Source organism: Cygnus atratus, chromosome Z, assembly GCF_013377495.2.
Source record: "Cygnus atratus isolate AKBS03 ecotype Queensland, Australia chromosome Z, CAtr_DNAZoo_HiC_assembly, whole genome shotgun sequence".
Lineage (NCBI taxonomy): Eukaryota > Metazoa > Chordata > Aves > Anseriformes > Anatidae > Cygnus > Cygnus atratus.
Window position 1 is genome coordinate 67,253,238 of NC_066396.1, and position 124,626 is coordinate 67,377,863.

General features: G+C 41.3%; 1 protein-coding gene across 4 annotated transcripts; it reads left to right on the forward strand.

The window, feature by feature from the left end:
* Positions 1–41,043: 41,043 nt before the first annotated feature.
* On the forward strand, positions 41,044–105,538 carry SEMA6A (semaphorin 6A). Of its 4 annotated transcripts, XM_035569035.1 has the most exons (19): positions 41,044–41,143; positions 44,238–44,355; positions 49,976–50,036; positions 51,610–51,672; positions 52,512–52,613; positions 55,315–55,405; positions 59,257–59,376; positions 60,460–60,548; positions 61,446–61,663; positions 64,727–64,858; positions 67,673–67,828; positions 69,656–69,832; positions 70,624–70,764; positions 70,871–70,951; positions 72,934–72,992; positions 74,847–74,867; positions 75,001–75,051; positions 82,181–82,345; positions 104,349–105,538. In XM_035569035.1, the coding sequence occupies exons 1-19, from the start codon at positions 41,044–41,046 to the stop codon at positions 105,536–105,538; spliced, it is 3,135 nt and encodes a 1,044-aa protein (XP_035424928.1). The 4 variants fall into 4 exon arrangements, with proteins under 4 accessions (XP_035424928.1, XP_035424930.1, XP_035424929.1 ...); XM_035569037.1 differs by lacking the exon at positions 82,181–82,345; XM_035569036.1 differs by lacking the exon at positions 75,001–75,051.
* Positions 105,539–124,626: the final 19,088 nt, after the last annotated feature.

The window sequence follows — 124,626 nt, forward strand, 5'->3', positions numbered from 1 at the left end:
AAGAACTGTGTCCATCCAATAAGATATTCTTTTCTAGAAATACATTGGGCATAAAATTTTTCTTGTTGGAGAAGGACTAGGGAGGAGAGTCATTTCAGTTTTTGGAAAGAAGAAAAAAAAAGCAATTTTCTAGTGATTCTTTGGGATGCATTTTTTTTTTCTCACCTGCTAAAATTACTTTTGAATTTAAATAGGAAAGTGTTTTTCTGTACAAAGAAATTAAGTGTTGAATCCTTAAAGAGCTGTCGTGGGAAGAGGAAAGATTTTTGCATGAGCTACTATACTTTTTCATTTTTATCTGCAAGGTGTTTCCTTTTAATTCTGTTGTAGGGAAGTTCAGCATGTTCAGATACACTGATTAATTCCGTCACGAGACGTGTATGTTGTAGGGTGGTGTCTTCTTTTTTGCTTTATCCTGTTCTAAGCATAAGACCTAGAGATACTGCCAGAACACTTCCTTTCCCAAGATTAAAAAAAAATAAAAAATCCTGTTCCTGTTCAACAGCATATGTAGTCCAAAAGGCATATTTAGCCAACTTGGAGCTAAGAGCCTGAAGGTGTGAGGTGAAGGCTAGTGACTGACTGGCTGAATGTGAGAATAATGCAGTTTTGATTTGTGAGAACATTTTTCTTAGTGTACGACATGAGAGTATTAAAGAATCTACCAGTAGGGAAAAAAAGAAAAAAAAAAAAAAACACCACTGAAAAGCAGTGTCTAATAGAATAAGTTCTCTCACATATGAATTCCAATTCCTTTTCATCGCACCTTTTATATTTTTGGCCAATTATTTTAATTTGTGTTCATCTGTACTTATGTCATAAACTATCATATGTAGCTGAAATCCTGGAGGTGACATCATTTGCAAAAAAACACAAGTAGCACCCAGCTCAAGTGTTTGAGTGAGAGTAGCAGTTCAGCCTGGACTTTTCTGGTAACACGTTGCTGCAACTAAAAGCTGGTGATGTACAGAGAAGGGTGGAAAATATGGACTGTGTAATGACTGCTAATGTCAGAGAAGGTATCTATAAGAATGCTTACATTGATTTACCTTGAATAGCAAATCAGTTCTTCAGACTTCTTTTTTTCGAAAATGGTCAGCAATCAGTTTTAGTTTAAAACAGATGAAAGAATTCATTGTTGTCACAGTCAAAGAACTTTTCAAAACATGGAACACCTACACAGATGCACAAACTGCTGTAGATTTTTTTTTTTTAGGAGGACTAATCCTGACCTCCTCCTTTGTGTTGTGCTCCCAAAAGATGAATATTTGGATTTCCTGCTGTAAAACTCTGTACAGACAAATCACCTTAGCTTACATGAGTATGTCATCAAAAGCAATTATATTACTTGCATAAGTAAGTGTAGAGGGGCTGGGCCAAGGCACAAAAATATGGGTTACCAGGACCTGACTTTTGATCTCTTAACATCAAACAGAAAAATGAGGTCACAGTTTTGCTTCAGACTCCGTCTGTATTTATGTCACCAGGAATTGGACTTGTCTAGAAAGGCTATGCTCTAACTCATTCATATTAGTGACATAACTCTTGTTGACTTAAGTAGTTGTTAATTCTAGACATTTAAATTTTTGGAAAGAAATAAACTCATGATCCTGCTAATTTTAAAACCATCAAGAAGACATGGTTCTGCAGAATATAATGGCATCTGTATGTTGAATTGATATTTTAGCTTTAAAGAGTCTAGTACTGGAAATTTTTTTCAGAAATAAAACACCAGAGAACATATAAGTTGCCAGGCAGTAATGTTGCTTAACAGCTGTGTTGTCTTCCTCTAGACAACCATCCTGTGATGCCTGCTGTAACAACTGTCTGCCTTAAAAAAAAAAAAAAAAAAAAAAGCTTGTGGAAGAATGAACAAAATCTATTTACACAAAGAGGAGTAAGTCTTAATGATTTCAGTGGGTAGAATTTACTTAGAGAGAATCCACTCCATTTTCCTTAGATTGCATGTCTAAACCTGGAAGCAGGCAAATAACTTTTCTTGCTGTTATATGGTGGCCTTAGACATTGCTCTAGGTTTCCAGAGGAAAAGACCTTTCACCTTTTGACACATTTTCTAAATCCAGGGGCAAAGCTGTAACTAATAGCATACTGTCTAGAGAAACAGAAGCAGGGATTGACCACATGTTTTTATGCTGAAAATGAGGAATGCTTGTCTTTTAAAGTTTTCCTACAGCTTGTTCAACAGGACTATCTACATGGTGAAAACTAGCAGGAACTGTGCTTTTTACTTTGCATGTAGCCTGCCCTCTTGTGTTTTAAAATCTCAGTGCAGACACTGGCGTCCAGATGATAACTAGGGTAGTGATAACAGGAAATGACGGACACAAGCCATGCTCTTCACAGGCAATGAATTTTTATGTGTGTGTTGTCTTGCTGTTTACAGCGTAAAAAGCAATATAGCTTTCAGCTATAAGAATATGTAGACACAGATATCTGAAAGTGGGTTAGCCAAACTGATATGCAGAAAAGCTCCAGGAGTCAGTTCACAGCCATGGGTAAAGGCCATAATGCACTTGATTAAAACCAGGTGTGCTGCCTACATGAGGAATTGCTAAAAAGATTCCTTCACAGTTTTCATGTCTCAGCTCTGCTTTTCCAGCAAATAAATTCAAGTTTAGTCTCAATGGTTGCACAATTCTGGCTACAGAATCTGTCACGACTGGTAAGAAAATCAAACTATACGAGTGCAACCAGTTAAACATAAAATAACACAATTTGTGCTGAGCAAAAACTGTGGCTGTGCATATTTGCAAAATGGTGTTCTGGCTAAACATTCACTTGGTCTGTCTTGAGCTTTTGTTGTCTTTCTGCTTAGTTTTTGATGGTCAGAGAAGGGCAATGAAAAGCACTGGTTATGTCAAGACAAATTAGTTGTTTTTTTCTGAGAGAGGGAAAGATAGGAAGAGGTTCCATCTCCTTTAAACTTTTTTATTTTCCTGCTGTTCAAACAGGACGGTAAAGTTTGCTCGAAGCTATTAAATAGTTTCTGGCAGTAGTCCTAGCACTTCCCCTTACTCATATCAAGTATATTTTATGTAGCTTAGAAGGCTATTTATATACTCTCATGTTTAAAGAGCTCCTAGAATTTAGAAATATGTAAGAAGTTTTTGCAAGATGAAGAACAAACTGCAGCAGATGTATGTTGTGCCAGTGTTTAAAAGAATAAAGAAACAGTAATTTGTGTAATTCTTTGATTCCTAAATTACATTTGAAATGGATAGAAATAGGTTTGATCCAAATATCTAAGGCCCTTTTAATTTTTAATTTTCCAATCATTTTTTTTAACTTCTTGAGGAAAACTGTTCATGTTTGGATTTAGATTTTTCCTTGGGTCAGTTCCATGTGAACTCAGTCCTTGCTTCAAACCATTTTGTTTCTGTCTTGCCAAGACATAGCATCTTTCAGAATTAATTTGCTTTTTTAAAAAAACAAAAAAATATATAAATAAATAAAGGAATATTATTGATCTAGAACAGGTAAAACACAGATTATGGAAGTGATTCTTTTAGTCATCTTACAATGACTTTTAGCATCAATCCCAAGCACTCAAGTCTTGACAAATATAACTTGGAGGGATTCACGTGTTGTTTTTTTGACTTCAAAGCAGGATACACACAGACGGAATTTTATATGTTTTGGAGTAATTCTGCTCTCACTCCTGTGTGATATGTTGATCACGCAGACAAAAATCAGCAGAAGGGCACTGATGCTCATGTCAAGCTCATGTGCTTATTTGGGGCCTGTTGACTTGCCTTGTGGTTTTAACCTTTGCCGCTACTGAGTCTGCTCTGCCAGATACGCTCTCCTGGGTACTGCTCCAGCAGTAGAAGACCATTTAGAAAAGGTGACGTGTTTTCATTCGCATGCTGCAGTTGCTGTATGGTCAGATGATTTAGAAAAAAACTCCTTTCCTCTTAGCCACGTTCACACCTTTGCCCAATGCTCAATCCATGTCTCAGTCATGATTCAGTAAGGCTGCAGGTCATTTCCAACCTAAGTGATGCTATGTTTCTATAATTCCAACAAAGCTTTGAGTGGAAAACTGCTGTTGAGCAACTGGCATTGTGTGTAGAAGAAAGGGGTGTGCACAAAGGCAGCCCTAAGCTCTTTGGTCCCATCTAATCAGGTCTCACTTTTTAAGAAAGACTGCAAGCATATAGTTCTTCTCAGTATGCACCACAGACTCTGGCATCTGTCCAAAGTCCTCTCAACACCCACTGATCAGCCTGGAAAATAGGGAGGTTGTATGTTGGAGAGGATATTGGATTTTCAGTGGGACCAGTACAAGATGAGAAAAGATGAAGAAAGTGTTCTACCATCGAGCCTTCTTTCTGAGAGCCCTCGCTCTGCAGTTGCACTGCCATCTCCAGCTCCACCATTCAGGTCTCACAGATTCAAACAAGGAAGGGTGTTTTCTTGCCTGTATGATGCAGTTAGGAAGAACAGAGGAGCCACTTGAATGACAAGGCAATTCATTTTAACTAGCAGATTACTTTTTAAGAAATAGATGGGACACTCCATAAGACATTGTTACATACTTTTGATGGAACCTGTGATTTTCCTAGGAGTATATGCAGTATTTCTACTGATATCAATGGATGTGAAACAAGGACACTAACTTTGGCTGTGGCTTTGGCTTAAAAAACTATAGGACATCTTAAAGTCACTACTGTCATTCTCTACTTTGAACTCCATAATACCTCTATATTACAGTGTAAGATATAAATAGATTAAACGTTTGTCTGAACATGCAAGACTAAATGGAAAACTAAGGACAAGAAATTTCCCCTAACTGCAGAAAAATCCTTACTTTTTATCACTTTAAATGAAATCCCCTTCCTGGACTGAGTGCTTCATACCTAGTGCATATTTTCTGCATTAACTCAGCAGGTTAAAGGATGGGAAGATGTGTTGTCCTGCTGAAGGATATGTTGGAGGAGAATAAGTAATGCAGAATTTATCCACATCAATATTTGTGGTGTCTTTGAAGTGTTAATAATACTTGGAAAAGTTTAAATGTCAAACTCATGCCTGCTCTGCAAGCTTGAGAGAGAGATTGCCAGAAAGCTATGAATAATTTCCAGAAAATTGATTTTTTCCCCATAGCAAAACAGCTAAGATGGCCCAGGTACCACTATCTTGACTATGTTTTTTTGACTAATGCTTCACTGAAAATATTTTAATGAACAGAGAGATGTTTTTGATAGGTTCTTCCCAATCATGTTGGAGTTAAATTTGTGGAGGCATATCTGTGTTTTCGGTATGTGTAATCTCTCAAAAACGTTATTAATGAAAAGATAACATCATGATTACGTCAACCAGAAATGCATAAGCCTGGAAATTAAGAGTAGATTTAGCTGTGGAACCATTGTGCTCTTGATTGATCCCAACTACTACGCAAGTGGGGGGACAAATATAGATATGTAGAGTAAGTTTTATGGAAAAAATGGCTATGGGGAGCAAGGAATGTAACATAAGCTCAGGACTGAGTGGTGGAAGGTTTGTGGAAACAGAGAAGTTAAGGGAACCAGTATGGGCATATATCTGCACTGGTACACAGGGATAGCAGGGTTGCTGAGGGACGGGGAGAAGGCAGGATGAAAGTGCTTTACTTCATTGAAAACCTGCATTTCTCCATGGAATGCTTCCTTTGTGATAAAAGTCCCTGTCAAGTGTATATAGGAAGCTTACAATGAGAAAAACAGATGGCACAGGAGAGGTGAAATCTACATAGTTTGTCTCTCTGCCTGATTTCTTCATCTTTCGTATAGAACTTTATAGGTGGAGGGGAAAAAAACCCAGACGGGACCCTCCTCTGTCCCTGTGCCCTCCTGGTGCTGGGAAATCTCCTATGATGCTTTGGCTTCTCTTACAAGCTGTTGGTGGAGAAAGGGTTTCCATCATTGCCAAGCCTCTTTAGTGGTGGGCTTCTCTCTCTAGTTGTGGGCCTCTCTGTGAGATTGGTGTGTAGCAGTTTTGTTGTAGTTTAACTCTTGGATAAAGAGGAGGAAGGAGCCCTTACAGTACATGTGTTCTGAGGGAAGTTACTAAGGGCTGTATGAATTCCTTGCTGCTGGACTGATGGTGAGTTTACATGGGTGCAGCACGTGGGAAGGGCATTGGCATTACCCTGTGCAGCTGGCTGGTCGGCTGCGTGAAACAAGTTTGTGGCTTTTGTCCAGTTTCCAGTGATATAATAACATTTCTTTTAAAACAAAACAAAACAAGGAAAAAAAAACTGCACCTGGCACTGTTTGGGAAAATTGTCATTAGCCTCGGCGGGGTAGCAAAAGCCTAGGTGGGCACAGAGGTTCAGCTCCCTAAAAGTTAGGTTTCGATACATTATACTTTTTTTTTTTTTAAACAGGTGTTCTGTGTTTTCCAAGAGAGGGCTTTTGTCAGTGCACCAGAAGAGGGAGAAGCTGGTGGCTCTGCGGGCAGTAGGCCCCCAGGCCCTGTTTGCCACCTCTGGTGGACCTGAACCTCTTGCAGGACTTGCCTTTGATGCCCAACATGAACATCATGGTGAGGATCGTCACTTTAAGGCATGATGTCGTGCATTTGCTGTAAATGGTGACATGCCCGTATGCCTGTGCAGCCTGTTCTCCAGCTCGAGACCTGGATGGCCACAGAGGAAAACCCTGCCGAGCGCACAGCTCCGCAGCAAGGCAGGAGCACAGCGTGGCGGCCGGGTAACACCAGGAGGCAGGGCAGTATGTGCAGCTGCTCCGTCTGATTTGCAGTGGATGTGAGCAATCTGGTATTTGTCACAGGTCTTAAAACTAAAACCGAGTGTAAATAAAGAACCCTACTGCGACTGAGCGAGATTTTTATAGCAGTTTCCAGGAATGAAATCAAACCTAGACTGTGAGGGAAATATTCTCTGCCATATCCAGAGTTTGTGTACAGAACTTTTCAAATAAATGCTTTGTAAAAATGATTTAATTCTGCTGTGATTATGAACCTTCACAAACATACTGTTTGACATTATTCTTTTAAATAAATTTTATTAGCAACAGCTGTGACTCCTCAATCCCCCAATATTTTTCAACAGAAGAGAGTTGGAGAAATACTGAAATTATTTTAAATGAAGATTTTGCTTATCTTAAGCTAAAAAGTGTCTGACTGTCCTAGTAATAATCAGACAGATGCACTCCTACTTGGATAGGCTGCAATGAACTGCCTTTAGTTCAGACAAACTGTCTTTTCAATTCCTAGGACATTCCGTGAGTATTGCTGGCTCCATATCACACAAATACTAAAATCTAACTTAATTGTAAATGACACTTCTTGGTGGCAGACTGCTTGAACCCAGAAGCAGGCTGCCATTGCTGCACTGTAAATTAAACCACATGCACACATATTTTCTATTAGTGTTGGTTTTTGACCCGTATTTGAGTTGGCTTTTTGGAATGTGGTGCCCTGTGGAAAAAGGCAGTGTTTGAATGCTGAGGAGCAGGTCGTCTTTCCCACCTGCTCCTCCAGCACATAAAAGACAGTTATGGTTCAAGGAGTGGGGATATGCCCTGTGCTGCTGGGTCTGTGGTTTGGTTTTCCAAAACCAAATGGACTTCCCCAACTCCACCTCCTCCAAGTCCTGCTACTGCTGCACAGCTTCCAGCATGTGTGGCTACAGCCTGCTTCTGCAATTCCTGATGTGAGCAGCGGCTGCAGGCGTAGTGCGCTGCTACACAGCTCCCTGCTAATGAGCTTGTCTGCTAATTAAATAAAAAGACAAAGTTGGCAATGCCTTTGATATTTATTCTCAGTGTGGCCCTTTTGGCTTGTTTAGAGTTTCAGGGTGGTCCTGAGGGAAGAAATTTGGTAAGCAGTTGCTGAGTTTATTTTATACTTTATCAACACTGAAATAAAGTTTTAAAAATACTGTTTTGTTCTTTCTAAGTCAGCTAATGCAACATAATTAAAAAAAAAAAAAAAAAAGTAAAGCTGAACCAAGACCAAACATGCTATTTAGAAGAAAAAAAAAAAAAAAGTCATCTGAGAAAGTCCTTTTGTGGCATTTGTTAATGCTTTTGTATATGCCACACATGTTCAGTGACATCCATGATGAATGGCAGTCACACGTTAAATAGCCACCTTACTTGTGCTTTGTTTCCTAATTCTCCCTCAAGATTACTAACCATTTCAGTCTTCTTAAACAGCTTCAGGCAGCTGCCATTTTCTTACAGGAAGAAAAAAAAAATTAAAAAGCCAGAAAGGTTGTCTTTTCACCCAACAAATGAAGAATTTCCTATCTAGAAGTACATTTGCTAAGGATAAAACCCTTTCTTTTTTTTTTTTTAATTGTCTCCTAGTTGTGTGACTTACATAAGTATTGGAATGGAAAGCATTAATACACCTAATAAATCTAGACTGGGTCATTCTGAGATTTACTATTTGGAATTAGTTATATGTTTGGTTTTTTTTCTCACTTCAATTGTCTATCTACTTCTGAAGATAGATTCTAGCTAGCCACAGCATTAAATTTTGATATTCATAAAAGCATGCAAAGTGGTATGAAGCCATAACACAGTTTAAATGTGAAATGCTACAAGCATTCAGTAATGCTTCTCCTAATCATGGCTTTTCTCTGGAGGTTTGTTTATGACTGTTGCTAAAGGTGGATGGTCCAGTAGGTGGATTTGTGGTCTTAATCGCCAGTATGACCATTCCAGTACCAACAAAGGTGTGAGCAGCTTCAGATATGGGCCTTGTCTGCTGTTTGGCCAGAGTTTCCTGAGGACCTTTTGTATGCAAACTGAATGAAAACAATTAGTGTTGCTACTCTGGCACTTTGTCAAGGCCAGGTCAACAAAATAATATAGGTGAAGTTGGGATAACCATATGCCAGTTCTGTGACATGGTAGTTTTCATGGACTACTCATGCAGCAGAATGATGTCACCATTAGTGATTTCCCTCAGTTACTTCACAGTGCTATTTTCAAGCCCATGAATTAAAGGACTGCCAGTCAACTAGTACCAAGTAACAATTGAGAGACTGCGTCTCTGTGTGACCTTTCCACAATAACTGCAAGTCTTGATTTTGGGGTGACTGTCAGGCTGGAGGTTCATTTCAGTTGCAGTGATTAAACAAAAACAAGTTCTGTTTATGCCTTTGTCTTCTGAATGAGAAGATTAAAGGTTTAGAAATTGGCATTAGGAAAAGACTGTGTTAAAGATTATGAAAATCTGCAGAGATTAAAATTTGTATTTTGGAAAGGTGTTGAAGGATAGATGTATGTTGTAAAGGATGATCTCTGATTGTTTCTTGTTAGTTCATTAATATTCAACATGTATGAGAACTGATCTAGACATTGTAAAGTAAAATGGAAATATGGCTAAATAATTTTCTTTGTAGGATTATATAGAAAAGGAATCTGAATTAATTATCAGAGACCTACTTATGTACTGTACATGGGAGAGCTGGACTGGCAGGTAAAGCACTCTGGGTAAAGTTATTTTCATCCTGATTCCTTCAGTTATAGACATAGATGGCTTGAGGCTAGCCACTAAATATATTGTCTTAGTTCCATTTTTTTTTTCAAAATAGAAAAAAAATCTTTTCTACATATGGTTATGAAGAGATGTAATATTAGTTACCCATCCTGTATTTTTAGGAGAAAGGCTACAGAAGTATCAGTTTTATTATTTTGCTTAATAGTGAAGGCTAATGATAAAGGAAATGTTTCATTAGAGATGCGTGTGATAATTTTCACAGTATTACAAATAAAGAGATTTTTATGTTTTATTTTCCCCAAGGGTTTGCTCTTATGGTTTAGCTTCATTTTCTTTTATGAAGCATTAAGGAAGGTGTCAGGACTCTCAGAATTGCTTAATATTCAACACTTCCTTGTGAAATCAGTGGCAATTGAAGGTGCAGCATGTTTCCAAAATGCAGGCCACAGATCTATACTTTTTACTTGCAAGAATAGGCAGTACGGGTCTTTCCTTTAACCAGATCCTGTAGCTCTTGTTTATGCAAAATCTCTGTGGACTTTTGGAACTGGGGAGGAAGGCTGTGGAATCAGCCCATCTTTGGATTGGGATGAGTATTAAAAAAATGATAAAAACAGTGTAATCTGTGTCCATTATCACCTTTTTTCCTGTTCCAGAAGGACCAGAAAGTACAGTGGTGTATGCTGGGGTCTCTCTGTACAGCCCTTTGTTGGCATGTGCTGGGCTCAGGCCACAAGCTGCCCTGTCATGGGCTGCCCACCCGAGTCCCCCGCTGCACCTCACCTCTCCTCCTCTCCCTCTGAGTGGGTTCCTGAGGTGGGATGGGCACTGTTGGAGGGCAGGCACCCCCTCGCTGCTGCAGGAGCCTCCCAACCGTAGGCAGAAGAAGCTCGTCTGTCTGCAAGTACTGGTGCTCGAAATGCTCAGTTTTGTCAGTGGCTTGAGCTCCTCAGCCTGGGTCTGACCTGTGGCAGTAAAATACGTTACTGAGTCTTTCCTTATGTCTAGGCATGAAAGCAGGAGAATGCTATTTTTTCTGGTGTCCCTATAATTATGAGGAGGTAGGTGTTGTCAAGGTTCGTTGTTCAGGTCTGACAAATAGTGAAATCAGGAAGCTTATAAAGTGTACTGAGGAACCACCGACTTCTCTTACTCCTGGAAATCCATGTAATGACACAATTCCAGGAGCTAGAGCATCAGCGAAAACGTTATCAGCCTTGCGATAAAAATTGCAGCAGTTAGCAACACTGGCACATAAGAAAACTTTCCTTTAAAGGTATAAAGATGTACTGCATTAGCTGGTAAGTGATCTTCTGGTGATTCTTAAGTTATCTTCAAAAAGACATATGTTTTTGTCAGCTGTCACTTAACACAAAGGTTGGCTTGATGAATAAAGAAACAAAGATTTTATAAACTTTGGTGTTACTGTTCATTCATTGGTGGCTATCTCAGAGTCAACATGGAGACGTTTCCTGTGAGCAAACAGAGCGTGAAGCTAACGGTATGCCTTCAGACCCCAGGCTTGTTTAGTGATGGATTTCTTGCAAATCAGCTGTCGGATGTAAGTCATGTTTTAAACTGCTTTATTCATAAATAGAGGGACTAGAAATCAAGGTCAGTGTAGAATCTGTCCTGTAGTTATTAAAGCTGAGGAGCATAAGCATGGTTGAAAAATGCAAGCAGGTCTCTGGTACTTTATTTAAAAGCAAAATAATAATAATAAAAAAAAAAAACACCTACAGTTCAGTGGGTTATATTGAGTACGTACTTCTGGGTTCTGAGGGAGCTAAGAACAATTTTAAAAATTCAGGAGTGATAAGGTAGCATGAGAGGAAAATTGGGAAGAGCTTGACTCTAGGGAAATAGTTTTTTACAAATTCTGGAGAATGTGAAAAGCAGTGACACTGCAGTTTGATTCTTGAACTTTATACAAGTAATTTTGGCTGTCATCAGCAATCAGACTCTCACTGGGAAAAGAAGTATCATCTGCAATGAACCCTTTTTTTCTTAAAAAGCAACAACAAAAACCAACAACAAAACAGCAGAGTCTTCAGAACTTTCGTCTGATTGTCAATCCTGTTGCATTTGAAAGTAGAAACCAAAGCTGCTAAATCAGGGCTGACAGAGAAAAAAATTATGAGAAGGGAAGCTCACTCTGAATAGGCTGAGGGTAGTTCCACAGTCACCAGCACAATTAGCAATGACCCTATTTAAAAAAAAAAAAAAAAAAGGAATAAAAGAGAGAGAAATTGGTCTAGTAAAATTACTCCAAGTACATTCACTACCCGGTGAATGGGTTGCAACAGCTCTGTGTCCCCACCAGCTAGGTGGTCTTGTAGGGCAAGGTGACGAGGAGAAGCATTTTTAGCCTGGTGTATGTGGGCACCAGAGCACAGAAGCAGAAGGAGTGTTGTCACAGCTCAGCACACAGCGGTTCACCAGTTAGCTCTCAGTGATTTTGTGCAAGGTACTGTGTGTATGTGTTAGCACAGGGCTCAGCTGTGGTCAATAAATTCTGGTTTTAAGGGTCTTTTGGTAAACTCACTCCTTTGTTTGGTGTAGACTCACTGTTATTTTACCATATCAATATATACAAGGTTTGTACAAATTTTAGTGCTGGGAATTGTCAGTAGTACTACTCCTATTAGACATGAAAAGAAGTGTAAAATTGTAGACAGAAGCATTTCCTGGTAATGATCACAAGTGAATCAGATAGACTTATGGATGGTAGGGATATTAAGAATTTGCACCCGCTTTCAAGTACAGGATATAACCTCCAGATAAAGTAGATGTATTAAATCAGTGCTAAGTGGTATCTCTCTTCCTTATAGAAGACCTGATATTTGGTAATTACTTGCCATTAAAAAAAAAAAATCCTACTTCTTCAGTTCACATAAAAACTGTATTTGTAGCCTGCCTTTCTAGTGTATAAACACTTTTGAAATAAAGTCAGTTAGTGGGAATGAATTTTTCAGTGGAAATCACAATGGTTAGAAGCTATTATTCAGCCTACTCTCACATATCTGATTTGCAGCTCCTTGAAACTCTGCTGTGGTGAAGTACAATATTGTAATTTTCATAGTATGAGAGGAGGGAAAAAAAAAACAAACACAAAACACAAAACTTTAGACTCTGACTGCAGATTCTATGCAAGATGGTTCCCATTGCCTTCAGCAGCTTGTAGGATCACTGAGACTGGCAGAAACCTTCAGGAGCCTCGCACGTGGCCTGATGAGGCTTTGGATTAGCTTGAGTTACAGAAGCCTGGCCTGGTATGTGCTAGGGAAAGAAAGGTGTGTGAAAACCATGTCACAGCCAGGGCACAGATGTACTATTCCTGGAAATCTGTACGACACAAAGATGCATTGTTCCCTGCTTCTTTCCCTTCTTCCCTTCCCAAAACACCACTGTATGGGAAATAGTGGTTAAGGACACGGCCTGGCAGCTCTGCGCTGACATCAGAAGATTCCCTTTCAGAAAATGCCTTGTGGCTTGGTCTTTGTCAGGTTTGCCCTCCGAAGAAGGGTGAGAGCACTGAAAGGATCTGAACCATAAAACCATGCACGGTGAGCCGGCCACAAAAAGTGCTGGCTGTGCTTGTGGTTCAAGAGCAGAAATAGTTCTCTATCACGAAAGTGGAAGGGATAAGAAAATATTTGTTAGCATCATTTTTTTCAACTCCCTTTAATTTTAGAACACAGTTTTTATTTTTGTTACTTGCACTTAAAACACATAGCTGCCAGACTTCATCAGAAAACCAGTTGCCATAGACCTCAGCTTTTTTCGTGCCTTATGGAATACAACACCTGCACACCACAGTGCTGGGTTCTTCATAGGTATGACCGGAGGCATATTATATCAGGGTAAACAGAGACTCCAGACTCTGCTGACTGGAAACAGTGGGAAGAGTTACCCCGGATCAGGCTGTTGCTTGTACTAGCTTTATCCTTATCAGAGCACTCAACAAGAGTTCCTTGAGAAAAGTTACTTTTATTTCATCTGTTCAGGGAGCTATTGTGGTTTGGGGCTGAAATACATCTCAGAAAGCGTTAGGGCTTTCCCTTGCTGTGAAGCAGGTTAAATAGACAAACCTTGTGTGTGTATGGGTGTCTGGGAAGGACCTAGTGGAACCGGCATCCCACTGCTGGCAGGATGGGGGTGGGAATTGGGTTCAGCAGTGAAGGAACAACCCAGAATCCTGCAGTCCTACCGCCTCAGCTAAATTTTTAAATAACAGGAACAAGGAATGTGAAATATCCTGTGCTCTCACTTGAAATGCTTTTGCTTTTTTTTCAGTGTTTCCTGTAGTAATACACACAGGATGTCCAGCTGATTAACCAGAGCAAACTTCATGATCTTCACAGGAACCTTCTAGGATGTAATATCTTGCTGGACCTGCAGCAGAAACTTTTTACAACTTACCAGCAACGCCAAATATTACTCCTACATATAAGTGTTTTGGAGAAATTGAGTGCAGTGAGGATGTCAAAGATCTAGACAGCTGGGATAAAATCTTAACAATTTTTATTTTGCCATCAAATTTTTTCATGTCTCTCCTTTTCACTGTAACTTTTATCTCCCGGTATCTTCTTTTTTCTGCATCTCCTTGTTCTCTAGGACACAGACAGTTAAGATTCATTGACTACAACCATGGTTTAATTAGAATGCATTGATCCCTGCATGAGTGATCTTATTCTGAAGTAGCCTTACCTCAGCTTAACTCTGCATGCTTTGGAAGATTAGTGTGTTTAAAGAATAAACTTCAAATTCACATCTTTCTTCAATTGTCTTAGCTTTCCTCAGGATCCCAGTATTGACAAGCTCCTAATCTTTACTGCAGTTCAACAAAATCCTTTCTTCCTCTAAAGGATTCATATTTCAAGTCTTTCTTCCTTCTCTGTAATTGCAGCTGCTTTTCTTTCCACATCTTGATTGCAGTGGTGTCTGCTCCTTCATATTCTTCCTTCTTCTGCTTAGTTTCTGCCTCTTTGCTTCTTGTTAGGTTGTCTGCTCGCCCTTGTCTTCTGCTGTGTGACAACATCTCAGGAGGTCTGATTGTCACGCTCTTTGATGCATTGCACAGTCAGTCTTTGAGGAAAGACAGAATCACCTGAGATTCAGGAGATCTCCAAAAAGCAGAGAACTTCTTGTATGCTGATCCCCATGTTATATTAATACAGATACATTCTTCATAAGCAGGGAGCCTGGCACAGAGATGAGGTATTATTTATGCAAATTGTAGGAAAATGTGGATGGGATTCAGTATGTGAGCTGGAGTTCCAGTTCCAGTTTAATTTTTCCCCAGGTAAAGGTGATTACCACTAGCTCAAATAAAAATTAAATTTTGTATTGAAGGAAGAGACTTGAGTTCATTTTTCTATATCTTTGAAAATACTTTGGCCAACATAAATAACCTGCTATTGTGAACTGAGTCATCACAAGCAGAGCTATTTTGTTAGTTTAATAATTTTTAGTAGTTCCTGCACTTGCAGATACAGAAAGTGTTACCTATAGTGAATGCTTGGGAATGAGTACCCTATGGAACCAGTCACCTGCAGGTCTGTCTACATGATTAGCTGAAAAACATGTACCTTTTATTTATCTTAGGTTATTAACTAATAGCTATTGTACAAAGTAGGCAGAAATACCCACCAACGTGATCTTCCTCTTAGAAGAATGAGCGCTTTCCTGTTCTTCATCTTTAAAAACTGTGCTTTCCTGCTGGCATCAGTGAGAGTGAGTGTGAGCCTTACATCAAGAGAAATACTTGCTCATGTGAGATCAGTGGCAAAACTCTCACTGATTGTGATTTTGTTCCAGGATCCTGTGCATCTGCTCTTAACATGTTGATTTATCAAGGGATGAAACATTTTGGGTCCCCCTCATTACTCCCTGTCAGCATGGTCTCTGCTCTCAGCCCTCAGAACTAGCAGCAGACAGAGCTGCCTCTCAAGCAGCACCAGCTCTTCTCCCTCTCATCTGGATCAAGGCTGCTTTCTCTCCTCTTCTGAAACCCATAATTCACAAAAAGTGCCAGTGCAGAGGTGGGGTGTGTGTCTGAGAGCAGCACATGTTGCTCCTCCATTTGGAAAGTCTGTAATAGTTCAGGCATTTTTATATTAACTCTGATGCCTCCATTTGTTGACACCTGAAATTTGTTCTGTTGATTTTAATAGTGGACAAAGGAAGAAGTGAAGATGGAGGCAATCCTTTGACTGAAAATAAATTCTTAAAAGGGAAAATGAGATGGAGAATGGGAAAAACAAGGAGAATCGGATCATCTTTCATGCACTGTGTTCAGTTTGTGAGTGGCTCACTGAAGCGGTCCAGTTGGAATGCCTGGTGACGGGGGCTGTTTCAGTGCACTAACGAGGAGCGTATCCAAGATACAGTTGCTCAGGTCTGGCCAGAAAAAAATAATGAGCACACTCTCTTGCACTCTTTGAAGTTGCACCAGTTGCAGCTGGCACTTAGTCAAGCCTGTCATCACCTTCAGTGTCTTTGAAAGAATGTTTTGCTAAAAGGTGAGGGCTTATATGCCTTTATCCGTGTTTCATCTGCACAACTTTTTATAATCTTCAAGTAAATAAAAATGCCACTTAGGCTGCAAGAGGTCTCTAGTCACAGTGCAGTGATTTATCAAAAATTTTGTTAGCCTGTTTTAACATGTTGATTATTCATTGCAAACAGAGTCAACAAATATAAGTGCAGACAGTCTTGAGAATGGAGTCCTTTAAATGGTTTAATTGAACTTTTTAAGAAGCAAAGAATGTAGTTCAAAACTGGTTGGAAAAAAAATAAAAATGTTGTATTCTGAAAGTTCCTTAACATGGGAAGTGTCATGACTTTTGTGTGTGTGATTCTGGAAAAAAAAACAAATTCTTTCCACTTGAATTTATGCATTCTTAGTAATTAGTAGACTGCACTTCCCAAGTCGTTAGACAAAGAGAAAAACAGCAAATAAAATGAAACATGAGGGCAATTGACAACATATATTATATTTAGTATTTAGTATTTATTTATTATTTCAAGTGCAGAGGCCCCCAGAGCACAGCATCATGTTACTAAGCACCACAGAGGCTAAAAACATGCGCTTTGTAACGAGAACTGTGGAGGTTATCTGTCCATTGAATTCTAGTAAAAAGAGAGCTGTACTTCATTTTACTCTCACAGTGAAGGAAATAGGGAATTGTACCACTGAAGCAAATACCATTGTTGAGTATGAATGAACCTGGTGGCAGCTAGGTAAGAATCCTTTATTTCAGTGGGAACCTAATATGAAATTGTTCTGCAGAACAGAACAACTGGAAATCATGCACTACTGCCACCAGTGCATTCTTCACTGGGACTTGCAGGATGCATATTTTTCAGTAGGTAGAAGCTTAAAGCTCCACTGCATGGATCACCGTGATGGTGAACAGACATCAATGAGGGCTGAGGTTGTCCTCATGAGCATCCAGGAGCATCTTCTGCAGTATGCTAGTGTAAAGTCTGCTGCGCATCTTTGAATGTATCTGTTCTATTTTATATTAAAGAGATTTCATGAAATCTGGCAGGGTGAAAAAACTCATTGAAGTAAGAGAGCACTAATTTAGTAATGGGAGTTACGGAAAGGAAAAAACATGCAAACAAGGGTATAATACAGCTACACATGAAAATTTCTGCATGGATAAATCAATCTTCTTTAAGGCTTACAGAACTTAGAGATTTTTCTGTCCTAGATATCCAGCCGTGTGAAAGATACCAGCAAGTGTGCTGGAATTGCCACAGTGTTTGAACCAGTAATGATAATAACGTGTTAATTACTGGCAGACAAGAGCAATGTTGGTGGACTATCATCATCAGTATAAAAAATTAACCCTTCATTGCATCTATGGTAATCTCCTTTTTTAGCAGGTATTTCAACCATATATTTAGCACCCCATCTTATACGATTTATAAATTCAGAGCATCATTTCTTTCAAATGAAATGTCTCTGCAGTTGTTCTTTTCCTTCTCAAAATGATCACCTTGTTTTTAAAAAACTAATAAGTGGAAGGACTGCACTGTCTGGTTTCAGTTCCAACATTGTTCAGGATTTTTAGTCTAAGCTAATTCTTAGTAATTAGCAGTTTGCTTCTGCAAGGCCAGCATGTAATTCAAGCTTTCCTCAACTGCTGGGCCTTCTCTCACTACACCCTACACCTGCCCCTCCTTCCCCCAAATCCGTGCAAGTGTTCATAGGGATATTCAGCCTTAAGCACATATGGCACAAAACCAATTGTTGACCTTCAAACACTTAGTCTTCTTTTAGAGAGCTCTATAAAAAGCTTTTGCAACAAGGATGAGAGAGCTGAATTTTTATATTACTGACAGTGTAACTTGTTTTAATTCCCATAGTTTACACTAAAAACTCTGACACTGACTCAACTTTGCTAGTGGAGATTTATTTGCAGAGTTTTTGGCCTCAGTTTAGAGACAGAGCAGTAAACTGTAGCCCAAGGGCTAAGAGAGATTAAAATTAAACAGAGAAAAGGGAAAATTGTGCCAACTAGGAAAAGGGGGATTTCCAGGGAGCAATAACATCATCATACACTTGCCTAGCATCCTTTATTTGATTATCTTGTAGTGCATTATGAGAATCAATGAAGCCTCGTAACTTCCTTGTGAGGCAGGTACTGTATTGTGATGCTGATTTGCAGAGGAATAAACAAAGGCCTCATGCAATTTGAATTGCTCATAAATATTCTCAAGAGAACATGTGGATCTGGGAGCAAACACCAGCTAGCTCACTGTGGAAGGGTACCTACCAGTCATGCACTGTTCCACCTGAGTTCCGTATGGCCTCCTTACAAGCCCTCTTCTGGACAAAATTTAAACATGAGGAGAAGGGCATTAGATAATTCCCCAGAAGAACAAACTTGGAGACCAGGTATTTCAGTTGGCTCCTAGCTTGCCACCAAGAATAGCCACTCCAGTCCTCCTCTGCCTTTCTGTACCGTGGTCTCCTGATCTATATATATATTTTTCCTCTTACTGTTACTTCAGCGCAATTCAAATGAGTTAGAAGTAGCCTAACTATCTCTGCTCACACAAGGTTTGACTCATTGGTATAAAGAGAGGTTCCAACCTCTCATGTGGCTATTATTTATTCTATGGGGAGTAAAGATTGGGAACTTGGGGGAAAAAAGTCACAACCTCTAAAAAATAAGATGCAAGGCTGCCATTTGATGACGGCTTTGTAACTCTTTCGTTTGTCCTTATTAGAGAGCACAGCTAGTGAGGGGACAGTGCTCCACTTTTACCACATCATGTAGATCAGGCTTGAGTTGCACTGCGACTGAAGGCTTGATCGCTGTGTGCCAAAATACTTACCTTCTAATTGATATGAAAGCTGTTTCTGGCTTGGTATTTAGGATGTAACACAGCTCCTAGTGCAGGCTTGGTTTCCAGAATAAAGCACATTCTTTTCTACCGTGCATGTTAATGCCTTGTCCTTCTTCCTTCTCCTAATAGCCCGTGAGATTTGAACTTGGAGTCAGCAAAGTAGAGGCTTTGTGAAGGACAAAAGAACACCAGGTTTTTATCACACCACGCCTGTATAAAGAGCTGTTCAGCCATTCAGTTGCTGCTTGTATTGTGCAGCTGTTACTCGGCTGCTGAGAACATCTTGCTGTCGACGCTGCCGTAGTACCTGAAGGAAACTCTGGCACACGGAGCTTTTCAGGAGGAGCAGGGTTTGGGATTTTGCCAGGTCCCTGTGTGGAGAATTGAGGTATTTTACTCCCCCCGCGCCTTTCCTGTTCTAAAATCCCTGCAAATAAGTAACAAATTTTTGTCCGCCTGCCAGCATCTGTTCCAGGATTTTTGCACGATGATGTCGCCCTGACACATTGACAGCCAGCTCTTGTCTGCTCAGCCTACCTCCCCAAGCTGTGAGTGGGGCTGCGACAGGCGATGGCAGCGCTGTGTGGCCCAGCTTCCAGGGGGGCAGCGGGCTGGCACAACGGCCCTTTCTTCGCTGAACTGACGGTCACTATCTGGTCAGCCTCGGCTATTTAAAGGCAGCCAGGCAGGGACCCCAGCGCTCATGGAGAGGGTGCTTTGCTTACAAGTTAACAGGAAATTCAACTGTTTCCCATTAAATGCAAACAACTGTGTGAGGACAGTGTGAAGGAAGTGTCTGAAACCCACAGAACTGAGGGGATTCAGAGATAGGCTGAGCCTCATTCAGTCTCCAGGGCTAAATTTGGCTCTGAGCAATTTGGGGTACAATTCCCACTGTAGTTCCAGGGCTGAAATTCTTCTGCGCAATCAATGTAAATGGATATATTTTTAGCCTGGCATCCTAAGGAAAAAGGCTTCTGTGATCATATTGTCTGCACACATGTGGCTGTCAGCTCTCCCACAGTAACTTTTGAGGGGCTGGGTTGACATAGCCCAAACTACAAGCAAGACAGTTGTTTTCCAAGGTACTGCAAGTTTCATGAGACCCAGCAAGCAGGTAGAAGAGTGCGACTTCACTGGGGCCTCCAGACAGGGAACTCTGTCCTTTTAAAGACACAAATTCCTAGCAAACCAGACTTCACAGTTTCCAGTGCTTGTTTAGTAGGAATGTTTCCATATAAATAAATGGAGTGTTCCTGCTGTAGGGTTGTGTGAGGTTGAATTCGGTATGTTGCCTTTAGCAGTGCCCGACACATCCTATAACATAAACTAGCAGACTAGCTAGTGCAGAATATTAATTTCATAAGGTCTGACTTACTGGCTGCACTCCCATTGACTTTATTAAATTAAATGGCAGTTTTGCCTGCCTATGTATTTCAGGATCCAGATCTGCAGTTTGCATTCTTTTAACGGTTTGAATGTATGACAGTGCATAGCTCATGATCTTTGCCATATGAAATACAAACCTTATGTGGGACATGTAACCCCATTAAAATAAGATGGTATTAGAAAAAAAAAAAAAAAAGCATGGAGAAATGCATGGAAATCAATGAATGACTATGCAAGGAACAGCAATGTGTTGTAAAACAGCATGTCAGGCTGGTAAGTGATACATTAATGTCGAATATCTGTTGTACATATTCAGGATGTAAATGCCCTAATCTTAAATATTTATGCATCATTTTTATTTCTTCATTGTTTTTGAGAAGAGCAATGTCAAAAGCATGTCGTTTGTATTTCTGACTGGGTCCTTTATATCCAGTGGGAATCTTTCCATTGACTGTACTGAGAGCTGCAACGATCCCTAGCTTTAAAAATTATCCTACTCTTTCTTTCACTTTGGAGTAGTGTAGAAAGCATCTAAAACCCTTGAAAGTGCAATTTCAGGCTGTAAAGTGGAGTATTGTAGATTCCCTTCTCATGTGGAATTGATTTGATGTCTGGGACTGCCAAATTCCAGTCCAATACAAATTGCAACAGCTGAGTTACAATTTTTAAATAGACCCTGAAGATTAGGGATTTATAATGGTTTCATGGGAAGGATGTTTATCTTTGGAGCTGTATGAAAATGGAGGTCTATTCTATTTAGATTTATCTGCCCAACTCCCACAAGACAAGTTAGGTCCATGATGTGGTGGGCTTTCTGTGTATGTTCTTGCTCCTTATTAGTTCTTTGAGGTTCCCTTTCCATTGTCCTTGCTTTTCCCCTGCCTCTGTCCTTCCCACCGTGCTCTTCCATGCCACCTTGAAGCTTAGATGTTTTTTTCCCCTCCTTATGGGTCATTTGTCAGTCCTCTCCTTTGCAGCCACTGTCTGAGGTGTATGATAGTGCTCTGTGGGAAGACATTTTCCCATGCTTTTATAACAAGTACATGTGCTGCAGGCAACAGACAAAATTACTATATAAATCAAGCCACACATGGATACACACAGGGAGCTGGGCCCAGACTCCAAATTCTTCATCTCTTAAACATAAGGACAATTCTCATGCACAGGCAAAATTCCCTTGGCTCAGTAAGTCTCCAGCTTTTTTAGTTTAAGTCTCACAAGAGTGATATAGTTGTTTCGTGGACCACCTGCCTTCCCAGCTATGATCTAGAAGCTACTTTTCCTTTTGTGTGTGATCAAAATGTATCTCTGAGGCAACTACAGTGACTAGTGATATGGAAAAGTGCATGTAAGGAAGTATTAACCGTGTTTTAATGTATTTATGTGATTTAAAAGCTGATAAAGAAGCAGTGTCGATGGCACATGACCAGAGAGAATCTGATAGAAGCAATGGGGAAGGCTTTTGGTCCAGTAGAGACCTACAGGATGCAGGCTGTGAACCTGTGTTATGTGTAGCTGTGCTACTGGGACCCATGGTTTTCCTGTGAGCCAGCTGTGGGGAGGGCAATGTCTTTGCCTGTTTAATTCATGGCGTCAGTCAATACACAGAAAACTTCCCTGTGCCCTTCCCTCTCCTTTAATTATTTCTGTAAAATTAAAAAGTTGGTGATTTAGTAAGGAACAAAATAACTCATATCCATGAGACCCAATTTCTAAGCAGAGACTCCAAATGAAAATGAGTATAACATTCAACAGTAGTATTAATGATGTGTTCTCTTACTCTTTCAATTCTTTCCATCCAGATGATGTCCTTCTTATTTCCTTTTCTTATGAATTTCCTCTGAATCTTTTCTCTTTCCTCTCCCTTTGCCTGTAATTGCCTTCCTTCACTTCTAAAGATTCTTTTACAAATATCTGCATCTGTCTGTCTGCCTTGCAGTCTTTATACAGCTATATTCATTTTAAAATCTCTTTCTTATCTTTATATTTTTCTCTCCATCTCCCACTCACATTGCCAGTCATTTCTCTCCCTCCATGCCCAGATGCTGTGACAGCTCTCCCTCTATAGCTGTTCCAGCTGTTTGAACCTCCATCTTCACAGTTTTAGCTTTGTTTGTTCTCTGTTCCCCAGTTCCTGTACGCAGGTCTACCCCCTTTTTTTCCTCTTAAGCCTTGCTCTTCTCCATTTCTTTTTCAGCTTTTTCCATCCACTGTGTATAAATACAACTGTAACTTCAGACACTTCTGTTCTTTAGGTGTGGGAAATCTTTGTAGGAATCTGAGAGTAGGATTTCGTCTCAAGTATAAAATACATTTTGGAGGTCATGATGGTGATTCATCTCTCCTTCTCACATTAGGCCAACTCCTGGTGTTTACTTAGGAGTCTTAATAAATCCCTGGTACTGGAGGAAATTGGACATTGGTTCTTCTGTTGATGGACATTCTTGAATCAATATTGCCTTAAAACCATCATAACATGAGAACAGATTAAGACAGCAAGCACAGGTGGTGAGGTGTAGAGAGAAGGCTAGCATCAGCAACAAAGAACTATTGGAACTTGTAGTACTGCATCATCTTTCTGCATCTTTGCATATGCTGGGCGATATTCATAGCTCTTCTGTGTTGGCCTTCACAGTACTTTCCACAAGGCCTAAAAGTTCACAGGTCCATGTAGGAGCACTGCATTGATTTCATATCTCACTGCAGCTACCACCTGGTCCTGTACTGGCTTCAGCAACTGCCTTAATGCCTGCTTCTGCAACAGCTCCCAGTAGTGAAGTCAATGGGTTTTCTACAAGCAGAATGACTGCCAAATTCCTCTACTTTTGAGTATAAAAACTTCCCAGGAGTAGGGATTGCATCTCTCTGTATCTGTACAGTGCAGAGCACACAGCTGGTGCTCAGTAAATAATATATGTATAGGCCTGGTAAGAAGTGACTGTTCATCTAGTGCAGCTGAGGTGAAGAATCTTTTTGTAATAAGAGGCAAAATGCTATCACTTTTACTAGTCTACTTTGTAGTTTAGGCTTTAAATAATGAAAGTATATTAGCCAGCTAGTTCAGGAGATGTTCATTTACACCGCCTTCACACAACATGTCCCATGTTTCAAATGACAGGAAGGATAGCTAGTTCTCCACAGATGAGTGCATAGTGATTAAATTGTCTGGGCACCAGCAGTAGGCAGCCATCGAACAGATCATTATTAAGATGGCTATAATTACAGAGTCAAAGCAGCCTCTTGCAGTGCACTGGTAATCTGCTTTGAAAACTGGGGACACAAAAGCATATCTACTTTATGCGATGAGGCCCAAACTGTGTAAAGTAGCTGCAGATTTTTGTGTTGCGTCAGTCATGTCTTAAGCAGTTAACTGCTTCTGTCTGCTGTTTGGAAGCTGGCCTGTTTTCCTGGCCGGGGGGACCTGAGGTAGGTATAACTGCTGAGTAAAGGGCTGTTTAGAAAAAAAGTATAGCTATGACACTTCCACATGAGCTCTCATGGTATTACTTTAGTCATTAGCTGAGTGGATACTTGAGCTTAATCAGTATCAAAGGGACATACACAAAGTCATCTATTTCATTAAGCTAATTTGCATGACTCGTCTTACCAAGAATCAAATTTTCATGTATTGTCCATCTTGATGTCAACAAAGTAAGGGGGGGTGGGGGGAGGCTGGGAAGAGGAGGGGGATGAGAAGAGCAGTGCAAGACAGATGAGGTGGTGTTCACTACTTGCCTCTGAATTACTTGCTAGCCCTTCAGAAGCCTTCACTGCTTTTGGATACCAAAGATAAAGATTAATAAACTCTATAAAATATATTTTTAGTATTTTTTTAATTTAGAAAAACTTAGAAATCAAACTTACAGAGCTTTATTAAGTGCAAGTTCTTCAAAGCAGTGAGCAGTTGGGCTTTTAGCTGCTGCTATGGTTAAAGAAGAAGGTGAGTGCTGATTCTGGGGGAGGTGATTGGAGGATTGGAATAGTTAGCTAAAACAGACCTTCAGCCTCCTTTGGTCCCTCAGAGACATCAATGAAGTGTTTTGTGCGTAACATTGCAGTCTCAAGGGAACTACTGCTGCTGTTTATATCATGCAAGATCTGGCTGTGATTTTAGCTGAAAGCTGCAATGTGCTGGATTGTATTTTTTTCCTTTCCTTTTTGTCACTGGTGCTCATGATACTGTTTTCCTTCAGTATTGACCCTTGACTCTTTGTCTTAATTTTTTTCATAAAAGAAAAAGAAAAAAGTAACATTTAATATTGTCTTATTACTGCTAAAATTGAAACTTAAAAATTAATGACTGTTGATTGAAACCATATTATTTTAGTTCTATCATCTGGTAACTATTTGCATCTTAAATCTTAAATTTGTCCAAGACATTCTGAGGTTTGCTTTTAAGTGTAAATTTACTGCGATGATTGAAGTATTCTAGGTAAATGCAGATGTTGCAGTCTAATAGTTAAATTTAATTTAACTCAGTCAATTAGACAGAACAAAGGAAAACTTTTATAGGACAATTGAAAAATGTGGGGAATCATTTCTCTTGTTACTGAACCAAGACCAAGTGGTGAATTGTGCAATCCACTACCAGACCCTGCCCAGGTTTTTAAAGCACCAATGTGTCTGAAGTCTACTGTTTAGGGAAAAAAAAAAAAAAAAGAAAAAAAAAAGATTTAATAACAACTTTTTTGCTATTTAAATAAGTTTTGTAAGTTTTGTAGATAGAAAAAGAGGTAACTCTGACTGATCAGTTGGTAATGATGGAAACACCAAACAAATAGATGATTATGAACTGAGCATTGCCAGTGAGATGAATCATGCTTGTGCTTCTTGAACTGGAAAACTGTGCTCCAAAGTCATGTCCCTGCCGAAACGGAAACTGAAAGCAATAATTCATCTGTCTTGGGGAATGCATCCATGTGTGTGCGTGCGTGGATGGTTGAGTTTTGAAGGACTTGGTGCTGAACTGGAGGTCAGCAATTCACTGCATTTGTTCAAGCCAAAAACTCTGTTGACCTGAGCAACAGTTTGGGATGTTGGAACTCAGTTATTATAGCGGCTGCTATGCTATAGAAACTCCGTCAATAGTTTTACAGTTTAGTTTGTTTAGAGAAAGAACAAAGTCAAAGAAGGCTTGTATATTTGCATCTAACTGTTTTTCTTGTAAAAATTTGAAAAAATGCTTCATCCACAAATGTATGTGTTGTCTACATAGATTGTAAACTTTTCAGTCTTTTTTTCTTAAAAATTGCACAGCATTCTTGGGATAAAACAAACATTTAGAAAAAGAACAACCAAAAGGAACTCCAGTGGAGCAGTATATTCTTCCAGCAGAGTAATATCTTTTTAAAATTCTTTTCTTGCTGTTGGTAACTCTGTTGATCACATTCTGTGCTTTAATCCCAAGCAGTATTTTGCCATATGGGTTGTAGCCCGAACTGTATAATTTGTGATAGGCAGAAACTGGGTTACAGCTTTACAACTACTATGTAGTTGGATCTAGCTAGAAATAGCAAAAATAGTTTGGACAGGATGGGACTTTGTCAGCTTATACAGGACATTGATTGACTGTAGATGATGTGCAGGTGGTTTGTGACAAAGTAGCAATCAGTAATCAGATTCCTATTGTAGGAAATCATCAATTCATCTACTGTATAGATTTGCAAAGTCAAAGAGGAAAAGGTGTAAGAAGGAGGAAAGGTGAGAGTGGTTACTGCTGAATAAGGTGAAAGGAGAGGTTTCTTATTGTAGCATTCAAAACTGTGTTACCTCTGAAGTCAAATCTGTTTTTGCTATTTAGAGTTCCTTTATTTCAGGGCTGTCATAAAAGAGAGTGTGCCTTTTGTCTGTATTTACATTAGAAATACCTTGAAAGCAGTATACTGGAAAGGAAAGTTTTTAAGATAATTTGTGTGTGTTGGTTCATGCAGTACAATTAATCCTGTTTAAGAGAAACCTAGGCAGGAAGAGCCTATGGAGCATGTGTTGGTTTAGCATTCTTGTCCTAATATGTTTGACCTTGTACATTTCTAAGTATGCACAGCAAGAGATGAAAAAGCAGTGAAATTTGTTATGAAAATACTTCTGTGCCCATTTGCATTTCCAGCCAGGAAAAATTCTTCTGGATCACTGTGTCATGCCCCTGGGGAACACACAGCAGGGGCTGCACACTTAGTTCCTGGCAGAGGGAGATGGTTACCTTTGTTTGACCGGTCAAGGGAAAGCAGGGTGCCTAGCTCTAGCAACTGAGAAAGAGCAAGGCAGTTGGTCTGTATCCCAGATGGAAAAAGAGGGAACACGGCTGGAGAGCTCCAGAAGGAAGCAGCTTCCTCTTCCTTTTCTTCTTCTTCCTTGCCCAGCCCCTGTGAGAAGTCTACTACATCTCTCTATCCCAATTCCTCCATATAAAACCTCGCTTCAGAGCTTAACAACATCCAGAAAAGAGAATGTCACAATTCAGCTTTAACAAAATGTGTGTTAAAAGGTGTATTCCAAGTTTAGTCATCTCTTGATCTTAAAGAACAAGGTTTTGTTGTTGGTGGTGGTGGTTTAAATTCTATTTTATGTGAAGCATTAGTGATCATCTGAAAGCACTCCCAAAATAAGGAGGGAAGATACCATATGTCACCACGAGCTTGCAGCAGAAATAACATTCTCAGTTTTGGGGGAATGTAAGGGTGTGTATGAGTAAGGGGAGTAATCCGTTCTGGTGTAAGGAAAGCCAAATCTGTTCTTGTGTGAGGAAAGCCAAGTTCTTTTACAAGAGAGTGTTCCTGGAAGTAACTGCAACGAAGGAAAGAGCTTCTGGGGAGCTCCTTAAGGATTAAGAAAGGAAGAGTACAAGCATTTCTTGCAGTCTGTACCAGCAAAGCATCAGTTTTCATTTTCACAAACAAATTTTGTTCTTTATAAAAACATTTTATTTAGCATTGCCATTTTGCACCTCAGTCTTTCTAGTCATAGGTTCCTGCTGCCCCTAATGACTCCATGCTCCTCCATGCAGATCCTGTGCAGGTGTTTTTTTCCTGTTCAGGGGGACTAGATAACCCTTTAAGGACAAAGAGGAAAAAAGTATGGTTATTTGCTGAGGGAAAAACAAACCAAACAAACATGACTTCTAGCTTCAAATTAAGGAGGAAAGTTGTGGTAGGCCTCAGCATTCAATGAGGTGGTTCAGTAAATTTCAACCTTTATTTTTCCATGTATTTTTGAAATATGTAAGAACATTCTCGATATTCAAAATTATGTTTTGTTGTTTGTTTTGTTTAAAATTTTTGATTGGCATGTTTGGAGAGTGCCATTTGTTTTGTGGCTGGATGTGTTTCTGAATCCAAAAGCAGTGAGAGTAGCTGACTGATAAGTGAACTAAATACAGGGCTTCCTTTCCTGAAGTTTTTGGGAGTGTGGGAAAGTTCTGGGCTATTTTTCCCACTGAGATACATCTATAACAGATATCTAGGAAAAGCTATTGCTAAGAACCCTGAAGTAATGAAGATGTCAGGTAGCAGAGCTCAGCGCCCTCTCGGCTTCCCGAAAAGATTTTATAGGTTAGTGCTTTCTTCAAATTTCCACCAGAAGAGGAGAAGTGCCTAAAGGAAGTCCCTTCACGTGGCTTTGTTACTGCAAGTCATTGATAGAGGTCTTCCAAAAAGCTGCTTCAGGAAACTTGCCTATGTTGTCATCTTTTGTATGTCACACTTGTCTTTTTTTTTTTTTTTTTTGAGCCTGAATGTTTTAATACTTGTGTAGATGTGTTGTCTGTGCTATATTTGGATCTGAAAGCTCTTTTACTGAGCAATCACAGACCATTATGTAGGTGATCCTGTTGTACAGGATACCAGAAATTGTCAATGTGTATAGTCATAGATATTCTAAAATTGAGTTTTTCACAAGCAGAGTTTTAATATAGGTGCATGCATGTGCAAAGAATAGTCTCTTACGTAAATCTACTGTGGTAATGTTTACCACTGAAGAGTAAAACTCATGAAATTCTCTTTTGAATTGCTCACAGGCAAATTTGAATGAGAAGAAATACAGCATGCAATACGACCAAAAGCATCTCGTTTGGTTACTCTAAGAAAGCAAGAATTCAAACTAAAAGATTTTCTTCTTCTGAAAGATTAACGACAACCTCAAATTTCACAGGAAATCTGGATGTGGTATTTCCATTTCCTCACTTTAGAAGAGAGACATTACCCAAAAGCCATAAAGTTTAACTGAGTCTTTATGTAAGGAGATGTGCTTTCATGAGGATGCAGTTGTTAAGTATATACAGTTCTTTGTACATGGAAGGCTTATAAATAGGTGAAGCAACATAACCCATGAGCTGATGCTGATGGCATGATCTGTACAGCAACTACAGTTTTCTCTGAAGTCCAGTGGCAACAGTTATTTAGTTGCTATTTACAATCCAGCAGACATCAAGGTCAGCATTTGCAGTAGTACAAATAAAAACTAGCCAGTGTCCTTTAGTTGTAACTGCTAACTGTGTAGTTCTGCTGCAAGCTGGAGAATCATTGCTCTGTGGTGTATCTGGGATGTTACTCATACATGTAGGCAAGGATTGATATCGGTTTGTCAGATTGGAGTCTACACCTTTATGGCAACCTGGATCTCTTCAAGCTTTTCTAGCGAGTTCAGCACAGTGCATGCATTCAGCCTTCAGTCTCGTTAGAAAGTAATTTGATTTTATGGTCTAATGTATTTTTTGCTTTTTTTCTCTTCTCTCTACTGGCAGGAATTTGGGACTTGGCTGTAGGTCAGCTCCTGGCAGCTGATCAGCTGAATGTCCACATTATTGAGGCCAACCCGAAGTTAGAGGAAACTCTCTCTGCAGCATTTGATATAAATCACATAAGCAGCAGAACTGCAGAGTAAGAAATAACAGCAGCAGCTTGCCAGCTATGCTGTATTCTTCCTTGTTGCTACACAGGAATTTCTGTTCTGTCAGGGAAACTATGAAGAATTCATCTGGGTTCAAAAACACCTGGCAGACTTGTAGAAAAACCATGACTCTGTGTGCCTACTCATCACTCAATCTTGCTGAATTCACGTAGGTGCATTCAACTAATGAACCGTTGCTTTTCTTGTGTTCCCCGTCTCTAAGAAGGAAATTTGTGGGGTCGGGGGATAAAAGAGCAGGTAGTTTGGGAATAGGTCTTGAGTTGTATGAGAAAGCAGTGGTCTTACAGTTAGAATTGAGCTTTCCTCAGTGAACTCCAGGGTGAGACTCCTGTTGTTCTGGTACTGGTAGATGTGGTTTCATCGTGGGTATGATATCTACATTCTGTTTGTTGCACAGTGTTGTTATTTTCAACTCCACAAAATTAGCTGGAGTATTAATAATGATGTTTTCAGCATCAATCATTATGCTTCATTATGCATACATCAATGCTGTAAATATAACTTCTCTTCCCGTGTATCTCATTATTGTTGTTGGAACCTGAATGCAGCCAATCATTCCTAAAATAGCTGTAGGAACTGCAAGCAATATAGAAATGCCTTTGTCTTGGTGCTGTGTTGAAGGCTGCATAGCTGAGCCTGCCCTAGCACAGGACCTGGAAACAGACTGCTGCCTCATCTGGGTGACAGTCGGGGTTGTCCTTTGCGAAACCCCTGCACGTGGTTTTGAAAAGGAAGAGAATATTTCCCGGAAAAAAAGAGAGTGGCTTTGCCTTGCTCCACCAATGACCCAGAGAACGGATTAGAGGCTTTTCCTATCCATGAGGAAGCTCATCCATCATGCCCCATTCAGGCAGTCATACTCTCTGGGCTCGTTCTCTCTTGCTACACTGATCCTTTTTCTCCACAGCTTTTACAGAGAAGTAAAGCACATAATAACAGAGCTATTGCTTTTGTAACATGTAGTACAGGCATTTGTCAATGCTGCTTTTGACTCCCTTTTCTATGCTGCTCTAATTCCCTCGTGCTGCGCTAAGAAGCAGGTGTGACTGAACGTGTAAGGATGCTTGTATTCTTCGGTGTGTGGGTGAATGTGTGTCAGGAGAAGAGAGCAGTGTATTTGTGTGGTGCAGGGCCTCATCTCTGTGTAACTGTAATCTCTTTTCACTTTTTCTGATCCACAATACCTCAATGTTAAGTTTGCCCTTGAAATCATATCAGATAATTTTGTGTTTCCCCTAAGTAACAGACTCCCAGTAATTAAAGTGATCTTGCACTGTTCTATTAATTAAAGGAATTGTGATTTTTATATGCAGAGGTTAATTGATGATATCTGCATATAGCATTTTCCCTTAAAATAAATTGAATTACAGTAATTAACCTTATGTCCAGGTTAACTGACAATATCATTTGTCTCAGCAGTATCCTGGAAATATGATTTTTTTAATGTATCTGTTGGCTTCTTGCTTTGCCTTCTGTGTTTTTGTTTTTTTTTTATAACCCTTTTGTGGTGCAGTGAAAATATGAGTGAAGAATGTGTCGTGTTGCCACACTGAGTTCATCCCTTTACCCAAGAAGCGTTCTTGGGAATAGGGTTCTTTCTAGTATTAACTTGTCCATAAAGCTGTTAGGATTATATGTAATGTAAAATTTGGGAATTGTTTGGGTGTGAATCTAGGCAGAACAAAGCTCAGAGACTGCCACTTGCAGCTAGCAATTACTAGCAAACTGCAGGAACTGGATTATTGCAAGCATCATGCTTATCTCAGAGGAAAAGCAAACTACATGGATTTTCTGTCTCAGAGTCAGATTTATTTTACTCTTTTAAAGTTTCCAAAAATGTCAGCAAAAAAGTTGGGCAGTGAAGAGTAATCATGAAAGACACATCTATGAAATTTCTCTAAAGTTTTAATAAAAACCCTTTCCTGTGATAAATGAGCCTTTTAAATTTGGCGTGAATGTCTGTGTGTATGGACACATGGATGGATGGATGGATGGATGGATGGATGGATGGGTGGATGGGTGGATGGATTGGTGAATGGATGGACAGACGGATGTTCAAGGGTGAGAAATGTCAGATGGAGTGCTGATTAACAGTTTTCCCACTTAATTTGATTGTTTCCTTAGCACTCAGAGGTGGGTTTTTTGTTTGTTTCTTTGTTTATTTCCCATGCACTTGTGTTTATCCACCAGCACTTTTAAAATTTTCTTCAGGGATTACATTTTTTGTGGAAAATTCGTGTTTGCAGTAGTCTCTTTCATGCTCTTCTGAAAGGTGCAGAGAAACCTGAGAAAACTGATATCATAAAAAATTTGGGGGCTAAAGTTAAAAATACATACCGCAAAGTCTTTACTTACTTGAGGTTCTTATCTGACAGGGACAAGCATAACTTATCAAGATGAATTTGCCTGATTTCCAACGGGACAAGCCTTACACTTTCTTTTGCCTGTAGGAGTCGGCTCGCCTGATGGCTCCATGTCTGCATTTCCTTGTGCTGAGCAGCCTTTCACAGCAGGCAATGCTGAGGTCTGCCGAAATCTTGCTGTTGCCATGACTAGGCTGCTGCCATGCAGGGCAGTGGTGGGCAGCCCAGAGGATGCACCCCAGTGCAGCGCTTTGGGGTAGCATGGCATCGACTGCTGGAGTAATTAACACATAGATGTCCATGTCCATTCATAGCATTTGCAGTAGAATTCATTTGTATTTTGAGGGAAGGGGAATACCTTGGTATTGTATCAGACCACTTCATACCCAGGTCAGTTGGTTCCTTTTGGAAAATACTCTGTCAAAACTTGCTATTTCATTCAGCGTAAATGAAGCCATGTCAGTAGGTCAACTTTTGCAGAAATGTGTTTAGGTCTGCAACTGGCCAAATTGCACCAAAATTCATCAGTGTGATCTGATTACTTAACAGCTGATTTAAATTTGAGGATCTGCATTTCTCTGCTGTTTTATCACCTTACAAAAATGTCCATCACTTTTATTTCAAATAGATGGGACAGGTTTCCTGAAGAATATAGCTGGATTTCATGCATGAAGAGCTAACATCATGTTTCTCGCATTAAAAAAAAAAAAAAAAAGAGAGAGAGACAGTTTTTTTGTGATTATGTTAAGCAGCAATTAGGTGCATTAAACAGAGCAGTATCTTCTGTGGGATCCTAACTTTGTCTTCAGAGTTAACCTGTGCCGTTGTGTATCAATCTGATCTGTTACACAGAGGTAAGAGGAGTGGTAATTAAGGCTTTCTTTCTGGTCAGAGGGTGAAGAAGGGCTGGAATCCAAATAAGTACGTACCAGCAGTGAAAGCAGGCAGATGCTAAGGAACTGAGGAAATCTGACCTGAAGATCTGGTGAGCTGGAGAGATTGTTTTAGGATTACTGCCTGATCCGAATGTTACATTTACAGCAGACACGTGGCAGCTGAGACAATGTCTGCAGGGCTGTGTTCAAACTTTTAATCAGTGGCAATTGTCAATATTGCTGTGTAAATACAGCAGGCTCCATGTTTCACCTTTGTTATCTAAAAGGAAAGGAAAACAAAGGGAGGTCACGTTTCACTCCCATTATAGCTTTGGGTCACCTGCAGCTACATAATTTTTATTCCATCTATCAGATGAGAGAATGGAAGGTCAGCTGACTGGCACTGATATTTCCCAGGCAAAGTGAGGGTTGGGGAGAGTAATGATGTTGCTGGTTGTGTATCTGTTTTCTATTAAGCATGCTGAGATGAAACAGCAGAGTATATATTAGAGATGGCATTCTCTCCTGTCAAAAGGCAGTGATTGCTACATTTAGCTCTTAAATCAATTCAAAACCTTGACAGAGGTTTGCTGAAGTCCCACAAATAATCAATAGAGCTATTTTTATCTCTTAAATGTGAGGCTTTTAAAAATAATAAAGACATCTTTGTAATGACCAGCCAAGCTGTTCCAGGGTTAGGTCTGTTGCTGTATGTGGTTGGGGGTGGTGAGTGAAAGGGGTTATTTAGGCATTGCCTTTGTTCCATTCTGCAGGTTTATAACCCCAAAATAAAATTGCAAATGTTTCTGGCAGTCATCCTTCAGGCACAGATGGCTTTCCTCCCAGTTTTGGCAAGCCTGATTTCAGTATAGAATTGAGCAATTATTAGAAAGCGAAATATTGCATGATATAATACCACTACCACCACCATCAACATCATGACAAATGGTGTGTTCATTGTTTCTGTTGCTGTGTGAGTGAGCTAGTGCCACTGTGTTACCCCTTCCTCTAAAACGTGTACCTTTGCTATTCTTGGTGCTGCGTAGACAGAGGGATGGAACAGAGCAGATGCTTTAGCAAGGAACTGTGGCCATTTTCTCATTTGCTTTGGCTCTATATTTCAATGCAAATATCACTGAACAGGTGGCTGATGAGGCCCCCGTGGACTGTTTACAGTAAAGGTTACAACCAAAATCGATAGGTCTAAGATGCTTCTAATTCCATCTGGGAGATGTTCATCTTCCATCTGACTGTTCCCTCTCTGAACAGCAGCATCCTATTAACGCAGCAGTCATCAAGGATGTCTCACCCAGGTCAGCAGAAGGTTTCTCCTATTTAGGCCTCCATTTGTTCTTTACGTTTTCTTTTCGTACTGTGCTGGATTGAGCAGTAATGTTGATCTTGACAAGACAGGTTGCCAGCATTAGGCATGCTGAGTTTTGCCTACTGACTTGACACCTGCTACTACCGTTCTGCAGGCTGAGGCTCATCAGTTCTGCCTGGGGGTTGTCCAAATTTTTTCAGCTTATCACTTACAGAGGCAGGAGGTAGTGATGTTACATATAGCTGACATTATTGTGCCTGATATATGGCCTTGTAAAGTTGCAAACAAAGGGACAGGAGAGCTGGTTAGTACTTATGTTTACATAGATCTGAACAAAATAAGGAGATACCCCTGAATCACTTGAAAAGCACTTTGCATTTTGCAAATTTTGCAAATCTTATTTTAGCCATGCATTTCTGCAGATCTTAATGGAAAGCTCTGCATGGTCAGTGTATCTGTGTTTCATCAAACTAGTAATAAAGTTTGCATTGTTCTTTTAAATAAAGGTAGATGCTGTTGCTTACTACATGAGGCAAAATCACTCTCACTGGTGTCTTTCCCTTGGGCCTAATCGTCACATCTGGCATGCAGCCCACAGCAGCTGGGCAATGAGTAAGCAGTGCTGAATCCAATTAAAATGGCAGTAAAGCATATATAGCAGAGGGCACCCATGCATTCCTCTTACAGTGGGGGGAACTCTCTACTACACAGAAAAGGTTAGACAGAATGTGCTTCGTGCACAAAAGTTAGGTTCAAAAGGGTTGTCAGAGAGGTGGGAGCCTTCCCTGGGCTCTACCTCCCTCCCCCTGCCAGCATTCAGGAGAGACTCCAAGCCACCATGTGATTTAAAGGAGTTGTGGTGATTGCCCACTGTGTTCATGCACCAGCCTCCTGGCATAAGGGCCAGATACCTGGAGTGCTAGACCGCTTTTTTGGCCACATGAAATGAACGGCCAGCTGTAGAGACAACAGGAGCAGGACAGGAGAGGAAAGATGAATGATGGCTGCACTGCCAGTCGCAAAAAGATGTTGGAGACTGGTAGTGTCAGTGGGCACAGAGCTGGCATGAAGTTTCTGTGGCCACCTGCATCGCCATTCACGTGGCTGAGCAGCAAACCGTTAGAGAAATGACAAGAGAAAATGAGCTGGCCACCCTGGCTATTGTCTTGCCACGTGCCAATCCGGTTGTGATGTCTGGCACTCCATGCTGCGTCTTGCTGATAGCCACTTGTGTCTCCTGTCTTCTGAGCCCCCCAAGCACCTGCTGAGCTTCTGTTTGCTCACATCTGCCTGATCCCCTTGGCACCATTCAGCCTGGGCATCTTGCATGATCCCTTCTGCTACCAGAATCAGCCACGCAAGGTGCTTGAGGAGCAGTCAGCCTACCACCCAAACAGGCTCACACAAAGGATGCTCTCCTGAACAGCTCCACTGTGCTGGCCTAGCTATCCTCATTTTCTGGAAACCGCAGCCTGCAGGTTGTATTCCTGTCTTCTTGTTGTTGGTGTTGTTGATGTTGTTGTTGTGTTTTTACTAATTCCATTCACTGACTTCCAAAGAACTCTTGTCTTTCACTTTCTAGGAACTGTGAATTTAAAAGGGTAAATAGCAGTAACAACATCTTCCACTCAGAGGTTTCCAAAGGCTTGGTTAGCCAAAGGAAGCAAAATATGCTTGCCAGCATCACATGGCAAATCTGCACCATAGCAGAGAATAGAATTCAGGTCAGACAGCTGGTTTCTGCACTCTGCCTTCAACATGGCAAGGCATGTGCATGCATGCGTGTAGATCAGTGTGTGCTTTTTACATGTGGGTAGGTAGGTCTTGCTATCTAAGTCTCTTCTGATGAGACACTGAAGTAGAACTTGGGTTTCTCATTCACTTGCATGCTTTTAAAGTTCTTGTCACAGGAGAATCTCAAATGTTTTTGTTATTTCTGTTACACAACCCAGGTCAGTTTCTTGTCTCCTTTTTTTGTGGTCCTTTTGCATTTCCCAGGAAAAGAAATGTTGAATGTGATGGGAAGGGCTATTTGTTGGATATTTCTGGGGTTAGTTCATAGAAGCTGTTGCTTTTTCTGGTTATGTGTTTTTTCTTATGCAGTAGTTCAGATTCATAAATTTTTGGTTTCCTCGCTGTTTGGTTAAACACTATTCCTTTTTACTAGACTTCTAGGCTGTTTGAAGGAGAGTAAATTATCCCTACATGTTTGTAGAAATAAAAGATTTTGTTTAACACTGTCATGTTTTTTTTATGGCCATTAGGTTTTCTGGTCTTGCTTCATGCATAACACAGACCATCGAATTTTGTCTGGTAATTCTCACATTAAGCCTAATAATTTGTGGATTGAAGTGCAGCTGTTGTGCGTGAACACATCCCATCATAGTGTAAAGAAGGTCCATAATAAATGAATATAACAAGATCTGTCCATTACTGATCAGACTTACTGTGTCATGGGAAAATGCTGACATGGTTACATGCCAACATGGTTACATGCCGTGATTCTTCTTGGACTTTTACAGGGGTAGCTGAATGCACAGTGAGGCCAAGGCAGCAAGATGGGAGGTTTTCTAACACAGAATAGTGTCTCTTCCGATCATTACTTATAGATGTGTCATTGCTGTTGCTGCTGAATTTGTTCTTGAGATCAAATCTGGCCATTCACTTTTAGAGATTACCATGAAGTTAGCACTTCCATGTAAGACTTTTCATATGGTGATATAACCTTGCTGGAGCTTACAGGCTTTAGATGCAATAGCCCTGTTACTAAGGTGGTATGGCTGTAGCCATGTGATCATTTCCTTGGCCAGGCAGTTATTCTATATCCATTTCCACCCAGACTGTCGTTCAGTAGAGACTGAAAAGTTCAGGCAGCAGAAAGCAGAGCTCATCATGCTGGCTTCTGGTAGCCATAGGTTCTATAACTAGGCTCAGTCTTTTCTCTTTGATTTGGAAGCCATATAAGAATAAATATTACTTTCTTAGCTTCGGAAATTCCTTCATCCCAGCAGCATGATTTTTACTAAATTAATGCTGATGTGTCATGCATATATGTTGGGGGAAAGTATATATATATGTATATATACATATATGTGTATATATATGTACTAGCATATGCATAAGGAGGCTTTGAGTAAATAAATATAATGGTAATAGCAACTGTATTGCACTAATATTCAAACATCCTATTCAAAGCTGGTTCCACTTTGGGCTGCACTGTACAAGCAGAAAAATGTATTCCATCTAAGAAGGTAAAATTTTGGTTTCCATATACGTTAGGAAATTATATGGCCTGTTTATACTTAATCACGCTATGACAAAAAGGAGGGAACACAGAGGGAACAAGAAAAAGTCATCTTATGTATACAGTGTTTGAAATCACAAACTTCAGAAAGAAGAATCAGAGCACCAAAGTATCTTGCATGAAGCTGTATTTGTGTTGGTCTTAGAAAAATGAAAAAAAAGCAGATTAGTTGGCTTTTCTGAAGCTTGGGAGAAGTCTAATCAATGCCACCAGCTCTATTGCTACAAGGCATGCATTAGACACAAATTCCAAAATGTTCTAACATGCATGCAGTACTATATTCCAGGGGTCCGCCAGTAAAAGAGCAGCACAACTCACTCTTGTTGTGAACACTAGCATCCTTTATGGGAGCGTTAAGTATATTTTGAGCAGGGAGAACAAAGGCTCTGAGAACTCTCTCTGGCTGAGAAGCCAGTACGACGTAAAGCACATTTGATTGAACTACAGTGGTTTACATTGGCTGAAGGTCTCTCCACTGATGTTTGCAAAATGTTTATTTGGAGATGGCACCTGTACTCACCCAGCATTGCCACTTAGCTACTCATGCTTCCTCAAACACTGCATTTAGAAGTATTTTGATTAGGAAGTAGCTTTAGTACAGTTGCAAGTGAGAACATTTACATCACTCCCAGGAGCCCAACCAGTTGAGGATTTGCTGAAAAGGAAGTTTGTACTAAAAATAAGTGTGACCTTCTTGAATCAGCACTCTTCTGAAATTCCACTGAAAGAGTACAGACCTTTCCACCATTGTAAGAGCAGCAAAAGTAACATTATGTTTGAATAATTACCTCCTTGTAGAAATCTGCCTTTGGATGCAACTTGTGTCATACTCGTTGTTACTTTATTGGCACAGGCAGTGGTACAGATTTGTAGTCCACTTGAAACACAGACAGATCAAATTAGACATTTTGCAGTTGCTTTCTATGAATTCAAACAAATACATTAGTATTAGAGCAACAGAGAAATATGCTTCTTTTTCTCTCTTCTCCCTCTTCTCCTCCTCAGAAACTACCTTTAGGAATGACAGAGAATTCCATATACTTCAAAGCCTACTAATCTAATCTTGGTTAAAAGGCAATATGACAGTTCATTTGTTGGCTAATTCTTTTCAGGTAAAGGAAAAAAGATGTGGTCCGATAACATATACATAAAATGACAGTGTAAGCATGCTGGATGTTGTTCATTTGCTGGCAGGTGTCTCTGGTATATATTTATGTTGAATGGTATTCATGCCTTAATGAGATGTCAGTGATGGTGCAGAATCACCCACAAGAAAAGTCTTCCAGGCTCTAAGGCAAAGAGGCAGCAATATGGCTGCAGTACCTTATTGCTTTCCTAGTAGCAAACACACGTTGCTGGATAGTGGATGTTGTGCTGATAGGGAGTAGCAGCAAGCTATTCTTCTGCTCCAGAGTCTCACTGTGAGCAAAGTGGTTTGAATTGTCAGCCTGCAGACTGATACTGTGGAGGAACAATGCTCAAGTGGAAGAAATGGATTGCTTCATAAGTTTCTCTCTGTTAAACCGTTGCTGCTCATGTGCATTTCAGAAAAGAGTTTTGCATTGGACTGTAGCAATTTCAAGAAGGAAAGAATTTAAGTCTCTGTACATTAGGATCAGATACTTTGTTTGGCCACTTTCTGGTGACAAAATTTTGAAAGTGGCAAAATTGCATTTCAAATTCTGAGAAGAGAAAGAAATGTATGCCTTTGATGTGTACCTTACCTCTAATTCAAACCTTTTGAGGGAAACTATTTCCAAGTATTGTATTTACTTCTGATGTTTATTTCTACTTTGGGCATCCCTAAGGCCCCCAAATGAGGTTTCACTGGGCATGGAAACAAATAGAAGGAAACAGTTCCTGCCCCTGAGAGCTAGCAATCAAGACAAAATGTAAGAGGTGATTAAAGAGACAAATGGAGGAAACAGTTGAAGAAAGTGTCTGCAGGCAGATGTAGCTGTGTCAGTAATCATACACAGCTATCAGCCTAACCAGTGCTAGATGGAAATGCTTCTCTTGGGGCTTGTATGTACTATCTTCCAGTATGCATTTTCACATAAGGTATAATAGACAGACAGTTTCTGTATTGTGCTGTATTTATTCTTGCTACTTTTATTCTTTGCCATCCGTCTGACACTTTGCTCAGTTAAGGTGTCAGTCATTGATTCACATTAAATTTAATTTTTTTTCCAATCTCAGTCTAACTCAGTCTCTCAGCTATTTTGTTAATAGAAAGAGAGAATCAGCCAAGTTTCCAATTTGTGTGTTTGAATAATAGTCCTACACAGAACATAATAAATCATTAGTCCTTATGGACTGTATTGCCCTACAACTGAGCTCTATTCCAATCCAGTTAGAGGAACGGAAATTTTACTTAAAAGCAAATATCTGATAAGGGAAATTAATTATTGTGACATTTTGAATTGGGTAAAAGATGGGGAATCAGCTGTGTCTGTGAAATTACAGATGAAAATGCAACACTCAAGACTTGTTAATGCGTTTTTTGGCTTAGAGAAGGAGACATAGGTATCTAATATTAAGTGGTGTTGCAGAAGGGCAGGTTAGCACTTTGTTTGCCAAATTAAGTTTCAAAGACTATGTAGGTTATGAAGTTTGACTTTCTGCCCATAAATCTTGAGTGACTGACAGGCTACTGTAAAATATCTTTGTTCAGAAAGAATCCTTGGCAGACAGCATCAAAGGTTTGAAACTCTGGTAGGGATGAAAAGAAAACCCCACTTTTACACTGCAGATCAACGTCTGTGTGAAATTTGCCTGGGAATTATGAGCTATTTACTGTATTATGCACTGTTTTCTTTCACTGTATCTGAAGGCCCCTATGGTTCCTTTTATCTTCAAGATTTAGGGATATTTTTGTACATGAAATGTGAATGAGTGAATGCATCAGTGGAACTTAGGGAAAAAATGCTGGTTTTAGACAGTTCTGTTCTCCCTGATTTTATCACAAGTTGGAGTATTGGTTTTATGGCACCTAAATTTATGGGTACATATTTTTATGGCAAAGCCCAATGACATGCTCTGCATGCTCCATCAAGCTCTCTCTGTGTTTCTTCACTTGATTCACTACTCTGCAGGGTATGAATCAGTCCTGTAGCATAACCCTTAATCTCTTCTTAACCAGAATAATGTAGTGTAATTCTTACTTATTTATCATGTATGTCATCATCTAATTATGTAAAGAAAAAAACACATGCAAACTCAATATTTCCTGTAAAACTTGTCAGCTATTGATCAGTGCAGGACACAAAGTTTCTCCGTTGCTTGTAAACAGATCAGGCAGAAAACTCTAATTCACAGGTACTTAAGCATGTCTTCCACCACAACATGGCACTGCTGGGGCACGGGCTAGAAGGGAAATGCATGGTGGGGCAGTTTCTACTTAGAAACTCAGCATACCTCCTCAGTTACAGGTAGAAGCTTGAAGAGAAGGAAAGTTCCCTCTGTGTTGTGCCCCTCGCTACAAGGATATTGAGTTGCTTGAGCATGTTTAGAGAAGAGCAACAAAGCTGGTGAAGGGACTAGAAGTCAAGGGTAGTTTAGTCTGGAGAAGAGGTGGCTGAGTGGAGACCTCATCACTCTCCACAAGTACACAAAAAGGAGGCTGCAGCAAGGAGGGTATTGGTTTGTTTTCTCAGGTGACAGGGGATAGGACATGAAGAAATGGTATCAAGTTGCAGTAGTGGTGGTTTAGGTTGAACATTAAGACAATTTCTTCTCAGAGAGGGTGATCAAGCATTGGAATGGGCTGCTCAGAGAAGCTGTAGAGTCACCACTGGAGGTATGCAAGAGACATGCAGACAGGATACTAAGAGACATGGTTTAGTGACAAGACTTGGTAGGCCAGGTTGATGCACTTGATGACCTTGAAGGTCTTTTCTAACCCAGATGATTCTATGATTCTGTCCTTTTCATTTGTGCTTTTTATGTTTCCGTGTGCAATGGTTGAAACTGAATGACTTATGCCTTTGTTTCTCTTCCACAGGGTGAAGTGAAGAAGTAAAGTCTCCCAGCTGAACTACTATGAGGTCAGAAGCCTTGCTGCTATATTTCACACTGCTACACTTTGCTGGGGCTGGTTTCCCAGAAGATTCTGAGCCGATCAGTATTTCGCATGGCAACTGTAAGTATAAGAGGCCAGAGGTCTTCATTTGCTTAGCAGTGATCACTGGACTTCAAGTCAACAGTATTTTGCAATTTGCAAGTGCAATAAATAAAGTTGTTTTTCCTGATTTCTCCCAGATCAACCAATTCACATTCTCAGATACTAAGAACAAGACTTTCTTACATTGATTAGTGACTGCTGGGTGGTGAGCTGCTTGATCCCCCAAAACCACAACCTTTCTCCTCCCCAAACAGACCTTTCAGTAGTATAATCAAACAAAATACTGTGTTTTATCCAGCAGAAAATGAAGGAAACTTTCTTTTTTTTTTTTTTTCTCCATGATCAAGCAATTCCTCACCTGACTTGTGAAACTGTAGTTCTGGATAGCCCTTGATACATCTCAGGGTATCAAGCACAGCACGCTGAAACAGCTGAGTTCTAAAATCATAATTGGTTGAGCTAATACAAATATACAGTCTTACTTCTTTAAGCTCTGATGGATTCTAGGTTAGCATTTGGCCTTTTTGGCTGGAAATGTAGATTTAAAAAAAAAAAAAAAAAAGGGCAAGACAACGAATCTTTTGTAACAGAATATCTCTTCTTTCTTACCAGCAGTAATTGGCAGACTAAAAAATCTAGGGTAACACAGACAGCTGCAAGTCAGTACTGAGATTTACTGGCTAAACAGGTGGAGAGCTTTCTCTGCATTTCACTATGCAAGTCAGGCTTAACATAAGTGATTCTTTCACATTTACCACAGCTCAATTATGATTACCCTAAACAAAAGTCTTCTGAAGTCCCAAAGGTTGAGATATTTAATAAGAAGTACTTAGTATGTGACTCTGTAATAGCATGCTAAGGAATAGCAGGTCAGCAATGAATAGGCTTATGTTTAAGTCTACTTTGGACCAGGCATTTGATTTTGCATTAAATCTCCTAATTGTCCTTGCTTACTGTGCCTTGCGGGGGCCTGGACACCCTGAAGCCTGTTTGTCTTGGGGAACACAAAACTGAAAGACAGGCTCCTGGTGTGTAGTTGATGTGCTCCAACTGCTAGTAGGTATCTGGGTTACAGGAACATGGCAGAACTGCTCTGAAGCAAACCTCACTGAACCCTGTCTGGTGTGACCATTGGGTCTTCAGCACCAACTTTGTCCCAGTCCAAAAGGGCGATGCTGATTTTTCACATGAAACATGGGGTGACTTCTCTCCAGCATACCATGAAATGCATGTGAACATACAAGCCCCAGCTCCTGCTATATCAGTGAGCTACAGAGGAAACAGTACTGAATAAAGAAGAGTTTGAAAGTTGGAACGTGGCATTTTGTATGTAGGTCTTGGTCAGAAGCATTAAGCTTCTGAACATATAACTTGGTTGGAATCTGATAATTTGTTTCTCCAAGAGTCCTCAGTGTCTGGGGACAGATAAGTTTCTCTTTCTATCATTTTGTTATCAGGCTTTCTGACACATGGCACTCTCAAGTGCTTTGCAAAAGATATACTGGCAAAGTCAGTACTTTGACCAAACTTGACAGGGAGAATACCTTTGGAGGACAATAGCTAAAAACGCTAAAGTGTAACTGAGTTTCTGAAGAAACAAACTCCATCAAATATCTCCAGGTTTCTGAGAAAACATATTGATGGGAAAAAGGCTCAGGCATGGCTCGATGTTAGTCAAATCTGTGTAATGACTGAGCACTAGCACAGGTTGCCCAGAGAGTCTCCCTTCTCAGAGATGTTCAAAAGCCACCTGGACATGGGCTTGGGCAACCAGTACTGGTGGTCCTGTTTGAGCGGAGGGGGGGGGGAGGTGGATTGGACCAGATGGCCTCCAGAGGTCCCTGCCAACATCAACCATCCTGTGATTCTGTGAATATACTCAGACAGCAGTTCTGCCTTACGGTGATGTTCATCAGAATTTTATCCTCTTGTCTTCTAGTTGTCTTTTCATTTATTTAACTGTCTCCCTAGTCTGTGCATCTCGACATCATGATCATGTACATCATGACATCATGATCTTTGGGGGTTGGTCTATTCTCCCATATGCCTGGTGACAGGACGAGGGGGAATGGGCTCAAGTTGCGCCAGGGGAGGTTTAGGTTGGATATTAGGAAGAACTTCTTTACTGAAAGGGTTGTTAGGCATTGGAATGGGCTGCCCAGGGAAGTGGTTGAGTCGCCATCCCTGGAGGTCTTTAAAAGATGTTTAGATGTAGTCCTTAGTGATATGGTTTAGTGGAGGTTTTGTTAGTGTTAGGACAGAGGCTGGACTAGATGATCTTGGAGGTCTCTTCCAACCTAGACGATTCTGTGATTCTGTGATTCTGTATTCGTGCAATCTAACAGCAAGGTGGATCTTGGTCAAAAGGGTTCACAGTTGTTATAGAGTGAATAAATGCTCTTGCTGATTGGTAGAGAGAGGGAAAAAGCTGGCTTGTTGATAGCATAAACTCAACAGAGGGCTTCCAGTCAGTATTGTTGTCCAGTTGCCAGAAGAACTGCAGTATCCAACTGGTTGCCAAAATAATATGCAGTGACTTTCATTTTAAAAAGTTCAAGTAGTGGTTACCCACAGTTTCTCAGAAATCCCCACAGCTGCTCTACAATAGCAGTCCAATCCTGTAGGAAAGCCATGCAGCTGGCAGTTTGAGCCACACAGAGCCAAGTCTTTTTCTTTAACCACTACCAGTTCAGTCATTGTGTTGATTGATGGGCCACTGTAAAACAGCTTTGTCCTGCTAGATACATTTTGGCAGCCAGGAGCCAGCATTTAAACTCTGCAAGCAGTGAAAGAAAAACTGTGAGAAGTGCCATGTACCTGTGTGCCAAGAGCTCTAGAGCAGCTTTACATTCTAAAGAAATTCACAGTTTTTGTCTTCTAAAAAAGTAATGACTTCCTTCACTACAACTGCAAAGACTAACCATGAAGAACTGTCCAGCTCTTTGTGCCAATACCTTCCTGCCGCAGGCCATGCTGCTAGGGGAAAAGAGAAACCACAGATTTCAGCCACAGCCAGGCACCAGGTTGCTCTGTGTTAGCATGGTTTCAGTTTGTGATTCTCTTACATCTTGTGCTTCTTCTCCAGAACCCTGTTTTTCTTGCTTTCCCGCAGATACAAGACAGTATCCAGTGTTTGTGGGTCACAAGCCGGGACGGAACACCACGCAGAGGCACCGGCTGGACATCCAGCTGGTCATGGTCATGAACAGAACCCTCTACGTTGCTGCTAGGTCAGTAGCCCTCTCCTTCACCACTCCTTCCTTGCTGCTTGCAGAGCAGAAGGGAGAAGAGGAGAGATATTCTGAGTTCTTCTCTGCTGGGCATGTTATTTTTAGGATTTTCTCACACTCAGAGAGCGGTTTGCAGCCTGTTAGTAAGACATACTGGACACCTTGTTAGTCAGTCAACTAAGGCTTAGTTTTGCAAGGTACCGAGCCATTCCTTTCAGGACTACATACCTCCGCCTCCCTTTGAGTCAGGGAAAAGGGAATTTGCCATATAAATTGTTCAGTGCCGTGGATAGAGGTCTGTCCTCATCCTGTAATTTTGCTTGTGCACAAAATTAATTACATATTTTAGAGAGTGATTCTGCTAGTGCATAAAAGCATGTTTGGATAAGAGTTGTTAAACTTTAATGTTGCTGGTTTAGGCATATTTTTAAAATCATAAAACAAACAAACAATCAAACAAAAAGTGAGGTGGAAACATGTTTGCTACTATTCTTTTGATGTACTCAGAAAGGTTAATTGAATTTGGAGTTTGGATATTTTTTTTTTGGAGAGCTATACTGTGTTGATACAAACACATGCCCCTTTATAACAATTGCATATAGAGCCACCCATTTAGTCGGTGTAGCTCAGCATAGCCCTATCAGCCTCGCTGGCGCTACACTGATTTATACAGCTGCCAACCTGGCACAGATCCAGCATTAACACTTCCTCTCCCTGCCTGCTGTTAGCAAAGGAGGCTGGCGATTTCGTAGCAGGAATTACCTGACGGAAACAAGACGAATGCAGGAAGGGCCCTGATTAGCAAGGGTGGGTAGTTCATCTCAAGAGCTCTTGGATCCAGATCCTGTTTGGGAAACCTGCCCCTCTAGTAGTAGCTTATTTCCTGACATTTTTCTGGTCCTTCTCCTCCACCTGAGAAATGTGCAACCTTCTGTGTGCCACAGAGAGCCAGGCTGTTGCTGCAGATGGGAGCATGAGAGGAGGTCAGTGGGATGGCAAGAAGGTGAAGGAACAGCTGCTGAACAGGCAGTCCCTCACCACCAACCCTGTCCTCAAAGCCCTTGGTAGCCTCCAGGAGCTTCTTTTCAAATGGTCACTTCCCATCTTCTGCGTGGTCAGATGTGTCCTGTGGTCTCCCTGTTGACCTCCACTCAGCACTAAGTAATCTGTTGCTTTATACCAGCAGAGTCATTGGGTGCTGTTTTTACATAGCTCTTTCTTTGGCTGCTTGAAAACTGCACTTGTAACTGCTCACCTGCACAGGCATTGCAATCTTATAGGCTAAACACAGCTTCTCACTTACTTGAGTTTGTATTTCATCCATGTGGCAGGCTTTTGGTCTCTCGCTCATGCCAAGCCGTGTTGGTTTCCCTGCAGCCTCCACTGCCATAGCTTTTACTCCCAAAAGCAACATCAAGAGCCAGAGTCTTAAAGCCAAGTTGTTGTGGAGTTTGAGGTTTTCCAGCAGAGAACATCATTTTTTTCTGAACACTGCCAGATTGTTTTTTGCTTTTTTCAATACTGCTTTTTTTTCCTGACCTTCCCGAGGGGTCATTGCACTGCTCCCTTCTCCCGGCGGTGCAGATCACACGTCTCTGATGCCCCGGCTCCCAGCCTGCACTCACATCAGGCCTAGTGCTCGGTGTGGCAGGGCCTGCTCTCAGGATGTGCAGAGAGACCTGCACCAGCCCCTCGTTTTCTCCTTGCCCCAAGTCCTCAACATAGCGTGTAGACCAAATACTAAGAGTGGCTGTAGGTCACAAGAATCCCTTCCACAAGGGATTCACGTTCACCTTGCAGATCTGTTTGCGGGGCAGTCTGCTGCCAGGCGCTCAGGCCTGGTGCATCTTCCCCCTTGTGCAGGAGCTGCAGTGGCACTGTCTGCAGTGCACCACGAGTGGGCAGCCCCAAGAAAAGGCCACCCTGCACTTTGTTCCAGCCCAGGGCTTAGTATTTCTGCTGCCTTCAGTGTGATAACGAGCAGGGCAGGGGAGCGGGCTGAAGCCACTTGGAAGGTGGCAGCAGGATTTCCTCCTTTTCATAGCTGAGTTCCCTTTGCTTTCCTTATTTGTTCTCCTTTAAACTAGGAAATTATTTGCAGGGAGAAGGTGGTAAATCTGCTTTTGTGGATTTTGCTCTGTTGTGCTCATAGTTTGTTCCCAGACTGAAAGATTGACGCAATTAGAGTCACAGTGCCCAAGTTTCCCAAGCCCAAGCTGGGAAAACCCAGCTAAATATTCTGGGACATGAAACTACTGTGTGCACAAGTTATATAAAGAATGCAAATATTTGGGGTGAATATGTGTACTGGTGTGTGCATATGCATTCTTACATATTCTGTAGCTATACACTTGTATAAAATATTTTACTATAATAGAAGTGCTTCTATACTCCTTGAGCCTATCGACCTGCAAAGAAAGCATAAAGCCTTAGTCTGTTTTGTATTTACACAAGCAGAAAAAATCTTCTTACACTTTTTTTCCTCTGGTAACTCAGACACTCTTTGACATATTCTTTTCCCCTTCCACATGTTACTGAATAAAACCCCTACTGGGCTGAGAAACCTGTATGATATAAGTTAAAATTCAAAGGTCATTTTTAAGTAATAAACTTCAGGGAATTAGTCATCTTTTGGTAATTAGTGTGAATGAAAGTTTACAATACTGCTTTTGTTTCAGAGGCAGTAATACATCTAGAGACTGAAGTAAATGTGTACACAATTGAAGGTGTTTCTTGAGTTTTGTAGCAAGATTCATTGAAAACTGTAGCTAACATAAATCCCTTAGCCATCATATCTGGTGTTGCTTTCATGCTTTCAGTATGGCAATGCTAAATTTACATTTGTACCATTAGCAGAAAAGCAATCAAAACAAATGATTAAACATTGACAGTTTTGTTTTGGTGTTGCCGGTCTTGGGTTTTACTTTGTTTATTTGCTTGTTTTAGAAAATCCAGTGTTTACTCTGCAGATAGTCTCCTCCAGGAGGAGAGGACGAACTCAGGTTTCAGAACTGCTGGAACTTTATTACCGAGTGACTGGCACAGAACGTAATTTCTGTCTGTCCATCATATCTTTTGTCATAGAGTGTGTGTGATTTCTGTATTGATTACTGTCAAATGTAATTCTGTGTCACTTTGGAAAGGTTTTCATATTATCAGGCAGAGATAAATTAGCATAAGTCAACCAAAGCCCATGAAACCATGTTGCTTTGCATTTAGGGTGTCTGAGGTACAGTGTTTAAGGAGCAGCTGTTTTCTTTTTTCTCATGGGAAGGGTACCATCTTGCTGTCTCTCTCACACTCGCACACACACACACACACCCTTTTCTAAGTTTGCCATGCCTCCTCCTCCCACTGTCTTCTGTGGTGGCTGCTTTTGTCCACATTATCTGTCACCCTTCGTGTGTGCGTACAAAACAGTTTATTGAGCCTGTGAAGCACTGGGATGGCTCCCTCTTCACTTGCCGTTACACATTTCCAGACGCTGCACCGAGTGGCCAAGGGTCATGCACAGCCGGTGGCATGATTTAAATTCCCTTCCTCCACAAGATTATGCCATGGCAACAAAACTCGGTTCTCCTGACTGGAGGTGGGAAAAACGGAAGCTCTAGGATTAAGTCAATTTGTGTTAGAATAACTTAATTAGCAGCGAGCTGTACACATACCACAGCTAGTAGATAGTAGGAGTTGGGCAGCAGTGGGAAAAGGAGGGCAAGGACAAGCCGGTATTGTCTGTGGCTGGAGAACCTTCCCCATGATCTGACAGCTCTCTCTCTCTCTACTGTCATTGTCAGCAACTTTGTTTCAAATGCAGAATGAGAAAGTGATATGTAATTTGCCTGATACTAACCCTCTTTTAGATGATCCCATAACTCAGAGTCTGAATTTTCTTTGAAGCATTTCTTAAACCAGAAAGAGAGCCCCCTGAAAGATGTTTTACTGAGGGCAGAACTAAGCAACTCAAGCCTCTTTCTGAATAACATCACTGTACTTTTAATTGTCTTGTGTGTAAAGAAAAAATCTTAACTGCTGTAAACTAAGACTGATAATTAAAATCAAGAGCTGTGCTGGAAGAACATTTTTAGAGATCCAGCAGCACCTAATTTGCAATTCAAGAGACTTTGTTCCCACTTTTATATAGTAGGAGTAACAGCAACAAAGAGCAATGTACATAAAAAGGGAATCGTGCAGTAGTCTATAAAACTGATACAACACTAACTGGTAATCTGAGCCCAGCATCAACCCTGACCACTGCTCTGCCAGTAAAGGCAGGCCAATGATAAACTGAAGCATTAAACCAATCTTGAGAGAAAATGACAGTTCTGGTTTTACAGAGTCTGGAGGAGAAAAAAAAAAAAATCCTCAGTTTGGTGTCTTAAAAAGTAAATAGCCTCAAGTGCTGTAGCAGACAGTAGGTTTAAAAAGCCAGTTCCATGTAACAATGCTGCCTCTTTTCTCCGTGTGAGAGAAGTGTTGCTAATTCTTGTTTTGATAATGTTTTGTGTTTGCTTTATTTGAGAGAGAGCACTGTTTCCCCCAAACTCAATAAAGTGAAGCTAGTCTTAACAGCAGAAATTTCAAAAATGGAAGCAGTCTGTAGTCTATATCTTACTTTCAGCAGACGCCTGTGTAGACCCCTCTAATGCCCTGGATCATTCTCCAGTTGCACAGCTTCCCACATTTTGAAAAAAAAGTTAGTGTTATTTCAAGGAGAAATGAGATACTCAGTATTTTTTCTCTTCATTCCCAATTTGGTGTGGCTGCTACTACAATGTTGTAACATTTTATTTTTTTTTTTTCAGATTTTAGGTTCAGAAATGTCCTTGTTCTCAGTTTGTGCAGAAAAGAATATTTAAAAATGCCTCTTTACCTGAGTAGCTGAATCTATTTAACTCTTCCCAAAGAGAGATTGGCAGCTAATTGTAGAGAGAGTCAGGCTCTCAGGAAAACAGAAAAGCAAATGCAAGCTTAGAAATGTGAACTTTTTGCAGAGGAATATTTTACAGTTTAGTTTGGCCATCAGTGTGTGAAGAGAAGAATGATTCCTGGGAAGAGTTTCATGGCTGTCAGCCTTTTGCCTACCATATTGTCAATCAAATAATCACAGCTGAGGTTAGACACATAATTAGAAAGAAGGAAAGAAAAAAGCATTAACCTCTTTTTAACCCTGAATGGCTAAATATGACACAGTGACTGCTAGCCCAGGATGCTGGCAAAAGCTGTCACAGACTATTGCAGCTGATTTCAGATACATAAAAGCATCTGCATGCTAGACCATGGCATCTGCTCTAAGTCCTATGGAGTAGAAAATATATAGGGCTCATCTCCTTTGCAAAATCTTATTTGTTGAAACAATCCCTTTTAAGAAATAATATTGCTTTGAAATTTTGTAGAATTTTCCTTTTTTTTTCTTCCTTTTTTCATAATGGAAAGGAAGATAGTTTATATATGGAAGTGCTTTTCTGGGAGGAGCATGCAATGCTGTTGGTAATGTTTCCTGGTGAGACCTGTGATCATTTTTTGGTATGGATTATGGATTACCTCATGATAGATAATTCTCCTCATAATTAATGGTTTGACTACCTCATTTGACTTTGGATTCATTTGCCTTTGTTTACAGGGACCATATTTATACTGTTGATATGGACACATCACATACAGAAGAAATTTATTTTAGCAAAGTAAGTAGCTTTTATCATCTTCCAGGAACCAAGGACACTAGAACAAGCTTCAAATAAATAGGAAGATAACATTGTTTCAAACAACTTGCCAGCGCTGCTATAAAAACTGTAATAAGCAAGTAAGATGGCATTGCTAATCATATTTGGGGAAAGCTAGAATAGCAATCATGTCCTCTGTGAATTTCTGATAAGTGATTTAGCTGGGCTGATAAGCTATCCATACTGAAGTACAGCGCGGTCCCTGATGGAACATACATCAAACATATTCATTTATATTCAGCAGCTTTCTATAATGGCTATACTATCCCAATTAAGTATACTGAAACTTTCATCATAAAAAGCAAGTGCTATTTACATATTTTCATGCACACAAATTCACTCATGCAAGTACTCACTAAATAAAATCTTATTATAGCATCACTTTGTAGATGTATTCACATTATCTCCATGGGAAGTTACATTCAAATTAAGAAAGAGCTTTGTCTGCATTACCACATTGCATATTAACATAAACATGCTAGAAATAATCTCCCTTCAGCTCCTTTACATTGCACTCACTTTATGTAACATGTGGCAAACAGCCTTGGTCCAGCAGACGACTATATCAATTTGACCATTGGGTGGAATCTGCTGTAGGAGGAAATAGTGTTTCATTATAGCTATGAAAGATGCTGAAAATGAGCTTATGCCTTGCTGCTCTTCAAAAAAGTGAGGTCACAGGCTTGTCATGAAAATGAAAGCAATGTTGCTACATCCATGCTTATTCTTTCAGTTTGGGGTCCTTAAGCGAATGGATAGTGCATCAGTTTACTAATGGGAAACACTGTCAGGAGGAAAGTCATGGTTAGAGTGTCTAAGGTGTTACTACTATCTTAGGCCACACGTTCTTAAATAAAGTTTGATTATAATTAATCAGCCTACCATGTGTAACATTTTCTGGAACTCACCATAAAATAAATAAACAAACAAACAAACAAACAAATAAATAAATTAAATAAATAAATAATAAATTAAGGCTGGGATTTACCTGTAAGTGTTCCAGAGGAAGAATACTAGTGGATAAAATCAGCAGTATCATGATAGGTTGAGCACTCTCTGAGCCAGTTGGCTAACTTGAAGTGATAAGAATTAGCAGAACTGCAATCTCTTTGCTAATCTAAAACATTGGCTTCCAAAATACATACTCCATTTAGGTTCCAGTCAGAGTATATAGTCCATAAATGTTTATTCTGATTTGCAAAATAATAACAAATTAGAAGAAGAGAGCATCTAGTACTTTTAGGAAAGTGCTCATATTTTCAAATGTTAGCCTGATGTTGAATTTAATAGTTTTAGGCTTTCAGAAAAAAATGGGATAGATTTCTGGTCTAATGAATAGGCAGCGACACAAAATTAAGTGAATGCTCCACATCACTGATCTTTCATTGTACCGGTGAATTAATCATGGAGAAAAGGTGTGGAAAGCTTTCAACAAATATATGTTCAACAGTAAGTCTCCCCTAGGGGACTTCTACTTCTGAAATCAATGCAACAACCTCTGGGCTCTAATTGATTTCTTTCTTGATCCTTGCAGAAATTGACATGGAAATCTAGACAAGCTGATGTAGACACATGCAGAATGAAGGGAAAACATAAGGTGGGTAATTTTCATTTCTTCTGCATCTGCCACTTTAGTTTAGCTGCTTCACTATTATCTTAGGCTGCTGTCTGTGATGTGGAATGGATCATGCTATTCACTTCTCTGCTTGTAATTGCTTTTTCCATCAACCTACTGAAGGCTTTAATTTGCAAAAATAGTTTACTTTTAATGTGATAAAACATTACGACAGGAGCCACAGCAACATCCTGAAATGCTTAGAGCACTGGAGATTTTGAACATAATGCCAAATGTCCTGATTTTGCTTAACATTGCCTCAAAAGCTAAATGCTGCTGTCCATCCTCCTGTACAAGTTTACTGAGAAGTTGTGGAAGCATGACTGTGTACAGATATAGAAGCACTGTTTCTCACACCAGTCTTCCCTTAGTGTAGCTTATGACTAACACATGTCGAGTCAGAATTAGATGCAGACTCTGATTCTTTATACCTGCTTCCTCTTCTAGTTAAAGCTGCTTTATACCAGTACATTGCATTGATGATGGTGTTGTCTTACAGCAACATAGATGAGAAGATTAGATTTTCACTCTTGAGGAAGGCAGCAGTGTTCAAACAAAATTATCCTAAGTGAACAATAGCAGAATCTGAACTATAATATGAATATCATAGCCTCAGTTCTATGTAACCATTTTCACTAGAATGGAAATCAATTGCATCTTGCTCATTGTCAATTAAACACAGTTGAAATAAAGCCCAGAATATCACAGTGACCACCAGCCAATTTCATTTTAGACCTGACAATGAAAGATTATACCAACAAAATAAAACCAGACGACCAAAATACAGTAGTTTAAATATTTTTTTATTATTTTTTCTTCAGGATGAATGTCATAATTTTATTAAGGTTCTCCTAAAAAGAAATGAGGATACATTGTTTATCTGTGGAACAAATGCATTCAACCCTTCTTGCAGGAACTACAAGGTATGTGATCTGTTTGTGGGATTTATGACCTTTCTTTCTGTTGGATTTATTGTGACTATGCTGGCAACAGCATGATGTGTGTCATTCAGCAGTTCCTCTTTCAACCCTGTAGCATTTATTCTGATTTGTTTCAATGCTACAGAGCTCAATGTTGATTAGATTTCTGAGGATTGCTTGGATCGGTTACCTGCTTCTTTGCAGCTCCCACACATCAGAGTTTATTGCCACTTTGCATTGCCCCCCGTAAGTGCAAAGACCTTCAGATTCCTGCTTCCAGATGCAGTCACTCATTAAAAAGTTCCTAAGCTTGCCACTGACACCCACATCAACACGGGCTGATGTTGAGCATTATCTCTGGGGTAACATGCTTTAAATGTCCCTGTGGTCCGGTTTTCCATCCCAGAGCCAGTTCTGAAGACACTTAAGGAGTCAGTGCCCTATAACCTGGGAAGATTAATGTTGGGAACCTAGCAGATACAGAAGTTGTAAAGATTCTGCAGTGTTACATACTGTAGCAGTGCCTGACAGCAAATCTCCACAGGGAAAGACACAACCGCAGGGCAATTGTGGATATTGGACATTCATTCATTGACCCCAGTTTCTTCTTTTGACATAGTATGTCTCCATCATCTTCATATTGGCAGGGTCCATCTATTCAAATATTTCCCATTTTCTCAGCCATGCAGCAATGTAATGTGATACAACCCCCATCAGTGGACGTCTTTGGAGTAGCTGTGAAATTAGTTCAGTTAGGCCTTGATATCTAGACTTTGTTTTTTCAGGCACTGCTATGTCTCACAGGTCATTTCTTATCCTTCAAGAAAAAGAAAATTTAGCTTCAACGATGCTGCTTCTGATGAAATCATGGCTCAATTCTCATTCTCTTCAGTGTTGTCAGATTAAGAAACAACGTAAAGACATTAACATTGAGGAAAACAGCCTCCAGAGTGGTATTCACTGTGACTGCTGCTCTTCCTTGCTTTTTCTGCACTGCTGATTTACCTTGTTTAGCCATTATAATGGCCATAGTCTAGGAAACACATTAGAGGAGTTCATCACAGCCTTTCCTTTTAGTCTTTGGAGGAAGAATCAGATTTATTCACATACGAGCTTGCATCATGGTTACCATTTGATACAGATGGCTGGTGTTCTTGTAACAGCCATCTCTCCTCTTCTTCCTCTCCTTTCATCCCACTCCTAGTGTGCAGCGAGGCTTCCTGGCTTGAGTGCAGTATTCAGTACTACAGCACTGTTTTGTTATTGCTTCATGCTCCATGCCATTAATGCAGCCAAAAAATCTCTAACAGCCATCTTTGTTGGAAAGCTGTCTTTTAATACAACTGCAGATCTCCGTGGCATCTGGTTGTGGGGGTTATAAATGGCCCTCCTAACCATTGCTGCAGGCATCTCATTCCCCTGATGCATGGCCTCACCTGTTGCTAAGCTGCTGCTGCCCAGGCAGTAATGCTTCTACGAGTCAGAGCAGGTCACCCCGACACCTCCCTTGACCTTTCCTCTGTAAATTTCTGAATTACAGAAAGAGAGCACTAAAGAGGTGCCAAACAGAAAGCAGGGCTGTCCCTCCTCACTGCAAAGTGGAAGTGCAGAGCAGTCTGAAGTGCTGAGATCAGTACAGGGAGAGTTGCTTGGGACTGCAGCTCATTTCCCCTCATTATTAACTGAAATAATTTTCTGTCCTCAAATAAGTGCAGCTAATTACCTTCACATTGGGTTTTGACAGAAAAGACACATGACAGAAAACAAATACTGACAGATCATCCCCACTGGAGGACTTAGGTGCTGTAACGTACAACCTAGAAGTTGGTGGGAGTAGGTGATGGTGCCAGATGGGTTGTTTTTCATGCTTTGTGAATCTGTACTGTATGTGGTTTTCATAGCGTGAGCTCCTCCAATTACTTGAGTATGTATTCCCAAAATACTGCAGTATAAGAATCTTAAACAGGTAAGAGCTGTACCTTTTCCAGATAGCCTGCTAAACCCTCTTGAACGTACTGCAAAGTTGATCTGTGTATTTGTATAATTATCGGTGCCTGGGGTGAATTTGTCTCCCAGGAGTTACACTTAAGCCTCAGACTTCTGCACAGATTAATTCTTGTCTGATGGTAAGAGGATTTCTCCATGACACAGACTCAACTGATGCAGTAACACTTGGAGAGCATCCTTCTGAGTATGTAAATCAAGGAAGAGAGCACCACTGTTGTGACTAGAGCAGAAGGATCTCCGGACTTTGGAGAGAAAAATGCATGCGCGGATAATTGTCCTAGTGTTGTTTCTCCTCACTACTATGGCTTGCAGTCTTTTGCTGTGTATAAGAGCGCTTCTGTTGGATCACTGCTCAGGATAAATTTTGAGTCCGTGCCAGAACCACAGACCACATAGCCTGCTGCAGTTCAACAGAAAGCTTGTGTACATATAAAATATTGACTGAAGACTTTTGTAAAATGTATGTAAAAAGTAGGAGTGATTAGCTCTGAAAGAATGCCTGACTTACTGGACGCGCTTTTTTCAGACTGATTTTATTTAACACTGTGATTTTTGACAGGTTCTTCAGTCATAGCCAGGAGCACAGTTGTATAAAAAACTTTCCTCCCTGCCCAGAAATGAAGAAATGCTGCCATAATCCTGGTCTTGGGTAAGAGGTTTATTTTCTATATCTGAGGAGCTCCCTTTTGTTTTTCAGATGGATACACTGGAGTTCCTGGGAGATGAGTTCAGTGGAATGGCCAGGTGCCCCTACGATGCAAAGCATGCCAACGTTGCATTGTTTGCAGGTAAAGAAGAATAACTGAAAAAAACTCTTTTGCTTTCCTTCCTGCAGTGCAGGCTTGCCATAGTACTGTGTCTCTTGAGTCCAGAATGCCAAAATCTAAAAAGTGGCAAAGGGAGTGAATAATGACTAAAAATAGGAGCCATTAGGAAATCACTTGCACAGGAAGCCTTGCCTTCTCTAGGATTAGTTTCACTACCACAAACAACTTTGCTCGGAGCCTCAGTTTCCTGGCTCAATATTTCAGTATTTCCTGGATTTGCGATAATATCATGCCAGACCAGTGTGAGGCACCATTTCTGGCAGCATCCTGCTTCTACAAAGGACAAGGACAAGGCTTGTACGAACTTTGAGGAGGAGGAGGCAGGATATGCTCTTTAACAACTCTAAACTTAAGTTGGCATTCATAATAAAAGAAAGAGAATATGCTCTGATACCATCTTTCCTAGATCTAAAACAGGAAGGGAAGGTGATTTTATTTTAAAGCAGAAACATCATGATGTTCCATTACCAGCTTACTAGGCAAAGGAGAGAAACCTGTTGGTTAATGATGATTTATGCTGCATGCAGCAGAATACAGTTAATTCTGATTTCTACTAGAGTAGGTAAAATAGGGAATGCTTATTAATGGGGTTAGTTTGAGCTGTTGATTGTGAAATGGTATCTCGGTATCTCTCTTCATGAATTCCAGATTAAACTGTTTCTTAATTGAAGTTCTTTTAGAGTGAACATTACCAATCTTTTATTAGATTTGGCTGTAAAATTGGTGGCAAAGGTAATACAAAAGCCACCCATGATAACATCAATCCTCTTCAACAGGTGTGCTGAAAGCAGTGACTGGGTTCTTATGTGGAAATACTTTAGCAATTCCTCTAAGGGTGTAGGAGTTTGTATGTATTGCAGCTATTCTTAAGTAAAGACCGTGTCTGTGGCCAAAGTACTGTATTAGCCACTACTGTGTTTGAGCTGGCATGATCTGCTTTACAAAGGAGAGATTTCATAGCAAGTTGCAAAAAATATTTTTGTTTCCTGTAGTGTATATCAATGGTTCCTTTTGTTTCAAAATAATGGTCATGATGATGGTGTTACTATGTAATTTCTTAATTATAGTTAAAAGATCATAAAGTAGAAATTCTCTGTAGCAGGTAATTCATAAACCACAAATACAGAACCACACCTTCAGAAAAAGATACATCCCAAGGTTAATTCCACAATTCCTATCCTTAGGGCAGTCTGAGTCACCTGTCTGACATGCCTTGTTCACCACACTGGCCAGAGAAGGCATTTAAGGGCAACTTAACCTACACATTTACCTACCTGCAACTGAAGTTAGGTAAAAAGAGTACCACTCTGTCACTGAAGAAGTCCTCATGTTATTTGAAAATTAAAATAAATCTATAGAAATCATAATTCTATCTCTTTACTCTTTTACTTCAGAGTAAAAATTATACTGTTCAAATAAATTTAGGAGTGAGTGCTGGGTCCGGTCTTGTTTAACATCTTCATCGACAACCTTGATGAGGGAATAGTGTCTGCCCTCAGCAAGTACGCTGGTGACACAAAGCTGGGAGGAGTGGCTGACACGTCAGAAGGCTGTGCTGCCATTCAGCGAGACCTGGACAGGCTGGAAAGATGGGCAGGAAGAAACCAAATGAGGTTTAATAAGAGCAAGTGTAGAGTCCTGCACCTGGGAAGGAACAACCGGATGTATCAGTACAGGCTGGGGGATGACCTGCTGGAAAGGAGCTGTGAGGAGAAGGACCTGGGGGTCCTGGTGGACGACAGGTTGACCATGAGCCAGCAGTGTGCCCTCGTGGCCAAGAGGGCCAATGGGATCCTGGCGTGCATTAAAAGGAGCGTGGCCAGCAGGTCAAGGGAGGTGATCCTCCCCCTCTACTCTGCCCTGGTCAGGCCTCACCTGGAGTACTGTGTCCAGTTCTGGGCTCCCCGGTACAAAAAAGACAGGGATCTCCTGGAAAGAGTCCAATGGAGGGCCACAAAGATGATACGGGGCCTGGAACATCTTCCCTATGAAGAAAGGCTGAGAGACCTGGGTCTGTTCAGCCTGCAGAGAAGAAGACTGAGAGGTGATCTCATCAAAGTGGATAAATACCTGAGGTGTGGGAGACAGAGGGATTTGGCCAACCTCTTTTCAGTGGTTTGTGGGGACAGGACAAGGGGTAATGGCCACAAGATAGAACACAGGAAGTTCCGCACCAACATGCAAAAGAACTTCTTCACAGTGAGAGTGACAGAGCACTGGAACAGGCTGCCCAGGGAGGTTGTGGAGTCTCCTTCTCTGGAGATTTTCAAGGCCCGTCTGGATGCCTACCTGGGCAACCTGCTCTAAGAAAGCTGCTTTGGCAGTGGGGTTGGACCCGATGATCTTTCGAGGTCCCTTCCAACCCCTGCAATTCTGTGATTCTGTGATTCTGTGAAATCCTTACAGAATATATCTGCTAAAATCACTGTTTGATATAGCATACATATTGATCCCCATGATGACGTTTCAGAGTGCAGCAAAAAGCAGTTTCAGAGCAGTTCAGGGCACTAATCCAGCATATCTTAGTCTGCTGGGTGCACTTACAAGAATATGGCTCTTCTTGCAGCTTGTAGCTATTTTAGATGGTATGTGTGAATTGTGATTAGTCACATGGTCTTCAGGAACTTGGCAGGAAAGAAAATAAATGTGTGATTGTATTAACATGAGTTCAGACATCCATAGCTAAACAATTCATCTTTTTATTCTATTTTAAATTGTTTTTAGTATCTGCTTTTATTTGCAATTATTTTTTTCTGGTTTTGCTAAGGAAAAAAAAAAAAACATTTCTAAGTAGCCAAATGATGATTGGAATTGCAGGGTTCAGAACGAAGAGTACAGTCCTGCTAGTAAAAAAGCAGTTATGATTTTTAAACCCTGAGCTGAAATTAAATGTTGTCTTTAGGTACAGTAAGGGGAACTTATTATCGCAAGGGGCTCTCTGCTTAGTCCTGCATATGCAGTCAGTGCCTTCAAGGCCCAGGACAATCTCTGTCAACCTAGAGGAAGGCTGTTCTGATTTTTTGTAGACACAACAGAGACAAGTTGCCGGGTTCACGCCATGATGCTTGTGATACTACCAGCCACCTTGGTTCCAAGGTCTGTCTCACAAGTGAAAACAGCCCCGTGTTATCGTGACCTGTGAACAGTTCTGACAACAAGTAACAATTTAAACTATTGTCAGAGCTTGTGCTTCTACATCCAGATACTTTTGGTTGTCCTTGGGGTGCCATTTTGTAGGCCGTTTCTTATCACTTGTCCTCCAGCATTCTTTAAAGGAGAAGAATGCATAATTTATGTATGAAATGCCTAAAACACGTTTTAGAAGAGAAACATAGGCAATCCTCCTCCATGTCTTTGCATCTCTGCTTCACCTGGGCTCTCTGTACACTATTTAATTTTTGGCTACTGACCTTTGGCCCAAAAGTACTCACAGAGGGAGAAACTTGAAGAAGTGTCAATTAGCTGCCAGTCCCCAGGACCTGTCTGTTTTGTCCTCCTGGTTAAAACCAACAGTTCTGTTGAGGCACCTCCATACTTATAAGCAGAATTTATAAACATTGAGCTAGAGACATTTCCAGATAAATTGGATAGGGTAGATTAGTATGCCTTAGCTAAACCGGTGAAGAACTACTTCATAAGGTTTCTTCTCCCACAACATCCCTCTTTTTAAAAATTGATGTTCGGTTCTATTTACCTTGTTGGATTTTTTCTCTTCAGTGTTCCTGAAGGAGATTCTCATTTGATTCATAAGCAAAAGTAATTACATTTTTCCTATCACTTCCCACCTTGTTTCTTCTTTCCTTCCTCCCCAGAGGGAAAGCTGTATTCTGCCACAGTGACTGACTTCCTTGCGATAGATGCAGTCATATACCGGAGCCTTGGAGACAGCCCAACTCTGCGGACAGTGAAACATGACTCAAAGTGGTTGAAAGGTAGATAAACAAAAAAAAACAACAACAAAAAGAGAAAGCCACATCTCTGATGACAATCCTGGATTCCTGACAGACCTCTCTGTCATTTCATTTCAGCAACGGTTTCTGGCAAAAAGAAGGAACTAAATTGCATCTCTTTACTTACGCTGATCTATTTATCTCTTTTCCTCTTCTCTCAACTCCAAGTTACTGGTCTTGGCAGAAACTGTGAGCGTAGTAGGCCAGAATATATTCCAGAGAGCTTTCCAAGCTGAAATCATCAATTTACAGCTGTTGGATGTGAAGGCTGGAATTTGCAGGGCTCAATGTACTTCATGTACTCAGGCTCTGTTTGAAGTAAACCCTTCCTTGGGAGCGTTTTAGGTACAAGCAAGGGCTTCATGAAGGACAGAGAAGTTGTCCTGAAGCATTAAGATTCATCAATGAAAAATAAAATTATGGGAATACTGCACAAAGGCTTCCTTTTCTAGTTCCTAGGTACCATGCAGCTGCCATTGAATTAAGCAGTGCATGCTCTAAATGCCCTCATTGTTAAGAGCACTGCTGTTTTGCTTCACGTAGGCGTTATGAATAGTTAACATTTGGAGTGATTTTAATAGTGAGCAAGACTGAAGTTTGGAGGCTTTTGCTGCATGCAGAAATGTTTTGCCAGGTGTTGACTTCAGCTGTCCCGCTTTGCTTGTTGCTGCAGACATGTATGGGCAGAAACAGTTTCGGGGCTTGTTAATCCCTCCACACACAGCCTGCAGGCCATAACGAGCCCTGTTTGGAGCCCTCAGGCATACCATTACATATTGCCTCTCTACCTTTCCTTGTACACCGTGCAGGGCAGACACAGCAGTGGCTAACACCTCACTGTCTTGCAGGGACTTTCCCCAGGCTGGCCCCCAGCTGTGCTTAAGCAGTGGCTCCTCTGTGGTGGTGCCGCTGCCACTTCTGACAACTAAGCGAGCTTGCCTCACGTGGGCATGTAATTGTTGATGTTTAGTGCAAAGGAATTTGGCTTTCCTTTGCACCCATAGTGTGTTTGCATGCTGTATGCCATGCACGGTGCACAGATAGGATGTCTTCTCTTTTTTCTAGAACCATACTTTGTCCAGGCAGTGGACTACGGCAATTATATTTACTTCTTCTTCCGGGAAATAGCAGTGGAGTACAACAGCATGGGAAAGGTAAGGGCAAAAACATTGCCTCAGATGACTTAGTGACATTCAGGAGGAGAAAAACATATGCTATTCTTGGACCAGTGCTATTAGGAGTGACCTTGAAATGAGAACCATAAATCACGATGACAAGGTCATCATTTTGAGAAGATTCTTATTGCTCAAGCCAAAAGGTGGGTTGGAGTGAAACATTGCACTGTCTTGAAAGGGTACAGGGTGGTTTCTGATGGTGGCAACATATGCCGGAATCTCTTTTCCTGATCATAAAAAGCACAAGGCAAATGTATTTATTTCAGCATACTAGGCAGATGTTAAAAATGGCTTCTAAAGCAAGGAGATAATTTTCTTTAAGAAATCTGAAATGGAGTAAAGAGGGATAGGAATTTTGTGCTCTGCCATTCTTCAAAGAATAATTAAACGCTTTCTGCATTTTTGTGAATTTCACAATAGCGTTCTGACTAAGCAGTCAGAAAAGCTGACCAAGGTCACAAAGGTGGAGGGCAGGAATAAAAGCCCAGCAATATTTGCATAGTTTTTAAGTGCTGAAAATACAAGAGTCAGAGCAGGCGGCGTGGGTTGCAGGGATTGTGAATATAAAATGTGCTTTTGTTTGGGGAAATAGAAAGCTAAGCAGTCTGTATGGAAATGAGTTTTATATGGGTTGAGAACAGATCTCCTGAAGGATTTATAACTGTATATTAAATGCCACAGCCTTATCTTTTATAGCACACTGTTCCAAAGATGATTTTTTTCTGTTTCTTATTTGTCACAGATTATGGAAACATGGGATTAAATTAAGCACCTTGCTGTGTTATTTCAAATGTTTTAAAAGCAAATTTCCTGTAGAGTCTTCAAGTTCAAACAAACATTTCATTTTCTAAATTATTTTTGCTCTACTCTTTCCAGGTAGTTTTCCCAAGGGTGGCTCAGGTTTGCAAAAATGACATGGGAGGATCTCAGAGAGTGCTGGAAAAACAGTGGACTTCCTTTCTCAAGGCTCGTTTGAACTGCTCAGTTCCTGGCGATTCGCACTTCTATTTCAATATACTGCAGGCAGTTACAGATGTTATCCATTTCAATGGCCGAGATGTTGTTTTAGCAACCTTCTCCACTCCATATAATAGGTAATAGGCACAATAACCTTTTGTTTCCTTTATGTTTCGCTTTTCATTGCAGTTTGTTTTTACTCCATAAAGGTCCAAGAAGTGATTGTTCATACAATGTAATTATTATACACCATGCACTTACTGATAGTTTGTGTTTCGTTTTAAGGCACCCTGCCATTGCTTACTGCATTTTATATTTGATAATTTAGAGCAGCTTTCAAACATTTACTATCTGGACACATTCCTTGGACATTTTCTTTACATTAGAATAATTCAGACCAGCCACCAAGAAGTTTTGCATAGTGTAACTTGCAGAAGGTTATTACAAAGAGAAAACACAGTTTTCCTTTCTTGCGGAGAAAGGACCAGGTCTGTCCTGTTCACATCCTCCTTTCCTCTATTTCGTGCATCTCTACCAACATTTTGTCCTGGGAGAGCCAAAGTCCTCATCCTTCCTGCTCTCTGCAAGGAAGGTCTCTAGATCAAAGAGAGGGGAGTAGTGGAGCTAACTAAAGCTTTACAGTCTGTCAGTTCCTACTTTGCCTATTTATTCTCATAGAGGGGTGTCTTGAACCCTTCATATTGAGTCAGCCAAACTTTCAGCTTTTTAACCCCTGGAGCTGTAAGCCGTGATGCTCTTAACAGAGGTTTCTGTGAGCAAGGGGGAAAGGAGGAACCGAGCTAAAAGAAAAATCTCTTCCTTTTCCTGGCCACATCAACGTGACTTTGTGCTGCAGAACCTACACACAGGAGTCCTAACCTTGCTGAAATACAGCCATAACACAAGCAGGTACCAATAAGAGGAGCCATTCTTCAAACACCTGTATTTCACTGCTCACATGGTTTCCAAAAAGCATCAGTTCATCTGTTAAGAATTTATTGCCGTTATGCATTATAATGTTCCTCCAGAAGTTATTAGAATAGTAACTGTATCTAATTATTGAGTTCTCCTGGAGAAGTTAAAGCAAACAAAAAAAACAAACAAAAAAAACCCTAATAGTCTAATTAAAAAATATATTGCTGTTTCATGGTGTAATGCTTGAGCTGAAAGGGGAATTTTATTGCTGAAATTCATCTGGTTTTGCTGTACACTTGCCACCTCTTGTCAAAGCCTGACCTTAGTGAGGTCATGCACAGAGCTGACTTCAAATGAGAGTAAGCCCAGCCCTCTCCTGTTTAATCACTGCTTTTGACATCAAAACAATAGGAAATGCAGTGGAAGAAAATAATGCCACCAATAGGGAATGCAGTTTTATATTATCTCTTTTTTTTTTTTCTTTTGTAAACTGTTTAAATAAAAACAAATAAACTGAGAATCAGCATAAGCAAATAGGCTGTATCTTGAGATTATCTATACATTGAGATGTCCTACTCTGCTAGTATTTCCTGTGGTATGTCATGAATAATCCTTTACTTGAAACCCTGTGTTTTAGAGTCTAAGTACTTGTTTTTAAATACAAATTTCTTTGATCTCTGGAACAAGAGCATCCCCCTAGAGTGAGCTGGCACAGATTCCTCAATCCAATCTGAGATCACCCTGGGTGGGAGCTGGTGGTGGGTTGTAGTCAGTGGGTAAGAGATTGCCTGTCTGTGACCCACAGTGCTCCATCCATATTTTTTTATGACACTGTGGACCTGCTAATTGCCATCCCCAATGGAGAAAGTTTCTGCAGTCTCCTCACTATAGTGATCCCTCTGACACTGTGGAGATTCGTGATGAGGACAGTTCTCAGCGTGTTTAGTTCTATAGAGTAAGCCTGAAGATTTTAGGGTTGTTTTTTCTTTAGTGCTTAATCCAGCAATGTGTAAAACCTTCTATCTGTAGTGGGACTTGCAATGCCTTAGGATGTGGTCCTGCATGCAGCCAAATACACCCCTGACCAACCCTTACACTGAAATATATGTAGCTGCCTCACCTTAAAACTCTTGCTGTGCAGTATTGTGTTAATATAAAGCTTTGAAGTAAGTTTCCTTCCATATAAAAACCCACCCTGTGGAGATGAAAGTAAGACTAATACTATCTCCCTACTTCTTGTTTCCTTCAATAATAAGCATTTCAAAACCTTTAAATATTCAAGCAATTATTTTTCTATCAATTTATGTACTCTTATGAGTTTTGTTTTATTCTCTGTAACAGTATTATAGTTCCTATATAGTTTCCTCTTTGGTGTATAATAACTTACTAGCTAAAAGCAGGATTGAAAGCCTCAGCCAGCTGGGTTCATGCTATTTATCTGATAAAATCAAGCAGTGAAAGTCAGACATGAATACAGTAGTTCATGTGTAAAAAAATGAAAGGTGGATAAATGAATAATTCATGCTTCCAAGTGACTGACCATGGGAAAACCCTAGGCTTTTCAGAAAGCATGTTGGTAAGGTTATAATTATGTTTAGACAATGCTACCATGCAGTCGCATGCAAATAATCAAAGAGTTGAAATTTACAACTTTATCATCTAAAAATGTGATTGTATTTGCTTCTACAAGCTCTTTACACCTCATTGAATAATTGAGTTAAGCAAATTGCCAAGCATAGTTAACTTCTTTCCATTGGGAAAACCTGCCAGAGATGAGGCTGTAAGAGGATGGAGTAATAATGTGCAAATGCCAGGCCAGTGGCACAGTGCAGCATGCTTCCAGTTTGATCAGCTCCAGCTTCTGAACTGTCTGCAGTGTGTTTTTGAGGCATGACAGGGACTGTGAAAATTCATACTGAGAAAATGTTGTGACTTACAAGAACTTAAATTTCCAAATAATGGGGTCTAAATGAGACTGGCTATTACTCCTCATGCATTCCCAGTGGTACACAGAGTTTCCCAGATTCTTTCTCCTCTTCAAGATTATTGCAATTACTTCTTTCTATAGAGGCTTTGAAACAAATTGTGCTGGCAGGAGCTGTCTGCTGATTGGTACATTTCAGTCTTTTCCATGGGGCTGGCTTTTCCTGTCAATACTCAGAGGTTACAAAGTTCGGGATTGAGTAGCCTGTGACAGGAAGACTTCTATACAACATGTTTTTCACTCAAGATTTTGTGCATAACTGCAGAGTGAGTAACAATTTCTTGGAAATGTCACTTTGCAGCATCCCTGGCTCTGCAGTCTGTGCCTATGACATGCTTGACATTGCCAATGTATTTACTGGGAGATTCAAAGAACAAAAGTCTCCAGATTCCACATGGACACCGGTTCCTGATGAACGAGTGCCCAAACCCAGGTATGTTTAATGTGTAGTGATATTGTTCTGCTGCGTGCAGAGTTTTTGACAATTTGAATAGCCTTTTAAAGTACAGATCCAAATGAAGATATATATTGTAGTAATGAAAAAGGAGTTAAGTTGCATTGGGAGCTAAGATATGAAAATGGGATTTTTTTCACTTAAACCATATTTGTGTAAAATAAATCAGGCCAGCAACATATCCGTTTGGTCAGAATAACTGGCATTTTAATAGAGCTATGAGTTACCTGTTGCAAATTGGTTCAGTAATGGATGTTTCTTGTAGCAAAGTCTGTACTAGTTCTGAGATTTGCTCTTCTGGGGTTAACATACAATTCACTTGCAATAGAGGATGGGGAGGCAGGGCAGGCAGCGTTCTATCAGAATAGAGGTTTGTTTTACGTCATTTCTCCTGAGTTGCTTTTCCTGTTTGCACTTCCCTTCTGTTTGCATGTAGTTCCCTTATTACACCTTCTTTCTATTTCCTACAAGCACCCCTTTTGTGCAAAATGGTGTTGACAGTCATTTGTTAATCCATTTACACGTGTTATTTTGCTCTAAGAATATGATGTAAATGTAGATAGAGCAAATTAATTTATGCACAAGCTCTACCACTTTAATATATGTTTTATATTATCTGTGTTATCTTTCATAACTTAAAATAAATAAATAAATAAAAAATCTAAAGCTCTGTGGTGGCTACTAGGATTCTACACAAATCCAGATTTAGCCCACCATGTTTTAGAGACTTACCAAGTATACTGTCCCAATGCTGTGTTTACTCTGAGGTTGTCAGTCAAGAGAAGAACCTGGTAATGCCTGGAAAATCTCAAAAATTCTGTGTCTGTTTTCAGTCTGAGCCCTAGAAAGGTATCTACCTGCACTGGCCCTGGATTTTCTTCTCCTTTTTGCAGTGTTTCAGCAACTCACTGATGTGATGGGCTGCCTTGGTGAAGAAAGGCTGCATAAGGGCTCCAAGATCATTTATTTGAAAACAATATTCATATAAAGAATATTTGCAGGGACAATGGAAAAGCATAAAGAAAAATCTTACTTCTTTTCAGTGGGAGGGGAGAAGAGAAAGTTGCCTTGTAAGTTTGTGAGATGATCCAATAGCATGCTAACAGTCACAATGAAGATAGGATAATGTTACTTCTTCTAAGTCAGTAGGAGATAATGAGAGCTGAACCAGTAAACAGTGTTTCATATAATATTTGGCCATCAATCTGCTTAATGGAAATAATCATTACTAGCAACTCATGTTGAAATTCATAAGAGGCAAAAGATGCCTTTGAAATTAGGTCATTTTTGTTTGGATATCTCAGTATGGTGCAGAAACATTAGTGCTCCTATTGATCCTAACATTTGTCAGAGGCTTACTGGAACCTTTCAGGGGCCTTGCTTCCCTTTTTTGCTCAGATGAACAGGAGGGTTTACTCAGTTTTATGTTTATTCAATTAAGCCAGTTTTGAGATTATAACAGGATTAATCCAATCATGTGACTAGGATTTAGGAAAAAATAGGCCTCCAGATTAGACGTACGGAAACTCTAGGTACTGAAGTGCCAGAAAGCATAGGCTGCTCCCTAGAGAATTTCACCCAATAAATCAATGCCCTTGCCAAGGATTTAGGAGATCGGTGATGCCCTTGATTTCTCCTTCTCTCTCCCTTTATTGGTAATTCTGGTAGTCACAAAACCACCAGAATATTTTGGATCTGGAGAGGCAGAGCACACAATCTCTGCACATAATGTTTATTACACATCTGTGCAGGACTATATTCATTGACCCAGTTAGTCCCTTCCGGACCTGTGTTAGCTTCCTACATAACATTTGGTTACATAAGTTTTGAATATTTATCTAAATCAGAGTGGCAGATATGACAGAACCAGCATTATACTTTGTTCAAGGTGGAATTACTTCACTGATGTCAGTGGCTCTACCCACTTTAGATCAAATGAAGACTGGACACTGCAGAATGGTTATGAGTGGATTATCTTCTCATCTCACAGTGGCTCAAAGGCTGAAGAATCATAATGATCCAGGAAATGGGATCAAATGAATTTTTTCTTGGAGAATGTAATCCACAAATTATTAATAACAGGCAGAGAATGATGCTGCTTCCAGTGTAGAGATTACCTGTTGAGGCAAGAAGGGTAAATTACCTTAGAGAAGGAGGAGAGATTTTAGGAATACAGTGAGTAGATTTGCATTTAAATTGTCCAAGAATGATTATTTAACTTCTCAGTGAAAGTCCTCTATGTGCTACAACACTTAAATTCTCCCTGAAAGAAGGGTAAAACCAATGCTTACATGGATGCTTGCTGGGTTGTCTTCTTCAGTAGTCCTCTTTCTACCAGAAAGTACTGAAATCAGCACTCTTTTACCCATAAGAACAATTTCCTTCCATATGATATAGATTTCTTTTATTCCAAGAAAGAACAGTCAGCTAGTCAAGTTACAGATCAGAAAGTGTCTCTGCCAGTGAACAGCATTAAGTCAAACACACGGATAAAGTAATTAGGTTCCATGTGAGTGGATGAACTACAAACTGTGCACATCAAACTCCTGCTAAAGAAATGGATTTGTTCTATTACGTGGCAGCATGGAAGTTCTTTTGGTCTGGAGTGGAGGACAGAAGGCTTGGGGCTTTCCCGAGGGGCTGAACAAGTCCAAGAGACTTCTCAATCCTTCATTTGAAACATTGCAATGCACTTCAGATTTTACTGAGGACATCATGACAGTTGTTACAGAAATGAGATTTGCACTTAGACATCAAATAAGTGTTCTGGATTTGCCTTCTTGTTTTATTTAGGCCTGGTTGCTGTGCTGGCTCTACATCATTAGAGAAATATGTAACCTCTAATGAGTTCCCGGACGATACTCTGAATTTCATCAAAACACATCCACTGATGGATGAGGCCGTACCTTCTATTGTCAATCGACCCTGGTTCCTGAGAACGATGGTCAGGTAAGTGCCTCCAAATGGACTCTTCCTCATTGTAGCGTGCTGTCAGGTTGTGCTAATGATCTTGCTTACAATGCTCTCAAATTCTGTAAACATCCCTGGTGTGCTGGGCATGACTCCAGCTAGGAAAGATGGCAGTGCTGAGCAGATGCTGTAGAACTCCCTGAGCAGCTTCCAAGATAGGAAAAAAAAAAAAACAACTCACTTCTTTCCAACCATGCTGGGCTGAAACCAGATCCTGGGGGAAATGAAGTGCAGGGAATGTTGACCTGCCTCTTGGCTTATGGGTCAGTGTTTGAGACAGCTCTGTAGAAAACTTTGGGCAAGGATCAACAGATAGCCCAGGGATATGTATACAGAATACAAGCATGCCTACCAGGATATGTTCACAGGATATGAAGATGTCTGTTGTGATATGTACTGGTATGTTTTACTGTTTACAGAAGTGTGCGGGCAGAAGCAATCACATAATCTGTATCCTTTCTATGACAACAAGAGAAAAATAATAAAGAGACTTGAACAAAGACTCATAAATCAAAAAGCCTCAAATACACCATACCCTTCCTTTGAAAATATGTTCCCACTTTCCTGTGTCATGCAGTGGTCACTATGCTACTTTTCTGCCCTCCAGCTGTGGTTGGAATAAAGTGACTAACTTTTGCCATATTTCCCATATTATTTGCCATATTATGAGTAGTGTTTAGCACTGGAAGGGTTTGACTTAGTTTTAGTAGTGTATGTTCTGTCAGGTACTTATGCTGGATCAAAGACCACCAATTTTCGATTTGGAGCAAAAAATGATGACACATGATGATCCCTGGCTCATAGGGGCACCAGTTCTCTGATCTTAGTCTAGTCCTGGACAAGCTGCTTCCCACGTGGGTCGTCTTTAGCTTCCAGTTATGTTATATCAGGGGCCTCACTTGGGAGCCAAAGTGCCAGGGCTGGTGTGCCTTGAGGTTAAAGCAGAGACCCTGTGTTTAATGCTGTATGGACAGCTGGTGCAAAGAGTTGTCCTGAGGTCACAGTAAACTATGTTCCTGAGAAAATGTTGAAAACCCTGGGGTTTATAAAGGCCTGGTGGTTTCAAGCCCAGCAACATTGCTCTGCTGCATTCACGTTACATACCTCCAACCAAAGATGAGAACAGCAAGCTCCGTAGAGTGCTTTCCTTTGATCTCCAGTACCTGATAACTAGTACCAAATCACCAGTACTCATCTTTAATAAATGATGTGATCCCACAATTTGATATTGCTTTAACACTGAACTTGCTTAGTGGTTGTTATATGATTACTTTTAGTCAGATAAAATAAGTTTTACCTTCTCAGCATTGTACAGGCACAGCTTTTCCTGCCAAAAAAAAAAAAAAAGGGAGAAAAGTTGAATGTAGATCTGTTATCAGTATTGCTGCTTTTAATGTAACTGAACTTGAAATTAAAAAAATAAAAATAAAAAATCACTGTGCTGATTTTCTTTACCTGCCTGTAGAAATCATCAGGCTAGTACTTTGGTTTTGTTTGGAAGGATAATTCCTAAATTGTCTCAGATTCTTAACAGCCCTTCAGCCTTCTGCATGAGGTTTGCTGTTGAAGACATGTCTGCTAACTATTTGACATCTGGATAAGCACGCAAACGCATGGAAATTCCCCACCATTTGGGGAGCCAAACTGGTACAGTCTGTGTTGACTTACAGGGTTATTCAGTTAGAAGTGCTTAAATATGCTATATGGTTGCTCAAAGGCTATCACACAGTTATTTGAAGTGGAAAAAGTGATAAAATAAATGGCAATCTAATCCTCATGATGCAAAATGCTGTATTGTTTTTCTAGATACCGCCTGACCAAAATTGCTGTCGACTCTACTGCTGGGCCATATCAGAACTACACTGTGGTTTTCTTGGGATCAGAGAAGGGAATCATCCTGAAGTTCTTGGCACGGACAGGAAACAGTGGTTTCCTAAATGACAGCCTTTTCCTGGAGGAGATGAACATTTACAATCCTGAAAAGTGTGTATCTGATTCTTTGTACTCATATATTGGTGACTTTTGACACTTCTGATTTCCCAGAGAGCAAGTTGTCCCATGAAAAGGGAAGCGGGCTAGAAGAAGCCAAGTTCTCTGAGTCATTTTCTATTGTTTGGGGGGCAGGGGGATGTCTGATTGTCAGTCTCTACATTGAAATAAAATATTTTTTTTTCAGCATGTCTAGAAAATAGCCCATCATCCTATGCAGCAGTTGAGGGATAATTAAAAGCAAAATTCTGCAAAGGGAGATTAATTTTCTAATCCTATAAAAAACTGATTCCTCTCCAAATAACTCACCAACCAGCAAGCTACTGTCCAAGGGAAATTTCCCACATTTTAGCCTTCCTCATATATGCCTAAGGGGGCTTTGAAGTGGGTCATAAGCACACAGAAATCTCAGCTACTTTGAGTGCTGCAGAAGGATAAACAGAAAAACTGAAGGGCCCTCAGAAAGCTTGTCTCGTGTGTAGTATCTCTCCACTTCTCTGGCCCCATGCATTTTTAATGCTTTAATACTTGCTTATATATCTTTCTATCACTGCATTTAATGGCTATTGTGTATTCTTTTTCCTCCTTGGCTCATTCAGTTCTCCCCTTTTCAGGTTTTGTTTATGTTGGTTTGGTTTTTTTTTGGTTTGTTGTTGTTGTTGTAGTTGTTTGTTTGTTTGTTTTTGTTTGTTTGTTTGTTTGTTTTTGAGATTGAGGAATCATTAGGTTTTCATCCGGTTGCCGGAGGAACTCACTATTAACTTCATCTCACGTTTTCGAATCAGGTGCAGTTACGACGGCGTGGAAGACAAGCGGATTGTGGGTATGCAGCTTGACAAGCCCAGCAGCGCCCTTTACGTTGCCTTCTCCACTTGCGTCATCAAGGTTCCCCTGGGGCGGTGTGAGCACCATGGCAAATGCAAAAAGTATGTGCTTTGTGGTGGCACTTGCCCTCTTGTTGGAAGCCCGTGTTCCAGGCGTAGGGAATGCGAGAGCACTCAAGAATGCCTCCTTCTGCTCTTCTTTCTCAAGGGCCTGCATAGCATCCCGAGACCCCTATTGCGGCTGGGTGAAGGAGAGTGGGGCGTGCACACAGCTGGTCCTTGGCACTAAGTGAGTAATGGCTTTTGCTGGAAGGGCCGTGAAGCACTGGCAGTGGCGCCGGACAGACTTGGAGTGAGCTGTTTGAAATGTGGGGCTCTCAGGGTAGAAAAATGCGGGAAGTGTTTGTTCCTACCTTATTTGCATTCTCTGAAATTTCTCACAAATTTTTTTTTGTGTGAACTGTCAGCTGATTGGTGACTGCTGAAAGAAGAGGAAGAATAAAATGAAAGAGCTGTACTAAGGCCCACGTGCTGTTGAAAAGAGGGAACTGGATGGCTGTGTCTGGACCAGCCCACACTGGAGCCATCACAGCTGATTAAAGAGGCAATAGAATCCAAATTAAATTACTGAAGCAATTTGTCCACTGAAAACAAAACCAGTCCTTCTAATTTACTGTGCATTACTAAGAGGAATCACAGAGCACAGTAAGAGCTTAAAGTAGATTCAGAGAAGTGCTGGATCTCCCCTTGCTTAACAGTAGAATTTAATTATTTTATAATAATGAAAGTCTGTGAGGTTTTGTTTAAGTATGGTTACTTAAGCCTTGCAGGAAGCAGACCTACTTCAGACCTCTCATTTCTTGGACACATCTGACACAGTTCACACTTGCCCACTCTGATGTACAACTAAACTTCAAGATAATGGTGTAAGTGTAGCACAAACATCACATAACCCCAGTAGCCCCACAGCCAGCCCATCTTAACCCTGCGTCTGTACAGGTCTTCAGTATATAATGGATGACTTATCATCCCTGTGGTTCTTTCATGTTCTTAATTTGCCATTTCAATTCAAATTGTCTTGTCCACCGTGGAAACTATACCTATGTCTATATACTTACATGCTTTATTACAAAAGTGGGTGCTGTTTCTGTTGGATACTTGGTAAAATACCATTGAAGTTCACCTGTGTGCATATGAGGTTTTCTCAGCCTTCTAGACGTGCTTGAGGTTTTTTGCACTTGCCATGATAAGGTTATGGGGAGTTTTGTACCTTACTTTCAAAAGTGTCTCTACTATTTATCAATAAATCCATCAAGACAGAGGCAGTGCAGCTTGTAGTGGTGCAGTCCACAGGTGAGCGTGGCAGGTTGCTCTCTATCCAATGCAAAGCACCTGGGAGGAGATCCAGATCAACTGTTCGGATGTCTGGTGGACTTCTAAATTAACCAACAGGAGGCAGAGGTGTTAGGTGCCCTCTTGGAGTAGGTGACAGTTGAGCAGTAGTTTTAAGGACATAGTGCTGGGAATTAAGTGTCCATATAGGTAATTATGCCTCCACATCAGGATCCTGACTAATGTAGACAGAAGCTTGCATTGGAGGTTTTCCAGGGCTCTTGTCACTCATCTCTTACTGTATCGGGAACTTGGAAGAACAGCTTCACTAGTTATCCAAAATCACTGGCACAGGTTAGGAGTCTGAATTGGGCATGTCAGCTAGGAAAGCCTGAACGTATTTATCAGTACAGGCCCTTAAATTCAGCATAATTCACTTTGTGATCTGGACCTTATGCCCTGCAACCATGTTCAGTGCACTACCTAAACAATTTTGAAAATGCAAGTTTGTGCCCCCAGCACAGTACCTAGCCAATAGTATAGCTTCCTTACCATGTCAAAACATTGGCCCACCTTGACTACTGTATGGACAAGTCAAGGTAGGATCGTAACTGCCCATGAGAATGTCATTTTTTTTTTTTTGATTTAACAGTTTAAAAATATATGAATGTTTGCCTCCCTTGACAATGAAGTATGCAGTAGATTTTCAAAGAAGAAAAAAAAAAACACACAAGGAGTCATCAGAAGCCAAAGAATCACTTAGCAATGACAAAATAATTGAATGCCTATCCTGGAATTTTTTAGCCTTCATGGGGAAGTTCCAAAGAAATGGCTGGTTTCATGGTGTGTCTTTATTTCAGTTGCAGATGTGATAATTTCTTTCTGGTGGTGCTTGTGACTATCGTTATTCATACTGTTATGTTTCTTTCTATTATTTAGGCTGGCATTTGAGCAGGACATAGAACATGGCAATACAGATGGCCTGGGTGACTGCCAAAGTAAGCAAAGCTTTTACCCTCTATTTACCATGTGTAACAGCGTCTTTCTGAATGCCTCAAATTGCCCTTACCTGTCGGGCATTCTTTTGTAGCAACGTAAGGCACAACAGGGACAGCAACTGCAGCTAAAGGTGCAGGAAGAGGAGGAACAGCTGTTTAAATGTATTTAAATAGCCCAATTGATGTGATTTATACAAACACTGGTCTTCATAGCAGTTATGTAGTGGGAAGACTATGGTTCTAGAGGATATTGATTATAGCAATGAAATAATGAGATGAGTGTTCATTGTGTTTATCAGTTGTGGTGGTTGGGTTGTTTATGTAGATGTGCAGAAGGAGCTTGGTTTCTTGGTATAGACTGTGACTTGGACTACACTCCCATGCATAACAGGGAGACTGTGAAACATGTCTTCATCTTTGGATCCAAATCAAGAAGTGGGAACTTATGTGTTTGTGAACCTTAGTTGATTTTACAAACAGGCTGGACAATGTAGCAATGTTAAGGATCAGGCACTACTGATCCTGCCTAAGAAATGTTAATGGTAAACCTTAGGTACTGACAACATGAGTTGGAAGCTTAAACACAGTCTTTAAATATTTACATTTTGCACTGAGATGCTTAAAAATGCCCAGCTTGCACTAAGTGCAAAGAAACCTTGGATGCTGATTTCTGAGCTGTCAGGAACACCAGCAGCTGTGTAGCTTGTTCAAGACAGATGTTGTTCCAAATGTTCTTGCCAAAGTTGGTTTAATTGTGAGCCCCAACTATTATTTACAAACCTTATGAAATCAAGAATCACATTCTTTTTGTTGCAATTTGCACTAATGCCTGTAGACACACACCCAAAACAAAACAAAACAAAACAAAAAAAAAGTAACAGAGCTCAGGAAGTGAGAGAGTCATTACTTTTGGAATACAGAGCAAAATAACAGAGGGCGAGAGTGTGCTCTGGGATACAGTGCAGTCCATAATCTATGGAGAAAGCTAGAACATTCTCATGCCTTGCGCATCCTTGTTCAAGAGTCATTTATTATTGTGATCACTGTGCTTATGGGAGTACAAGGATTTCAGCCTCTGCTTGCCCTTGTTTCAGCTGCACCTCCCTGTGCCCTAAAATAGGGCCATTTAGACAGTCTCTTAAGTTTTTTGAAGGAGGTGTACACACAGTCCTTTCTGTGCTCCCTGTAAAATGGGCTAGCACCAAAACCAGCTCAGTTCCCAGCTGGTACAACTTTGCCCTTTTTAGCCCTTTTCAACATAGTTCTGCTCTCCTTGGGCAAATAGGTTAGATGGGAGCAGAGTCTACCTGACATCAGTTACACATTAAAGAAATGTAGGAGATTATTCAGAAAGAGCAAGTTGTGCTCATGGAGAGAGTTCTGCTCCTGTACAGCGAGCAGTAAAGCCAATACCCTGCCTAAGTCCCTCTTCAGCCCTGAATAATGCATTGAACCTTGACACTGCACAGGGGTAGATTTCACTCCCTGCTAAGCTGACTGATCTTTTTACTTTATGTGGTCTTGGATCATGTGAGTTTTGTCCTCATCAGCTCATGATTCTAGCTTTATCACTCCTTGTGCCTTGCACTGGAATAGGACGTGACCTTGCAAAGAAATCCATGGCAAAGGGAAAACTGTCCTTCCCACTTGTCCCTTGCACAGGGCTAGTCATGAACACTTTTAAAGTCAGACATTATTTAAAGGTATGTCTGAATATTAGTTTTGCCTGGATCCTTAGGATAATAATCATATACATATAGATATCAGCTGAAGCATAAAAGGTTGTTAGCAGCAAACTATTAAAAAAAAAATGAGAGAGAAATAATGATTTTTCCCCTGTTATTTGTCTTTCAGATTCCTTCGTAGCCCTGAATGGTAAGGAAGTTCGTAGTTTCACTTTTTACTGACAGAAAATCCATTTTGGAGGAATCACTTTGTACTAAACTTTTATGTATTTTCATATTTTTTGTTTTATTTAATGTTTCTTCCCAATTTATTTTGTTCATAGACATTTCAACTGCTTCACCTGATCATGAAATGTCTTACGACACAGCGTATGGTCAGTTTATGGGTGTTTTAAAAAATTCTCCCTGGATCCTTGTATTAGCTAGTATTTTCTCTAGTCAAATAGCTGCTAACCCTTTCTTATTTGTTTTGTCTTGGTTTTGAGGGCCTGATTCACTAATCACAAGTAAGATTAAGTCATGCTTCTTGATTTGCAATCCCTCTTTCCTTGTCCTCCCTCAAAACTGTCTCCATTGAATTAAAGTCAGATATGGCCAATTTTAATGGCACTCCAGCAGACATGATTAAGAGCATGCTTCATCTGAACACTCAGACAAAGGAACACTTGGAAACAGTGATGCATCTTATCTGTTCCCTGGGAAAAACAAAATAGCTTACATCCCACTCATGAGTCGTCCAGGCTGGTGTCATGACTGCTACAGCAGCTAGTCACCAATAATTTAGGGAAAGGAGCAGAACTGTCCATGGGTGATAGAAAATCTCTCATAAACCAAATTAACTGTTACCTGTGTCAGCTGAGATGGGGTTATGCCCTGAGTCCCAAAGGTTTCTCTCACTTCTGGAGTGAGTCATTTATGTTGTACATGCTTGCAGTATCATAATACCCCTATGGTACCTGGTCTGTAAATAAAAAGGGGGATTCACACAGCAAATTAAATGACCAAAGCTGAAAGGAGCATTTTTGCTAGCCTAGAGTAGCAGTTTCCCACCAGGCAGCTGTTAATCTGCACTCACAGTACTTTACACCACTTTGTTCTATGTTTGGAAGTGGATTACAGTGTCACCTGGAGTGCAGATTAAGTGTCTTCTTGAGGAATTGCTGCAGAATAAATAATCACTTTAAATTCAAACCTAGACTTATATTGCAATAGCTTCTCTTCCTAGATGTCCTGAACAAAAACAAGTACTCACAAGCTAAGAGGATGTGTGATACTGTTCCCAGTGAAGGCAATGGCAAAGTTCCATTTGGAAATTTGGAGGGCTGGGAACTTGCTTGTGAAATTGCTTTCATTCCGGCTGTGCAAGACTAACAGTTCATCAGAGCTCGGACAAAATTATAATATGTTTGGCTGAATGTAGCTAGAGGTAGGTTAGTTTGCTGCTGTGATGATGCACATTAGATTGGTCCCTTTGTCTCCTGCCTGCAAAATATGTAGATGCAAACAGAACCAACGGCAACACATGATAGTACAGCAAAATATAAATAACACAATCATACTGATCAGCATTTAAAAATAAATTAAATAAAATTTCCCATGTTGTTTATCACCAGGAAATGGAAAATGTGCAGGTGAAATTTGTTTGCAAGTATGATAATGAAAACCAATAAAGGGAATATACAAAATCTAAGTTGAGACTTCGTAATGTATGGAAGACTGATGGTTTCATCTGCGTATAGAGTTTGTAGTTTCTTTCTATTGAAAATTGCTATATACCCAAAATATAGAGCAGTAATTAAAGGATAAGTCGTAATAATAAAACCCATACTGTTGAATCTAAAGAAAAAGAAAATAGCCCTGGCCTACTGCTAACATGCCAGAAATGTCTTAGGATTCCTACTACTAAGTGTGTTTGGAGCCTGCACAGTTATAGCTGTAGGCTGTGGTTCTGGATCCCATCAGCTACCATATTAGTAGGGACTTTAGCCAAAGCTGGTATTTTAATCTGACCAAGAAAGCCGAAAAATGGTTCAAGTGAGTGTCAAAATGAAAAAAGCTGTAGTCCCAGGGGAGTATAGGTTACTATACTTGCATGTCAAGCACAGTGATAGATTTCATGGATGAACCCAGCTCTTAAAATCAGATCCTATTGCCAAATGTGAGAGAAAAATGCTGACCCAACACAAACGTTGGTTCCCATTCATGCCCTCTTTCACAGATGATTTCATTGACATTTCTAAAGTAGATCCTGATACATGGTCACTAGGCAAGACAGCCCTTCCTTTAGGGATTCAGTTGAAATAACCTTGATGATATTACTGTAGTTAGTCTACTTCCACCTACCAGGGCAAAATACAAAAGGAAAAGTGCTAGTCACCTCTCTTGATCTTCCCCAAGAGGACTGTAAAAAATTCCAGCACTAGACAGTAAACCAATCTCAGTAAACATGCTCATGTTTGCTAAATGTTATGTCTGCTCTTTTTTTTCTTGAGAAAACAAAATTTTATAAATAGTTTTACTGTTATTGAATACAATTAAATGTGTAACTAAATGGTATTTCATAATAGATTAAACCTCAGAACCACTGGGACATACCAGGATGCCAATCAAGTGAATGCTCAGGATGCAAAATGCTCAGATGCAAAAGTCTTATAGCTAGATTACCCCTTTCGGCTGATTTACACCACTATAAATCAGCTCTCTTTGGTAGACTTACTGCCACTCTGTAGCAGTGTACATGAAAGGAGAATTGAGCCCTTAATCTTTGTATTCCTTACATCAGCCTCCTCCTGAAACTGGGCTCCCTTTTCTGGGGCAGTCTTACATGATCAGTTGTAAACAAGTGACAGAAGTGCGAAGTCCACACAGGTGACTGTTCAAGTACATCCACAGGTGACTGTTCAAGTACATCCCTTTTGACACCCAAGGGGAGAATAGCAGGCTGAAGTTCTGCTGCAGAAGGTCAGAGAGGAATGATGTGGGAGACATATTTAAACAAAGAGATGAGATTAGATTCTTCCACAAAATTGTAAGCAGCTTCAATTACCTTTGGAAACATCAATTCTTAGTGAATTGGGCCCTTATCTTACCCCCTAGCCATATTCCTTTTTCCCTCTGTAGTATTGATTTAGCCTTTCCCTCTAATTGTCTAATTAGGTTGCTATAGCTGTTAATAGGATAGTGTGTGGACATCTTAACCTCTGAGATCCTAATGACTTGTGCATATTAGAGCAACTATCAAATACGTATTGAATCCCTGTCTTTGTTTTAAAGCTGAAAAAATCTCCTTATATTTTACAAGTGCACTTCAGAACAAGCTGTAGTTACAGAAGTGCAGCCCTTCTGAATCATTATCCATGCGTGTAGACACTAAGTGCTTTTACTGCGGTCCTATTACTTGATTACAGCACTCCAAAAGAAAAGTTTTTGCAAATAATGGAAGCACCCTAAAACAGATTTTTTAAAGGCCTGTCTATTTTGAATTTTTCATGTTTGCTTTAAACAAAGAAGTTTGAAAAGCACTATGTCTGCATCTTTTCAGGTGGATTGTTTTAAAACAAAGGCAGATCTTTGATTTTTAGATGTTTAGGTGTATGAAAAGCTAGTCGATACTAACATAGAGGTACTGGCTACCTCTCAGATATGCTAAAGCCTCTTTAAATTGCAGCAAAGCCTATTTACACAGTCAGAGTGGTAAAAATGGTGTGATGGGGAAAAAAAGGCCCACTACGTGTTGCAAACGATACAGCACATTGTAAAGGTTTAATAATGGCTGTGTGTGACAGGGACAGGAGTGGGTTGCCTGGCACTTCAGCCTTTTCTCTGTTTATGAGAGAAACAACTAGCTCATGCGTTTGTGGTACCACTCAGCTCAGAGGTGAAATTCACCCAGCAGGACTGACTGTTCAGCCACTTACAAGACACAGTGACAACACTTACGGTGTCTGGTGTGGCAGCCACTGCCCAGTAGCAAGTGTTTGCAGAATACAACTCCAGCACATGCGTGGTAGGTTATTAAGGTTAATCTGCTCCTGCCCTGCTTCCACAAAATGGAAGAAAGTTTATGTTGATTATATGTGGAGGACTGTTTCTCAGTGTGTACTAGACTAGCACATTAGTAACAGAGCAAATAGACTGATTTCTCGCGATTGTGTGAAACCTTTCTCTACCTAACTGCCATCTGGTACACATTACTATCTTCACAAAGCCTAAGCTTTCCATTTCCAAGAACTTCTCCATGTATTTGCAGCATATGGTTGAGGATTTTTTTTAATTTTATTTTTTTAGAAAATGTGTTCCTTAGGCATATATTTCTTCTAGATTACTGTATTAAGAAATGTTTTTCTTCAGCCATACTTTTGGCTTTTCCTTAAAATTGTCCCTTTAAGCACATCTAAAGTGAAAGTGTCTGGACAGAGATATGGACATATAAATGCATATGTAAAGCAGGTATAAAATATGATTGCTGCTTTGCAAGATTTCCTTCTCTTCCACCTCCTTATCAAGCTTTGACTAATTGCTTTCTTATGTTGAGTGCAGCACTATTTGTAGGCTGACCAAATGTTGTACACATTATTGTGGCCATTGAATGGGGTATTAACTTGGAGACTGAAACCCCATGAATGCTGGCACTGTGGTTTAGTCCTTAGGGAAAAGAAGACATGGAAATCTCATAACTTCCATTTTCTGGCCTGTTCTATGTCCCATTGTTCCTCTTATTTCTTGAGAATGAGCACAGGAATTGGCAAGCGTAAAATGGTATAAAAGTGAAAGCTTTCATGCTCCAGCGTATTCTTGCTTCAAAAGGGCACGTGTTTTCAGCCACTGGGCCTCTACCCGTCCTTTTGGAAACAGGCAGCCCTGTAGAACTGCTGTGGAACAGGCAGCAAGTCTGGATTGAAGTCCATCATCCATCTAACTCTGTGTTACCAGTGCTTCCAGCCATGCTGTTGCTTATGGGAACCTTTGAGAAGAGAATATTGTTTGGCTTCTCTTTCCTATTTGAGCAACATTAAAAGCTCTGTCTTAAACAAAATACAGCCTCTAGTTTGCCATGTTAAAGAAAGGTGGCTAGAGGAGACCACCCTTCCTACCAGGAGAGATAAAAAATAATACAGTGCCCTGGTCAGCATAAGCCCTCAGCCTGAGGTTCAGTGCTCAATTAATTGTGTTAATGATTACCTGTACTATCTGAAGGGTGAGAATGCTCCATGGTGAGAATGCTGAATCTGACCAACTTGCCCTGCAAAGAACACTGGTTACAGGAGTTAGTTCTGTCCATGTCCTGTGCAAAACACAGTCCAAAGTGCTGCTGCATACAATCCTGCACACTAAATCAAAAATGCTCCTCAAACATATGCAGAGGAGCACAGGCATTTTCTTCCCCTCCAAGATCATTAATATTCAGCAGAACTTCTTTAAATCGTAGCAGCATTTTAACAGAAGCTGCAGCATTTTTGCTGATTTCATCAATATTTCAATCTGATGAAGCTGCTAAAAGGGGTGGATAAAATGAAGCACATGGGTGTATCAAAAAACATTCAAATTTCTGATGGCTAGAGGGTAGTTGGGAAGCTGAAGTTCATCAGCTTTCTGTGCACTGCAGGGACTGATGTTGTTTCTGAGAGCAGGACCAGAATGGCCAAAGCACTGACGAAGAATCTATCTAACCTTTTCAACATTTTCAGGATACTGCTTCCTAAAGCTTTATGTGTATCCAGAGACTGTTAAAGATAAAATAACGAAGCACAGTCTCCTTGCACCCAGCTCTGTGCCTTCACCATGGGCTCCTTGTGTTGCTATACTTCTGCCCCAGTGAGTCTCAAATTCTTTTTGTAAGCAGTGAAACAACATTTGGGGAAGAAGAGGGAGAGTCCCTGCTAGAGCAGTCCGTAGCCTGGTGACTGGCCTCCTCCCCAAGGGAGACTCACATCTGTGGGAGGAAAATTAAGTAGCTATTAAAAAGGGAAGCAGGAGAAAGGAGGTCTGGTGTCAGCTAGTCTGTCCAGTGCTATCTGTAATGAAAGCATTATCTGCCATTCTGTCCAAATAATCTGATTCTGTTAGTTTAAATCTGAGCATGTTTCAGAAGCCCTTCTTTTGATGGGCTCTCTCTGGAGAGCAGGTAAAGGGAGGTGGAGTTACCCCACATTAAGGCCCAGAGCACTTTGAGTCCTGCTGAAAATAAGTCATTTTGGTGCAAGTGGTGAAAAGGAACTTCCAGAAATATGAGTGATTTTAAGGTCAGAATGTGGTGTGTGTGGAGTTTCACTGCCCCCTTTCCCAGGAGTCATGGAGCTGCTGAGCCACTGAGAAGTCCAGGTTGGGTCCATCATTCAGAGACCATAGACTCCAAGCGTACTGCATTTTGGGTGTTGACCTACTTCCTGGGGTTGAGCTGCAAAGGACATAAATATCTGCAAATATATTTATGCTAAAGCCAAACCACTGTTAAAATTGTGCAGTGTTTCTGGCGGGTCATGTCCTGTGAGTGTGCTGTTTGCTAGGGTGTATTCAACCAGGAGGGAGTTCCTCAGTCATGTTCAGGATGGCAGTGACAATGTGAAGCAGCTGTGAAACTCAGGGGAGCAGGGCTGTAATTCTCTCTTCCAGTCAAGAGGAGTACCCTGTGTGACAAATGCAAAGCAGATCACATCCTAAACTTTCCTCCTTCAAAACAGGCCTGCAAGTGTTCGAAGGGGCCTGGAGCAAGCAAGCAATGCCACATCTCTGTCCTAAGAGGTCTACCAACCAAGTGTGCTTTGAAGGCCATGGCAGTTACAATTTCTTGGCCAGGTTCATGTAGTAAGGCCTTCACTTCACTGTTAATCTGAGCAGAAATGATGTGTGGCTCTGTACTAGCAGTCCTTACCTCAGAGCCATTGTAGACCACTGCTCAGACAAGACTGGTGGCGATGGTGGAAGTAGGCACGAACCCAGTGTGTTTTCCCTCCCCATTGCACAGGTTCTGGCCAGCTTCTCATTCCCTCAGAGACAGGAGGCAGAGGGCAACCAACATCATCGTGTTGTAGCTCTTCTGGCATTCCCCTCCAGTTCTGGTGGTGCTAGAAGTTGTTCCATTTTATTGCTTAAATTGCCTTTGAAATTGCTTTTCAACCTAAGCCAGTGCCAGACAGTGTAGACTGATGCTTCGGTATCAGCCAGGCTCATGTGCAGAATCCAGCTGAAGGACGTTTGACTAAGACAAAGAGTCCTCAGGCTGCTCCACATGCGTTTAACACTGCTGGGCAAAAACACGCAATTGCAATCTGGGCTGCAGCCAACCACACACACATGCAGCCATTAACACCATCCCACTGGATGGTCTGGAAAGTCCAAATTCTGTGTTTCCTTCAAGCAACACTTTGCAAGGCCTTCAAAGCCATGCTCAGCCTACAAGGTTCACCCATGGAGGAAAGCAAAGCTTGTGCTCCTGAGCATGAGGTGGCATGGTAAGTGACTAATGAGACTTGTCTTCCCTACCTGTATTTATAATGTAAACAGGACACTCCAGTTCACTAGTTCCAAGCACCACCTCTTCCGACTCTCGGGCTCGACAGGGTTATGATGCTAGGGGACGCATGCTGGATTGGAAGGATCCGCTTGGTTCATCCGAAAATACAGACCCATATGTGGCAGTTTCATCCCATAATCATCAAGACAAGAAGGGTAAGGCCTTGGAAATGACTTCCTGTGGTGAGGAGGGTGGGGGGGGGAGGACTGAAGTGTAACTGCTTCCAGCTGGCTCAGAGCAACATGTAATAAAACTCCTGTGCTATAATTAAAAGCTTATCGTAAAGCCTGAAACTAAACAGCCAATCTCAGACTCAGTCCTAGATAATTCACTGCCTGAGGAAACCACACAAAACAAATAGAAATGTATGCCTTTGCTGTGTGTATTGTGCATGTGCATGGGAAGGAGGGAAACAGTGGGGATTTAGCTTTCTTTAAACTTTATCTTCCCCGTTGTCTGACAAAGGCAGATTCGTGGCTTTCCATTTTTCTTAAGAGTGCACTTTTATATTGCCTTTTTGTCTGAACTCCCGGAGCAGCACAGCAGGTCTCAGCTAATTTCACATTATTTCTGTCTCTCGCTGTCAGGAAGAGATACTGAAGCTCCGAGGTTGGCTCTACTTTAACTGGTGGAGTTACACGGATGCTGGTCCTAGCCACTGGACCTGAGCATCAAATGCCTTTGAGAATGGGGGCTGCAGAGATCATCAGTGTATTTTAAAAGATACTTAGGTGGTTGCTGGTGGAGAGAGTTTCTCTGCTGCATTTTTAAAGCGACAAAAGGTGCTTTGATTTAGGTGGTGTTTCACCCTGTTCAGCCCTGTGCTGAAGCAAGCTTGTGCCTGAGACAAGGGACAGCCCTGCCATTTGGCCTCTAGTCATGTTTTGCTATGCATGCAGAGAATTAGGCAGAGAATTGCCTAAACTTGCCACTTGAACCTGCTTAGGGACAGAGTAGCTTTTCTCCTGAGCGAGGATGGTAGTGACCCATCGTTCTGTCATGGCCCTCCATCATTCTTCCTGCTGCTTTCAATCCATATCTGAATGAGGTTAAAATGGTTCCTTTGTAAATGGGGGCTTAGGTTCAAATATCTCCTCTGCCTAGAGAGATTTAAGTCCTTGTTATTCTTCTCCAGGGTGTTCTTAGATCTCTTCTTTCAATCTCTTCTCTGTTGAAGATGTTTCACTCTGTATGGACTGATTAAGTACTCAACGGGCCAGAAGGAGGATGGGTATAAGCAAAACTCAGTTGCTGAGTGGTTAGGGCACTCACCAGGGGCAGGAACACACATGAGCTTCAGGCCTTTCTACTATGAATACTTTATAAAAAACACTTAAAATATTAATTGAAATGTGGATTCCAGTCTCTGTAGTTCATGCATTTTACATGAAAAATTCATTAGACAAAAGCATCAGCTCTTCCTGGAGAAGCTACTAGCATGCCAGACCTACTGCTTTGAATTGTCTGTCCAAACTAGTAGGTTACTAAATCATATTCCCTCCCCTCTGCCTGACCCACTGAGTCTTGAATTCTCTGCACTCACTGCAGAGACTTTCAGCAGGGGGTAATGAGCATGTTAACATTGCAACACAGTTTTCAGCAGAGCTTCATGAGCAGCTGGCGATGATCTGGACTGTAAACTCGGTGCCTGGCATTCACAGCAGCCCCAGACACACAATGTCTCCCACAGTCTTGGGATATCCTGGAGATTTCTCATTGAACTCTCCTTGAAGAACCTTCACAGCTCCTGTCCACAAGGACAGTGTGCATCACCTGGCTGGCCCACCTGAGACAAAGTCTGAAGCAGCTTTCTGGCTGACAAGCTGGTCAAATTGGGCAGAAGAAGCAGTAAAATCTCCTGAGATGCCAAGGAGACAATTAATCTAGTAGCCTTGGCTTTTAGGCTTGATGGCAGCAAATAGAATAGGAATATCTGAAATCCCCCAGGCAGAAGATGTGACTTGTATCCCACCTACCAACAGTTTTTCCTGTAAAAAAAAAAGAAAAAAAAAAGGGGGGGGAGAAACTGCCATGTATTCTTTTTCCTTCAGCCGGATTTTAGAAGAGGCTACTGCTATCAGATTTTTTTTTTCTGAGCTTGATCATGTAGACATGATCAGGATAGGAGACTAACTGCAAATCTAAAGGAAAAAATGAATTTCTGAACCTGATCAGACTTACCTGTGACATAAGCACAGAGCTCCCCTGTACCACGCAGACCTGTGGGCTGCAGAGTCTCTGCAGAAGAAGTTCAGGCCGCTACATTACTCCAATTCAAAACCATAATGTAAGGGGCAAGTGTTTGGGGGTGTTGAAGACAAAAGGTCAGAGTCCAAATCCCTGCTTAAGCTCAGTTTGAGAAATCATCCTCATTTTTTGAATCTGAACTCTGTTCCTCAGACCTTGCTCTTCAGCTGCAGAATGGCAATTTAAAAAATGTTATTTCTGGGTGTCAGGTACATAGAGGAGAGAAAGCAGATAAACCTGCATGCTCTTCTAAAGATGGCATGTGATTTACCTATCACTCCTTTTTATCAGAGAAATAAATCAATGACAATGCTGACAGCTAAAAATATATTATTTTTTTTTTCTTTTTCTGTCTGGCCTCTTGGTAACACCTGGTATTCAAACTTCTTAAGCTGAGAGAACATTTCCTAGAAAATAGTGTTCCCTCTTCTGAAAGTAAGTGGTGTTTTTCTCCTCCTCCCTGAGAAGAGGGGATGTCATTAAGCGGACTTGATGAGGAAGGAAGGAAAAGATCCTTGAACCCAGCTCTTCTGCTGGTATCAGTCAGGGATGCTAGGTCAGAAATCGCCAATAGTGGAAGATCTGGCCCTTTACGTACCCAGAGGAATGCAGAGATGTGTATGCATTTTAATGACACTATTTGTTATGTGTGGATCTGTACTTTACAAATCCTTTGCAAAGCAGTGCTTAGTAGATGGAAAGCTAGCTCTTAAAAGCATCTTGTATGCCAGCAGAAGCTTTCAGAGGAGCATGCAGTGAAAATATTAATAAATATATAGCTGTTGGATTCGAATAATTTTCAATTCACTGACTGATGTTGTGGCTTACGTTCAATAGTTCCCTCCTCAGGGAGTGATGGTTACCAAAGATCCTTATTAGCAATTGACAGGGTCATTTAAATATCATGCATTCTTTGTTGCCTAATTATTAATATTGACAAAGCTGGAAGCAGTCTTCACACAATCAAAACAATGGCGGCAGAGGTGACCGCATGGTTGTTTACCATTACCATCTACTTGTGTGTTGTTACTCCTTGCCTTGCCCAATCAAAGCTGGTTGGCTCCAAAATTGCTATTGATTTGTTGTGTTTAAAGGGCAAAGGAAAGAGTTCTTGCACAAAATTAAATCAGAAAATGTTAAGCTTACTATCCTTTCATCAAGGTTTTGTTTTCACTTCTGCTGTGGTTTCTTTCATTTTAGCATATTCTCAGAGAAAAAATGTTCTTTTTTTGTTCTTTTTTTTTTTCTTCTTTTTTTAACATTTTATCTTTGTTTTGCAAGGTGCTTTGTGGTGTTCTTCATTGGTTGTGTCTAGTCCTTTGGACAGTGTTTTCTTTCTTTCTCTGTACTCGCAAACAACTTCCTTCTGATTGTACTAATTGTACAGAATCCACTTGCTGCTTTTTTTTTCTGTAACACGGGTGCTTTGATGATGTCACATCCAACCATATGCTTCACTTTTAATTCAGTGCAGGCATCTTGGGGAATATCTGTGGGGGCGTGAAGAGGGGGTTCTTTAAAAGAGTTGACTCATGGGAATGTGACATTTGTGTGCCACAGCTTTAGTAGCTAAATATACTCTGGGATTGTTGTTTCTGAGCTACCTCACATTTCTTGCCAAGATGAAAATGTGTAGAGCAACCCATAGAGTGGGAATTATGCGTTGCCATCCCACTGGCATTTTCATTTTGGCCATTAAGGAATCTGCCCTTCGCATTACAAACAAAAAATCAGCTCTGACTGGGCAAACTGCACCCTCTTTCCTCTTCTCCATCTCCTCCAACAACCAAAAAAAAAAAAAAAAAACCATGTTCTAGAGTATGTTTATGTTTTGTTTCCTTTCTTGCTGTGTTTTAATTTTAATTTAATTGTGTGTTTCTCACCTTTGTCAAAAGAGTTTTCCTAACCTTGCAGTCTAACCTCCCCTTCTGCTGCCATTGTACTGAGCCTCCCTCCTGCCCTCGGTAGTCATGAAGCTCCTCCTGTGGAGCACTCCAAGGCTTTACCCTGTACACCCCAGTAGTGACCTAGTGCTGTGTCTCTGTAGTTGTTCTACTAACGAAGGAGGAGTAGATAATATAGTACCTACTGCTGGCAGAGAGGCCTTCATGAAGAAAACAAAGTAATTTTCTTCAGGAGGAACTGGCCTTGCTCCCTCATTACCCTGCTGGCCCTTCTCTGCTGTGTCCTGTCCCTTCTGCCTTCTTCTAGAAATGCCTCATGTTTTTCTAGTCCTGGGTTTCTTAGCACAATGTAGCCAACTGCTTAGTTTTATTATTCACTCCCTAAATGTATGGAGCTTACCTTTCAATCACAGTGCTGATAAACCGGTTGTAGATTTGGCTTATGATTTCTTTCCACAGCTTCTTTTCTGACGCATTCAGGTGGACATGGTTTAGCTGGGCATTGACTGCTTAAAGTGTAGCGTTATTTTGAACAGGCTTAATGTTTGTATTCTTACTTGTCTCAACTCTCATTAAGTGAAGATTATGAGGTGGTATCTCCTTTTCTTAACAAAACTTTTGTCAATAGCCAGATGCCAATGGTAAAAAACTGGCTGGAAGTGGGACGTGTTGCACACAGTTTATACGGTTAAGACTTGCTGGTGTATTTAGATGTCAAGAATGCTCCTGTAGATATGTCATGCCTTAGAGTCTATTATTTTACACATAACTGTTAACAACTGCAGCCCTTTGGGTGGTACAGACCTAGGTGTCATTAGCAGTAGTGAACATTTTGGAGAGGTCTGTGTTATTGGGGAGCCCAAGGGCTGTTCATTTCAAAATCTGATTCCATAAGATGTTTCTTATTGTACACAAGTGGCAGTGTTACTAATTTTTACTGTGATTATCACTACTTGAAAGACTTGCTAAGTGCTGACAATGCTTGTCTCTGGAGAGTCTGCAAATGTTACAGCAGATTCTGCTCCAGGGAGACAGAATTGTATGAAATTTCAAGTATAGTTATAATAAAGAACGCAGAGTGCTGATTTAACAAGATACTTTCCATGTAGACATGAAACAAGAGGAAAAAATCTGTGGCGAAGCAAAGCTTCGGATTCTTTTGGCATAAATTAAGCAGCCAGTGTTGATCATGGGAAGGCTGAGTTTTGCACCAGGAAGTACATTTGCAGTTTGTTTTTACACAGAACGTTGTATTCTGATGTGTGCAAGGATCTAAAAGATTTAAAACATGTTTTATCAGAGGAAGCAGGGAGAAGTCATTATTATCTTACTGGCATTTTGTAATAATTCAGAAGAGGATTTAAAGTGGCACAGAATTTGTCAAGGCTGTCTTTGGAGTCAGCATTTGCAGGTCTGAAGGGGAGGGCTTGGATTTTCAAGGTGAAGCAAATACCCTGTATTTGATCTGTATCATAGTTCTGGCAAAGTCAGAAGGAATTGACTGCTTCTTAAAAAAAGTGTTAGGCTAATCAGAGGAGAGGCTGCACCGTAGTCAGCTCTGACTAGATGCGGCTCAGGAAGCACTGTAAATTCAGAGCATATGGGCCTGGAGGAAGCTATTACAAACATTGCTATTCTTTTCCCTGTCTCAAACCACTGTCCACACAAACATAAAACAGATTGCAAGTACTTTGCCATTCACTAACACTTTCAAGTGCTGAGGAAACAATGAAGATAGAATCAGACCTGATCCTTCACATTCTGTACATTTAAATCTTCTGCCCACAGTCCAGTAAAAGAGCGGTGTAAGAAAGGGAGTAGTGACTTTGTCCTGACTGTCTATGATTTGGAAGCATTTAGGTGAGACTTGAAGTGAGAGGTTTGATTACTTGGAGCTGTAATGCTTCACAAAGGGATTTCATGTACACAAGACTTAAATGGACTTGGTCCATTTAAGTTTTTATAGATTCACATCTAGATTAAAACCTAATTACTTTTCCCATTAGGATTTAAACAGAGGCTGGTTGGATGAGTACATGCTAAACAGAGCCCTATAGATTTTATTTGTTAAATGTTGTTAGGTAAATTAGCACCTGTAAACATCCCTGTTTTGTGAGGACATCTTATTTATGTTTGTCACATATATTAGCTGCTTGGGTGGAATATTAAAATACTTAAAAATAAAACAAAACAAACAAACAAACATATTGGTTTAGAATACCTCTAGAAAGCAACTTGTCCAGAAACTGATAGTCTCAGAGACTAATCACAGCATACCAGACACCTTCTGTAGGATGCCATTTTAGCTCTGTACCAAATCAATACCAGAAAACCATTGATAAATTAAATGAGACCAAATTTCTCAGAAGAGCTTCTATTAGCCAGATATCTATATCACAAGACCAGGCTAATAACTCGCAAACATGCCAGGAGGTTGATAACCTCACCCTGCTGGAGCTGCACGTACTCTGTGACACAGACAAGAACGCTGTGCAGTCAAGATTAAGGGAGCACACCAAACCTGTCTGTCCAGAGTAGTGACACTGATCCTTCCTCTGTTCTGTCTTGTATGTACAAGATCTGTTCCCAGAGCTGGCGACAGCTAAACATCCCAGATTGCATCCCTGAGTTCAAACACCCGGAGGAGAAAACTAGGTGCTAATAAATGAAATAGGAATTGTATATGAAATTGACAAAAGAAGAATGCTGGAAGGAATGTTTCTGACAACAGATTTTCTTCAAATTTGCTTTCATTACGGTTTTGAAGTTTCTATGAGAACAAGAGTAAAGAGACAGTGAGGTGACAGTTTCATATGGTCAAGGATGAGTAAATCAAAGTAAGGGAATGGCCATACCTAAAGAAATAACTATACTTCATCAATGGATCTAGCTTGCATTTTTCAGAAATCAAAATGTTTCCATGTTTCACTAGCAGTATGGATTTCAGATTTAACTAGCCAAAGTGGAAATATGAGTAGTCAGCTTTGAACCAAGGGTCAAGTGACATATCATTTATTTAGTAGGAAAAAAAAAAAACAACACTTTTTTGATAATATGATAATAAAAGAGGTTGTGTTGATGTGCAAATCCTGGTTATGAAAACCAACAGTGGAGCTTTCCTTCGTAAATATGCCCCCATACTTCAGAATTCTCCAAATAAAGGAAGGGTGAAGTTTAAAATAGAGCTCATCAAATGTCAAATCTGGCTGCAGGAAACAGCGGGTGTCCTTGACCTGTAATTGTCCACCTGCATAGATTTAAAGTCAGGTTATCCATTTAAAGGCTGCAATGAGCAGCAGAAGCATGTCTTACTAAAATAGGGAAAAACTGTCATTGCCCCAGGACCTTGATCTACTTTTTCAATAAAAGAGGCCATGTCTAATTTGTCAAGGCAGATGCTCAGAGTTCAGGGCATTAGAGCTATTGTGTGATGGACAAGATTCCCAGCTGTGTTCATCCACAGTCACCCGGTGAGGACAGCCTGGTGGAGAAACACAGACTGCCTCGTGCTCGTTTGACCCTTGTAGCACTGACATATTTATCAAGGGCTGGGAATTCACTGTAGGGTACGCTGGCCCTACAGGGACACTACTCTTTCTGGAAGCCACGAGGAATAATTGGTGTTCAAGATGCTAAATAACACCACGTTTCATTCTGGGGATGTACATGTTGAGTACAGGGAGGCATTGTGCAATGCAAACATGCTGAACAGGCAGGAAAGAACTTAGCCCTTTAAGTAAGAGATTTCTGAAACAGTTTCAAAATGTGAAGGGATTTAACAGCAGACAATCTTACAGCCAAAAGAGTCTTAAAATGCCTTTTGGTGTTAAATTAATGCCAGTGTATAATTAAAATGTCAATATGCTATTAAAGATATTTGAATAATTCATTTTTCTTACATAGCAAGTGCATAGTTTCAATAATTGTATTAATTAATAGGTAACATGTCCTGTAGTAAATTTTCAACAACCTAAGCATTCACAGTCCTGGTTCAGTGCACTTTCAATATAATATGTGGACTGTGAACTGTTTATTAATTACATGACTCTGTACAAAACACCATGTAATTTCTTCTCATATAGATAACCTTTTAGTGAACAGTATCTATATCTCTTTTCATGGCTAAGATACTGACTGACTGTCTTCCTTTCTTACTTAGTTTTCTTTAAGACTGTCAAAAAGCAAGCGTATTTTTAACATCAAAATGGGGTGGTGTGTACTGATTACAGAATGTTGTTAATTAAAAAAGACTGGAGAGGTCGTAATTTAGATTTTGCCATGTTAATCATATTTAACATTAAATACAGATAACAAATGTTGTCACATTTGGAAAGTAGTCTTTTCTATGAATATCCTTAGTTTAGCCATGTGTTTAGATGAGTGCTACTTTGAGCTACTTAGCAATTTAGCGAGACACCATAGTCTCTGGTCTCCAATTATTGTTGCTATGACTTTTTCTAGATTTTAATCATGTGTTCCAAGATTTTTGTGCCAGTAGCTAAGAAAGAGGAGAAAGAAAAATATGTTCTTATTCTCTTCTTACAAAAAAAAGAGTCTTATGGGCATTTTATTGAGAAGTTTTTAAGAGAATGAAGCAAATTTACCATTATATCAAAAATGTGTGTCCTGACGTACCTGTTTGGAAAAAAAGAGCTCCACTGGCCAAGTTCTAAGGTACTGAAAAACCTCAGTCTGTTCATACCCAGAAGAAATTTGTCACCATTTGGCAGCTAAATACGCAGACAACTCCATGTACACTGAGTATTGGTGGTATGATTGATAAGCACTTTAGCTATCTGATAGTCTGACAGCTCTCACTGCCCCAGCAGATCAGAGCAAGTCAGAATCTCTGCTGAAGTAAATTTTAACAGCTGCATTGACATTAGAAGAGCTTAGGGCAGTTTATAGAGAAGTTGCTCAGGGAGCATTAAGGGGCATCTCTGGCACAGCTGTACAATACAGCAAACATTTGGAAATGGCCAGCAGCACATTTATCATCAACTTCGCATTGACCAGGAAGAATACCTGTAATGCTCTGAAACAGTGAGTCCCAATGGATAGCCTCCAGACCAGTCCCAGCCTCCCATGCCTACCTAAATGCATAGCCCTAGATATTAAACTGTAGTCCTTCCAGCAACAACCAAAGATTTCTATTTTCTGTGAAATAAAATCTCAGATGAAGGTGCAACTTGATAACATTGTCACAACTGGGCATAAATGGGGCAGTTCTTTCATATGCCCAACAAGGATTTTTTTTTAATTGGAAAATAACACCAGCTGCATTCAGTCAATAATATTCCATCTTGTTCATGCTCCATCCCATCTTACCCACAATTGTGATAGAAAATAATAGAGCAGCTGTTAAAAAGAAAAGGTGGGGGGTGGGGGTGGGGGGAGAAGGGAAGGGTGGGGTGGGGGACAGACTCATTTTTAAAGCCTTAAAAAGCTACTGCTATTCACTATCATGTTCTTGCAGAAAGAGAGCATTTTTTTTTCTGAGAGCCCAAAAGATGTGCAATTGCTAAAACAATTGCTAAATACCAACTCAGACACTGAATTTAAGACTGCACAGAAGCACCTCCCGAATGGCAGTACACCAAAGCCTTCAGCAAGATAACTCCAAAAGTGTTTTGAAAAGAATGTATTTTCCAATTGTTTTCTTATTCTTAAAATCAGAAAACTTTACTGAGTTCCTGTTTGCAAACAAACATAGTTGTAATTCTGAAAAAAGAAATTCCAGTCTAGAACAGTCATTCATGTCAGCAAATACAATGAATTTGTTTCACAAGAAGCTATGGAAAAAAAATAGAGCAAGGCACCCATCTATCTCTGCTTATAAATTTAAACTCAGTCTAGCTAGCTGATGAGGGTAAGTGAGGCACAAGTCATAAAGCTGTGTAAAAACTACGGAGTAGCATTTTTTTTTTTTTTTTTTCTAAGAAGCTAGCAGAAGTGGTCTTGTCATTCGGTGCAGAAAAGGCAGTTGGTAGTTGCCTTGAGCCTGTGGTCAGCACTGGGAAATCTAGTTTCTGCCATCAGCATACAGCTTCCACCAAACGGTTCAACCATTCTCCGCGTGTATTCGCAGCTGAATGACTCCCATCAAATGTTCTCAGAGAAGGGCACAGAGCAGGGGTGCCCTCTGTCCCTTCCTCTGTGTGCTCTCCCTACTCACTGAACCTCTTGCATTCACCACAGAGCCTGCCCAGAGGTTTGAGCAATCTCAGCTTATAATAAAGAACATAAAGAGTGCTGCTTTTTTTTTTTTTTTCAGATAACATTCAGCTTTATCTCTACAAAACACTAGTCTCTATTCAGCATCTTAAAGAGGTCTTACAGTCCTGCAGCACTTTATATGCTTTTAGTCTAAATATGACCAGGCTACAGGCAATGCCCCGAGGCACTCACAAGTAATTTGCCATACCCAGTGGTCCCCGGGGGTATTTATGTAGCTTGGTGTGCAGTTCTCACACACTGAACCAAATTAGTATTATCAGCAGGTACTTTCAGACACCTAGCATCCAGACCTGAAAAAATACAGTTTATCTGTGCTTGCTCATGGCAAGACAACTCGATAATATCACATATGCTTCCCTGAAAGGTTTGGACTCACCTACACTATGTTTAGAAAGGAGAAAAGAGAAAATGTATCACAGAGATTGTGATAAAACTTGTTATAGTCCAGTGCCAGGGAAAAAAAAAAAAAAAAAAGAGAGAGAGAGAGAGAGATGCTAACTTCTCACATGGAAATTTGTGTATCTCTAGATCAGTAAACATATCTTGAAAACTAGCCTACAGATATGAGAAAAGCCAGTCAGTTCCTTGTTCTAGCACTTACCTTCATGTTGATTAATTAGCTATGCAAGCACCCCTGGTTTGCTTGCAGCAGTGGGAAATACTGACCTAAAAAAGAGCAAGAGCAGAAAATGAACAAATGCTACTGTAAATCCAGAAGAAGAGGATTTGAAACAGTACCAGAAACAAGTGGAAGGTTGGGGAAGTTGTTGTAATGCAGACACGCTGATGATGATGAGATGTGCCGTAAAGCAAATATGACTGGCCTGTGGCTGGGTGGCCAGAGGTCACCTGGATGGGCTGTGAGTGTGTTGCAGAGGAAGCTGGCTTGGGCACACCACTGTGGCAAGATTGCTGCTGGCCCCAGGGCAACCGTCTCAAAGCGAGGTCAGGTACCTACCTGCCATACCATGCACGCTAAGATTTAGTTACAGAAGTCACTTTAGCAGATTGGCCACCGTAATCAGTGAGCACGTTAAAAAAATCACAAATATGAAGTGTCAGTGAAGTTACAGCATCAAAGCATAGATGTGCATGCGGTTTCTGCAAGATGGGGAGATGGTCAAAAAAAAGAAAAAAAAAAAAGGTTTTGAAAGTTAAGTAAAAAAATGCAGAGAAATTTGACAGACGAAAGGAAAAATGCATGAGAGAAGCCAGCACTGGAGACAGAAAATGAAGTGAGAGATGATAGCGGCAGCAGGATGAGAAGACCAGTAGGAAAATGCTGTCTTTTGCCTCAGGATGTAACTGGAGTAACCCTGCTTGCTTTACTGGAGGAATTGCAGATCTGAATGAATGTAACTGAGAGGAAATAAGGCTTCTAATACTTATATTGGAAAAGTAGTGAGATACAGAGAAAGAACTAGAGGTAAAATCTGTCTTGCTGACTGTTGTGGCCAGTGTTTCAAACTCACTGCAATTTCCCAGTCGCTTAATGTATTCAGTGACAGATGAGACTATGGTACTACAATACAGAGGGAAAAGATATACCAAACACCAGCCATATATAAGCTATTTTCGGTCTACAGACCCAGCCCTGTAAATATTTCTAGTGGTCTTTTACTGACCACTGGGAGTAGGTTTTAATCCTTAAGCCCAGGTCTTGAAGAAAATACCTGCATGAGTGTGGAGAAAATGAAAAATTAATCCACAGTATTGCTTTCTGTCAGAAAATATACATTTTAGGCATATGAGTGATGGAAGAGGTTTCATATTCCCTCTTTAGAAGAGGAGGCCTAACATGGGGTCCAGCTATGTTCCTAACAGCAACCCAGCTGTGGACAGGAGGACTATCTCTAGGAAGTATAGTCAATATGCATCAGTAAACATAGATGGCTTGGTCACCTAGCTGTTCAACTTCAATAATCCTTTCCAAGGACCTTGGGGAATAGAATATATAGGGCACAGTCTTATTTAAATGTCTTGGATGTTTAATAGATGGCTCCTTTGGTAGTTCAGCTGCGATGTGTTTAGTCACCCACTTAAAACCATCATTTCCATTTTCTGTGTATTTAAAGAAGATCAGACTTGATGAGGAAACAATTTTTGTTTCTAGGTCGTATAAAGTGTTTGAAATTTAACCCCAATTCTTCTGTAAGGCTGCTTTGAGCTTCAGCCTGCTAAGCAGAGCTGCTCTTGTTGACATTCAGAAAACTTCACTTCTCCCTGTTGTGCAGAAAGGCCATAGTTCAAAACAGGCTGTAAGAAAGGAAAAGGAAAGTCACAGAATTTCTCAGTGACAGCTTCTCTTTCCTTGACACTGTACATAAAAACTGCTTCCAGAAAGGCACTGGGCTGCCTAGAATACATAATGCCCACACCAGAAAAAAAAAAAAAAAAAAAAGCATGCCATTTGTTCTGCACTGTCAGAAGAACTCCATGCAGTGAAATGGGAACTGCGAAGATGAGAGATTCACTTTGCAGGCTACGACAACTTCTCTGAAGCCCTGAAATCATGCATATTCAGCCAAACATATGTAAATCTGGTTTAACCCAGCTGTGAAAGATCCCCTGAAGTAAACTAATAAAGAGCAGCTGGGTATGTTTAAGCTCATCCCAGGCATAGTAGAAAGGTCCTAGAATGTGCACTGAGCTTCTTTTGCGTCATTAGAGGAAAGTTCAAAGTGATCAGTCACTGAATGTTGTCTGCCAGTGGGAGAGTTTCTCAAGTGCTTTCTAGTGCAAGAGCTGGCCTTCAGCAAAGCCACTGCAACAAATAAAATTGGACTGGCTTTCTGGACTGTGATGACTCTCATTGCATTGTAGATCCGGGAGGCTGTGTACCTCAAAGCTCCTCTCATACCTGAAAACTTAATAAATTGGCTTATTTACAGAGTTACTGCTTATAAGTAATGCAACTTAAAATATTCTAAGAGCTTGCTGCTCTGGTCATTTTCCAGTCTGCCAGCACTTCATTTCAGCAGGGGTGGGAGATATCTGGGCATTAATTTGCTAGTTCAGAGCTTGTAATTTCCATCTATATTAATCCCTTTCAGAAAAGGCCTGCTCCCTTCTAATTTGTCAAAATTCACATCTATGACAATTGTACAGGTTTTGTATGGCTGCTGTGACATGCAGAGAAATTGGATTGCAGGCTCATAAAAACAGATAATTGAAAACTATTTTGAAAATGATACTTCGAGACTCATATGTTATCTCATAAGGACTTGGTGGTGTCATTTCTTTAACCTGTCTTGCATAACTTACATATCATAAGAAATGCAGGAATGAATATTCTGCATCTTCCCATTGAGAGCAGAGCTATGTGTTGATCTCACCTCTTTTAGGAAGTTGCAACCATCTTTTTTCTATGGAGAGTTGTGTTGACAGTTATGCATCAGACAGGAGAAGTAACAGAATTTGGACCAATTGAAAGAAGTAAAACCACACTTAAGGGTCAATAGATGAACCAGTCCTGGAGGTATTGCTTCTGAAATTGGTCTGACTATGGGCCAAAATACCTTGACAGAGGCCTCTGTGTCTGATCTGATTGCTTAGATCCTTCTCAGGCTTGTTACATGTTAGTTCAGATATGTTATGTATCAATGTTCTTTTCAAAGTTCTGAAGTACACTTTCTTTTTGTACCTCTGAGGATCCTTGTGCCTCTTGCAACTGAAGGCTTTTTCTTTGCTAAACTCATTCTTCCCTTCAAGCACATGCATCCACTTTTTGTTTGCTAAATATCTGAGCTAGCTTGGGCAACCAGCTTTAAGAGCCATGAGGAGGCATTGGAGTCATAAGGAGATGGATTGCTCTTTTCAGCAGTCATGCAAAACTTCAAAACTTATGGTTACAGACCTTTACAAATCAACAATACAGCTTTACCGGTCGGGGGGGGGGGGGGGGGCAGGGAGGCTGTACATACCTTTAAGTAAGAGGTTACTTACCCTTGTCAACAAAGCAGTTCCAATACAGTGGCTAACATCAAATCATTGGGATTATAATGTGGTTGGTTTATTCAGAAACCTTGAAATTATTTCTTCAAGAAAAACAATAAGATGAGATCTCAGAAATGCATGGTAAACTCTGGTCATTCCTGAACCTGCTGTCACTTTAATTTTGAGTGTCCAGTCTAACTTCATCTGATTTTTTCTTTTTTATTTTTTTATTTTTATTCCTATGTCTGGTTAAAAAAAGGAAGAAGAAAGCTTGTTAATACCTGCAGAGATTTTCCAGGCTGAAATAGTCTTTTAGCAGCATGAGACTGCCTGTAAACACAGTTCTAACACCTGGAGACACATGTTGAAAACCTTTTCAGTGGCATTTAAAAAAGATGTTCTGAAGCCTGTAAAAACCTCCATTCATAATAAACCTATACCAGCATTCTTGCAAGTCTAAGCAGAAGGAGACTTACATCAGACAGAAAAGCTTGCACTGAAGAAAGAAATTAACTGCAAGGTTTTCTCCTTAAATAACAACTATAACGAAACCATTGTGCCTTTGTGGAACAATGACTTGCTCTGTGGAAAGTCTCAAGTGATTTTGTAGGTGTTGGAGATGGAAGTGGGCTGATTTCCATTTAGAGAGGTGAAGTTTAAGACAACAAAGACACCCACTCCCTGACTGCTGTTAATGTGTGGTCTAGGCTTAAATATTACCTTATTCCTTGGTAGTTATTCCCCCACTTCCCTGCCAAAACATCATTCTTCATTTCCCACCTCTGTTTTTCAGTTTCATGTGTGCCGCCATTTTGGGTTATTACTTTACCATCTGTCACAGGCTATATTGGAAAACTGGACAATGAGAGCTCCCTGCAGAGATGCTCACAGAGCGTTCTTGATGCACATGGCATGTGGTCACCTCATTGTCCAGCATGCATCTCTCAGGGCCATAAATCATATCTGGAACAGAGGTGTCTTTGTATCCACACCGCAGCTAGCTGTAGTACTCAAACAGAAATGCATTATTTTTGATGACAGGTAATGAGGTTATTCACACACAGGAACTTGTAGTTACGGGACCAGATATTGCTCTCTGCCCTGCTCCTGTTATTCCCGCTGACTTTAGCTTGGTCATAAAAGCAGGCTGCATCCGGCCTATTGTATCACTAAAGCAGCCTCACATTAAGCTAGTCAAACTAGGAAGTAGGGTTGTTTGTTTTTGTTCATCAAGCAGTTGTGGGTGTTATTAGCTGGAATTTCCGTTTGTGAAGCATAGACAGAAACAGATTTAGAGGAAAAGTGACTGTGGGACTCATCTTGAGGTTTTGCCATCTCTATCCCTGATCACAGATGAAAGAAAGAAAATCAGCCTTCATCACAAAAGACTTCTGTTTGTGCTGCACATGCTAAAGGGATACAGTTCTTTTGTTAGGCCTCTGGACTTGAGGTCTCTTTTCTGCAGATGCCTCTGAATTGCTCTTCTCCTGAGACAGACACATTCATTCAAAACAGATATAAGGAAGCTAGTGCTCCAAGAGTAATAAAAATCCTTGTGGAGCCATTGAATTTATAATATTACCCAGTCCACCTTTTTCTAAGGAACTGTTTTGGTTCTTTTTTTTGTCATAATTCACCATTTAATTTTGTAGCATTGATTACATGCTTGTGAAAGATTGAACCTCCTTCCACAGAAACAAAACCATTTACCACAGCTGAACAAGGGTTCCTTAGACTTCCCTTTGTCTAAACAGGGAATCCTGTGGAGGACAACCTACTTCAGGTCTCTTTCCAAACAGATCTTTGATCAATACTTCTCAAGTGCAGCTTTTCAGCAGGTGTTAGCTCACTTTTATTTGCTTGTGACAAAATGAGTCAAAATGTATCATACTTAATGTTTCTCCATAAAAAGTAAACCATTTATCCTGTCAAGGAAGGAAGTTTAGCTAGTTTAATGTAATTTATTCTTGGCAAATTTGCTTCAGCTTATATGTATATAATGACTGTATTGTCCTTAGGATGATTATAAAATTGATAGTTTAATCATTTGTTCTACTGTCATTCCCATTTTAAAAATTGGACTGTCAGGTCTGTCGTTTGTTAGGTTCTCCTTTTGGCCCATCCCAAAGACAGGTAAAATGCTTGTCCTTTTCCAGAGCTCTTGCTGCTCATCCTTCAGCATCATCCAAGACCCTGCACAGTGTCTAGCAACTGCTTTGGCCAGTTCCATTACACAATTTGAAAACATGTACATGATCTGAATTTTTGTGTCTCTTTTCTCTGTTCTGGTCAGCACTGCATTGCCTGAATTTGTTACTTTTCTGATCACAGACCAGAGTGTGGATTTTTGCTGAAAAGTGAAGCAGGAGAAATAGTAAATGCTTCAATCTCTGTATCTTTCATTATTTGTCCTCCTTTATTCAAACTTACTGTACTGGCATTCATTATTCCTATTCTGTTATACTCATGCCATATATTCTTTAGGATGATGACCTTTGTTCCTTTGTTTACATGATCCTGATTACGTTTCTGCCCTCAGAAGTTTTTGTTTGTTTGATTGATTTTGTTGTTGTTGTTATTGTTGTTGTTGTTGTTGTTTTTCCTGTTGGAATTAGAACAACCAGAACATGCAGAGAATAGTGTCATCAGCATTCCCATATGGTAACACTTTCAGCACTGTGCACATCTTGCTGTACTGCTTTTTAACAGCTGTCCAGGTGAAGTCTTAACCCTTGAATACTTCTGTTAGCTGACGAGAAGAAGCCTCATCTCTTTCCTACTTCCTATCCACTATTCCGTAGATCTAGGTCATTGCATCACATCTGATCTTTTCTCTCTTATTTTCACCCAGAGGTATTCAACAAGTCTGCTTCTCACTTTTTCCAGAACTTTAGAAAAATTATTTATATTATTGACATAAAATGTATGTCTCCTTGCTTTTTCCCCAGTTACCTTTTGGGGAACAAGCTGGATCAATATTCTAGTCATATAATTTATGCAAGCACTAACTCATTTCAGGACTGAAACACTTTGGATATTTGGAAGCATTTTTCTTAGTGTCCTCTTAACCAACCAGTCAGCCAGCTCTCTGTATCTTACCTATAAGCTCTGCTGGAAGAAGTAGTGAGTTATATATCAGGTCTTTTCTTTCATTAGATGAGCAAGAAGAGGTGATTTTTTATGTTCCATATTATGCAGTACGGTACAGTATATTCTCAGAGTATATACAGTATACAGTACTGTATATTCTCAGAAAATTAATGTTGATGCTAGATGATACAATCGAAAGGACGTGGGATGAAATTACAGAAAGTTAGTGGAGGAGGAAGGATCAGGTTGTCTGTGAGAATCACAATAGCCATGGAAAATGGAGAGTATCAGGTCACTAGCCTGGCCCTTTTAGAAGCCAGAAATAATAGTACATCACACATAGGAAGGCACTGCACTCATAAGCCCACTTGTGATTCACAAGGAACAGAGTCTGTCTTCAGTAGAAGACTTCAGGGAGACAGACAAGTGTCAGCATGTTTGTGGCATTACTTACATGTAAAGCCTGATCCTTGAAGGTACATATATTTAACCTCATCTACGTCTTTGAAGCTTTTTGAGTTTTACTGCTATTTTATCACCAGACCTTTCCCAAGTATAGCGTTAGTACAGGTAATTCTGTTAATAAAGAGTAGCTGGTTACTATCTATGGTGGTATGTCTTCAGGTGCTACAGAAAACAAACAAGAGTATGGATGAGTACTTCCAAACTACATTAGATGAAAGAAGCAATGCATTTTCATATCTGGAAAGAATGTACTGCAAACAGCAAAGTGCCAGACAGAATATTTTAAAAGTGCAAGGTAATAGTATTTTGCACACAATAATTGTTTTTTTATTAAATATATAATGAAACTAATATAACAGTATTTATCATATTTTACAGTCTGGTTCCATAGTATTTTATGCAGCCAGCTTAGTCAATTTTCCAGTACACAGTGTCAAGAATGTCAGATAATATATAGCTATAAGACTTTTCAGTAACAGATATTTCCTCAAAGCTGGTGGTTGAAATATTTTATCTGACTTTCAAAAATGTAGGCCCCACATTTTTTCAACTATTTTCTTCTTTTATTTTAATCCTTTTGATAATGTGTGCTAATGAATGATGCCGAGCTGAGCATTGTGAACAGTTCTTTAAGAACCACAGGATGTGTAAAACCACACACAATGAAGTATATAAAGTGGCACAAACACTGTTTGCTTTCAGACTGGCACATTCTGTGCCCATCATTGGGATCACATGCTTGCCTATTCATCCCATTCTGTGAACGCAGCTACTACTGATGCTAGGGGCTTGAGGTGTTGATTGACAACTGCAGTAGCCTGTTTCATATTAGATTTCTCTCCCTGTGGTCTTGATAGCAGGATGCTGAACATTCCTCATACTTATTCATTACTTAATTGTATCAGTTTCATAATCATTAATGCAGGTCAAATCTTGCCAATCCTAATCATTTTATTTAATTTAAAGTTGTTGGGATTACTTACATAAGACACTTGGATGTGATCCATCATAAAAACTAAATTACCTCATTGACCTGAGATTGTGTCCAGAGAAGACCCACCTGCCTAGAGGAAAGCCACTAAAGTTAAATATATTTTCACTCTAGTGTGGGAAACTTAACAAACTTCAGGAAGGTTTGAGCTCAGGAGGAACTAGCTGAAATCAGGCTGTTCTAAGGCCCTCATAAATCTCTGCTCATAAAACACCTGCAGTGTGAGCTGCAGCATTTCGGATACTCTTTTCTTGAGTACACATGGTCACTCAGTTTGAAATGTGTGGTAATTTTGTAATGTGAGTTGTAACGAGTCCATATCCATTGGTAATGTAAAACTGATGGCAAGATTTCATGCTGCTTTTGTATGCAAGGATGCAGGTTTGTGTTTTACAGCTGTCAGTTGTAGAATAGCCTGAAGCAGAAGGCTGAGTGAGGAGAGCAGCCTCATGTAGCCATCAGGAAGCACCAGGCATGGAGCACCCATCCATCTACCGTTGTTACACCAGGCTCCAAACAGAGCAAGGAAGCTTCCCCAGAGCAAACTGGTTTATCTGCTGTAACGCCTTACTGGAAAGAGGTATAACATATGAGCAAAACCTCTATCCCAGTGATTAGTCGGGTTCTTTTCCTCCCATGGGGGGATTAGAGATAGCTTCTCATACCTTGTGTCACCTGGGTTCAGGTCCTTCTATAAAACCAGACAGGGAGAGCTGAAGACAAGGCTTCTGTTTTCTGCCTCCATGCCACAACTGCAAGTGATGGGTAAAGTGGTAGAAATGCATAAGCTAGGAAAAGTCTGGTTTGAGCAGCCTGATCCAGTGGGAGGTGTCCCTGCCTATGGCAGGGGGTGAGGGGTAGAATTAGGTGTTCTTTAAGGTCCCTTCCAACCCAAACTAGTCTGTGATTCTGTGGAATGTCCTGTCCCTTCCTATGGGATATGGGTGGTTTCTGCTTCCAGACACAGACAGGCTTAATGATTGTAGGTGCTTAGGTAGGCATTGAGCCAGGCATTTGAGTCTTTTTCGTGAAAAAACATAAGACTTCAGCACTCAAAGGAGCATTTCTCTGAGAAGTTTGTCCATGGAAGGTGTCCCTGAAATCAGGCATTTTAAGCTGAAGTTTTCCGTAATATCATGCCTCGCAATGCATTTCTTGATAAGATTTAACACTTCCCTGACCATCCTTCCACCCCTTCAAGACTTCCCAATTTTGGTTTTCCAGCTAATGACCACAGCCAGTTTTACAAGTGTGAAAAAATTTGGTCTGGAAATTCTGCAGATTCTAGCAAGTAAATATTGGCAGGTGTAGGGTTCATAGAAGACTGCCACCTTTGCAGTGAAATGGTGTTCCTATTGATGATACTGCGACCACCAGACTGTGCTTCTGACTATATATATACAGGAGCCTTGTGTGTGGATTAAAATTACAGGGCTAGGCACTACCACCTTCTGTTAGGTGTTCATGACAAAGAGTAGAAACGTCTGCCTAAGAAAAGCTTCTGGGCTTTGAAAGAGTGTTCTGTGAAACATTTAATTCAAAGATTGTTTCTACTTAGACATTGTTTCCTGAGGTCTTCTTTTCTCCCCTTACTCTTTTACTGTGAAGACATTTATACGAATGCAGACTCTAAGTTTCCTAAGGGATCATGTGCCCTTGCTCCTTATTCTTCTCATGAAATCACAACCCTCTGTTTGTCACAGCATGGTAATTTCCGTGGCAAACAGCTGTGATGTCACAAGCAGAAGCTTATGATTTCAAGAGCTGTTTTATTTTAAATATAAAGTTCCTATCTTGTAGGCAAATACCCCTTGTCCAACTAAACACTGTAATTAAATGGGAACAGAAAATACATGCCATGGAAGCAATACTGTATCTACCTAGCATACTTATCAAAGGTTTCTATGAGATAATGGCAACTTTTCAGTACTCTTTTAATATAGTTTGCTGAGGAGTATTTTGCATTTGGTTCTAATTCTGGGCCACAAATACCTTGTCTGCCAAATACACAAAAAGACATTATTCTAAAGGAGGAGATGATTTATGACATGAAAGCTTTGTATCTTCGCAAGGTCCCAGGAGAGCCTTGGAGGTACTTTTCTTCCTGTCTTGCTGTCTCTCCTGTAATAAGGATGTGGCTTATATTTCCTTAGAGCTTGTGGAGCTTTTAATGCCCTGGCATTTGGATGCTCTCTGTAGAAAGAGGTGGGAGAGACGTTCCTTCAGCTCCTTGTCAGGCAGTGGCTGTGCCTTGTTAAGCACTAAGAACAAAACCAGAAATGGAAAAAAAAAAAAAAGAAAAAAAAAAAAGCAAACTAGAGATTCTGTGCTTGTGTTTCATTAGTGCTGCTGGCTTGATGCCCAACTATGTCAGGAAAAAGTTCCTTTCTTTAGAAATTCAGAGTATTGATTAATGCTCTGTTAGGGACTTCAGACTGAGGAGACACACTCTGCCAAAGATGCCCTCTCTGACAGGGAGTGCTTGGAGGGCCAAGTAGGATTTGACACTAATCTCAGACCACAGCACAGAGCCACCAAATGAGGCCCTCAAAGTCAGAGCTTTCAGCTGAAAAAGGATAAGCTTCACGACAGAGGTCAGCCTATTCATGTGCCCAGAACAAGAGAGAGCTTTAAAAATTGGAAGAGCAAGGACAATCCTCTGCAAGGCTCAGTACATTTCCACACTGTGCTCTGTCTTTCATGGTTATTTAAGCATCCTCCTGAAGCTCAGGCATGTGACAGTGACTTTTAAAACACATGACAAAGATAACAGAATGACGAGCCTTAAACAACATGGGACACACTTCTCTGATATTTGCAGAGCTTCTCTCTCCTCTCTTCCTTTTACAGGATTTTCAGTCTGAACAATTTACAGTAGTAAAAATAAGATGTCATTAGCTGAGCAGGGACGGGATGGAGGGTGGGGAGGAATGAGCAGTATGTCAGAGGAAGAGAAGTAATAGTTCTGACCTCTCGAAGTCAGTGTGAATTTGCCCAGGGCATAGATTTCAAACTGATTGCAACTGCCCTGCAAGTGAATTCTCTCTCCCTCCCTGAACTTCATAGTGTTCAGCTCCAGATCTGAAAGCTATACTGAGAGCACAAGGCTGTGCATGTAAGATGTACCTGGCAGGTACAGTATGTCTCTAAATTTGGGCAAGCTGATCAAAAATCACCTTGCAGAACACAAACAGACCTCCCAAGGAGTGCCTTTGAATGAAGTAGTTAATGATAAGTGGCTTTTTCCTGTCCTTGGTTTACTTAACCATTGTATGCTTTTCATTTCAGGAGTGATTCGGGAGAGTTACCTGAAGGGTCATGATCAGCTGGTGCCGGTTACCCTGCTGGCCATTGCAGTAATTCTTGCTTTTGTCATGGGGGCCATCTTTTCGGGAATCATAGTGTACTGCATCTGCGACCACCGCCGCAGAGATGTGGCTGTTGTGCAGAGGAAGGAGAAGGAGCTGACCCACTCCCGTCGCGGCTCCATGAGCAGTGTTACCAAGCTCAGCGGCCTCTTCGGAGATGCTCAGTCCAAGGAGCCGAAGCCTGAAGCTATCCTCACGCCCCTGATGCACAATGGCAAGCTGGCAACCCCAGGCAGCACTGCCAAGATGCTAATCAAGGCTGACCAGCACCACCTGGACTTGGCTGCTCTGCCAACCCCTGAGTCTACCCCAACCCTGCAACAGAAGAGGAAGCCCAGTCGTGGCAGCAGGGAATGGGAAAGAAACCAGAACCTCATCAATGCCTGCACAAAAGATATCCCTCCGATGGCCTCACCCGTGATCCCAACCGACCTGCCACTCAGGGCTTCTCCTAGCCACATCCCCAGCGTTGTGGTCCTGCCCATTTCCCAGCAAGGCTACCAGCACGAGTACGTCGACCAGCCAAAAATGAACGATGGGGCTCAGATGTCTGTGGAGGACCAGAATGCCACCCTTGAGTACAAAACCATCAAGGACCATCTCAGCAGCAAAAGCCCCAGCCATGGGGTTAACCTGGTGGAGAGTCTTGACAGCATGCCGCCAAAGGTGCCCCAGCGGGAAGCCTCCCTCGGGCCCCCGAGCACCTCACTGTCTCAGAGCAGCCTGAGCAAGCGGCTGGAAATGCATTCTTCTGCCTACAGCGTGGACTACAAGAGGAACTACCCAACAAACTCGCTCACAAGAAGTCACCAGGCGTCAACTCTCAAAAGAAACAACACCAACTCCTCTAACTCGTCCCACCTCTCCCGAAATCAGAGCTTCGGCAGGGGTGACAACCCGCCACCCGCTCCACAGCGAGTGGACTCCATACAGGTCCACGCCGCGCAGGCACAGGCCGTGACTGTATCTCGACAGCCGAGTCTCACCGCGTACAACTCTCTGACGAGGTCGGGGCTGAAACGCACGCCCTCGCTAAAGCCAGACGTACCTCCCAAACCTTCCTTTGCTCCACTCTCCACATCCATGAAGCCCAATGACGCGTGTACATAATCATAGTGGGGTGGGGGGTAGAACAGCAATTAAGCAGAGGTTGCCCTTGAAAACCAGTGTTCTGCAACTGCTCCTCTAAGAAGATGGTTGTTGCAAGCTGAGGATATGTTGATTCTGCTCTCTGGGAAAAGTGGAATATTTTTTTAACCCGAGCCATATGACCCGTGGTTGAAGGTTTGCGATTGCAGGACTCGCCCCCACCGCCCTCCAGTTCTTTGCTCAGAAGACTAACTCTCCACCACAAACATTGAGCCAAAAGCACACAGGTGAAAGATGACTGTGACATTTCACCCCCCCAACTGCACAGTGCATTCCTGAACTGGGAAAGAGTGCTCTGAAAATCAAAACCAATAATTACAAAAACAAAAGGAAAAAAAAAGTACAAAAATTAAAAAAAAAAAAAAAAGAATGCATTGATAAAGCTAACTCTGACTTAACAATGGCAGAAGTTTACTAAGTGCAGGTACTGTGAAATGCCCATCAGTGTTACAGCCGTTTGGTTACAGCAGTTAAATGCCATGCTGGGCGAACTATGTCATAGATTTCTGCTACCCTTCTCTTTTAATGAATAACATGTGACTGTTAACGCAAGTAATTCCTCTTATTTATTGTTCAACTTTCATTTTTCCTAAGGAAATGACTTCTGCATATCATCCTGTGAGCAGCTCTTCAGAGAAGTACCTTGAAAGTTATACCTATTTAACGTGAAACCCATTAACTGGAGTAATTAAAACTCTTTTATTTTTCCAATAAATTCACTGAGTTAAATAAGTTGGAGCTGGAATTCTGAACTTGTGCCTGGACTGTCTGATTAGCTGAAAAAAACGGGGATATCTATTTAAGTCTCTCAGCTAATTAGCCGGCTGGGCCTCTGACCTAAGACAGCAACAAACAAATACCGCAAGTTCATAATTTCTAACGCAACTGCAAGAGAAACTCTTAAAAGCCGCACATTTGTGCACCATTGCTATCAACATGGCTTTGTCAGTAGCTAATACTTTCTGTGAAGGCACCAGCTTGTGATGTGCCATCTCATTTCACCTTGCATGTGAGACGGCAAACAAAATCCTCAAACAGTGTGAACTAGTTAATATGCCGGCTGTTACCATGCATAAATTATGGTCTTATCACACGGGTTTTTCGTGGGAATATATCTGTGAATAGCCTGTTTTCTTCCACATGTAAATTTGTGCCTTACACCCTCAGTTGTGTATAATTGTGAGCTGTAGTATGTAAAACCTTTTTCTTTTTCTCCTTGGAGTAATGCAAATATTTATTGGTCCTTCCTCCTCCAAGCCCTCTCAAGAATCGGAGCAAAGACATTCAAAGAAGAATGTAGTGGCTGTCGGCACAACCCCACGTCCCTCAAGACACTGGGCGAGTGCCAAACCCTCTGGGTCAGTCCCACTTCCAGCTGTGCCAAGTCCTCTCCCACAACTACCTTCCAGCCACGCTGCCCCAAAGGCACCGTGCCGCCCTCCCCGCCTCTCGCACCCTGTCTCCAGTGATCATTCTCCCTGGGCAGCAAAGAAGCCACAAACACCCTTGTCCCCCGGGGCTGGCGTGTCACCTGGCTGGGGACAGGCGCCGGCAAGTGGTGCCAAGCCCCGCAGCATGCCAGGCGGGCATCCCGCAGCACGCAGGGCACACAGAGCTAGGACAGGCAGGCAGGCTCCTGCTGCAGCTACCTGCTGCTCCAGAAGGATGCTGCACATACTCCTCTGGGGAAAAAAAAATGTATTTTTTTTTCCTTTGTTTCTTTTGTGTGATTGTGCATGTAGCTAGCGTGGGAGTGTGCGCGCACACAGGTGTGTGCGTGTGTGTGTGCGCGCAGGCGTGTAAGTTCCTTTCCAGTCTTTCAGTTTATGCAAAAACGTAGATGTGTTTTTAATCTGTTACAATAACTGTGTCAACATACTGTAGACAAATGATGGGGATCGCTTCTAAGCTTTTTATATATATATATATATATCTACTGAACAGTATGTTTGAGTAAGGTGGTTGTTTCTGTTTCAATTTGTTTTTTAAAATTTTATACTTCCATTTGTTTTTCAGGGTTTTGGTTTTGTTTCTGAATGACTGAAAAGACAGATTTTAAGTCCATTAGCTTATAGATGGTATATATAAAGTCTGGATGGTCTAGACCAAAGTGTGTAACAAGGGTGCTTGCATGTTCTTTCATTTCATCATGGCTTCTTTTATGAAACAGTTTTGTTCACCCTTAGTGAACTATGCAGACTGGAGTAGATAGATCTGTATCCAAAGCAATGGTGTTGTTTTAATAAAAACAAACAAACAAACAAAAAAACCTTTGAAAACCGTAGGTAGCAAGGTCATTTTTGAAAAGAACCCACTCACAACTCTCTCACCAAGCTCCAAACCCCCTGAGTACCAAATGCACGGGCCCCATTGCTATGACTCAGCAAAGCGTCCTGTCAAAATGCAGAAGCAAATAATCACAGCAGCAGCTTGTACAGCGATCTGCCTTTGTAATGTACATCTTGTCCGCTACCAGCTTGACCTTGAAATTCTCATTTGGTACTCAGCGGGTCTTCTCTTCTTGTCCTTCCCCGTCACTGGTTCCCTTCCACCCCTTGTTTTGAGGGGTTCATAAACCTATGTGTGCCTTTGCTGTCCACCCTTGCTATACACTGGTAGATGCAACAAATTCAGACTCCCATTTGTTGTAAAGTTGTAGAGTATCGTGATGTCACCGGTTTCCCTACATTTCCACATCCCCCTAACATCTGATTCACAACTTAATGTATGTTGTAAAAAAATAAAAAAGGGGAAAAAAAAAGGAAAAAAAAAAAAAAGAAAAGAAAGTGGGAAAGAAAAAGAAAGAAATGAGAAGATAAGGGGAAATAAAAGCTCTTGATTACATATGGTAATAAAACCAGACTGTTCTACCTTATTTCTTGTGTCCTGATTCTTTGGTTTCTGTGAAGATTCATCGTTTTCCTTCAAAAAAAAATAAATAAATGCAATGCTGATCATTTAGGCCAGGTTAAAGAAACAAATTTGTTGTTTTCTGTCTCTTAAAGATGAACTTGACTTTAGAATAAGGCGATGGTAATTAAAAATTGAATCACACATTTGCTCTCCCTCTATTCATATTCTACATTTTCTTTTTATGAGCTTGTTCATCATCAAATATTTATGGCAGACTTGATAGTTTAAGAGATCAAGGATGGGATTTAAGCACACGTGGTCCACCAAAATAGATATCATACATACTGAAGTCATACAGATATGACTTCATTTCCAGGTTTTGCACATTAATAATGGGAGAGCCTGTGTTTTCTTTTAGCAGGCATAAATCTATTGTACTTTATAGGCCTGATTTAGAGGATGTTGCCTGAGACTTTAATTCTGCAAGAAAATGGTAGTAAACAGATAAATAACAAAAGCATATACAATGTCCCTCATCCTGACAGTGATTAAAACATACCAAAATCCTTTGCATGGATTTTGTGTAAGTGCGGACAACATACTCACAGCCTCTCCCCTGAAGCTGAACACTCATCTCCTTTAGTAACTGGGCTTAGTAGATTTGTTTTGTCACACAGCTTTGTGTTACCTGCTAGGAACTTGGCAGCATGTGTCACTTTCAGTCTACAGCTGGTCCCTTGTGAAGACACACTGTCCAGCTTGTTCTGAAACCTTTCATACAAGCTGCATCTAGGGAAGCTATGCAAATATAGAGATACCGCTATATTAACATTAATATTAGTACTCCTCTATAAACAACTGCAGGCTGCTGCTTCATTGCTCCTTTTTGTTTGTTTTTCTAAGGTAAATAACCCCTGGTCTTGCTAAAGGTGCCCCTCAGCTGTGTGCTGTGCTGCCAGACAGTCTCACGTCATTCCCATGGATCAGGCCTGGCCTGCAGAGAGGCACCAGGATTGCCTCTGGCAGCAACACCAGCTGACTCTCTTGCAAGGCTCATCCTGCTGTTGCTAGTGAGAGGAAAGTCATGTTAAAGCATGGGCCCGAGGGAGGTAGTGCGGGAAGGGGATGCCCTAATGCATGAGCCCTATAGGCTCTGCAACTGTTCTGTTCTTGTGCCACGGATTTCTTCCCAAATGGGGGTGTGAACCCCTAAGGCAATTTTCCTTCTCAGCGTTTCCTCAGGGCCCATGCACATAGTCACCAGGAGAGCTCTGTCTCACCATATGGCTGTGCAGATAGGACCAACTGAAGGACACAGGGTCTGTCAGATCCCACTGCCCTGGTGGGACCTGGGCCTGCGAAGCAGCAGGATGCTGCCAAGGACAGGTTGCTCCACTGAGCACCCACAGCTCACCCAGGAGAGGCAGTGCCCTCAGCATTTCAGTTCAGATGATCCAGCAGGGTGGCTTTTGACAGGTGAGGAGACCTCTAAGCTATCTGTATGGTGAGATCCATCCCCTGCAGGAAGCACTGGTGCCACTCCATGGAATCACTGGGTTTGGCCTGGACAAAGAAGATACACATGAGAAGCAGAGGTGATGATCTGAGCAGTTTGACTGAGTTAATGTTAACTTATTCATCATAGTAATGGTACTCATGTTAGCCTCATTTAACATGTCATTGAGGATGCATGGAAGATCCTTTCCAATCAGCATTAATTTCAACAAACTTTTTTACAGAAATGTAACCTAGCTGATTTGCTCAAAGCCAAAGGTAAAAAAGTCATGTTCCACTGCCCTCCTCTCTCCTCTCCCTCCAGTAGAGACACTTTTTCAAACTACGCAGGAGTGTAATTTCAAAGACAACCTTGTTAAATCCTGCCCCATTGCAGCTTTGACAACAGGGAATATTTTGCATCTGAAAGATCCTCAGGTGAAAAGTTGCAGGCAGAAACACAGCAAAAGCACAGGCTGTTCAGAGCTGTTTACGTACAGAAGGACAGATGATTTTGCATAACAGGAGTTGGTACCACAGCAGTGATGAACCGATATTGGGAACAACAAAGTGGTTCAGCAAGTGGTTTGAGTCATTTTGGGGATGTGACTCCAGATCATTCCTCCAACACAAAACCAGCCAGGGTAGGATTGCTCTGTGCTCTCTCCTGGGGCTGGACATGGATTTCTGCTCTCCACAGCTTGCTTATAGATCTTGTTTAGAGCAATGTAGAGGACCCAAAGTGGTAGTCTTGTCTGCCCCGCTGCATTGCAGCAGGACCAAGCAAGCTTAACCCATTCTTGCCAGCTGTTTGTCCAACCTCTCCTTGTGAAAGCAGTTTACAGCGGGAAGAAGCAAAAGCCACCCAAGGGAGTGGCACCAGGCTCTTCAGAGTGTCTAAAGAAAATAATAAGCTAAGACAGTGGGTTGTACTGGCTTAGTTAAGACGAGTTTTCTATTTATCCAATTAAAGTTAATTTCCCAGAAGTATGGCACCTGCTCCAACCAACAAGTGTTAGAGGAACACATTGTGTGTGTAATATTCATACATTTCCTGCTGATGTGTGTGCCTGCTAATGAGTCTCTGAGTGGTCTTTTTACTACTTTTTTCCCTTTTTAAAGAAAGGAGGTACTTCTCTTTTTGGAATAAGCACTAAGACCATCATCACATGCCTTGTGCAGGAAAACGATGATGTGTTAGACTTCTTTGTATGAATAGAAACAGGTAAATAGTCATCTGTCCCCTGCCTTTGTAATTTAAACAGTGTAAGTCAGTAGGGAAAGGCTATAATTGGAGTCAGAGTAAGTGAGGTGAAAATTGTTAGGTGGCAGTACCATCTGCATCTTGTTTTAATTAGCCAAGTTTATTATCAGAATATAAAACTTTCTGCTATTCAAGTCCTTGGCTTATTTCAACCATCAGTCCAAAGCGATTGCCACATGTCTAGGTAAGCACAATTACTGATCAGCAAAGGAGAATTATCCTCCCCACTGATCTGGCTAACAGTTACCGTGTCTGGGAGTAGGGACAAAAATATGACTAACCAAGATCATTGTCACATCTGCTTAGTGTTTCATGACAAACTCTATTAAGGCTAACAGCACCACTGTTAATTCAATTAGATCAGTGTTTTCCTTTGCTGGCCATGATGCATTTGGAAGGCCAGCAACTGTAGGCAGAATGTGGCTGGCAGTCCGCTGCAAGGAATAATAGCATCATAAATAATATATTAAGACGAAGACAAATCTAGCAGGCTGCAGTCAGAGCACATCAGCCATAGAGCTGAACCCTGCAATATCACAAGGGGGAAGGAAAAGAGCAGCCCTGACAGGAAATTATAACAACTATAAATGACAGGGACCCAAACTCGCTAGGTCAGCTCTTTAAGCAGAGTGCTGGGGGAGCACAGGGCAGTGGGCTGGCAGCAGCTCAGGCACCGCCTGCCCCCAGATGTACCCTCCTTAGGATGAGGGAGAAGACCCCATATGCCGGGTGTGAGGGTGAGCAATGGGCAGGAGCAGGGCTCAGCAGGTTCCTGGCCTGGTCTCCACGTGGGGCACATGTGCTTTGGGGGCACGAGTCCACCGTTGCTGCCTTCTGGATTTTGGCGATCAGACGGCAACGCACTGGCACATGGGCACAGCCACGCCATGGCTAAAACCCAGGAGTGAGACTTGTGCTCACAGAAACCCTGTTTCAGCCTCTTCTGCAGTCAAAGGGGAAAAAATGAAGCACAACATGCTAGTGCAAAAGCATTGGCAACAGCTTCGTGAAACAACTTCTAATTTGTTTTTAATGCTGACTTGCTGTGTAGAGAAAAACATTCCACATTATGTGTATGTATAGGGTGGGAAAAAAGATTTTATTTCTCTGACTTAGAAATGATGACATAATCTTATCAGTTCTCAACAAACTGAAGTATTCAGTATGCTGATAAAGGTATTGCCTCTGTTGGTGCAGCAAACTGCAGATCGAGCTTTTTTTAATGCTGCTTAAATTGCCTGTGAAGCAGCCTTTTATGAGATATAGTGGTTCAAACAATTTTGCAAAGAGCAGGAGACAAAGAGTTCGTTTTACACTAAACTGGTTTCCTAGGAAACACTGCAAAATGTAACACAATATCTCTGTGGAAGTTCAAGGACGTGTGTGTGTGTGTGTTTCTCCTGACCCTCTTTTTTTATTATTATTTATTTGGTGCGGTGTTTGGTTTCTCTGGCCAATTTTACCTTTTGATGGTATCGACAAGAACAGCACCGGTCTGTACTACAGCAACCCGCAATCTGAAGGGCATTTTTCTCTTTGATAATCAAATGTCTTCTCTAAACAGAAAATCTTGATCCAAAACAAGGCTCTTCACCCCCAGCCCTATTGTTTCAGAAAAGGGAAAAGCAATGACTGTGAGTCCTCAGAGCAAAATTTCAGGCTTCACATAGTCTTCACACCTGGCCCAGTGTGTTTTCTCGTCAGTATGGAGCCTGCAATGCTAATCAGAGACCTGGATGGGTGTGTTGCAGAAAGGCCAGGGTATTAAAGCCCAAGAACATGACTTTCTGAGAGCAGCACTTTGTTCTTGCCTGTGTGCAAGCAGTGTGTCCCCACACTCTTTCTAGCTGAAAAGGCGCAGTTTCTAGCTGGGAAAAGCCAGCTCTCTATCTAAGCAAGAGAGAGCCACATCTGAATTTACCTGCCCGCGTGCCTCTCCCACATGGCTTCTTTTAATCTCACCACTAGCACAATCTTAGAGTTGACAAGAGTGGTATAGTATAAAACCCTTTCCTTAGTCGTGACAGACCCTTATTCTCTGAGCCCGGTGCACTGACATCCCCCACCCTGCCAGCTGCACCAGACATGTTCTAGATGGTGGTGGTTTTTTCAGTTTTGTCCAGCCCCAGCATCACTGGGAGGTGGCAGGGAAGCCTGCAGCCATCCCCACATTACCGGGATGGAGTCTGAGGAGTGCAGGCTGCATGCGCTGCCCTGCTGCACTGCTCTTGTTGCCATGCCTTCCCCTGTCGTTGGTACTGGGAGCAGAGGGGGGGACAGTGGCAAACTGGAGCACACACAGTGACTGTCCAGGGCTGGTCCTGGGAAAGGTCCCTGTTGTGTTTCAGTGCTGCAGGTCATTGGCAACCAGGTTTAAAATTCACAGAAGGACATCCTCGGGTGTCAGCTCGGCTTTGTTAGGCCAGCAGAGCCCAGGCAGGTGGTAGGCCAAGGGCTGGCATTTGCCACTGGTGCAGAAATGTGAACTTTGGGGAACTAAATTCAGCAGCGTGGCTGGGAGTAGAGGGCAGAGCACCCTGGAAGAGCTGGCACCCCTGTCAGCAGTGTAACTGAGCGCTGATCCAGGTGAATGCTTAGCTTTAGGCATGGTTTCATTAAGTGAGTTCCTGGGCTTAAAACTGGGCCCAAACAACTGCTTTTCTGGACATAAGGTCCCTTCTGAAGGAAGTATGCTTACCACATGAAAACCATGCTGAGCTTCTTCCAAACCAACCCAGAGCAGATGGCCCCAGATCCTCCATAAAAACAGCCCTCATTGAAGGACAGGAACCTCGAGGACCTACCTGGCAGAGCTGCGTGGGGTTACAGCAGTGCCATGCCAGTGAAGGCGGGCTGACAGCTCAGGGCTTGTTTCCATCAGCTTTGCTCACAGGTCTATAGCCCTATGTGGTCACCCTCTGTGGCACTCACTGACTGTCCTCACCAGCCTGTTGGAAGCACCAAGGACAGAGGAATGGGATCTGGCTCTGCAGCCTGCGACAGGATATAGCCCATGTACTGGCTCTGCTGTACTAACAGGGCTGAAATGCATTTAGATGAAATTTCATCTCTAAGATTGACAGGTAATCAAGCCCATGGAGATGCTCTATTGTTATATAAACACTTTCCGAGTAGAAGTGCATCTCACTTCCCCGCTGTCCTAAAACTGCCTACACTGGGTGCCCTGTTACTGAAGATTTGAATAATTCACAGCAGCTCCCTTTTATTGTTAGGCTGTACATTTAAATAGCCCCTAACTGCATGCATTTAGTGATTAAAAACCCTATACAGTCAACCACATCTCCAACGTGAGTTATTCGTACTACAACATTAGTCAATGCAGTGAAACCTGACTTTCAGGCAGGGGCTCTCCAAGGTGGAGGTGAGCCATGAGTTAGTCAGCTTGCAATGCTGGGGCTCTGTCTCTGTCTCCCAATGTAATAGCTCACCACGTAGTTTACTGAGACTGTCCAGAAGCCATCTCACCCATAATCAAAATGATAGAGGATTTTCTCAATACTCAGAATGTGAAATGCATTAGGCTGGCTGGCAGAAGACTGAATAGTCTCCAGAGTGTTTGCTTTTAAATGAATATTCCATTTTGCATAACAAATGCAACTCTAGGATCTTTGTTTGTCATAATTTTTCAACAAACGTAACAAAAACAAGTCTACCCAGAGATCAGACTACTACCTACAATGCTAGACTTCACTCATAGTTAGAGTTGGCCTAAAAGAAATAAAATAAGTCTTTCAATTCTATGACTACGTCATACGGAAATTAAAGCAGGAGGTATAAGAGAAAGGATAAACTCCCCCACGAAGACCTAAGTGGTCTTTCCCCATTCCTTTAACAACAGAGGTGAAAGGATGTCCCATTGGCACCGCTCACCCTTTCAGTATTCTTAGTGCAATGTCTTCACCCTTCATGTACCACAGTACTGCAGCTGTGACTGACAGGACTTGACACATCTGTGGGACCTTTACCTGTGTCCCCCACTGGGACAGGGAAGCCACCACTGCTCCTGGGACCAGCACCGCAGAAGGTTGGTATTTATCAGTGCCACAGGGCAGGGATGGCTCTGTGTGGTATGACTAGCCCTGGTGCTTGTGGTCTTCAGTGGTGGCAATGACGCAGGAGGATTGGCTGGATGACCCATTTTATGGGCAGGTAAAGTGAGGGCTGAAGCCACCTTGTCCCCATCTACCTGCAGATCAGCAGCAGAGACAAGGGGCAGCCACAGGAGTCTTGTCCCCAGGTCACTGTCATCTGCCAAGAGACACTTCCTCTTCCCAATTGCCTTGTTTAGTGGACAGCTTTCAGGAAAGGTGCAGCCCCAGAGCTGGCAGCTTTAGGTGGCAGAAACAGAGGGGGAAAAAAAAACAAGTTATTAAAAGAAAAAGAATGGTCTTGTGTGAAGGACTTCCATATAGGGCAGGCTCGCAGGTATGGTCATTTCAAGCAAAAGGAATAAAAGATGTTCTTTTCTACAGGGCAGAAGAAGAATGAAAGGGGAAGACTTGGCCTGAGGGCAGGTCGGGTCAGCATGATACCCTGGGGGGACAAGTCTTGCACAGCCCCTCAGTGTGGTGCATTTACACCATGGGTCCCAGGCTGGGCACCAGCCAAGACACCAGCAACAGGAAAAAAAAAAAAAAAAAAAAGGCTATAGTCAGCTTGAGATTGTACCACAAAGTAAACGCATATATTCAGTTCCTGGTACAGCAAGTGGTCTCAGCAGTGGTCCTTTATGAAGTTCATTGCTCAGGAGCTGATGATCGCAAGTCCTTTCCCCCTTCTCTCCCTGACCCTTCAAAAATTAGGTTTTCTAGCAGTGGGGAATCTGGTGCAAGCAGCCTTTTGACCCTTTTTTTAGCTCCACATGGCTTTGCCAGGAAAGCCAGGGCTGCTCAAGGTGGCAGGGACAAGGTGGGGGCTCCCTCCCCAGGTTCATCAGTGCCCCAGGGTCTCAGGGATAGTCAGTGGTGCCACCACTCCCTGCAATGTGAAGATCACTGGCAGCAAGCAATGGTCAGAAAGAAAGCTATGCTGCTGAGGGCCAGGGAGCAGGCTTTTCCACGAGGCGGGTAGGAGTAGATGGGGCTAAAAAACTGCTATCTTCCCACAAAAGAAACAACCTTATCAGGCTGGAATTTAAGTCATTTAAGAGAGACAGGATGGTCTTACTCATGCAGCTAATTAGAGGTTGCCTCACGTAAAGAGGAAAAAAAAAAAAGCGTAACATTTACAGCAATAAAAATTATGAGTGATTTGTTCCCAAATTGTGCCAAAGAGAAAAAGCCACAGAGCCAAAGAAGTTTTTTCCCCTTCTCCTGAGGGGTTTGAGGACTGCAGGCAGCCAGCTGCCTCCTGCCTGGGGGGGACTGGCACTGGCTGGGAGCAATTAGATACTAGATTATAATTGGGCTTCGGTGAGCTACCTCTCTAATCAGCCATCAGCTGCACTGCTGCTGACAAAGTCGCTGGGGTGGTCTTCCTGCAGCCTTTCTACCTGTTTATCTGCAGAGGGTTTTGTATAGGTTTGTTCTCAGTTCTGGCTGCCCTCGGGACCAAAGGTCTGCCACCTCTGCCAGAGCTCGGAGAGGGAAGGGAAGGTCCCGTGGGTGCCCCACATCAGCCACCAGCGGGATGCAGGTGTGGTGGCCTCCTCTGGTCTGCCCACCTGACTGCCTCACCACCGGGGCAAGGGAGGCAGCTGCCAAGGAGGCCAGAAGGTCTCAAGTCCCAGCCACATCCGTCTTCCTCCTTCCTCTCGTCTCAGGATGTTTTTGGTCCCCACTGGACCCTGACAGAGCCAGAGAGGAAGCTGGACCCGCCAGGCAGAGGCATGGGCTTGCACAGGTCCCTGGGACGTGTTTTGGCATCATAACTATTCAGTACACTTATATGCATGTTACAGAACCCAGATGTATTCATGGAACAGCTGAGGCTGGCAGGCACCTGCACAAACCATCCCGTCCAGACCCCAGCTCCAGCACCACCAGCTGCAGCAGGCTGCCCAGGACCGTGTCCAGATGGGTTTGGAGTACCTCCATGGCTGGAGATGCCACAGCGTCCGTGGGTGATCTGTTCCTGCATTAGATCTCCTCCACTGCAAGATAAACAAAAAAACAATTAAATAATCTTCTGTTTAAAAAGAACTTTATGTATTCCACTGTGTGCTCAGTGCTTCCTGTCCTGTCATTGCATACCACTGAGGAGAGCCGAGCTCGTTCCCATCAGGTATTTGTATCTTTATATGTGTTTTTAATATTCTATGTTTAATAGAAAAATAAAATAGGTCTTCTGTAACTGAAGCGAGTACTGAGCCGAAAAACACATTAAGGAAGGGAGGCAAATTACCAGGCTAAGGAAAAAGGGAATGCAAAGCTACATGGTAAAACACATAGTTAGCCTGTCTGTCTGCATATGAGAGCATCAAGATTTGTTGTCAGATGCTAACAAATTTCCTTGGATTTTATATTTACATATCTTCTGAAGTGTGTGTTTCAGTAAGAATCAAAAGGATTTTCACTGGGCTATCACCATCCTAATCCCTCACTACATTTCAAAAGCTTGTGTTATTGCAAAGCACCTCTGAAACTTCAAGACAAGGCATGCTTGAGATTTTCAGATGCGACAGGGAGAAACTGCCTCTCTGCAGTTGCCCAGACCACTTTTCCATGTTCCACCAAATCAAGGTCCCTGTGTTCTTGGTGGACAATGCCTGGTGATGCTGCAAAAAACAGCAAGCAGCTTCTTGCAGTGTGGAAAATGTTTAAGAGCCTGAAGTACAAGCACACATTCACCCACATCCTGCCATGTCCATTAAAGCAGGTAATTCTGCTGCAATTAAGAACAGTGCATTTCCCAAGAAGGTCTAAGAAGGCACACTTAACCCATCTGTTTAGAATAGTTTATCAGAATAACATCTCAGATGCCACTATGTGGTAAGCACTGGCAAATAACACTGTTTTAATGCTAAGTACTTTGTGTACCATTCTTACTTGAAGACCTTTGTGCATTAAGATATTTTCCTTCTGAGTAGTTCCATTTAATTTCTGCATTTTCAATTACTTTGATGCACAATAGAGATACTCACAAGCCAGGTTCAATTTATTTTATTTTATTTTTTATTATTATTACCCTGTGCTTACGCCAAAAGTGTCTCAAAATTGTACTGAAGACCTATGGATTTTTTGAAACTTTTCTGAATCTACTTCCATGGCAGAGCAATAGCCACATTGCAACATGATGTCCTGCTGTAGCACTTACAGCTGCAGTAGGACATCTCTATAGGATATGGCAGTTCCCAGTAAATAAGCCCTGTCGCTCTGGGTAGCCTTCCTCCCTCTGATTTCCTTTGTGCTTTATTAAAGCATAAACTCCTGTCAGTAAGTTGAAAAACGTATTGCAAGGCTTCAAATAAAAACTCAAAACTTGCCCATATGTACTTCAGATGATGGAAGGAAACAATGCCGTCTTTAAAAGAAACTGAAACTTCAGGGCAGACTGAGGATGCAGCGGCTCCCATGTTCATGGCCATCCATCACCGGTTTTGCATTTGCGGGAGGAAGACTTCACAGACAGCATCTTGCTTATCGGTAACATATAGAATAAAATATCCACAGGTGAGTCTAATCACAGAGAGAGAGGCCCCACAGTGCTGCTTTACACAGAGGTAAAGACCTTTCTGCTGGCAGGCTACCAAGCGGGAGGGCAAACGTCCATCATGTATAGGAGGCTTTACAAGCACCATGAGTAATAAATGACAGTCAGACAGGTATTTTTGGTTAAGTATGAAATAATGCTTCTGCCTAAAGCTACGAATTTCCTCAAAAACTTTACCAGAAGGAGATGGAAACAAAGATTTCTGCATATACATCCCATTTTGTTTCAGGCTTCTTTTTTCAGTTATAGACAAAATAATTCGTCTTGATAGGAATGCATTTTCCTCATGTTTATGGATATGTAAAATGGCTTTATTAAAAGACAATGTTATTATATTTGTATCACTTGTTGACATGTCTGAAGTCTTTAAAGAACCATGGATTAAAGGTGCTATACAGGTGCCAAGTACATGATAATTTACTAATTTTTTCTTCAGAATCTTTTTCTTGGTCTTAATTTCATCTGCAGATATGGATTTCAGAGTAAGATATACAGAATGCCTTTCTGTAACTTTCTTTCTCACTACCATGGCTGTGCTGTGTGGGATGAGCAGACCCAAAGCAAAACATGTGCTGTCTTCTGCAAGGCTGCAGTGGGAGCACTCCCCAAGGCAATCTGAAGATACCATGTAGCTGAAAAACTGCAGGCCTCCCCATTCCCCCACATTATATATATATGTATATATATAAGAAAAACGCAAGAATTAGTTGACTATTTGATCTTGCTTCTTTCGGTTCATCCCCCAAGGGATGCAGAAGGAAGGGATGGTGAGGGCAGTGTCGCTAAAAGCAGGCAGCAGCCCTGTACAACCCTGCCTCGTTGCTGTGAGCAGCCATGCCTGGGTAAAACAAATTATGCAGCTGCTGCTGGGCATTTAAAATGTATGTGAACAAGCTGTCAGTCCACAATCTAAAACTTATTCAGTTATTCAAACTAATTCAATTCCATCACCCAGCCCTGACACCCCTGGTGCCTCCCGCAGACCATTTTAATGGGGAGTGATGTGTAAGTGCAAACACCTGGGAGGCGTGCCGCCGGGGGGATTTTTCTAATACAACAGTCATCGCTGTGGCTGTTAACAGCGCTGGCATTTATGTGATCCTAATTACGCTGTGAACATGAGACGAGCCAGAAAGGCTCACGCCCCTCCTCCTGCCCCCTCTGGCACAGTCTGTGGCTGTCCCCTGGCTGTCCCCATGCATCCTGCACTGACACTGCATCGTGGGCCTTGGGTGTCCCTGGTAGGGTTTACTTCGGCATCGTTCAAGACTTCAGCCAGATCGAGATGCTGATGGGTAGCTTGAAAAAAAATGATCGTTTGCAAGAAAACATTAGTAGCAGTGAACTCTCCCCTCTGTGAGTCCATCTTCATTTAACCGCAGCTCAGGTTGCTGTGACTATGAGCAGACCTGATAGATCCACTCACCGTATTTGCATTCATGTATCTTTGTACAAGCAGTAATAGAATAAAAGGAGGTTTTGCCTTGAGACTGTTTCTGATTTATACTGAAGTTCCCATCTGCAGACATTGTCCTTCAGGATTTTGAAACAACAGCAATGTCTAGACACGGATGTTTTGGTTCCAAAACAATCCTGTGTTATCTGTGCATGAAGGCAAACCACAAATGGGCTCTCTGTTAGGTCCTACAGCATGAATGGGGTTGCATCCAACAGGGTTTTTGCAGGACTGGGCCTTGGTCTGACATTATTTGGTTTGTTTTTAATCAATATTCCAAAGCAGGTGAGAAATCTTTGATGGCAGTGCTCTAAAGATTACCCAGCACCAGCTGGAAAGCAGGACAGATTGAGTCCTGAATTGAATGCCACATTTCAACCATCTCGGGGCATGCAGGACCCTACTGCTGGGGCAGGATAATACAGGCAGGATGCAGGGATAGTCCATCCCTGCCAAGCCAACCAGTGGCAGGATGTGCCGGGGGCTGCCGGACAGCTTAATAGCTTGTGATTTACAGGGGCCAGGGTAGGACTGCTTAGCGCTTATGTCTGGCCTTAAGCCCTGTGGGGCCATGGCTCTGGTGAGTTGCTATTGCTTCTATCAAAGCTGTTTCAGATCAGAAACCCAAGAAGGTGAAAGGCAAAACAGAGATTAAGGGACATAGCTCAGGTTTTACATCCAGTTAATGGCTGAGCCGAGGCGAGAGCCTGCTTTCCAGCCTGGCATCCAGGCTCTGACCTTGCTCTCGCAGCAGCCTCTCTGAAACAGAAAACCAGCTTTTAATGAAGTTTATGTAATCAAGTGGATCTCTTAAATACAGTGGTAGTTTTTAGCAATTTCTAAAGCAATTCATCATTTGCTAGTCAAGGTTGCCATTAAGAAGGTTATTGTTGATTTTTATTATTTTTTAAAACTGAAACCATTGAATTTGCAGCTGCTTTGTTCACAATTGCCCACAACACCATCTCACTGAAAACAGCCTTAGACACGGGGCTCCTCTGGATTTGGGGAGCTGCAAATCCCATCCCCTCTAGGGCTGCAGCCCTCCTCTCGTCCCCAGAGCAGGATTGCTGCACCCCTCTGACACACCAAACACCTGCAGGACAGACAAGCAATGCATATGTCAGGGGACAAAGACCACTTCAAAGAAAGAAAAAAAAAACAGTTAAAAACTGTTGGCTAGAGCCTCTAGTAGGCTAGAGCACTCTTGACTTTATTTTGTGTCATGTATGAGTACAAACTGTGATTGTGGCTGAAAGATTACTGTAGGTAACAGGAGATTTGCTGATGATAAATGACTTATTTTGGAATTCGTTGTGTGTCTCTGATGAACCAATTATCTGAAGAGACAAAAAGTGTTGTTTTCTTACCAACAGTGCTTTCACTTACCATTAACTTCTTTTAGACATGCAAAAAATGTAACAAACACAACTGTAGGAACCTGTACATTGGGTTTGTTCATTTTACCTCTCAGAATAAAAACCTGTATGCACCTAAAATATTTTCAAATTCATTTGCCAGAGTCACTGAAACGAGCAAGACCCACTGCAAATGTTGATGTAATTACAAATTTCTGATATAAAAGGGCTTTGCTTATGTCTTCTTAAGTGATTGTGTTGCATGTAGTAAGAAGCATAAGCATCATTAATTCTTTATATTATTACTACTTAACATGCATATTTCAGTAGGGCATGAAGGACATTACAATGCCGACATGGGCGCTTCGGCAATGCAAAGCTGGCAACCAGCTCACGACTCCCAACCTGGGGACATGGAGGAGCACCTGACAAGAGGCGACGGGGCTGGCTGCTTTCTTCTTTCCCATCCTTTGCATATTGGGAGCAAACACCTGTGGCCTGCATGTCCCAGGGACATGTCAGGGAGAGCATAGCTCTTTTCCAGCCAGCCTGCATGGAAAGCCTCAAATTCAGATTTAGAGCTTGACAGAGCGCTGTGCACCAGTGCAAGGCAAACCAAGTAGGGTAGGATCAGCCCAGAATCAACGATCTCTCTTTTTCATTATGCACACAGGTGAGAAGTTAAATCCCAGATTTGGTTTTCAGGCCACTTTGGGGAAGGAAGGGAAAATGCAGGTTGTCGTTACAGATGTCACTGAATAGTAATGGTAACAGCAGAGTTTCACTTAAAATAGTAGTAGGTCACACTCACACGATGCTTTTCTAAGAGGGCAAGGTCTGGTGCTAGCTGTAAATGGGGAGAGCAGCATGTGGGAAGCGGCTCAATTGACAGGCAAGGACCCGAGAGGTCACGTAATAGGGTTCAATCTCTGTTTAACCATGCAAAGCCGAGCTGCAGAAGTGCCTGTTAAAGCTCCAGCTAGGTGAGGCACCGTTCTCTGCCTCGAGTCGTGCTTCCTGGGTTGCACCCCTCCAAAAGCCAGCCCTGCCTTGAGGTCCTGCCCCACACAGCTCCCTCCATCACATAGCACCAAGCACCAGGACCCCAGGAAGGGAGGATGTGGGGGGCAAGGTGCCTGCCTACCCGGAGGGATTGCTGGAGGGGAGCAGTACCCTGGGGTGTCCAGCTTGGGAGGGCAGGATGTCTAAGCTGGCTTCAGGGGAAAATTCCAGTGCAGCCAGGCGTGAATGCAGACAGCTTTTAGCCTAAAACAGCATACACATGGGCAAACCAAGCAACAAGAGCAGTTCAAAGACATCTCGTTTACTTAGAAGCAAGAACCACATTCATTCAGAGAAGACATGACAGGGAAAACCTAGGGGATGCAGAGCTTTGAAAGGGGACGTTTCAAGCAATATTCAACCTAGTCCTGAAATACTTCAGCCTGTATTCACATAGATGTTGAACAGAAGGAATGAAAAAATACTAATGCCTTTCAAAACTTTCATGAAATAGCCCAGCTCTTATTCTGTTTGTTACACTTCACAACTATCCTGAGTTAGCTCTTTGTTAAACCAACTGAGCCCTGCCTGTTAGACCAGAATTATGGGTCGCATAGGAATTATCCACCCCCTTCTTTTACAAAACAGACAACAGAAAAAAGATTGTTTTGCCAAATGCTGTTTTGTTTATTGGTCTTAGGTTTATTTTCGACATTTTTTTTTGCATATAAATATTAGTACAAATTAAAGAAAAAAAAAAAGAAGAGAAAAGAGAAAGAAGAGAAGAGAAGAGAAGAGAAGAGAAGAGAGAAGAGAAGAGAAGAGAAGAGAAGAGAAGAGAAGAGAAGAGAAGAGAAGAGAAGAGAAGAGAAGAGAAGAGAAGAGAAGAGAAGAGAGAAAGAAAACTGATTTTAAAATTGTAGAAATCCATTCTTCAGCCTTCAGTATATGCTTCAGAGCCTGCGTGCATGTTTTATGCATGCACCTACACACTCCCAACACCAGCTTGTTCAGCTCCGTTCTGGCAGCTTGATGTGCTTTGTTCACATTGCTCACTATGCTGTTACAGACCACAACAAAGAGACCAGAGTGGGCGATGCTCTTCTGGGAACCACTCCCAGTGATGAGACTGCACCTGAGGGAAAGGACAGACTGAGTAGAAGGAGGTGTTCTGCTCTGTGTTGCCTCTCTTCTTCAATGAATCTCTTCAGTGAATCTCCTTGCTTTGCTCTGAAATCTCTTAAGCTGCTTCTGGTCCAGTGCAACCCCAGGACAGAGAGTGCTGTGTGACACCTGCTCACAGCCCAGGACACCAGGTGGTTTTGGTCCTCTGAAGCCTAAAGGAGCAACTCTAGTAACTGGTAAAATCCTTATGGAGCAAGAGTTCTTTATGAAGATTAAAGAATACATTTACATGCCCCACTGACTCCCCATCTCTTTTCAAATCTCCTCCGAAAACATATATTTTCTCCTTCACCTGTATCTCTTAATTTCTCACTCCCTCAGATATTATTTATTGTCTTGCTTTACAGCTGCATTATTTAACTGTACAGAAATCTGTAATTGTAGTTTGCACAGACGATTATACATAAAATAAAACAGTATTATGGATGTTACCCTAGGGCACTATATTAAAGACGAGCACATGAAATACACCTCCAAATGTACTGCAAAGACAACCCTCTTGTGGTGTTCTTTGTGCTTGTGAGAGGCCACATCCTGGAGCGCACGTGGACTTGGTGAGTACCTTGGGGGTGCAAGAAGGGGCAGCTGGGCTCAGGCTGCAGGGCTAACTCCGGCCTTGGCTGCAGCTGTGTCCCTTCTGCTAGTAAAAGGACCATCTTCTGATTTTCCACCAGTAAGACACTTTCAAGACTAAATTCTACATCCTTCCTGATACTGAACTAATTACAGCCAAACATCAACAGGGTGCAATACAGTTCAAGAGCAG

Excerpts from the sequence above, each read along its gene's own strand:
- SEMA6A (XM_035569035.1), top strand. The coding sequence starts at position 41,044 with ATGAGGTCAGAAGCCTTGCTGCTATATTTCACACTGCTACACTTTGCT. Across the intron at positions 69,833-70,623 it reads AACATTTACAATCCTGAAAA|GTGCAGTTACGACGGCGTGG; the intron begins GTGTGTATCTGA and ends TTTTCGAATCAG. Across the intron at positions 70,765-70,870 it reads CACCATGGCAAATGCAAAAA|GGCCTGCATAGCATCCCGAG; the intron begins GTATGTGCTTTG and ends TTCTTTCTCAAG.